Genomic DNA, 144179 nt, shown 5'->3' with positions numbered 1-144179 from the left:
TAAGCTAAATATGAATTAAGAAAAACAAACTATGTTATTCAAATGATGTTCCTCAAATTTGAAAGTCGGTGGAGATTAAGTCGTAGAAGGGTATCAAACGGAATTAAAAAATGAAGTTTATTAGGTCGTTAGTTTTCTCGTTTAAATTGTTTAGGGACCTTTTATAGCTGACAATGCGGTATGGGATTTGTTCATTGTTGAAGGCCGAACGCTGACCTGTAGTTGTTTATTTCTGGGTCATTTCGGTTTCTTGTGGAGAGATGTCTCTTGTGAAGAGCTGTCGCATTGGCAATCATACCACGTCTTCTTTCTTTATATTTATGAACTATTGCCAAATATTGATGCAAAACTAAAAGAGATAGGACGATACGAAGACTTCATTTCGGTAACGAAATTCATATTTAATGAAATATTTACTGAACATATTGCTTTTCATTCGTTAATGGATGTCGGAAGGTTTTATTCCCAGTCAATAATATACTCTACAAGATATGTTCCAGACATGCTGGCATTCTGGATTACTATTAAGAAACTTATCAAAGATAAAAGAGTTAAATTTTTAGTGGTTATAAAGCAAACTGACTGAAAACGTACCAGTCAAACCAACTGAATGCAGAATAAATTTTGCAATTCCATCGGTTTCGGTGTTGTCAAGGGAATGTTTAATTTTGTTTGGCAAATGTTAAGATTTTAATCTGCTTCCTCTGGAACCATACACATGGGCTCTATTACTGGATATTCATATGTTATTAATAACAGCTCTTCTATAAAAGCATGCATAGCAAACCATTGATTAACTTGATTGCAATGTTTGTTTGAATGTTTGTAAACAACAGGTAGGTAGTCTGTTTGATATATACTGGAATTTGATTGGGCAATAAACATTTACTTTAATCCATGTCCAAACAAATATCAGTATATATTGACATTCCGCATACCTATTGTTTGCAAACATCCAAGCGAACATAACAAACAAGCACATCAAAAGTCAAAAAATCTGAAAAGACCAGTTTTTGTCTGAATTTGCATGCTATTTTATTCACAATTGCATGAATTTTTGTTTTAGATTTATGAGTTTGACTGTCCCTTTGGTATCTTTCGTCCCTCTTTTGTAACCACTGTGTCGATGTCTCTGCTGGTGGACATTTTGTCCCCGAGGACATCATCCGCCCAGTGGCTTAACCACAATTGCATGAATTGTTGTTTTAGAATTATGAGTTTGACTGTCCCTTTGGTATCTTTCGACCCTCTTTAATAACCACTGCGTCGATGTCTCTGCTGGTGGACATTTTGTCCCCGAGGCATCATCCGCCCAGTAGCAAAACCACAATTGCATGACATTTTGTTTTATATTTATGAGTTTGACTGTCCCTTTGGTATCTTTCGTCCCTCTTTTACTCGACATTCTTAATTTGTCGGAATATTTTTTTGAAAATTCTTGACATAGTATGAATAAGGTTCTTGATATTTCTAGACAAGTGTCTTGGCAGTATTTTTTTACTGTCTTATTAATAAATTTGTCTCGATCAGTCTTGACATATTCTTGACATTCTAAATAATGTCTGAATTTGTCTTGACACATTCTTGGTGGTATTAAAGCTGTATCAATATATATCAACACATTCTTGACAGTCTTAAATATGTATTGAAAATATCTCATTAGTATAAATTTCGCCTGAAATGTGAATAGACTTATTCTGCATTGTTTATGACCTTCTATTGCTATTATATACTCCTTTTTATTATGGCTAAACTAAACTTTGAAGAATCAAGGATTAATTGTGTATAGTAAGATACCATTTGGGTCTACTAATTTGGAATACCCTGAATAATCCCCCGTGCAGTTTAATTTTGATTTATTTTTATTAAACGTTTAATTAATTGTTTTCACTTGGAATATATGTCAAAGTTACTAACAAACACCATTTAGATTTTTGCCGCTTGCAAAACTGCCAGTCAAAATTGCTTGACTAAAATAGATGTCTTGTAGGCAAATTTAAAATGTGACCATGTATCTTTTTTGGACCCCATAATTCTTCTTTTGTGTTTTTGTGCGTCCCGTATCGATGGCAATTTGTATTTGAATTATAACGTCGTTATCAATAAATATTTGATTATTTACTAGAAAAATGTAATTTACTATTATTGTCATAAACTCAAAATATGGCAAATAGTTGATTAAACATATTAATATCTGCTAACCGAGATCCTATTGAGAAAACCTCAACAAAAAAGCTATGAATGCAAATATGGATATTTCTTAGAATTGACGGTCATCCTTTAAATACTACAGTAATTCTTTACTAGTTAAGGTCATATTTTAAACAATTACGGTCACCTTGATTATCATTTACGGTCATTTTAGCGATTTTTTCGAATCCAATTTCCTGTTTCATACACATTTCTCGGTAGTAATTTGTAATTTATGTGTAAGTCTTTTATATGTTTACATCGTACCAGTGTTTTCCTTGTAAAGAATATGATATAGAAACACATAAACAGACATTACAAATACTGACCTAATTTTTCATCCGACTTCTTGGGATGACCGTGAATGCAGTTACGGTCATCAGCTTTACCTCAGTGATCATTTTTGACAAGTTTACACATGTTGTATGTTAGATCATGGAAGTAATATTGAAAGGAAAAACAACCTCGCCAGTTCAAGGTTTCATTTGCGTACCTCCTATCTTTCGATTACTAATTCAAATTCCAATTCAAATCTTTATTGTAATAAAACTACATATTTATCATTTTTATAGTTGTGACACAACATAACAAAATGAAAATAAAAAAATAACAACAAGATCATTAATATACACAATAAAAGTAAATGTTTTAAGAGTCCCCTGTCCTCAGTTCAAAAGACTGTTTTAAAAAGGATCCTTGCTTATTTACCTGAATTTGCGAAATTGGGTTGATTATATGTTTTTTTTATCTACGTCATATAAATTTATAAAATGGTTATTCTCATTTATCAAACATAAAAAAAAACTTTTCTATTATAATTATGGTTTCTATTACAACATAAAAAGAAATGCATTTCATCTTTAATTTGTTAACAGTTTTTGCATAATCTTTCTTCTCTTGGTATTTTAAGGTATCTTCCCTTTTCTATTAATAAATGATGGTCACTTAATCTAAATTTTGTTATCAGTTTTCTGTGAATTCAAGTTTTGAGCAAGTTAAATATTTTTCGTCTGTATTATTTATTTTTACATGGTTATAAATAGTGACTTTGCTGTTATCCTTTATATCTGATAGTTTATCATTTACAAGTTTTTTTATAAAAATGCTTCAATTTTAATTTTATTTGTTCTCTTATATTTTCAGTTATCTTTTGTGAGAAATATGTTTTCAAAGTGTCCAAATCCATACCAGTTTCTTTATTCGTTAATCAGTTTACGATATGGTATGTTTGTTGATTTTACGCATGCGATCAATCAAATCGCTGACACTTTTCGGCCATTTTCGTGTTCACGGAAAATTACGAACAGACAAGTTGTTGTCGTATAAATGTGCGAAGTAAAACGAATAGTGCACCCGTTACAATCCGCTGATGTACGCTGCCGAATAGAATAATTCGTTCAATGTTGATTTAAGTATAATTTCATATTTCTGTATATTTTGATCTTAATAGTTTAAGATGACAGCTAGCACATTTAAAATTGGAGAACAAAGGTTGATCGTTTTCAATTTTTAAATTAACAGACAGTTTAGATGCATTTTTTAAAAGATAAGAATATGATTGTATAAAAAATATGTTTGGAGCCCTTTTTAAACTAATTCGTATTAAATGAATTAACGGTTAGATAGATACATGTATAATATAGCGCCAAGCTCGTTTTGTCTGTTTGTTTTGTTGTTATTAATTGATACTTGTGTATTGAAACACTTCTTTAAATATATATTTACGAACTTATAATCGCAATTTTAGTTGTCCCGTTTCAATAATGTAATCAATGACATTTTTTACATGTACATAAATTCAAAATACTTGAAATTTAATATCCTTTTTTTTTATCTTGATAAACTTTGCACAATTTAACAGTAATCATATCTATGTCTAAATTAGGCTTCGTTATTTTGTTAAACATCATTTGAAACATGATCGCTTCATCGGTGTTACCTGTTTTACATGGGATCCGCTTTCAACCGGAAAGTACTTTTATATCAATTTAAAACGTACGGTAAAAAGCAAAAATATGCAGAAATAAGTATATTTTTTTATTTCTATTAGTTGTAGTTTAAACAATTCTCGTCCGTTTTCCAAGTTTTTGTTTACATCATTCGATTTCTTTTAGGGGATAGACGTTATATGTATTACAGCGTACTCGATGAAATCACGTGACTAATAAGAAATTCCAGATGCCATTTTACAATCGCGGCATCACATATACAATGTAGTAACCAAAGGGGTCTTGCCGCTGAGACTTTAATTGGATAAAATCCTATGACTTTAGTACAGAAATCTGCAGGCCATTAACATGATTATTACATGTTAATTGGGCGTTGTTATTTCTTTTGAACATTACTTCCATGGTTAAATTTACGTATTGTATATGTAGCTGCAAGGAAATTTAATGTATAAGTCTTACAAATCTGTGTGTTAATTAGTTATTGGATATAAACAAGCTGTCAGTTACTCTGAGTACTGAAAGATTTGTACTTTGTGTCTTGTATTAGTTGTTCATGTACATTTGTATCGATCTGATGAGTTAAGTCCTTTCCAATTGATTGTATATATTTTTTTCATCACAAAATCGAATGTTGTCGTCAAAAAATTTACTTTTGTGAGACAAAATTGACAATATTGAATTTTGTCTCACAAAAGTCAATTTTGTTTCACAAAAGTCATGTCTGTCTCACACAAGTCAATTGTGTCTCACACAATTGACTTTTGTGTTTTAATTTCCATATCAGGTAACAAAAGTAAATTTTGTATGCAAATAAGTTTATATTTGCATACCTTTTTGACAAAAATGAATTTTGTCATTACAAAAATGAGTTTTGTCATTACAAAAATGAATTTTGTCATTTCAAAAGTAAATTTTGTCTACAAAATGAATTTGTCATCACAAAATTGAAGTTCTCATAAAAACCAGTCTGTATCACATATTTTTGTAAGACAACAATGATTTTGTTATGACAGAATTGATTTTTGTACAAAACCACAAGAGTCCCATTCGGCGCCCCATACAATATAGGATAGTATTTTGTAACATATAGGCGATACAAAGTACATGCATATAGGTGTTAATGTCTATGTCATGTTGGTCTCTTGTGGACAGTTGTCTCATTGACCATGTACCAAATAGTTATCAAAGGTACCAGACTAAGTCTATCTCTTTACATATAATTCCTCTGTACATGTATCAATGAAAATAAAATTCTCGACTTAGAACTTTTTTTTTAATTCAGAAATCCAAAAGAAGCACATAGGCGACTGGATTAAAGACGATGAAAAGTTTATAGCGACTATCGCAACAAACAAAATAATTGAACGCCTCCAAAGAGACAGTTGCGTTCTAGTAGTTGGTCGTTCCGGTAATGGAAAATCTTCAAGTATTCGTCATATCGCGTTGAAACTGATGAGGGAAGAGGATTACGAAATCATTCCAATAGTTCCGAGTGCAGATATTTGTTTTACATCTCTGATCAGAAATCAAAAACAGATAATTGTAATAGATGATTTTTGTGGGAAGGTGATAATAGATTCCCAATCTGTCGACGAATGGTTCTGGCAAATCAATAAATTGATGAAACTGATTAATACGCCTGGTAAAAATTATAACGAAGATGTTGCTGATTTAAAATTCCTTCTTGCTACTGGGCTAGATATTTACAATGACAGAATTTTTCAAAAACTGAAATTGCTGATGAAATATGTCTGCAATATAACGGACTGGCCTTTGACAAACGACGAAAAACAAAAAATCATTAAAAAATATATTAAACCAGAAGCGGAGACAGAACTGTTGCAAACAATTAAATGTGATGAGGCATATTCCCCCCTGTTGTGTAAAATAGCTGAACGAAAAACAAATGATCAAATAATCAAGCTATTCAGCAATTTTGAAGAGTTTATCAAACAAGATTTAATATTTTTGAAAAGAAACAATTATTTTAGATTTTGCACGATTACATTATGTGCATTATTGAATAATAACTTTAAAGAAAATATACTCAACGAGGACTATGAGTCAGACTTTGAAAGACAGGCGTTTGAAAATATGTGCTTAAACTTTGATTTAAGACATAATAAAAAAGAATTTAAACACAAACTTAAAAAACAATTAAGGAACCTCGAAGAAATGTATATGACGAAAACAGAAAACCGTTATCATTTTATCCATTACAAAGTATATCTTATTGCTGTGGCAATAGGTTGTCAGACATTTCTTCCTAGTTTTATTAAATTCCTGCGCACCTCATTTATTGCTGAACGTTTTTGCTTTCAATCGACAATGACAGACAACGATAAAGACACTATAATCATCGATAGTGAAAACGCGGAAGAAAGATATTTTGACAGATTGATGTCCGATTTAGAACAAGGTGATACATATAGTACATTTCATAACAGTCAACTTCATATTAAGTCATACAGAACTAAGTTTTGTTCGTATTGTTATTCTAGAAAAGACAAACTGAGTGAACTTTTAAAACAATTCAGTAAAAAAAAGGATACGGAAAACAAGACATTTGCTGAGAGACTCTATGAAGACTACACAGAATTTACGAAACAGCACGATTTTTATTCACACAAAATGCGAAAACCACTAATTGAGACTACTTGGGAAGGATACGCTGACATTGTGCAGATGTTACTAGAGTCTAACTGCGATGTAAATGAAGCAGATGAATTAGGCAGAACAGCCTTGTTTGTTGCATGTCTTTTAGGAAAGACGGAAGTAGTTAAAGTGTTGTTGGATCATCATGCTGATCACTCGTTGTGTGATAATGATGGGCAATCACCTTTATTGGTCGCATCCAGAAAAGGATATAATGATATAGTAAATGCGCTACTGCAATCAAGTGCTAATGTTGATAAATGTGATGTGAAAGGTGATTCGCCATTATTTGTAGCTGCTTCTGAGAATCATTTGTCGACCATTAAAGCATTATCAAAACGTATTACAAATGTTCCAAAATGCAATAAGTTAGGACACTCACCGGTTTTCGTTGCCTGTATTAATGGAAGAGAAGAAGTTGTAAGACATCTCTTAACTTTTCTTAGTCAGTACATTTCCACACCTGATAATGAGGGCAGATCTCCATTGTTTATTGCATGCAGTAAGAGACATTCTGGTGTCGTTAAACTACTATTGGAGAATGGTGCTGATGTTTCGCGTTGCGACCAGAATAAACGATCATCTTTATTCATTGCGTCTTCCCAAGGATATGAAGATATTGTAAACATTTTAATACAAAACAAAGCTGAAATAAATCAGTCCGACGAAGAAGGTATGACGCCATTATTTGCTGCTTCTGAAGAAGGACGAACAGGAACTGCGAAGATTCTGGTTGACAATGGAGCGGATTTAAACAAATCAGATAATAAAAAACGTACTCCACTTTATGCAGCTTGCATGGGAGGATCTTTAGATATAGTTAAACTACTGTGTAAAAATAAAGCTAGCATAACACTATGCAATGAAGAGGGCAGTTCACCTTTGTTTGCCGCATGTATGCAAGGTCATTTCGATATCGTTGAATATTTAGTAGAAAACGGGAGCAACATTTCTGAAGGAGATATAAATGGAACCACCCCATTATTAGCAGCTATCGAAAAAGGATATACTGACATAGTAAACTTTTTAATTAACAGAGGTGCTGAAATTGATCAATGTGACAGTTTAAAAAGAACCCCGTTACATGTTTCTGTCGTTGGAGAACACGTTGATATAATTAATGTTCTTATAAATCACGGTGCTCTACAAACTTTAACTGACAACAATAATCACACGCCATTTGATTTGGCATGTAAAAACTCAGGTGATGACATTGTAAAACTTCTATGTCCCGACAAGTGAACAATGTGTTTCTCCTATCGTACATGTAACATATTTTGTAATTTTTTGTTGTTGATTAAAAGTATTTATATACATATTATTATTTCAGTGACAGTTATGCAAAACACCCTTGTCAAATACGTTATACTGATACATGCATGTTCACTTTGTTTTAAACAGGGTTTTTTGTTCAATGTTGATAATCTTGTGGACTTCATACTTTATTTATTTATTTGTAAAAGGCAGATTACATACATTAGGAAGTGTAATAAGAAGCAAGGTTATCATTATCACATGCTGCTATTAAAATGACATCCTCATGCTAAATTAATCAAAGTTTTCTGATTATATTGAACCCATATATATCCTATCGAACTTAGAATATAGAATGCAACAGATGCAGTTTATTCTGTCTCACATCTTAACATGTACTTCGATACTTGCATGAAAATACGTATTTGTTTGTGTTGTTAAAATCTGCTGATACAAAATGTTAGAAATTATCATAAATTAAGGAATGTATCTCCCTCATTCAAAGCTTTGATTCCTTTCCCGGATTTGGCTATATTTTTTGGACCTTTTGGATTATAGCTCTTTATCCTTTTTTTCAAAGTGAGAGGGTTAGCGCTATAAAACCAGGTTTAATCCACCATTTTCTACATTTGAAAACTGCTGTATTAAGTCAGAAATATGACAGTTCTTGTCCATTCGTTTTTTATGCGTTTTTTTATTTGATTTTGCCATGTGATTATGGACTTTCCGAATTGATGTTCCTCTAAGTTCAGTATTTTTGTGATCTTACTTTTTTTATATAAGCTTTGAATTTCATACATTTTTGCCACGAGCATCACTGAAAAGACATGTACTGTCGAAATGCGCATCTGGTGAAAATTGGTACCGTTAATGTTATTAACTCGCATCTAGAAATTGACAATAAGTGTCGCATGAGAACAAAGCTTTACGACAAAACAGATGAAAAGTGCTTTTTTCAATTCTATGAAGCAAAACTCCAGCAGAGACTGAATGCAGAGTATATATATCCCAGTTGATACGATATTCCAGTGCTTGCATTTCGTATCATGACATGCTTGATAGAAGATTGATACCTACCAGGAAGCCATTCAACCCATAGTTCCAAGTGCTGCAGGTCTTAATCCTTTCTGACATGTTATGGACTCCATCACGAGCTGGTTGACCGTTATGGACAATGTTTTTAACGAATGACGACGAATAAATGTATGTTCCAATTGTCGTAACCACAACCCCGTCCTCTTTTCCCCTGATGTAACCTACCGAATAGGAATCGTTCCCGTGGTGGTACTTTCATCATGGAGACCAAATTGAATGTGTTTTTTGATAGCGTTTGATTTTGTCAATGTATGGACTTCTCTTTTTTGAAATTGCCTTGAAACTCCTTTTTGTGTTTTGTATACTGTTAAACAGAAAGATGAGACTTTTTATCAATAGTCTGCATACAGATAAACACATTTAAAGATTGAATAAAACAATTATGCAGGTTAATTTTTTTATCTTACCTGTTTTCTTGTATATTTGGGTAGTTTTTTGATATTACGGTAAAGTACGTATCTGCAGCGTTTCGGTAGGTTTTTGTATGGTATATTACGCTTTATGGTACGCATGACTAGGTTTCATTACGTTTTGTTTATGCATTATTACGTGTAGATGCGTATTACTTTTTTTACGTATAATCAAACTACGTTTATCTATATTTCTCGCCAATTGTTAAAATATTTTGTGAGTCTAATAGCAAGGTGAACAGACGACATGGACGACGGATGGAATTGACAAATTATTGATATTGTTACAAATATACTTATTTAAAAAGAAATCGTTTTCAAATTACATCTTAGCACCCAAAGTGCATAGATCACAAGGTGTTTCGAATATCTAAGACTAATTATAATAAACTAATTGACCGTGGTCATGTCAAGTGCTAGGAGCCCAAGCCATAGTGACACTTATTTTTAAAGTACTGTATTTTTTTAAGTGACTCAACACCTCGACATTTGTTTGACTAATACTTTTCAATACTGTTCTTTCTGTGTTTCAAGTTTATCAATTTAACAAACACATTATATAATGTGTTTTTATAGTTTGCAATATGTTATATAATTGCTCCAAATACATGTCTTTCAAGATATTATGCCTAGAGAAAGCGAAAAGATGTTTTTTATCAAAAAAAATTATTTCTTTTTGGTCATCTTTTCTGCATTTTATGAATAAAAGACACCGTTTCATAGGTCAATGATCACATCTTAATGACACGTGATACTGCATAGAATAAACGTACAAAACCGTAGGAAAACGTGCGAAAATGTACTTTAACCGTACTGACCTCTAGAACAATACAACGCAGTTTTTACGTAATAAAACGTATTAAAACTTAGTAGAACGTATTTATAAAAAAAAACACATTCAATTTGGTCTCCATGATGAAAGTACCACCACGGGAACGATTCCTATTTTTTTTGCATTGGGAAGATCTTCTGGCTCTCTTCTACCTCTTCCCTTTAAATACGTGGTTTAGACAGCAGAGGCACAAAACAAAAATGGCGTTGTTTTGTCGAAATGACAATAATAAATAGAGAGCCTCCCCGTGCTTAAGGTTTATGCTCTTATATTATACTAGATTATGATACACTGATTTCTATTCCGCTATAAAAAGCTTCTTAACAACAGAAACAAGTAAAATTCCGTGTGTCAGTTCCGTAATCACTTAGATTAAAAAACGTAGCATTTCTAAACGTACTAAAACCGAGCTGTCGAAATGTGACAGTGTGACTCAGGCTTAAAATAGTAGCAGTCATGTTGATTTTTCTTGATGATTCCACCCGACTTTAAATAATAGTTAGTCAAGTTTGATCTTTTTTACTCCTTGTGTATAATGATACCCGTTGTCATGAGATTCTAACCCATCCTCCTCTTAGAAAACTAATCTTTTGAAAACAAGACGAAGTATCAGAGACTTTTAAATTTTGTTACGCATTTACATTATATAATTGTTTTGAAAATTACTGTTTTTAAATTATAAACTTTTCGGTATCAATTGATTCAGAACATGTACAAAATAAAGGAGGGACATTCATTAACCGTATTCGTTGAGGTGTACATTTTAAAGTTCAAATTAGGCATACAGCGATTATATGTTCTTCATAAACATTTGCTAAAGTCACTAAAATAGTAAAATACAAATTGGTTTAGTGAATGATGGATATTTTTTCCTGAATATACAGTGGTTAATATTTAGGTTGAGGATTTGTTTTATTTATTTAATAGCTATAAACTTAATAGAATTAATTAATTAATATATTGTGTTTGTTATAATACAAAAAAGGCAGGACAACGAGAAAGTATATCTTAAATATAAAGAAATGCAAATAGCATCCCTATACTCTTATTTGCTGATAAAAATGATGGTTCTTTTACATTATTGGTTAATAATACCATAATGATAATAGTCCTACACGTACATATGTATGCACAATAAATCACCTCACAATTATGTTAAATTGAAAATCAGCTTTTCAGCTATACTATAGTGTTAATAACTGGCTGTTTCTGTATTGGCACTGGTATAGATTCGAGGTTTGCTGTATTGACCTCCAGACCTGTGGGGTCGAGGATCAATATCTCCCAATTGATACGATATTCCCGTGCTTGCATTTCCTATCATGATTTTCTTGATAGAGGGTTGCTGCTCACAAGGAAGCTATTAAACCAAGAGTTCCAAATGGTGAAGTTGAAATCACCCCTTCGTAAATTTTATGGACGCCAACACGAGTTGGTTGACCGTTATGGAATAACCGTTTCACAAATGATTAATAATCTGAAAATTTGGTATAATTTATATTTTCAATATACACCTAAGAGAAGTAAGTAAACAATAAGGGCCAAAGTCTACTGACATGTATACTGTGATTAAAGTACTATATAATTACGCACTATTATTAGGATGCCCAATCAACGAATTTGAACGATTTGGGTAAACAGAATAACACACGGCTGTATTTTATATCATTAGAAAAAAGAGAACAAGCCGCATCGAAAAACCGTCGTCGTCGTTGTTTGTAGTGGTCACATTTTTTTTTTATCAGGGTCAAGGGTCCAAAATTCCAGAAAAATGCGCAGTCACATTTAGACAGCTTGTTTCTCCTGCATATATGTGTTTAGGGCAAAAAAGAAGCAAGTAATTTATAGAAAGAAAAAAATCTTCGTACAATTAGAACTTAGTTTATATTTTTACATCACCAAACATGACTTTAGATTGACATTTTTGACTTATATGATGCAATTTTGACCTAGACCTGTTTCAATTTCAAAATTTTTAATTTTTATATTCAATTCGTTACAAGTAAGATCAAAAGATGTTTTATAGATCTTAACTTATTTAATTGTAAAAAAAAATGTGTTTTTCAGGTGTTTTGATAGTAAGGTGTTCGTGAATATCCTATACAATTTATTATTGATTTGTTTCGAAATTTGTGTACAATGAACGTCGATCTTGCTTGAATATAAAAAAGCTAACTGTATAGCTTTGCTTTGCAGAAGTAAAGATTCCTGAGAACAGAGAGAAATATAGGGGTTTAGATTTATGAAAATAAAACGTCTGTTTAACTTAGAAAAAGTTTAAGCACCCCATATACAGATGACTAAATGAGCAACAATTGGCTATAATGTTTACAAGTATTCAAAAAATATAATCAGGGAGAGAGTTATTTACAGAACCGATGTATTTTACAAACAATTGCAAACAAAAAAAGCGTGAGAAAGCAAAGAGATATTAAAAACTTTTTAAAGAAAGATGACAAGCTGACAAGAGCACGGCAGAACACGAAAAATGGTGAAAGAACAAATGCAAATAGAATATTATGATCGAAGCTTATATAAGCTACTACGTTCTACGGTCTATTATTACCGACGATTTCAAAATTGAGTAGATATTTAATGTATTGTTTGGACAGTATTATGGACTGCTTAATTTTCATTCGATTGTTACCAATCACTAATAAGCTACAAACAGAAAAATGAAATCTTGTATATATGTGTTCATTTTTGTCGTCATCAATGTTTCTAACTGCAACAAGACGAGTTTTTACATTTTGAAATATGTCATTTGCCTGACATTGGCATAAATCTGTACATAGATTTTGTTCGAAGCAAATGTAACCCTTTGAACACAAACTAATCCCCTTTACAAGTGCAAATTAAAATTTGCAGTAATTCGGATGACATCTGACATTCGAAATATTTAGCAACAATATAAAAAAGACGATGTGGTACATGTAGGATTGCCCATGTGACAACTCATCACAAGATACCAAATGACACAGAAATTAACAACAATAGGTCACCGTCCATTTTTCCCCAACCAAACTGAAGAGGAGAATGTAAGGGTAGTTTTTTTCTATATTGGAATACATCAAAATATATGTCTGGAGTTTAGCTCTTTATTACAGGGTTTTAAAGGTGGATAAACCTCTCACTTCTATGACATTCTATTAAACAATTCTATTATACCGACAATAATGAGTGAACAAAAAAAGTGACATAATAGATAAAATGTCAAATTAAGGGTACAGCAGTCAACATTGTGTTATAACTTAAATCACTATAAAACAAACACTTATGACAACAAAGAAAAACAAAAGGACATGTAAACAAAGATCACATCCAAAAATTACCATAGCACAATGACACAATGACGGGATGTATAAGGACCGTGCCATGTAAAATAAATATTAGCAAGAAACACTAAACAGTAAAAATGTTAAAGCAATAATTATAAAGACAAATTAAAAAGTACTAAAACACGTATTAATTAAGATTGTAAACTACGTCAGTACCTAGAATCTATACTCCAAGACCATCATGTATTATTTGTGAACTTAATATGGAATATGTATCAACAAGGTCTGTCTATCTTCTGACAAACTTTTTTGAAAAAGGAAGAGACGTTCTTTGATATAAACCTGGTCTTTTGACTTTCTGCTTTGATTCTGGTGACGTTTGACAAAGTCTGAGTATCAGCTACATATGAGGCTGACTTCATGCAGGAACTTCTTAGGAAGAAATAAGAAGTTAGCAATATCCTTTAACTCTACTTTTCGCTGCATAGATGATGTTCTTTCACTAAATAATACAAAATTTGGTGACTATGTGGAACGCATCTATCCAATTGAGCTAGAGATAAAGGATACTACAGATACAGTTAAGTCGGCCTCATGTCTTGACTTACATCTATAAATTGACAATTAGGGTCGGTTGAAAACAAAACTTTACGACAATAGAGATGATTTCAGCTTTCCAATTGTGAACTTTCCATTTCTTAGTAGCAACATTCCCGCTGCACCTGCATACGGGGTATATATCTCCCAACTGCTTCCCGTGCTTGTATTTCCTATCATGATTTTCTTTATAGAGGGTTGCTGCTCAGAAGGAAGCTATTACACCAAGAGTTCGAAATGGTGAAGTTGAAATCACCCCTTCGTAAATTTAACGGACGCCATCACGAGTTGGTTGACCGTTATGGAATAACCGTTTCACAAATGATATCGGATATGTTCCTTACGTCGAAACTACAGTGGAGATCACTTCTAACCTCTAATTAAATCTGTCAGGAGAACTGTTCTAGAACAGTACGTAGAACTGTCAGCCTGGCACCTTTTAGTCAGTTCTAGGTTAGAACTGTTCTAGCTAGAACTGACTTGGTCAGTTCTACCTAGAACTGATTTGGACAGTTCTACCTAGAACTGATCCTGACAGTTCTATCCTAGAACTGATCCTGACAGTTCTAGCTACAACTGACCAGATATTTGGTCAGTTCTACTTCTAGAACAGTTCTACGGTTAGAATTGATTTCTAATTCTACGGCCAGAATTGATTTTTATAAATTATACGGCCAGAATTGATTTTTATAAATTATACGGCCAGAATTGATTTATAAATTCTACGGCTAAAATTGATTTATAAATTGTACGGCTAAAATTGATTTATAAATTCTACGTCTAAAATTGATTTTTATAAATTTTACGGCCAGAATTGATTTATAAATTCTACGACTAAAATTGATTTATAAAATTCTGCGGCTAAAATTGATTTAAACAAATTCTTTGCCGGTTTTATTTCAGATTTATAATCGGCAAGACTTAGGCAGCAGCCATTTGATTTTCTGGGGAAATCAGAAAATCAAATGGTTACTGCCTTAGAGAACATGTTTAACCTGTTAACCCCCCCCCCCCCCCCATATTCTGCATGTATGTGCCTGTTCCAAGTCAGGAGCATGTAATTCATGTGATTTTCTTTTGTTGATGTGTTACATAAATTTTTGTTTTTCTCTCAATTTTTTTACATAAATTAGGCCGTTAGTATTAGGGGGGGGGGCATTATTATTTGAATTGTTTTACATTTGTTATTCCGGAAGTCAGGATGGCTCATTATCACATACCAAATTTATCGGACCTCAATAACCAATATAATATCTGTTTACGGGTAGTTTTCATACCTCGGACGACCTGTTTAACAAAAATCTTTTGACCGCATCAATCTAAACTGCCTTTATTTGCTTTTTCTTTCTGCAAATCTATATAGCTGCACAGTACTTCAGTTTTAATTTGTGGTCTAGAGGGATCGTAATATACAAGTAACAGCAATTTTGGAAAACGAATGTAATTGTTCACATCAATTTATAGTGCCAGCATGCAGGGGCAGCTAGATCCAGGCTGGGGGTCGAACTATATGCTCCCATTCATATGCATTGATGTTAAAAAAACGTGGGGTTCAAACCCCTGGACCCCCTCCCCTTGATCCTCCAATGAGCATGTTCTTGTTTTATTCAAAATATTGAATCATAAACAAATATCAGTAGGTTTTATACTTCAGACTGAGTCGTGTAATAAAATCTTTTGATTGCATCAAACAAAACTTACCATATTTGCTTTTTATTATGTAAATCTATATAGCTGCACAGCAATTCAGTTATAATTTTAGTTCGAGAGAGACTGTAGTATATAAATAACTGCAATATTGGAAATCAATGACCACAAAAAAATTTTCGCATTATTTGAGGGTGCCAGCATTTCCTATTTTTATTCAAAATATTGCATCAGAAACAAATATCAGTAGTTTTCATACCTCAGACTGACTCATGTTACAAAATTATTTGTCTGTACATATGTATCAATCAAAACTGACCATTTTTGACAGCATCAACCAAAACTGACCATTTTTGACAGCATCAACCAAAACTGACCTTATTTGCTCTTTTTTTTATACACTGTTATAGTCGCATAGTAAATCTGTAATATTTTTATGTAAGGATGGAGTGTATAATCATTATAATACAAATGATCTATATTATAGGGTTATTGCATGAATATTGGGGAATATTGTTCCGAGTAGAATTTTATATTGCGCGTGCTTATATTTTTATATCAGGATGGATTGTTCAATATAAACATGATAAAGGAAAGCAACATTGGAAAACAAAATTATGCTCCCATCAGTTTAAAGTGCCAGCATGTCCTCTTTTTAAACAAAATTTTGAACCATAAACTAATTTCAGTAGTTTTGATATCTCAGACTGACTCATGGATATAACAAAATTATTTGTCCGCATCAACCAAAACCATGAAAACTGACCATATTTGACCGCATCAACCAAAATTGCCCCATATGTGACAGCATCAACCAAAACTGACCATATTTACACTTTATAATGTAAATCTTAATATATATATATATAGCCGCATAGTAAATCACTTATACATTTAGTTACATATCACGATGGATTGTATAATTCAAATGACAGCAATATTGTCACATGATTGTAACACATTGGCTAAAAAAAAATTTTCACATCAATTTAGAGTACCAGTAATTTTCTGCAAGTCGTCTTTTTATTCAAAATATTGAATTGTAAACAAATTTCAGTAGTTTCGATATACATGTATCAGACTGAGTCGTTTTAACAAAGTTATTTGACCATATCAACCAAAACTGAACTTATTTGCACTTATCATGTAAATATATATGGCCTCATTGTAAACCAATAATATTTCTATGTCAGGACGGATCGTATGATAAAAATGACACCAACTTTGGTACACAATACACCTATATTTCTAATCCTGGCTGACCCGGCCTCTTGAACTTTTGAAGCATACAACAATCACTTTTCCATTTTGGCGTCAGATATTTTGTTTTATGATGTCAAATTTTTACGGGAACCTGTGCGATATCCAGTAATGGCAGACAAATAGCGGTAAGGTGTATTTATACCATATCTAAAAATTTAGCGCACCCTTATTTTCTCTCTGTATTCATAATAATGAACCGTCACTAAAGTGACTTTTTAACATGTTTAAGTCAGTTAGTTTGTGATGTTTTTTTTTTAACAAAACTATTTTACGGCATCATCCAACACTCACATGACTGATTCATATACTTTATTTTAAAATAAAAAGTACATGTATGGGAATTTCTCTTTTTGGAATAGTGATACTGTTAATATAATTTGAAGACAAATGGAAGAAGGCAGAGAAAAATGCAAGATTTTGTTTGTAGCCGAACGTCCAGTGGCAAATGCTTCATTCATGTTCAGATGAGTATATTTTTCTGAGTTTCGGACTCCCAGATATCATTTATAATCGTTATGGATAAGTCTGGCTAAATTGACAAGATGGTGCAAATGTATATAGTTTTTTTACGTTATAATCATGATAATACAACACTTTTATCATTAATATCCCATAATTCATCCACTGTACAGTTTTCGTATGAACATTTGTCAAAACAGAATCTTAAATGAATGTAAATCCAAGGCAAACAAGGTAAATTACGATTAAAATTCCATGAATTAAATGCAGAGATATATTAATGACAATATGAAGAGACTGTTAAAAACGGGGAACGAAGAAACGTAAACAATGATGTTTCCTGTGCAATCTTATAAAAATATTTCTCCGATGAGTTGGATAACCTCCTATTCACTTCGATATTTGTACATGTAACGTATGATCAGAAAGAAATATAGAAAATCTGCTATTATATAGCAAAGTAATTGGAAGGGATTTATTTCTTCTAAATTCTAAAGTGCCCTTACTGCAGTGACGTCAGTTTAGAACTCTTCTACAGTCCTGACTGATTTAGTCAGTTCTGCTGACAGTTCTACGGTTAGAACTGATTTGGACAGTTATACCTAGAACTGATTTAGACAGTTCTACCCTAGAACTGATCCTGACAGTTCTACCTAGAACTGATTTGGTCAGTTCTACCTAGAACTGATTCTGACAGTTCTACTTAGAACAGTTCTAGGGTAAAACTGTTCTAGGTAGAACTGATCTAGGACATAGAACAGTTCTATGACAGTTCTCCTGACAGTTCTAATGAGAGGTTAGAAGTGATCTCCACTGTACAATCCCCTTCCCTTTCATGAATGATACCTACCGAATTAGATTATTTACCGGATTTGTTATCACATAAGCAACACGACGGGTGCCGCATGTGGAGCAGGATCTGCTTACCCTTCCGGAGCACCTGAGATCACCCCTAGTTTTTTAGTGGGGTTCGTGTTGTTTATTCTTTAGTTTTCTATGTTGTGTCGTGTGTGCTGTTGTTTGTTTGTCCTTTTTATTTTTAGCCATGGCGTTGTCATTTTGTTTTAGATTTATGAGTTTGACTGTCCCTTTGGTATCTTTCTTCCCTCTTCTACAAGCTCTTGGTTATCGAATTAGTTGGGTTTAATATCTAATATGCAGGTAAAGTTGGTATATTGATACTAAGGTTGGGAAAATTCATAATTTCAATATTAGAATCGTCTCGTTTGTCATAGATTCCAATCCTGAGATGACCGCTTTGCAAAATTCAATGTATAAATGTGTAAGTCTAAAAATGTGCCCGAGGAAGCCGTGTCTGTTGTTTCTTTTAATTTCTAGTTTAAGAGTATATATTAATAGAATCCAATCAGAAAAGATTATTGTTATGGAAAGATCATCGTCACTATATCTGAATGTGAAATTAAATTATTTGCCGTCTTTAATTTTTTATATGTTGTTACATGTAATGACAAAAAAAATGAATGTCAAGTTCACAATGGTTCAATAATGTCGATTTTGACTTATAAATACCGTTCAGGAGTTATGGTTATTGTGTCCGTACATTTACTCATGAACCATTCAATCAAAGTGTTTCTCATTTAAATATGGTGTTACTGATGACACAATGGAGATTATTAAGTTTAAAAATAGTGATTTTCACTTTTCCTATTCAGGAGTTATGGTTCTTGAAATATTGAAAAATGGCCTTTCCAGTCATGTCATAGCAAGTTCTTATGAACCATTTAACCAAAGCTTTTTAAATTTTAAAATGTTGTTACTGATGACAAATGGAGGTCAAATAGGATAATGACGATTTTCACTTTAACCGTTCAGGAGTTCTGGAAATATTAAAACAATGGAGTTTCCAGTCGTGTCTGTACATTTACTCATGCATCGTTCAACCAATTCTTACTAAATCTTAATATGTTGTAACTGATGGCAAAATGGAGGTCAAGTTTTATATCCACGATTTCCACTTTTACCGATCAGAAGTTACAGTTCTTGAAAGATTGATAAACCATAACTTGAAAATGTAAAATCTAAAATTTATTAAAAAAAATGAGGACAGCTCACGTCAATAGATATAAACAATTCACCAAAGTTGTATGCAAATTGGTTGAATAAAAAACAGAAGACGTGGTATGATTGACAAAAAGACAACTCTCCCCAAGAGACCACGTGACACAGAAATTAACAACTATAGGTCACCGTACAGCCTTCAACCATGAGCATACCGCATAGTCAGCATAAAAAGTGAAGCATTTTTGTGTAAATGTCCGACATGTCAAAGACGGACGAATGGATGGACGGACAGCGGTAAACCATAATACGTCCCGTAAACGAGCGTACAAAAAGTTAAAATCAAGATAAGATAAGTTGCGGATCTATATAAGAATGTTAAGCTAGGTTCACACTGCCGATCAGATCAACTCGATGATCCCGATTGGCCACAATTCCACGACCAAGCGGGAACAAATTCTTAATCGGGCCTGTTTACGACTTCTACCCGACTGCTGACCGACTGTACACGACCTTAACCCGACCATTCACGACTCAACCAAGACTCAAACCCGACCACTAATTAAATACATATTCGATAATTCCGATCAATTTTACGATCTCTACACGATCTTTACTCGACTAGCTAGACCAAATCAAATATGCTCGATCTCAGCCTGATCTCTGCAAGATCAGATCGCCTTGATCGTAACGGGGTCGTAGGGATAGTCTGGCATTGTTCGGGTATGTACAATTTCAGTATAAAAACATCTGATTTCTTTTTTATATCACCCGCTGCGACAGAGAAGGCATTAAGTGTTACCCTTGTCCGTCCGTAATTAAGTATATGTACGACCAACCAATTACTTTCCGTTCTCTTATTTTATTTTGCCTCAACCAAATGTTATGTAACGCAATACCATAAAACAAAGATTAAGTGCGAATTTAGGTGATGTCACTTTTGCCGTTGAGTAATGACTCTTTTTAACGATATATGCAAGGCTAAGCATTATTTGTGTCTAATGGACACAACACCCGTTTATCTGGCTAGATTCAGTAGTTCACAGAAGGTATGAGTAAAATTATACATTTAAAATATCTACATGAAAATAAAGCAGTTGGATTGTTTGGCAAGGTGGTTAGAGCTTAGATAGACAGGTTAAATATGCACAAATATTACCATCCCCTTTTCCCTTTCATTCTTAAAAATTAAGCCTACTGTTTGTATCATATATTTGTAAAAGAAAATTTAGAAAGGAAATGGGAAATGTGTCAAAGCGACAACAACCCGACCATAGATCAGACAACAACCAATGGATCTTCAATGTAGAGAGAAACACACGCACCCGGAGGCGTGCTTCAGCTGGCCCCTAAACAAATATGTATACTAGTTCAATGATAATGAACGTCATACTAAACTCCGAATTATACACAAGAAACTAAAATAAAAAAATATACCAAACTAACAAAGGCTCCTGACTTGGGACAGGTACGAAATTGAGGCGAGGTTAAACATGTTTTTGAGATCACAACCCTCACTTATACCTCTAGCCTATGTAGAAAAAGAACAAACGCACTAATACGCACTGTAAAACTCAGTTTAAGAGAAGTCCGAGTCCGATGTCAGAATATGAAACAAAAGAAAATAAACAAAATAACAAGTATTTTAATACATAAATAACAGCAGACTACTACCAATAACTGACATGCCAGCTCCAGACCTCGTATAGTTGTTAATTTCTGTGTCATTTGGTTTCCTGTTGAGAGTTGTATCATTGGCTATTATACCACATCTTCTTATTTTTATACTACAAACATTTCTGGACATACGGCAAATACAGACAGTCAAACAAAAAAAGCCCATTAAACAGCTAACATATAATATTGATTGTCATAAAAACTTACTTTGAAGGTTACATTAGTCATCAGCTGAATGAATTTTAACCCACAATTGCTTTCATATTTGAAAAATCCTCTGGGGCCAACATGCAGAATCTACTTCCCTTCCGAAACACCTGCGATCCTCCCAGGGTTTATTGGGTTTCGTGTTGCAAAGTTTTTATTTTATTTGTATGTTGTGTTATGTAGACTTCTGTTTGTCTTCTCGTCGGCTGTCGTTTTTCGCTATGGTTGTGTCGGTTTGACCTTTGAGTTTGATTGTTCCTTTGTTTTCTGCGTTTTACACCTCCTTGCAAAAGTACAGATGCGCACTGTACATGCAGTAGTTTGTGTACAGTTAAAAATAAATAGTGACGATATATTTTTGCAGAAGCAAAGTCATGAGAGTTAACCAGAGCTGCACACATTTTTATAGAATCGTCAAGCAGCCATGTATACTCGTGAATGGCCGAGTAGAGATCGAATGGTGGTCGAATGTGGTCGTGTAGAGATCGGGTTTTGGTCGAGGTAGTCTGAGATGAAATAAATACAGAAGTCGCAGTGATCATGAAGTGATCGGGTATTGGTCGAGTTAATCTTGACCACACATCGTACAGGTTGTCGTTGATCGTGAAATAATCGAATATTAGTCGAGCAAAGATCAAATTGATCGAGTACTGATCGGTAAACTATTTGTATTCCAACCGAAGTCGATCTCTACGCGATCCTTTCCCGATCAATTCGACCGCTACTCGACGAATTCTCGATCTCTTCTCTAGTGACAGGCTTCTCGATCCTTACTCGAATGTTTTTGACATGTCAAAAACTCTCGGGTAGAAAGTCAGATCGATGAAGACCACCCCGAACATTCTTGTCGATTGCTCTTGTCGATTGAGACAGACCTATCTCCCGATTGCTTAATTTGTCTTGATTAAGATTGATCGAGTTGGTCTGATCGACCTAGCTTCACAAATGAAAGAAAAATTGGGAACTATCAACTAATATATAAAGTTTGATTTTGATTTATACACTAAGTGATAAGATAACAGACACATCTGTAAATTGTCAATGCAATCATGCAATTATAATTTGAGTGACAGATTTATTAGAAAACTATTGACTATGTTTGATTATGATTTAAAAATAGATTAAACATCATACATGTATGTCTTTACAATGCATCTAACTTTAAAGTCTATAGTTAAATCAAATTTAATTTAAGATTTACACTATTGGTTCATTGAAATAAAGTTTAAATTATTTCAATTGAACAGAAATGGTTATCTAAGGAGTATTTCATCAAAACTTATTATTGGGGTTCTTTGATATGCTGATTACAGCTATGTACTTATATTTTGAATATTGGACCGTAATCATGGTAATAGGCAAATGTTAAAATTAAAAATTTCTATGACCACATTTATTTTGTGTCACAAACCCATGCTGTGTCAAATATTCAATCACAATTCAAATTCAAAGCTGTTTTAATCTTGATATTGTGTCTATACTTGTCCAACTGATCAGGGTTTTACCTCTGCATGAAAATACAGTTTGCTGTCTCTCTGACAGCCGCTTGTATTGTGATGTTTTGTCTGATCTTCCAAATCTTCAATATGATGATTTACAAGGATTTGAAATAAAAACTTACTAGATGTATACTCCATACCAATACCTTCATGCTTTCAAATGCCAATTGGTTTTTGCTGATTTCATTATAAACCACAACTTTTCACATTGCAAGTTTAGTTTGTCGGACAACATGTTATTATGACGGGTAAACTTGTATTGCAATTACAATGGGGAAACATTAGCCTATCGTACCGCAATAGGGACAGGTTGGCCTGATCCTAGTTTTCCCACCATTACATCACGCTGAGAGGGAAAACTGGATTATGACAATTTGTCCAGGGGGTATGTCTTTAGGGCACCTGCAATATATTGTTGTTTATGCAGATTTAAGCAGAGGTATCCAATACAAACAAGGTACAAATGTAAGTATACAATTTTCTGTTTATTTCTTTTTAAAATACAGTTACAGACCCGATACCACTTTTCCTTATGAATATTTAAATAATAGAGGCGGATCTAAATTCAAATATTCTTGACGACCGCCTCAATCTCTCCTTGTTTCAAGTGCATATACATGTAACTAAGAACGAATTAAACTTATTTATTTTACAAACACATATTTCACTTGTTATTATTTTTCGTATAAATCAATATGTTTTATGCGTATTGTTGATATTTTAGTACATAATCAAACGATTTCGTTCACGACCGATTGATTTCAACAAGGTAGTGTAAATTTCATTGTGATGTATATTTCGCCGCCAAATGTGCACGCGAGGCCTTTTGAAAGGTTTATTTTTCCCAACACTTAAATCAAATAATAAATAACAATAACACAATAAACAACAATTGAAAATGTTTTTTTTTCTAGCTTGCAGTATAAGGTCAATAAAAGTGTTCTTTGATTTTCAGATTTTATACATGGCATCTGCATACACAAGTGCAAGAATGTTCTTAATTTTATAGCTTTGATTCCTGTTAAAATTCACCAGATCCAAATGTTGGTAGAATGGTTCATAATAATCAGTAAATCATCCCTCAAAATATTTCGTCCAAATTCCCCGTACAATGTATTCATTTAAGAATTGAATGCTTCTTTTTGTAAATTTATTGGGGTGTAAAAGCGTTGACCGAAGTACATTTTGTATGAAGCGCGGAAGCTTTGCTACATTTACGTTAATCACGATATGTCAGTTACATCTAGACCGTACCAAGAATTTGAACATTTTATCTTCAACAAATAGTAACTATAATAAAACGGTTGTATAATAGAAAAACAAAGGATATGGGGTATCTATCCATGACACAAAATCAGTGCATGCGCAAAAAAACCCACACAGCAAAGGAACAGACCTGTTATTGCTGCTCTTCATTTAAAAGTCACAGTGAAGTGTTCAACACAGAGCACTGCAAGTGTAAGATGGTCCTTAGCATCAGCTTGAGCGGTACTCTTTGCAAATATAATTTGAATAGTCTTTGTAAGATGTATCACCACCTTGTCGGGACTAGTTGAAAAGGAAATTACAGAAAAGTAGTACTGTTCTAAAACAAAACAGTTCCTATCTGTATCTGTTTCTGTATAGTACTGGAAATGAACTCAAAATACTCAGTAAAACTTATCCAGAAAATGTGTGTGCGACACTGATGTCTAGTCGCGCGATATAACTGCCTTAAAACTTTTCACAGTTTTACAGTTCACGTCAGCATTTGGTAGTAAGTTCCAATCAATGATAGTTTGTGGAAAAAAAGAATGTTTATAAATGTCAGTATTTGCTGATAAAAGTTTTATTTGTTTGACGTTAGAAGTTCTGGATGGTCTAGTATTAAATTCTATGTGATGTTCAGTGGGGATGGCTACCAGGTCGTTCACTATTTTATACAGTAGTACCAGTCGTTGTTCTCGTCTTCGTTCCACAAGAGGTTTCCAACCAAGGTCTTTCATCATGGAGGTGACACTACTAGTACGTCTATAGTCTTTGAAAACAAATCTAGCTGCTCTTCTTTGTATGTTCTCTATGCGATTTATGTCTTTTTGTAGGTATGGGTCCCATACAGTGCCTGAGTAATCTAAGACTGATCGAACTAGCGAGATGTAGGCAGTTTCCTTAAAATGTTTGTTGCAGTGTTTAAGGTTCCGTCTGATGAATCCAAGTGTAGAATTGGCTTTGTTGCAGAATTTGTTTATGTGTGATGACCATTTCAAATTATCGCTAATAATTACACCTAAGTATGGATTTTCATTGACCTGCTCTAATATGTGGTTACTTAGTGTATAATTGTATGTGAGCGGGGACCTGCTACGGTGAATTGACATGACATTCCATTTACTGGCATTAAAACGCATACCCCAGTCCTTTGCCCAGTTGTCAAGTGAATCTAGATCTTTCTGTATTTGGAGTTGGTCCTGTGGTGTCTCGATGGTATTATACAGGAGGCAGTCGTCGGCAAACAGACGTACTTGTGATTTTACACATAGTGGCAAGTCATTAATATGACATAGAAAAAGAAGGGGACCGAGGACAGTTCCTTGGGGCACCCCTGAGTCGCCGGAACAAGATGAAGAAAATTCTCCTTCGACGATAACTCGCTGTTGGCGTTGCATTAGGAATGATTTAATCCATGCATTTGTATTACCATCAATTCCATAGTTCTTTAATTTGTGTAGGAGTTTTCGATGAGGCACAGTGTCAAATGCCTTACTAAAGTCCAGTATGGTTAAATCAATTTGCTTCTTGGCATCAAAGGATTTCATGATGTCATGCATAGTAATTAGAAGTTGACTTTCGCAGGAATGGCCACTACGGAAACCATGCTGAAGTGAGGTAAGTATATTGTGTGCTTCCAGGTGTTTCAGGATGTGCCTGCAAACTATGTGTTCAAGGAGTTTGCAGCAAACACAGGTAAGTGATACAGGTCGGTAATTTACCGCTGTATGTCTATCTCCTTTTTTTTAAATATTGGACTGATGTTAGCGTTTCTCCAGTCAGATGGAAGAGTACCTGAGTCTAGACTGAGCTGGAATATGTGACTCATTACTGGTGCTAATTCAATTGAGCACAGTTTTAATACTTTATTTGCGATGCCGTCTGGTCCACTAGCTTTGCTGATGTTTAAGTTTCTCAATAGTTCTTCTACTCCTTGTACTTCGATGTTGATGTTTTTCATACTTGGGTATTTTGATTCATGGGTCTGTGGTAGTTGATCTGATGCGTTTTCCTTGGTGAAGACCGACTTAAATTGGTCGTTTAGTAATTCTGCCTTGGATTTGCTGTCCTGATGTAAAATTCCATTTTTTTTAATTCCAGCTACACCTATATTGTCAGTACGTTTGGACTTTATGTATCGCCAAAAAGGTTTACTATTACCTTCCGCCAAAGCTGCATCTAGGATTGTGTTGACATACTGCCAGTGAGCTTGTCGTACAGCTTTTTGTGTAGCTCTTTTATGTTGTTTGAATTTTGCCCAGTCGTCTGGCTTTCCTGTGTGTTTAGCTTTCTGAAATAGTTTTGTGTTTTCTCCTAATTTTCTTTTTTACGCTGTTTGATAGCCAAGGTAGACTATGTCTCTTATTTGTTATTTTCCTTGGTACATTAAGGTTGAGTGTTGTTTCTATACCGTTTTTAAGGTTGGTCCACTTATCTTCAACAGAGGTGTTACTATTGATGATGTCAGCGCCAAATTTTATAATGTCAGCTTTGATCTCCTCCCATTTTGCTTTCTTATAAACATATATTTCTCTTGGTTTTGGTTTATTATACTGCGGTTTTAGGTCAGTATCAAGAACAATCATGTTGTGGTCTGATATTCCAGGTAGTGTGTTACATGACTTTACAAGACTTGGATGGTTTGTGAGAAATAGGTCAAGGATGTTGTTTTCCCGGCTTGGTTTTAGTTGTAGTTGTTCCATACCAAACTCTTCAATAAATTCAAGTAGTTCTTGGTGATGTTTTACTTGTGCTTTTCCAGTTTTGACTGTGTTGTTGTTCCAGTCAATATGCGGAAGATTAAAGTCTCCTGCAAGTATAATAGGTTTATCTTTGCTGTTTTCACTCACATTTAGTACTGATGTTTTGAGGTTATGCAGTGCGTCTATGCTTGCATTTGGTGGACGGTAGTAGGAACCAATTATGACTGATTTGGTCTTTGTTTGTATTTCTGCCCATTGTAGTTCACAATCGTTTTCACTGTTTTCAACTGCGAAAGTAGTGAATTTATCATGGACTGCAATGAATACACTTCCCCCGTTTTTATTTCTGTCCTTGCGAAAAACATTTTTGTTGTACCCATTTGGAAAGATTTCTGCAGTTCGGTGTTCGTTTGCTAACCAAGATTCGCACCCTATGATGACATCAGATTTTATGTATTCAACGCTTTCGTTTAGTTCTGACCGTTTAATTCTGATGCTTTGACAGTTTATCATAAGGATTCTGAGGTTTTGTTGTTTATGTTCTAGGCCACTGAGTGATTTTGATTTTGAGGCTCTTGATGGTGATTCTTCAGTTGTGTTACTAAGTATTCTTGGTTTTGGACTACTAAATACTGATGGACTGAATGAAGAGTCAATTGATGGTATTGTTGACATAGAGTCTGTGGACAGTAATGATGATACTGAACTGAGTATGCTAAATTGATTTGATGTTTCTAGTTCATAAGAATGGTATGTGAAGCTCCCCACATTTTGGGTACTACATTTACAGCATATCCAAGACACATTAATATTTTGTATGTTACGTAATTTAGAGGCACTAAGTTCCAGACAGTCTGAGTGATACCAAATGCTACACTCATCACAACATATTGCATGTTTGTGTTCCCAAGTAACTGGCACTTCACAATATCCACATGGATATATGGACGGGCCTGGGTTCAATTGAACATCTCCCGCAAGTAGAATACATATAAGTGTAAATTAAGTTTGTCCACGCAGAAGACGGTGATTTAGGTAACATTTCAATACCATGATTTAGATTGGAGTTTTGTTTGAGGACATAGCTGATCATAAGTGTTGAACATTGTGTTCGTAAGGAATATCTCACAAATGGATAGGAATGTTGAGAGTTCAATTCATTAATTTTGAAGACTGATAAACATATAGAGAAGATTAAGATTTTCAAGATTGCCGCCATCTTTTGTTTTGTTTACGATTACCTAGCAACCAACCCCACTGTGTTTTGACGTTTAAAAGAACATCGTTGGAATTTTCAAACGAATAAATATATATAAATTATAAATATGTAAGGTCTGATGAGTTTTGTGGTTATGTTACACTTCAAAATCTGTTTTTGATGCAATTTTTCTCGGAGCTCTTCAAGGTAGATGTTTCCTTCGCGCATGCGCACACACTCCTATGCACAGGTGTAAAGTAAACTTAATTAAATAATGCCTCCCTTGCAACAAATGTATACCTATCTAGGTAACAAAAAAAAAGCAAAATAGATATACCCGTTTTATTTTTTAAAAACATCTGTGTCTGCATTTCAAATAGTAACTTTCCAAAGTGGACATCTATACCATCAGTGCTTTGCTGTTCAGTTGGAATTTTCTTCGCCAATAAGATTCATCACCAAACTTGTTTTACCCGCCTCATATGCTCCAACGACCAAAATCCTACCGTCATAAGATGGGACCGATTCATGTGCAGAAAAATCGAGAAAATTTCGGGATTGTTCACCTACAAAGAAAAGTAAATAAATATCTATACTATTACACGAGAAGACCTCATTTTGGGTGTCGCTTCTCTCCTTTCCACAATGAATTAATCAACACGCCTCTGTGTCATATAGGTAAGAACATACATATACAAAGTGTATTTTCAGAATTCTATCTGCTATCATTTTCAAGTTTACTATCTACGGCGGTCACAGAGTTTATTAAATAGAGAGAGTCTGTATACCATATCAATGACAACCATGGATCGATTAGTAAACTTAGAATTTACTATCTACGGCGGTCACAGAGTTTATTAAATAGAGAGAGTATGTATACTCACGTGTGTACTAAATGTATGTTCATATTGAAATTGATAGAAAACCAAAAATTTGGAATTTTGGAAATAATGACCTATGACTTATCATACTTTTGCTGAAATTCTCCAGTCATTCAATATTTTACAAAATTCTTCCAACAACACTTTACATACTTTAAACTACGCTCTGTGCAATAAGGGCAGACAAAGACATTGCAGGTATTATGCTGCCCGGGGAAGAAAATGGGGAGCTAATAGAAACCAAATTGAATATGTTTGCTGATGACACGCAATTATTTAATAAAAATGAAAGTTCTGTTAGAAAATCTTTCGAAATATTAGACAAATACGAAAAGGCCTCGGGTTCAAAAATTAATTACGAAAAGACTAAGGGAATAAATATTGGCGCAAATAAACGCAAACGGCCTACTTTTAAAAAGATAAGTTGGACAACAGATAACATAAAAACACTAGGTATTCACCATGGTTATAACATTGATAATGATAAAATATGGAAATCAATATTGGAAAAAGTACAAAATTGTGTACACATCTGGAAAAGTAGAAAATTGACATACTCTGGAAAAGTCCTTATTGTTAAAAATTTAATTATTTCAGTGTGTGGTTATGAATTAGAAATAAGAGGTATACCTGAAAAACATAAAAAAGACTTAAATAAGATAATATGGGATTTTATTTGGGATGGTAAAGTGAATCAAGTAGACCGGAAGGTTTGTTGTTTAGACGGCAAAAAGGGGGGCATGGGGATGGTAAATTTGGATAGTTGGATAGAAAGTAAATATATCAAATCGATATATTCAATATTACACAAGCCATTATCAAGTTGGAATGCGATAGGTAAATTTTGGTTAAAAAAATATGATAAAAAATTTGCAGATAAACTTTTTCTGTGTAGATGTTCAGACCTTTCAGGTCTTGAGATAAAAAAACTACCATATTATTACCAAAACGCTTTACAATCGTGGTCAAAATTGACAAGGATCACACAGGGTATAATAACTAATAAAATGGAAGTAAAAAAACAGCCTTTATTTGGAAACTCAAATATTTTATTTCAAAGAAAATCTATATTTTATTCTTCTTTTTCAAAAAGTCTAATAAAAACCATTGGTGATATATGGGATGATAATACCAATGAGTTTAAATCGTGCAATGAAATATATCAACAACTTATAGATAAACGCAATTGTATTTCGGAATATTCACGAATTAAAAGTGCCGTACCGCAAACTTTTATACAGGTTTTAAGAAATAACGATGTACAACGCACTTTAAAAAACTACAAAATCAAAATTTCTGAAAACTTTGAATTTATAAATCCAGATAACAAAATCATTAAAATCAAAGATTTGACATTAAAATATCTTCAGTTAAACTTAAACATAACTGAGACCCCTAAATGTCAAACAAAATGGGAAAATTTGTATAGCGAGTACATAAATTGGGAAAAAATTTGGCTAAATCTCAGTAAACTGGATATTAATAGAAAAGTTAAAGAGTTTCAATGGAAATGTATACACAGGATTATATATACAGAAAACAGACTGCAAATAATGCGTATGTCAAATGGAAAATGTCACTTATGTGATGAAAACAATAACATTGAAACTCTTGAGCATTTATTTTACCAATGTAACAATGTTAAACCATTGATAGAAACAGTTATCAGAAATTTACAACTGTGTAACTTAATAAATAACGATGCACTCGTTGAAAAAGATATTATATTAGGAATCTGTTTAGATAATTCGAATAATATAATTGTTAACGCAATAATACTTTATTTTAAATGGGCTATTTGGAAAATACGTAATAAATGCAAATTCGAAAAAAATAAACTGAGTATGCAGTCTATACAGGCTTTGTCAAAATTGCATATGAAAAACGAATTAAAACTACTTTTACTACGGTCAGATATAAAATATATATGTAGATTAAAAATTGAACTCTTTATCGGAAATATGTAGGTTAAATATTTTTAGTTCAACTGCTCTAAACTAAAGGTGTGTTTGATTCCATATGTAATAATAATATTATATCTTAGGAAGAACGTAGGGAACACTATGTTTGTTTGGTATTGGGTTTTTTTTACAGAAAGAAAGATTTGTACTGTAATTGATATTTGAATCTATGTCTGTGCATATTAATATGTTTATTTGTAAATTACACATATCACGTTTCTTATACATCAGTACTCACCACATGTGCTTTATACTTTTATAATCCATACGTCAGTCACAGAATCATTTCAACTTTTGTTCATTCACATTAATTCAATAATTTCTAATTCTAACTATAACTATTATTATTTTTTCAATCAAATATATAGTTTTCACGTTTAAATCAACACATGTATAATGTAAGTCAGTAAACCGGATATACGTTAATTATTATGAATTACAGTGCCAGTGATGCGTAGCAGGTAAAATCAATTGTATTGGTTATTTTTAAATGTATACTTATGTAAACTATAGGAAGTTTAAACTCATTTGATATTTTCCCTGGTCAAGTGAGGCTGTTAAAAAGCAGGGGTCCCTAAGTATGCGACCTGGGCTACTTAGGTATTTATATAGCAGGAAATAATTGAATAAAAATATTTGTTATCGTTAAAAAAAAAAAAAAAAAAAAAAAAAAAAAAAAAAAAAAAAAAACTACGCTCTGAATGACCGCGATTTCGCGGGTGTGTTCTAGTATATATGAAAAATCAATCAGTGCCCTTTTAAAACAATTGAAAATGACTTTTATGAATAAGAATGTTTTTTTTTTAAATGACAACAGCTTAATCAGTATCTAACAGTCAATTTTAAATACTATATTTATTTGGTAAGTGCAGGAAATTTTTTACGTGCATACGCGAAATCGACTAGATATGCACTGCTGCTAAAAGAAATTTTGTTAGCAGGTAAAAAAACGTTTCATCGATCCACATATTAAATTTATATTGAATATTTTAGTTATTTATCAGTTAGGCCAGATTGGTTTGTCTACGGATATTCGCCATATGTCATAAAATTAATCAAACACTTCGAGATTGCTTTCTTCTTCAATAAAAATAGATTTAGACTCCGTTTACACTGGCAACGAAATTGAATCGATCTTTATTTGAATCGATCTTAAAAAGACCAGTTCGCGTTTACAGCTTTACATTGCACAATCAAGATCGATCTCGATCGATATTATTTAATCAAGTGCGTTTACACTTCAACCTAAAAAGAACCGGTCTGACCTTTATTTTCCTATCTAAATATGACAAACACCTGAAAAAAAAGATCGATCGCGATCGATCTAAGCGTTCAAGCCAAAAAAAATCGATTTTAAGTAAAGATCGATCTTTTTTGTCAGTGTAAACAGTACAGGCGATTATTTATTGTGTAATATTATTTGGATGGGTTATATTACTTAAACAAGTAAACGTGGTAAAACACTAAAAGAAAGATCGATTCAAATAATATCTGTCTTTTCAAAACCACCTATGGAGGGACCGTGTATATCTGCGTTCATTGGTTTTTCGTTTTGAAATATCAAAAACATTAAAAACAAAAAACGAAAGCGTTTTCATTTTTCGTTTTTGATTTCTTAAAAACCAAAATGAAAAACGAAAGTGTTTTCATTTTTCGTTTTTGATTTCTTAAAAACCAAAATGAAAAACAAAAGTGTTTTCGTTTTTCGTTTTTGATTTCACAAAACGAAAAACGAAAAACAAAAGTATTTTCATTTTCCATTTTTCATTTCTCTAAAACTAAAATCGAAAAATGAAAGTGTTGTCATTATTCATTTTTGATTTCACAAAAACAAAAAACGAAAAACGAGAAACGAAAGTGTGTTCAATTTATCTTTCCCACACTGTTTTTAATTGTCATTCAAAAAATGACAATGTTGTCATTTGTCATTCATTTAAAGGTGCTTCAGACAATGAAATTATAACAATGTTGTCGATTTTTGTTACATACCAAAAGGGTGAACATAAAGTTTTGTATATAATTTTAATTATTTCTCGATTTTTCTCGATGTATAATGTAAAATGTTTTCCTTTCTTGATGTACAGTCATTGATAGTAAATGTTGCTAATGCAAACACTCCACTATTCATTCAACATAATGTAGACCAAATAGACCGCATGACATCTGAATTGAACTACGGTGATAAAGTTATCAAAGACTTTCAAATTACCTTGTTTATATCTTTGATAAGAATTAATTATTATATTTAAATATAAAACGAATCACAAATTTAAATTGTACAATATAATATTATATAAAGGTGGTACAAATAAATAAATTGATGACAACATCACACTAACAAGGGAGGTAACTACTTTTAAAACTAACAAGAAAATTAGCCCGGTCGTTAAAGTATACAAGAACAGCGGTTGTCAGATCAATATTATTTTAATCGAAGAAAATGTCGACGGATGCAAAAGTCTTTATCAATCTAAACACTAAGGGTGCGTGATCTTAACTTTTAAGTTTGGAGAGGTTGATATCTATACTATCTATACTATTAAACGAGAAGACCTCATTTTGTGTGTCGCTTCTCTTCTTTCCACAATAAATAAATCAACACGCCTCTGTGTCCTATAGGTACAGTGCATAGTCGCATTTGTCATCAATTCATATGATTATTCAGATTGAGTTATTTTGGGAGAAAAACGAGAAAAAAGGCATCCGGATATTGTCCCGTCATTAGACGAAATTTTAAGTCAGATTAGACTTCCGGTTTGCGTTTTTCTGTATACTTTGAACATACATATACAAAGAATCTATACTATTAAACGAGAAGACCTCATTTTGGGTGTCGCTTCTCTTCTTTCCACAATAAATTAATCAACACGCCTCTGTGTCCTATAGGTACAGTGCATAGTCGCATTTGTCATCCATTCATATGATTATTCAGATTGAGTTATTTTGGGAGAAAAACGAGAAAAAAGGCATCCGGATATTGTCCCGTCATTAGACGAAATTTTAAGTCAGATTAGATTTCCGGTTTGCGTTTTCCTGTATACTTTGAACATACATATACAAAGAATAAAGTGTATTTTCAGAATTCTATCTGCTATCATTTTCAAGTTTACTATCTACGGCGGTCACAGAGTTTATTAAATAGAGAGAGTCTGTATACCATATCAATGACCACCATGGATCGATTAGTAAACTTAGAATTTACTATCTACGGCGGTCACATAGTTTATTAAATAGAGAGAGTCTGTATACTCACGTGTGTATACTATACCAATGACCACCATGAATCGGTTAGTAAACTTAGAATTGAAAGTAAATACACTATATTTATATAGTTACTGTAATGAATGTTCATAATATACAGATAATCGCTAAAATATTCATGTGAACTTTTGATACCTTTTCTAAAATTCTCCAGTCATTAAATCTTTTAAAATATTCATTGATTACAAAAAAAAAAGATGTGGTATGATTGTCATGTTGAGACAACTCTCCACAAAAGACCAATATGACACAGAAATTAACAACTATAGGTCACCGTACGACCTTCAACAACGAGCAAAGCCTATACCCCATACTCAGCTTTAAAAGGCCCCGAACTGACAATGTAAAACAATTCAAACCAGAAAACTAGCGGCCTTATTTATTATAGGTATATTGATCCAATATCCACCCGTTTATAGTATGGATCACATTTCCGACCTTACATTGATTACGTGCTACGTGTACAATGTTTCGAGTTCTTTCGGAATTATATTCCAGGTAACTCTCTTCAGAGGTCGTCCGTTTATGTTTTTTATTTTTTATTTTCTAAATGTTTATTAGTTTATTATTTTGTACATTTCATTTATTATTATGCCTTTTATTTATTATTGTTCGTTTTATCAACGTATGGATCACTGGTTTTGGTTATTAGATTTAGTTTAAGATACGTTTCAATATGCATTTTTCATTGTCAGCGCACCTTCCTTTGGTTTTAGTGTAACTGTCTAATTAATTTCTATTGGGAGACATTGATTTATTTCAACTGTTTCTTAACGATTTCCCCAATGTTCCTCTTTCTTTTGAATGCTATTGTAGGTTTTTTATCAAAGAGATTTTTGAACTGTGGGTTGTCTTGAATTAAATGCCAATGTTTTCTTATAATGGTTTGTAAATTTTCCGCATTAGCGTGGTATTGTGTTATGAAAGATATATTATAGTTATCTGTGGTTTTGTTTATGCTTGTTTCTCTGTTTGATAATTTGTTTAATCTTTCTGTATGGGAAATATTTCTTAATATTTTATTTACAAAAGCGATTTTGTAACCTCTTTGTATTAATTTTTCTGTAAATAAGTTTATTCTTTCATTAAAATTGTCAGGATCAGAGGTATTTCTAAGAATTCTTATTCCTTCACCTTTAATAAAGGAATTAAAACAGCTTTTAGAGTGGTTAGAATTTTGGTGTAGATATTGGAATTTTTCAGTTGGTTTTGTGAAACATTTAATATCTAAGATATTTTCTTTTTGAAATCTCTGTCCTTTATACGTTTCTAAGTCTAGAAATTTCAAACTTTGTCTGTCAATTTCATAAGTAAATTGCAGTAGGTTGTGGTTTGTGTTTGCTATATCGAAAAGAAGTTTAACTTCTTCCGTAGTACCTTGAAATAAAATATATCCATCATCTTTCATACGTTTATGAAATAATATTTTGTTTTTGTGTGGAAAGATATTTAGAATTTTATTTATATGTTGGTATATAGCTATATCTGAGATTTGAGGACTTGCTACATGTCCTTGGCTAGCTCCTATAATTTGCCTATAATATTTTTTGTTGAAGGTAAATTTATTATTAAGGAGAATTAAGTTTGTTATGTGTAGTAAATAGTCAAAACTAGGTTTTATTATGTTATATTCTAGGTGTTCATATATCCCCGTAACACTGTTTAAAGCGTCAATAATTTCGCTAAATCTTAGATTTGTGTAAAGGGATGTGATATCATAAGTCACCAGTAAAGTATCAGTTTCTATCTTTGATTTTTCGAGTAGACGTATGAAGCTACCTGTATCAGATATGTACGTAGTTTGTGTTTTAACTATTGGTAATAGGAAGAAATCCAAATACCGCCCGATTCTTTCTAAAGGACCGTTGCATTGTGAAATGATTGGCCTTGCTGGTACTTGTATTTTAATTTCAGTTTGTTGTTTATAAATATCTTTCAGTATTTCGTTATCCAGTTTATGGATTTTAGGTCAGGAAATGTGATCCATACTATAAACGGGTGGATATTGGATCAATATACCTATAATTTATAAACGGGTGGATATTGGATCAATATACCTATAATTTAGGTCGGAAATGTGATCCATACTATAAACGGGTGGTTATTGGATCAATATACCTATAATTTATTAGACAGTTACACTAAAACCAAAGGAAGGTGCGCTGAAACGTATCTTAAACTAAATCTAATAACCAAAACCAGTGATCCATACGTTGATAAAACGAACAATAATAAACTAGATTTGTAATTGCTAGCAATAACGGATGGCACCCTTCCCCCATTGCCAGGTGAGCGGCAGCCATTTTGAAAATTCCAAAGTCAAAGAGCGCATCTACAAATGTCTATTAAAATTGTTGTAAAATTTCATAAAGTTTGGAGCGATTTGAAACTTTTGAAATTTTTGCTGTTTCCATAGTAACGGTTACCATTTCCAAAATTCCAAAGACAGGTGCCACTTTGAAACATGCCATGTTACATATCCATGTAGTTTCATTGAGTTTGATCTTCCTTGTTAACGGAGTAAATGCTACTTGAAGGTTTTCCCATAGGGTTCAATGTTAAACGTATTTAGTTGTCATGGCAATGTAGTAGTTCCAAAGATTCTCAAAATCCCCTAAAACTTGAATATAGTGGACACCAACAATATATGAAAATTAGAAGATTCTATGTTCATGCATACACAAATTATTCACCAAAAACAAAATTTTATTTTTCACATTTGTTCCGTTTCCATGGTAACGGTGGCCATCTTGAAAATGCCATGCCCCGATTGCAAATCTGCACCTGCTGGTTAACATTATGGTATAGTTCCATAACATTTGGTTCATCCAATTCCAAGATATAAGCTGGACAAAAAAAGTGGAAGAAAAATAATAAGAAAAAAAGAAACGTAGAATAACAATATGTCACCCAAACTCCGTTTAGGGTGCCATAATAAAAGGCATAATAATAAATGAAATGTACAAAATAATAAACTAATAAACATTTAGAGAATAAAAAATAAAAAACATAAACGGACGACCTCTGAAGAGAGTTACCTGGAATATAATTCCGAAAGAACTCGAAACATTGTACACGTAGCACGTAATCAATGTAAGGTCGGAAATGTGATCCATACTATAAACGGTTGGATATTGGATCAATATACCTATAATTTATGCAGACAATGAAATTATAACAATGTTGTCGATTTTTGTTACATACCAAAAGGGTGAACATAAAGTTTTGTATATAATTTTAATTATTTCTCGATTTATAATGTAAAATGTTTTCCTTTCTTGATGTACACTCATTGATAGTAAATGTTGCTAATGCAAACACTCCACTATTCATTCAACATAATGTAGACCAAATAGACCGCATGACTTCTGAATTGAACTACGGTGATAAAGTAATCAAAGACTTTCAAATTACCTTGTTTATATCTTTGATAAGAATTAATTATTATATTTAAATATTAAACGAATCACAAATTTAAATTGTACAATATAATATTATATAAAGGTGGTACAAATAAATAAATTGATGACAACATCACACTAACAAGGGAGGTAACTACTTTTAAAACTAACAAGAAAATTAGCCCGGTCGTTAAAGTATACAAGAACAGCGGTTGTCAGATCAATATTATTTTAATCGAAGAAAATGTCGACGGATGCAAAAGTCTTTATCAATCTAAACACTAAGGGTGCGTGATCTTAACTTTTAAGTTTGGAGAGGTTGATATCTATACTATCTATACTATTAAACGAGAAGACCTCATTTTGGGTGTCGCTTCTCTTCTTTCCACAATAAATTAATCAACACGCCTCTGTGTCCTATAGGTACAGTGCATAGTCGCATTTGTCATCCATTCATATGATTATTCAGATTGAGTTATTTTGGGAGAAAAACGAGAAAAAAGGCATCCGGATATTGTCCCGTCATTAGACGAAATTTTAAGTCAGATTAGACTTCCGGTTTGCGTTTTTCTGTATACTTTGAACATACATATACAAAGAATAAAGTGTATTTTCAGAATTCTATCTGCTATCATTTTCAAGTTTACTATCTACGGCGGTCACAGAGTTTATTTAATAGAGATAGTCTGTATACCATATCAATGACCACCATGGATCGATTAGTAAACTTAAAATTTACTATCTACGGCGGTCACATAGTTTATTAAATAGAGAGAGTCTGTATACTCACGTGTGTATACTATACCAATGACCACCATGAATCGGTTAGTAAACTTAGAATTGAAAGTAAATACACTATATTTATATAGTTACTGTAATGAATGTTCATAATATACAGATAATCGCTAAAAATAGTCATGTGAACTTTTGATACCTTTTCTAAAATTCTCCAGTCATTAAATCTTTTACAAAATTCATTGATTACAAAAAAAAAAGAAGATGTGGTATGATTGCCATGTTGAGACAACTCTAGATAAGCGCTAAAAATATTCATGGGAACTTTTGATACCTTTTCTAAAATTCTCCAGTCATTAAATCTTTTACAAAATTCATTGATTACAAAAAAAAAAAGATGTGGTATGATTGTCATGTTGAGACAACTCTCCACAAGAGACCAATATGACACAGAAATTAACAACTATAGGTCACCGTACGACCTTCAACAACGAGCAAAGCCCATACCCCATACTCAGCTTTAAAAGGCCCCGAACTGACAATGTAAAACAATTCAAACCAGAAAACTAGCGGCCTTATTTATGCACAAAAAATGAACGAAAAACGAATATGTAACACATAAACAAACGACAACCACTGAGATTACAGGCTCCTTACTTAAATGTTCATAACATACTAAATGTATGTTCATATTGAAATTGATAGGAAACCAAAAATTGGGAATTTTGGAAATAATGACCTATGACTTATGATACTTTTGCTGAAATTCTCCAGTTATTCAATATTTTACAAAATTCTTCCAACAACACTTTACATACTTTAAACTACGCTCTGAATGACCGCGATTTCGCGGGTGTGTTCTAGTAAGATGATAATATAGAATCGTAACTAGCCTGTATTACAAATAAAGCAAACTACATTTTGGCGAGGGAAGGGCTCAAGGACCCCGGAAGAACTGGAAAAAATTTTACAAAATTTTCGGACCTTTTCTTAATCTAAAGCGCAAGTTTTGTCTTATTTATTTTAGTATGGTCTGGTTTGCGGAATAAAATATATAGATACAGTGTAAGACTTTTAGTATTTACATGTAAAAGCAATATCAAAAGACATATCTACATAGTCAAGTGTGTGGCTATTGTTAGTTTAAACATATTTATTAATAGGCAATGTACTCCCCGGAACGGGGATCGAACCAGGAACTTCTGTTTTTGTAGTCCGATGCACTAACCCGTGTTACTTTTGTATAATGAGTATCAATGATCCGGTTCCTCGTTGAAGACCCTCCCGCTACTTTCAAGATGAAGAACAGGAATAAAAGCCCTGTTCATTAATAATTTGTATTTTTTCTATATATTGTGTGCGATTTTGTCCCGTGTACATTTACTCCACATCTCTTTATTTTCTATTTAGGACCTACATGTAGATACGGCTCAATGCTAGTTTTAGCCCTCCAATGCTAAAGGCCTAGGTCATATGTTTTTTTTTAATTATTTGATGCCGTGGGATTGGGATTTTTAGCTTTAATGTAACCCTTGTCAGCTTTAACTTGTGTTTCCAGCAAAGATATCCAGTTTTGTGTTCTGTAATATACTGTGACAGTTTAATTTTCCATGTCCGGTAGCATCGTAACTTCTCAAAACATCTTCCGAGCAATATCTGTACATCTGTGCCGTGGGCATGTACAATTGCCAAACCACACATGCCCGTTCTTGAGTCTTCGTAGATCTATTCCAACTTAAGTATTATTGAGTGTACGACAAGCAGAACATGATATTTTATACCATTGAATATTGAATCCATAGTCATAAAGATCGATTACTTGATTGGTGTTCCTTTAACGTAGATGCAGAACAAAACGAGAGAGCTACTTTCGAATATTTCTACAATTTCAAGCAGTTTTCCACTCACAAAAACAATAATATTTTCAACAATTATTAAAATAATTTTTTTTTTACACTTTTTTATTTTTATGTTGTTTTAAAATATCAATTTGACTTGAATTTTGGATCCCGCTAAAATGTATGTGCCTGTCCCAAGTCAAGAGCCCGTTATTCAGTGGTTGTCGTTTGTTTATGTGTTACATTTTTGTTTTTCATTCAATTTTTGTACATAAATTAGGTCGTTAGTTTTCTTGTTTGAATTGTTTTACATTGTTATTTCGGGCCCTTTTATAGCTTACTATGTGGTATAGGCTTTGCTCATTGTTAAAGGCCGTACGGTGACTTATAGTTGTTAATTTCTGTGTTACGTAATGGGACAATGCATGACATGAAGACATCACCAAATCACCGTACATGTATGTAATACTCAAAAAGACATCCAGAGCTGACCATAGTCATCAACTACCCACCAACAGGCCGTGAGCTCTGGTTGGCTCTTAATTCAAATCGAAGAGCACAGTAAAATGTCAAAATATTCTATTCAAACTGGGTGACCTGGGAGAAAAACATTGAAACTTTCCAAAGAAATACACCACCCCCCCCCCCTCAACTTTTTAATAAGGAGATATGGTATTATTGCAAATGAGTCAACTATCCCACAAAGTTCAAATGTAGTGGATGTAAGCAGATATATACAAGCAACCATATAACCTTCAACAATGAGAAAAAAACATACGGTATTGTCTGCTACAATAGTCCATGAAAAGAAAAATATGAAACAGTTCAATTGAGAAAAATAACGGCCTATTTTAAAACAACATAAATTACGAAAAACAAATATGAAGACATCAACAAACGACAACCACTGAACTACATGCTCCTAGGTTGGAACAGGCACATGCAATATATGGCGGAGTTTAACATGTTTGTGAGCGCTCAATCCTCCCCTGAACCTGAAACAGTTTGTTACAGCACATCATAAGAACAAACTATACAAATCATCGGAAAAGGGCTTAACGCATGAGATCGATACAAAACAGACGAAAAAAAAAGCATCTAACAAAAACACATACCGAATGTGGCAGGGTATTTATACATCGTTTTCAAACAATCAAAGTACTGAAGTACTGAACATCGAATGACTGCAAGTTGTTTTGGATTGTCACAAGCACTTGTTTCAGAAAAAAATATCACATCTCTATACCTGAAAGTGAGGTTAATATACAGATAACATTTTCTTTCTGAGACAAGTTCTTGCGTGTATGGTGAATAAATGACAGGGAATCAACTTCAACGTAATATCTTGTATATGTCCTGTAGTATATTGTAGTGATACAAATCAGTACATTCTGGTTTGTTTGTATATGTTATATTAATATTTGTATATTACAGTTACTACATCTTGTATATATGATTTTCATCCATTTGTATATCATTCTATTTTACTATATTAATAATAGTACAGTGTAAGTGCATGGTGGACACTCTTCTGTAATAATTCGATTTTTCTAATAGATTGGATTTGAGTAGGTATTCATATTTCTCGCAAAACTCAGTACAGATATTCTCTATCATATGATCTTTTTAATTTTAATGCCAAATATAAAGTTCTGACCCTCAATTTCACGGTCCACTAGACATGGAAAATGATAGTGCGAGTGGGTCATTTTTGTACTATGGACATATTCTTATTCAAATTCTTTATTAAAGAAGTTAGTAAATTTGCTTCAGATAAAAATACTACATTTGTAAATTAGACGAACTAATCTAATAAAAAGGCATATCTCTGATTTCGTTATACTTATGTGTATGAGAACATTAATATAGATAATTAATTTTAATAAGATTGTTGAACGAACGCGTTCAATCTTAGGATTTAATTCTTATCAATTTGGCCGAGGCAAAAACAAATAAACGTCTTTCAAGCCAAAGTTAATATGTTTGCTATACACACACTAGTTGTTTTTTTTTTTTTATTAAACTTGGTAATCAATTATTAATCAAAAAGACAGTCATAGATAATAAAAAATCATGAAATATTTGGTCTAGTAATCAAATAATCACACACAAAAGCAGTAGTTGTCGTTTGTTGATGTGGTTCTCGCTTCTCGTTTTTATACGCCCGTCTTTTAGACGGGACGTATTATGGTATACCGTTGTCCGTCCGTCCGTCCGTCTGTCCGTCATCCACACTTCGGACAATAACTCAAAAACACTTTCACCAATTTCCATGAAACTTAAGTGAATTGTTTATATTTATTGACGTAAGCTCCCTTTCGTTTTTTTAAAATTTCAGATTTTAAGTTTTGGATTTATGGGGTTTTATTCATAAAAAAAGGGGGGATTTTCAACACTTCTGACAATAAATCAAAAAGGCTTTCATCAATGTCCATGAAACTTTGGTGAATTGTTTATATCTATTGATGTAAGCTCCCTTTCAATTTTTATAAATTTCAGATTTTAAGTTTTGGATTAATGGGGCTTTATTCATAAAAAAAAGGGGATTTTTAACACTTCGGACAATAACTCAAAAAGGCTTTCACCAATGTCCATGAAACTTTGGTGAATTGTTTATATCTGTTGATGTAAGCTCCCTTTCAATTTTTATAAATTTCAGATTTTAAGTTTTGGATTTATGGGGCTTTATTCATAAAAAGGGGGATTTTTAACACTTCGGACAATAACTCAAAAAGGCTTTCACCAATGTCCATGAAACTTTGGTGAATTGTTTATATCTATTCATGAAACAAATAATTTATACTTAATAAAATCTGATGTAAACATAAAATTTGTAAAATCTTTAGTTCAATTTAAAACATTAAATTTCTTGTAAAAAATAGGTTCCATGAATGTCATACGTTTGTACTATTATTGAATGGTTGCAAGGATGAAAGCACATTTAGCAGTCCCTGAGATACTTGTAACTGTTCCCTGAGGCATATATCATTTTATGATAACATTTTTACTATCTAAGCTATGGTTAAAAATCAAATACTGTTTTTGCATATAGGATGTTTTTCTCTTGTTAAAATTGGTTGCAATTGAAATCACAAATGATACCTTAACATTGCAGCTTTTTTATAGAGTTAGGTTTCGGTGGAAGGGTTGAGCGCAATAAAAAATGTTATAAAACATAACTAGTCTACAATAGCACTTAATAAGTGAACAAGTGACAACATGAAAATCCTAACATGTGACTAAATATTCCTTAAATGTTAAAGGGTGTCATTTTATGAAAAAAATAAGGAAATCAAGTCTCCTAAACATTTATCAATATGACCATCTTGTGAATATTCTAAACAATAAAAAGGTAATAATCATTATCCACCATATTAAGCACCATTTGAACAACTTGTGCATACATCTTTGTATAATTTAGTATGGATTCCTTACTGTGTTCAACAGAATCTAACTATGAGCAATATACCCCAAGAAAATTACCTTCCTTCAAACTACTATAAAATTTGGAAATCAGCCATAGAATTACTAAAACCCATAATCATATATCACTTTCCTTATATTGCATTGAAGACTTCTATGTTATATGCCAATGTTAATGATATTTGTTTTTTTATGCTAAATATTGAAAAGCTGAACTAGGTTTAATCATCAGTGTCTTCTTCACTGTAATCACTGTCCTCATCATCAGAAAAATCCTCATTTTCATTCTCAGAAGAGGCCTCCTCATCATCAATGAAATCTTTATCTTCATCATCAATGAAATCCTTACTTTCATCACCTACTTCCTCATTCATTTGTCATTTAGATCATAACTTTCAGTAGAGTCACTTTCACCATCTTCACTTTCCCTGTTATCTTCGTGCTGCTCCCCATTGTCATTGTAGTCATTTTTGCCATTTTTATACGCCCGTCGTCAATGAAATCCTTACTTTCATCACCTTCTTCCTCATTTAGATCATTACTTTCAGTAGAGTCACTTTCACCATCTTCACTTTCCCTGTTATCTTCTTGCTGCTCCTCATTGTCATTGTAGTCTTTTTTGCCATTTTTATACACCCGTCGTCTTTTAAACAACGGGCGTATCATGCGCTAAAGCTCAGCCCTTTATTTACATAGTTTACACCGTTGGTTTTCCCGTTTGAATGGTTTTACACTAGTCATTTTTTGGGATCTTTATAACTTGCTATTCGGTGTGAGCCAAGATTCGTGTTGAAGAGGGTACTTTGACCTATAATAGTTTACTTTTACAAACTGTGACTTGGATGGAGAGTTGTCTCATTGGCACTCATACCACATCTTCTTATATCTATATGTCATTTCGATATGTTTAATTGGGGTCTGGGGCTGGCATGTCAGTTACTGCTAGTAGTTCTTTGTCAATTTATGAATCATATTTATTTTGCGTAGTTTCTTTTGTTTACTTTTCTGACATCGGACTCGGATTTCTTTTAAACTGAGTTTTTCTGTACATCTTTGTGTGTGTTTGTTTATTTTAATTAGCTGGCTATAGTTGAATAGTTGGAGGGTTGAGATCTCACAAAGCATGTTTAACCCCGCCGCATTTTTGTGCCTGTCCCAAGTCAGGAAAATCCGGTCTTTGTTAGTTTTTTATGTGTTTTTTTTTTATCTAAGTTAAGTGTGACGTCCATTTTCACATAACTAGTAGACTATATATTTTTATTTAGAGACCAGCTGAAGCCCGCCTCTGTTTGATGGATTTTCTCGTTGTGTTGAAGACCCATTGGTGGACTTCGGCTGTGCTCTATGGTTAGGCTGTTGTCTCCTTTACACATTTTTTATTTCCATTCTCAATTTTATTGATTGATTGATTGATTGATTGATCATTTTACTTCAAGCAAAGTCATGATCATTTGAGAATCCTTTATTTGTATCGTACTGTTAATTTCACCAATGAAACTCTACACTAATTTTTGTCTTATTATATTAAATTTCTTTGTAATGACCGTCTGATTAAAATAAGACACGCAAGAATATGAAATATGAAAACTTATTTGGCCTTCAATGTCTCAACCTTTTTTAATGTGAGTAACTTCATCGTTCAGTTAGATTTCGATTTTGATATTGTTTTTGCAAGCTTCCATAATAGATTTCCTGTAATTGTTCTGCATAAAACCCTATGAGAAAGCACATTGACTACATTTTCCAAACGTTTATTTGAACCCAATAATTTGGCAAGGTGTTGCAACCTTTTATGTAAAGAAGTTACAGCCTATTGCATTGAGTGTGTATGCAAAGGTAGCATCCTTGGTTAGCTTGCTTGTATTATTAGATTAGGTAAACTACCCTCCTTTCAGAGTAGACTAGTTCGACAGATAACCAATCAATCTGTCTGTAGGACTAGGATCCTTCTACAGGAGGGTAGTATACCTTACCTGATAATGACTTCACAGTTCAGCTAACAAGCAAGCAAACAAAAGATATAACCTTTGTCTACACACTCAATGTAATCAGCTGTAATGAAAATGCGGAGTTTGTGAGACATAATTGGTAGTTTGTCTATATTCTCCACAGTCTGGATATGTGTCCTCAAGTCTGTCTACAATAACATTGTTACCAGTCTGCCTATTTCCACTAGTCCGTCTACATTTTCAACGGTCTGTTTATGTATCCATTAGTTATTCTTCATGTTCAATAGTCTGACTTCCTATTCATCAGTACGTCTTTGTGCCTACTATTCTGTGTTCATATCCACAAGTTCTCCTCCGTGTTTAATATATAGTATATCTACATATTCACCAGTTAGTGAACATTTACAACAGTCTGACAACATGTCACCCGTCTGAGTACGTGTCCATCAATCTGTCTACATGGCTTCAAAACTAAATAGTCTTATCTATCTCCTGTCGTTTTGCAACCATACTAAATAGACATATTTTCGCAGTTAATGTCAGTCTCCGTGTGCTTTTTTATATGAACTTTAATTGTCTCATACATAAAACAAATCGTTCGGAGTTATTTCTTTATTAGAGAACAACAAGTCTGACGTCGCCGACATTATAAAATTACAAGGGGAGGAATTAACTTCGCGTGCTATTAGGGGGCATCGATCTGGTTCTGGTCCCCCAATCACGCTGATGGGGAAAAGTTGGATCATGCTATATTACCCCCGGCCAGAAAAAGAACTCATGGGGAAGAATGGCTCTGCAACACCGCTACTCTTTTTTTTTTATATATGTGTGGGGTTTAATGAAAGTAAATAATTCCAACAATTGATATCTTTTAGTTTATTCACTTTTATGTATTTCATCACTACCATTTAACATGTCTTAATTCATCGTCTCTGAATGATAATCAAATTAAAATCACATTAATTTTATAGTTTTTTATGAAAAATCTGAAAATTTCCTGTTTCAGCATGATGGCGCCATCTGTCTGACCTATGTACAATTGAGATGATTGTGTTGTTTAGCTTTGAAAGGATACATATCCGCTTATTTATATTTTTTTAGTACGGAAATATAAATTGAACATTAAATAGGACTTGTTGGTTTACTTAATAATTTCATACATGATTTTATAGCATTTTTCAATAGCACATGGGTTTGTTGTAATTATATTTTGGAACATGTCTTCCTGTTTCATGTAACGATAATACTTGAAATATGTTAGCCTATCATTAAGTAACTTTAACTAGGGTGACTGAGGAATAGAAATATGGTAATCATTAGTCTTAATCACACCGGCAATTTAATTCTAGCAAGAAGTGGTGCGTCTATTTGGCTGTGCAGAATGTATCATATACGCAGCCACGTCCGGTCAGAATGGGGACGTGAAATTCTTGCTTTGTGTACAGTGCGTCACGCTCTCTGCACGTTAAGAACCCCTTAAAACTTTTTAGTTGACTGTTGCAAGGCGAAATATCTATACCTATTCATATAATACCCTCAATTCTAAGTAGCATAGACATTCTCTCGACCTGAATCCAGGCTGGCCTTTATTACACGACTTCACTACTGTATTTATTGTCATTTGTTTTCGTTCTAAAACATGCATGGTATATTTGTCATTAGAATTAGGCAACCAACACTTAATCAATAAATTTATTCAAAATCACATAAACTATGACGATAGTACTATACCAACTACTAATGAAAACAACTTTCTTTATAGAAGGCACTTACATTGAAATATAACAAGTAATGCAATCATGTTATATAAATTCATAACAATGGTATATATACTCAGCTACAGATTACTAGTATTTTAGAAGAGGTGCGAAAAATACCAGTGCCATGGCTCAGGACGAAAAAGTACACAAAGCACAACATAGACAAATAAAGACTAAGCAACACAAACCCCACCAAAATTTGGGAATGATCTCGCCCCGGATCTGGGTATAGGTGTGAAAATGGTAATAGTGAACGATATTAAACTGGAGCGATCTTCAGAGCACTAAAGTACTGTAGAAAATAACTAACTAAATTGTTATCATATGCTTTTTATATGATACATTATTTTATGACTGTGATCTTTTGTCTATTTCATGCGTGTTAAAATATTTCTCGTATAACACTCCGTGCAGTGTGATACGAGACATATCTTAACACGCATAAAATAGACAAAAGTTATACGAAAACCTGCGTTGATTCGATTGGCTTATTCACCATCATACATTAAAGACGTTAACACGCCATTTCCCTTGGCTATTTATTATTATATTATTATATGTCAATGATGTCTTTCAAGGTTAAGACGACGTACATTTCGTCCATGGCAATGGATATCTGTGATTTCTTCAATAATATACCAAACACTGACTCTTTTCACCCACAATCTTATGTTAGATCAACGATTGGTCATTTTTTTTTAATTTGACATAATGACAGTTACACATACATGTACGAGAAATAGATTTAACAACTTCTGAGAATTTGATATCGCTAGAACATGTTGAAATCCATCTCGTTATTTATGAATTTAAATTGTACTAATATGTTAAAACTAGATGATTCGAGGTCATAATCCGTATCATCCCGAGGGCCTTTAGGTCCAAGTGGTGATATTGGTCGAAGGTGATACAGCCTGAGATACATGTTTTGCCATGTTTTATACGCCTTATCATATATTTAAATAGAAAAGTCTAATATTATATGAACTGCTTTCTGATCTCTAGTGCCTGGGTTACTTTCAGACTTACTTTTGTCATGTTTTAAAAAGCGTTAAAAGAACTGCTTTGTAATTCATCCGAAGCATCTGATAATCTTATAGAATGAAATTCAAAACAGTGTGGCTGTGGCCATTGATTGACACATTAAATTCATCCATTTACTGGGACAATTTACGTGAACGTTTGTCTGTAACGACCACTGTTCACGACGTACCTACGATAGACATTTAAACTGTGGGGTTACCAAAGGTTTCTTAACGCCTTTAATTATAAAATAATTCGAAAAAATAATCAGGAATAACCTTTATGTTTTGATTTATATAATTGATATAAATCAAAACATCGGTTATTTCTGATTAATTTTTCGAATTACTTTATTAAGGTGTTGAGAACCTTTGGTGGCCCCATAGTTTAAGTGTCTTTAAAAAGTACATAGTGAGCAGTGGTTGTTACATACAAACGTTCACCTAAATTGTCCCAGTCAATGGATGAATTTAATGAGTCAATCAATGGCCACAGCCACACTGTTTTGAATTTCATTCTAGTTTGCTTCCTGTTTTTCATAGAAATATCTTATTCTATGGTATGTTTTGTTCTTAGTTTTGTAGTTCATTGAGTTCTTTTGTATAGTTGAATTGCATGTGCTAGAAAAAAAACGAAAGCTCGAAGGATGCCATTCGATAAATGACGTCATGCCCGAATGATCGTTTATTCTGGACCATTGAGATTTTTTTCTTGAGAAACTTCCATAAACTAAAACATGCACTTCATACAACTTCAGTCGGGAATGCTCTGTCATAAATGAGATATTTTAGAAAGGGTTTATATACTGGGTGCGTATAAAAGTTGAGCGATACGGATTAAACAGCAGACTATTTATCAAATATTCAAAACTACTGTATTTACTTCAAAATATATGATTAAAAACGATATCCCATTTTAACTCGTTATGAAACTAATGTTAACTGATCAATCGAAATAAACTGACAACGCCATGGCTAAAAATGACAAAGACAAACTGACAAACAACAGCACACACGACACAACCTAGAAAACTCCAAAAATAAGTAACACGAACCTAGACCAAAATCTAGGGGTGATCTCTAGTGCTCCGGAAGGGTAAGCAGATCCTGCTCCAGATCCACATGTGGCACCCGTTGTGTTGCTCATTTCATAACAAATCCGGTAAAATGCCTATTCAAGTTCACCGAAATCTGAAATTGTTACATTAATTATTAACCCGTAAATATATCTAGAAACGTTGAAAATATAGTATTCAATGAATTTGAAATGAAAAGCATTAGGAAATGACAATATGATATAAAGGGGGAAAAGGAAAAACTAACGTTGCATTCCACAGGATGAACATTAATAATTGGCTACATACAATGTATAGGAAACATTTAATGTAAAAAACTATAAAGTGGACAAGAAGCCCCTTTAGCATACAAAACGTATGCAATGTAGCGGATGTAAATCAGTATTCAGTCTGCCAAAAAATCTTCTCTTCCTGAATATCAAATGTTTGTCCTTTTAGTCAAAGCCGAGAATCATGAAAAATCATAATTTTCAGTGAGATTGTTCATCATAAATGTATTTTAAAACAATTATATATTATAAAATTGTTGTGTAAAGTTCATCTGGCAAGTCCTGCGTTTGCAGATTTGAACTGTTGTTTATATGATAGCGTGCCGTGCAATTAACTTGTTTTCCTCTTCTCTTGTGTATCATAACTATTATTGTTAGTGTTACTACGAGTGTCAATGCTCCTACACAAATTATATATATCAGTACCCCTTGAGTATGTTCTCCTGCAAAGAAATTAGCACAGATATTTGACTTAAACTAATGTCAATTATTAACAAGAGAGTAGATTGGTGCATGTACCAAATTTTTGGGCCGGAAATACGGAGGTGGAAATGAGGTGCAAAATATTATATAAACAATCTGTATATTGAGTTGACTTTAATCCTCAATTAAAAGAACTGGTCCTATTATAATAATATAATTATGGTATTAATATTAATAATATAATATCACCTAATTCTTTTTTCAAAACTTGATTTTGAAACTCGTGACTATGAAAGTTGCATCTACTGACACAATATTTGTATTCATCATAACAGATATGGATTTAAATGCAGTCTTTCACCTCATTTACTCATCAATGAATTGTATGTCAAGATTAAATATTCCTTTTTTAGGACCCTCGATTCTCACTATTACAGACGCATCTACTGACAAAATATTATTTCTCAGATATGGACTTTAACGCAAACTTTAATCAGTCACTCATATATGTGAAATTTTGGTCAATATAACCTTATTTTTTATAAGGACCCCTCGGTTATTCAAGACGCACTATGAACAAAATTTCATGATCTATAATAACTTTTACTTCCACAAATAGATGGAAAGCCGTGTTGAAGTGGTTAGTGCATCGGACTACTAACGCAAAGGTTTCTTGTTAGATCCCCGTTTTGTGGAGAACATTTCAGGGACCGAATTTTCGGCTCTCCCTTGACATCATTTCCGAGTGTGGTCTTGAGAAACGATGATATTCTGTCGGAAGGGGACGATAACAGACTTACCCTACTTAAAAAGAAAGAGCCATGTTTCTTGCATTAATAATGACACCTTGTATAATTAGAAAAAGAGAAGACTAGTTCAGCTACATATACAATAATTGTTTAGTGTCTTAAAATATCAGCTGTATGTGTACGAGACTACGAAACAGGTGTAATGCGAGCTTTATCCTGCAATTAATTCTGTATATTGTTTCTGATTTGAAAGATTCAAAAACCCACTTTTGTTGCTTTATTTTCGATTTGAAATCCCTTGAGGCCCGCGTAGTTATATTAAAATCACACGTTCATCTGAAGACGGGTTCGCCAAAAAAAAGAATCTCGAATGGTCAACAGTAATACATCGATCAAGGTGAATAATTATCTATTTTACATAACAACTAATTTCAACAGAAAAATACACAGAAAAAAATTTCTCATTTGAAACAGAAGTGTACGAGTTGTCCTACGCTTCAGACTTGACATTCACTAAACATGCATGCTGAAATTGACATAGTTGAATTTGTTACACAATCATACAAATTCAAGTTTTGAAATTGATAACTGTCATCTTAGAAAAGACTGCTGTTCGTGTGTGTATGTTATTGGAAAATTGGTGTAATTGTTTTTGCTATTAAGAAATTTTTTGAAAACAAACATAACGTACAAATGTATAAAAGTAATCGTAATTCGCATAAGGTCAAACAATATGTCATTGGAATGCGACTGCAATACACATTCCGAGGTCACGCAGGTTCATGCAATACTCAGTCCGGCATGTGGGCGGAGCTTTAAAGCGATATCTGTAGGATATACAAATACAGCATAGCGATATCTGTAGGTCTGTATCTGTATTAGGACACCCAATTGCAGGATAAAAGGCAACACTCGTACCCGCAAAATGGAAAGGGATCAATATTAGTTGCAATAACATGTTTCTCAATCCACTGAAAATAAATATGTTTAAACTAGATAAACGGACTTTCTTACATGTACTTTATGATGGACAGATGAAATACTATTTTCCTTTCCCGCCTTCGTTTGGCAAAAGATATAAAAAATCTTAAATAAAACAAATATCAAATTATTCCCCCAAGTAAAGGTTTATTAATGCTGGACATGGTGTTTTCATTTCTTTTCGCTTTTCGGTGAAATTTAAAAGTATCAAAAATATTCATAAAATTAGGAATGTAACTTTTGTATGATATTTAACGACGAATTCTGCTCAAACCAATGCGAAGAGTCAACTTGAACTAACTACCAGTTATGTGAAATATTGATCATTGTCGAATGTTCACTTCAAGATGAAGGGCAACAATAAAAAGTTCAATATTTAGGTTTTACTATGACTTGATAGTTATAGTGTCTCATGTACATTTGCTCAATATCCCCTTCATATTTACATTGGGTATACGACTGACAGAAAAACTGCTTCATACTACAACTAAAAATCAGAATTCAGAGAGTGTAACAATTTTTTTTTTTTTTGTTTTGTTGCAAAGTATTAACAAACACCAAGAGGATATCGGAGAGGTTTGAAAATCACATTCAGTTACTGAAACATGCTACCTATAAAAAATCCCGAGATCGTTTACCATGTTTACGCAAAGTAAAGATATCTTTATTATGATTATTTTTCTAAATTATGAGAACTGTATATAATAATCAAAATAGAAAATGAAATGAAAAAATAACGCAAACTATAAATCATTTCCCATGTTCCGACGAAGAGTTGTTGTAGAAACATGCATATATGGAACCTTGTTTAAATTTCTAAAAATAACCTTGTTTGAGAAATTCCCAAATTCGGGTCGTGTATTCTGTGCATAAGTTTTCCTTAATGGAATGTTAAGAAACATATGCATAATGTTATAATCATGATATGCAACATACTTAAAATTTCGTATATACAAAATCGTTTAAGGATCTAGTATACATTTATTATAGATCAGTTTTGTTGATTTCGACTTAACATCATTGCAATCAAAGGACGATAATTTGGTATTGTGTTAACGTTGTCGGGAAGGTAGAGCAAGATCATTTTGGTTTCCGAAGGAACACTCATTTTCAATTTTGTATACTTTACAGTCGTGGATAAAATCGCGTCGAATAGTCAATGTCATCCTGATTCGACCAAGTATTTTAGTTTTGACAAGATCAGCATATTCATTTCTAACTTTCTCTTCGCAAATATATGAAATTACTGTCCCCCTATTCATAATTATTAAAATTTTTTTATTAAAATTAACCAACCTACCAGTGCTTCCTTCTGTATAAGCGCTAGAGGTCTGCAACCAAATGGAACTTTCTTGAGTTGCATTTACAGAAGTGCCTGTTGTTTGTGTATAGAAATTGTAAATACATTGTTAATTTATTCCGTTCTCGTATTTATAATTGTACATCATCGTGATTTAAATACAACACATGAATTGATTGAAACAAAATCCAACCTACCAGTCTGAGATATGTAGAGCAGCATTGATATATACACATGATATGTTAACACATTAAGACATTCATGGAACCTTTGAACGGGATCATTTTCATACGTAGCATTTTTTTGTTAATCATGCAGCAATTATCAGTGTTCAATACAGTTTTTACCTTTGTTTGTTTATATCGTTTGTATAATTAAGGAAGATATGAAGAAATGATGTGATTGACGTCTACATGCAACTGATATAAATTTTCGATCACACGTTTTGTTATGTACAAACATAGCACATCTTTTTTATAGGATGAATTGATAACGAAATCGCAAAATTGTCATACGTGTGCATGTGACTGTTAAGTTTAAAATGAGATCTTACACGGTAAAAAGAGTTTCAATGACCCAAAGTAAGCGTGGAATGAATGTGCTTGGAACATTCGAACCGACTAGTCAAACTTTAAAACCAACAAACTTGTATATATATCCTAACGACTTATGGTCTTCAAAATTGAATATTAATAAATATGTATAGTATATAAACTATATTTTGGGACGTCAAGGTCACCATGCTGTATCCGCCTTCTAATTTCTCTGGAGAAGTTACCAATCTTTATAAATATATACAGAGAGTCGCCGCTTTGAACTATCTGTTGTCGCCATTGACGTCAAAGGTTTGTGCGTTAGTAAATTCAAAAGCTATGTAAACTTATAGATCTACATTCAAGAAAAAATAAACAATCTTAACTCAATTTATATTCATAGATTTATTCAAATTCGATATCTGTATAATATTAATATATTTACTTTCATTGGAGGAGAATTCGCTGATGCACCCTCTCACATGATCACATCTGCAAATAATTTTTTTAAGCTGAATATAAAGTACAAAGTGTAAATATTTCAGAAACAGTGAGATGTGACTACGGTAATTGGAATATATATGTGGTCACCTGTGATACAGATATCCTAGACCATGACGGTTATATACTTTAACGTGGCGTCCGTAAAAAAACTAAGGATGTCCGGACTTCATCTTTAGAACGTGAAAACTTTTCTTTTTTGCGGACTTAATATGAACAACTGTCTTTCATAAGAATCGATTCTCTATCACTGGAATCATGATATGAAACGCAACCCCTTGTATCATTGCAACTGAGATTATTAACACAATCCTAATCAAACTTAAGGCCTTTTTAACTTTTTTTGGATTCGAGCGTCACTGATGAGTCTTTTGTAGACGAAACGCGCGTCTGGCGTATATACTAATTTTAGTCCTGGAATCTATGATGAGTTTATTTAAAAGAAACAAGCGGCAAAAATGAAATGGAAAACACTAAATAACGAAAAATACTAGATTCCGTTTTCCACTGATACATATTTATTTAGACAGAGCATAAACAATATGCGCACTTTTATGTTGAATCTGTTTATCTGTGATTCATATGACGTGGCTGTTTGTTCTGTTCCATATCATTGTCAAAATAATGAAATTTAATGCAACTGTCAAAAAGTGAGATGTTTAGCTATCTATAAAACCAGGTTTAATCAACTTTTTTGGTTCACAATTTAGGAAAATGACAGTTATGCATTCCGTTGATGTGTTTGAGCTTTTGATTTTGCCATTTGATTAGGGACTTTTCAATTTGAATTTAAACGGGAAATTGGATATTTTTGAGAATTTTTTTTATAAAACACATTTAAAGCGAGTAAGTGTGTTTTTGTAGAGATCAATGGAAGTAGGTTTCTGTATATTAAAGACTTTGATCATTTTGATAGGCAACTAGTCTAAATTCAACATGTTAAGATAGTCGGTAAGAATTTACTGACTTAAGTACTATATACATGTACATGTATATACACAAATGTTGTGTAATAGGGCACTGTGTACTTATCATACATAAATTGTTTTAAATAAAAATAATTAACAATATACATACTGTTCTACGGTGCAATCACAACTTTCTACACATTTTGGCCCATATGCTTTATAACGACATTTCTCACACGGAAAACCCGCTTTTGAATAATAACCCACTGCACATTCTATAAAACAAATTCTTTAATTGCTGATAAAAGGACAATTTTATGGAATGTTATTTTCTCTTTACTATGCATTGTTCAGTAATACAGTTTTAAAATAACAGGCTTACAATGTATCAACAACAATTCCAGAACTCATGTTACTGAGTTCAAGTTAGAGCGGTTAGAATATTAGTTATAAATGACCTGACTTTTTTTAATAAATTAAGTAAAGTGTTAATACTAATCCAAATCCATAACAGTTTTTCTGACAGTTCAGTTCTCTCTCGATCGATACTTTAGCAACTGGACAAACCTACCATAAGAACGTTTCGTGGGATAGCATTTGTAGTTGTTGATATACAACAGACGACCAAGAGTTATGCTTTACAAATGGCACTGCAAAAACGACAGGATCAAAATCCACCCGACAAATATATACATGTATCAGACATAATTCGGAAAGCAAATTGATATATGTTATCTTCTACAATGATACAGCATCAACAGATGATTGAACATAGCTGCTCATAAAAACCTTTCGCCGAAATTTTTTTCTAAATTAAACACTTCAAAATCAAAGACTCATCAAATGACAAGACCTATCTCATTTATAAACATTATTCCAAAGATTAAGGAAAGATGCGTTTTCAAACATAATCATAACTACTTATTTATTTACTGAATTATAATACCCTAACATTACACACACAGTGTACGTCTGACATTTTTCAATTGTTGAATATTTCAAATGAGTTTAGGAAGGCATTAGAAGTCGAAAAAGATAAACTTCTTTGCTACATAAGTAATTTTTTACGGAGTTTTGCAGAAGAAATTGTTGAGAACATTGACAATTTTGGTATACACATGTAAAAGATACCATCTTTAGTGGATTAAACATATTGATGAAATGATGGTCATCTGAGTAAGGCATAGTAAACCTATAGGCTTAAATTCCCCATTGGACGATTATAGGACATCTGTTATGTTTAAAGAAATGTATATATATAGGCGAGAATTAGGTTTTTGCTGTCTATAATTGATACAAAATGAACCATGAAAACTAAAAACATCTTGAATTGTGATGTGGCCAAACGCCGTAGATGTCCTCAAATTTGCTAGTGACCTTGTGCCATCAGAATACCGACATCTTTACGTTTTCACGAAACCTTCACCAACAAGCTGAGCATCAGAGACAACGACAGTATCACTGAGAAATTACCCCTAAACTATTTGAAACCCATAATTTACATGATGGCACATACAATTTATGTTATAACCATAAAAGGGTAAAAACGACTGAATATTCTATAAAAGTTTATAAATTCGTTCTAGACAGAAGATCTCTCACGACAATATACCTAACATACATGTATATAAGACCACTTTAAATTTATAATATGCTTATTTTATCTAGATCACTAGCACATTTCTTTTTTAAATTTAACTGAAAGAAAAAAAAAACAGATACTGACAAGGTCGCAAGGGGCACAGTCTTTTAATCTATTTATTATTTACCGGTAATTGTAAGCTCGTGGGTTCTTCCCCATCAGAGTGGTAAAGCTAGTGTTTCAATGGGAGATTTTGCATGTTTAAGTGTTTAGCCTCGGGTACCGGAACCACCTTATGCATATTACATTGGTAAGCTACAGTGGAGATCACTTCTAACCTCTCATTAGAACTGTCAGAATATTCTGTCATAGAACTGTTCTAACCTGTCCTAGAACAGTTCTACCTAGAACAGTTCTACCCTAGAACTGTTCTAAGTAGAACTGTCAGAATCAGTTCTAGGTAGAACTGACTAAATCAGTTCTAGGTAGAACAGTCAGGATCAGTTCTAGGGTAGAACTGTCAGGATCAGTTCTAGGTAGAACTGTCCAAATCACTTCTAACCGTAGAACTGTCTGCAGAACTGACTTAATCAGTCAGGACTGTAGAACTGTTCTAAATGACGTCACTGCAGTAAGGGCACTTTAGAATTTAGAAGAAATAAATCACTTCCAATTACTTTGCTATATATTAAATAGCAGATTTTCTATATTTTTTACTGATCAAACGACTTTTATTACGTTACATGTACAAATATCGAAGTGAATAGAAGGTTATCCAACTCATCGGACTGAGATATTTTTATAAGATTGCATACGGAAACATCATTGTTTACGTTTCTCGCTTCGTTCCCCGTTTTTAACAGTCTCTTCCTAAATAAAACTCTACATTTAATTCATGGAATTTTAATCGTAATTTACCTTGTTTGCCTTGGATTTACATTCATTTATAATTCTGTTTTGACAAATGTTCAAACGAAAATTGTACAGTGGATGAATTATGGGATCATATTAATGAAAAAAAGTGTTGTGTAACGTAAAAAAACTATACATACATTTGCACCATCTCGTCTTAGCCAAACTTATCCATAACGATTATATAAATAAATGATATCTGGGAGTCTGGAACTCAGAAACATATACTGGATCTGAACATGAATGAAACATTTGCCCCTGGACGTTCGGCTACAAACAAAATCATGCATTTTTCTTTGCCTTCTTCAAATTATACTATTCCAAGAAGAGAACTTCCCATACATGTACTTTTTATTTTATTATTAAAATAAAGTATATGAATCAGTCATGTGAGTGTTGGATGATGCCATTAAATAGTTTTGTTTAAAATAAAACACCATCACAAACTACTGACTTAAACATGTTTAATGACGGTTCATTATTATGGATACAGAGAGGAAATAACGGCGCGCTAAATTCTTAGATATGGTATAAATACACATTGTCGCAATTTGTCTGCCATTACTGGATATCACACAGGTTCCTGTAAAATTTTGACGTCATAAAACAAAATATCTGACGCCACAATGGAAAAGTCATTGTTGTACATGTTGTATGCTTCAAATGTTCAAAAGGCCGGGTCAGCCAGGATTAGCAATAAGGTGTATTGTGTTTCAAAGTTGGTGTCATTTTTATCATACGATCCGTCCTCACATAGAAATAACATTAGTTTACCATGTTTACAATGAGGCCATATATACATGTATATTTACATGATAAAGTGTAAATAAGTTCAGTTTTGGTTGATGCGGTCAAATAATTTTGTTAAAACAACTCTCACTCAGTCTGAATTTTAATGTGCGTATTGTTATTCTTTTACTTTTCTACATTGGCTAGAGGTATAGGGGGAGGGTTGAGATCTCATAAACATGTTTAACCCCGCCGCAATTTTGCGCCTGTCCCAAGTCAGGAGCCTCTGGCCTTTGTTAGTCTTGTATGATTTTAATTTTTAGTTTCTTGTGTATAATTCGGAGTTTAGTATGACGTCCATTATCACTGTACTATTATGCATAGGGGCCAGCTGAAGGACACCTACGGGTGCGGGAATTCACGCTACATTGAAGACCCATTGGTGGCCTTCGGCTGTTGTTTGCTCTATGGTCGGGTGGTTGTCGCTTTGACATATTCACCATTTCCTTTCTCAATTTTATGATATATCGAAACCACTGAAATTTGTTTACAATTCAATATTTTGAATAAAAAGAGGACTTGCTGATATTCTAAATTGATGTGGATTTTTTTTTGTAGCCAATGTGTTCCAATATTCATTGATATTGCTGTCATTTGAATTATACAATGATCCATCATTACCGGTATATGTATTACTATAAGTGATTTAGTATGCGGCTATATATATATTAAGATTTTCATAACAAAGTGTAATTATGGTCAGTTTTGGTTGATGCTGTCACATATGGTCAGTTATGGTTGATGCTGTCAAATATGGTCAGTTTTGGTTGATGCGACAAATAATTTTGTTATATTCATGAGTCAGTCTGAGATATTAAAACTACTGAAATTAGTTTACGATTCAAAATTTTGATGAAAAAGAGGACATGCTGGCACTATAAACTGATGTGAGCATAATTTTATTTTCCAATATTGCTTTTATTTTTATTAAACAATCCATCCTGATATAAAAATATACATGATTTACTTTGCGGCTATTAAGATTCACATCATGTTCATAATTAAGTGCAAATATGGTCAGTTTTGGTTGATGGGGACAAAGTATTTTGTTATACCAGTCAGTCTGAGGTATGAAAACTACTGATATTTGTTTATGATGCAATATTTTGAATAAAAAGAGGACATGCTGGCATTCTAAATTGATGCAAATGAAATTAGGTAGCATTGTGTTCCCATATTTCTATCATTTGTATTTTCATGATTTTACAATCCATCCTTACATAAAAATATTACAGATTCTAATATGACGTGCTTCTTTCGCTTTGTAAACAACACCGTGATAAAATTCTCGATATATCTATGCTTAGCGCAGACTCCAAGATGTACACAAATGGCTGTTTAAATATGCCTCCCACGTAAATCCACATGTATCGTAACCTATGTGTAAACGGTTGTGGATTTCGCTGTGTTAACAATTACAATTGAATAAAACCCTACAGAACATTTATTCTGATTCTAATGCATAATAAAAAGAATTTACACATTAGAGAACGGAAAAATGGACAAAAACAAAACAAATTAAAATTCCGCGAAATTCCAGTAATGATTTTTGCGCATTAACGTCATTTCAAAACATGACGTCATACGAATGAAAACGTCAAAGCTGAAGGTTTTTCTATTGCGTTTACCTTCTAAACTCGGATACAATTGCATTAAAATAAAGTATTGAGGTAGGTGATGTTTGTTTTCTGTTCTATTGCAATATTCGCACATTTACTAATTTCAGCAAGTCAACATGGCGGCTCCTTGGTTACAACATGTCAACAGTGAATTTGACGGTAGCTTACGATAAAAAATGCAAATCTAAAATTGCGAATGTTGGGTTTACTGAGAAGTTTTTCTAGCGGTTAGTTAAGAAATCATTCATGCAGGTTTATTAGATTTGTTTTACATTTATCGAACAGTGGGTAAAATAGAACAGCCACACACACGGTATACCCATCATCGCTTCAGTTTTTTAATGATCGTATTTATCCTATTAGAATCGAAATAATTCATGGAAGCCATAGATTTGTTGTAAATTTACCCATGGCCTGGGCCGTGATATTCGTTAATTTTATCCCTCGCTAACGCGCAGGATAAAATTCGAATATCACGGCCCAGGCCATGTGTAAATTTCCAACAAATCTATGGCTTCCATGAATTATTTCTTAATTTACTATGCGACTATAAGAGTTACATAAAAAAAGAGCAAATATGGTCAGTTTTGGTTGATGCGGTCAAATATGGTCAGTTTTTGTTGATGCGGTCAAATATGGTCAGTTTTGGTTGATCATCAATGATGCTGTCAAATATGGTCAGTTTTGATTGATGCAGACAAATAATTTTGTTACATGATTACATGTTACTGTCAGTCTGAGGTATGAAACTACTGACATGACTGATATTTGTTTCTGATGCGATATTTTGAATAAAAGTAGGAAATGCTGGCACTCTCAATTCCAATATTGTAGTTATTTATATACTACAGTCCCTCTTGACCTAAAATTATAACTGAATTACTGTGCAGCTATTTAGATTTACATAAAAAAAAGCAAATATGGTAAGATTCGGTTGAAGCGGTCAAAAGATTTTATTATACGACTCAGTCTGATGTATGAAAACTACTGATATTTGTTTATGATTCAATACTTTGAATAAAAAGAGGACATGCTCATTGGCTGATCAAGGGGGGCGGGGGGGGGGGGGGGGGGGCGGTTCAGGAGTTGGAACCCCCTTTTTTTTTGACGATCAATGCTTTTGAATTTGAACATATAGTTGGAACCCCCCCTTTTTTAAATGGCTGGATCTGCCCCTGCATGCTGGCACTATAAATTGATGCGAACAAAATTGTTTTCCAGTATTGCTGTAACTTGTATAGTACAGTCCCTCTTGACCTAAAATTAAAACTGAAGTACTGTGCAGCTATATAGATTTGCAGAAAGACTGAAGAGCAAATAATGTCAGTTTAGATTGATGTGGTCAAAAGATTTTTGTTAAACAGGTCCGTCCGAGGTATGAAAACTACTCGTAAACAGATATTACATTTGGTTAATGAGGATAATTTTGTTATGTGATAACGAGCCATCCTGACTCCCAGAATAAAAAATGTAAAACAATTCAAATAATAACCCCCCCCCATAATACTAATTAACGGCCTAATTTATGTACAAAAAATGAAAGAAAAACAAATATTTTATACTACAAAAGAAAATCACTGAATTACGGGCTCCTGACTTGGAACAGGCACTGACATACATGCAGAATATGGCGGGGTTAAACATGTTCTCTTGCCAATTATAAATCTGAAATAAAACCGGCAAAATAGCAAAACTCTATATAATATTAATCGCTATTTTGCCGAAGCCTTTATATTAAGATAAATATTTCTTAAAACTTATAAATCAATTCTAGCCGTAGAATTTATAAATCAATTTTAGCCGTAGAATTTATAAATTAATTCTGGCTGTAGAATTTATAAATCAATTCTAGCCGTAGAATTTGAAATCAATTCTAACCGTATAACTGTTCTAGAAGTAGAACTGACCAAATATTTGGTCAGTTCTAGCTAGAACTGTCTAAAACTGTTCTAGGGTAGAACTGTCAGGATCAGTTCTAGCTAGAACTGTCCATATCAGTTCTAGGTAGAACTGACCAAATCAGTTCTAGCTAGAACAGTTCTAACCTAGAACTGACTAAAAGGTGTCAGGCTGACAGTTCTACATACTGTTCTAGAACAGTTCTCCTGACAGATTCTGACAGAATTGATGAGAGGTTAGAACTGATCTCCACTGTATGAGGTCACATTTTCACTCAAAAATTTGTATGCATTGATTCCATATCATGCGTTCACAACATTTTGATAACACCAGACACAACATTGAGAATCATTAACTTTTTTATATGGTTCACGGAACTCAGCCAACACATCAAATTGTTCTTGATAGTTATCTCATTCATATTCATGCGGATTCGTCATATGATTATACAACTTTTGCTTATAGTTCTGCGGTGCATGTTTAAAAGATTTAACATATGTATATATAATAAAAGAAGATGTGGTATGACTGTCAATGAGACAACTGTCAACAAGAGACCAAAATGACTCGTTACATTATCTTAATTGGTTGATAAGTAGATCTTTATTTGTCACCTTTTCAAATGTCGTACATTATAAATAACTTCTATCAATTTTCTAACCCTTATAAATATATGGTCGATAGTGCAAGTATTTGAGAAGGAGAGAAAAATATTACCAAAAAGGGAATTACATATTCTGAAAACCCGCCTGTTCGTAAATCAAACAACAATAAAACAATTAATATAGAAAAGAAGATGTGGTATAATTGGCAATGAGACAACTCTCCACAAGAGACCAAATGACACAGAAATTAACAACTATAGGTCACCGTACGGCCTTTAATAATGAGCAAAGCCCAGACCGCATAGTCAACTATAAAAGGCCCCGAAATGACAATGTAAAACAATTCAAACGAGAAAACTGTATGTCCGTTCAGACAAAAATGTCACTTATCAATAATTTCTGTTACATCCGATTTTTTCTAAATATTCTTATGTTCGCACTCTTATATATATTTCATATTTTTGTCTGTTTTCAATTTAGTGTAATATCATTTAATTTCAATATTATATACTTGAGTTTCATGGGGTGATGAATTATTCCCTCGATCAAAAATTGTTTATCTTCAAATATATAAAAGAAAAACAGGAGTCACCATATTAAAATAGTAGGACATTTCAAAATTACGAGATACATACTATTTTTCAAAATTCGATTTCTTCGGAATTTTTTTTAAACAACCCAAACAAACCGTAAGAAATTGGTTAAAGAAGTAGAACAATAAACAATCAGTGTTGAACATGTTGAACTATAAAAAAAAACGTAGTTCACAATTACAAAATAACAGCATGGTAAAAATGAAAAACACTAAGAAAAAAATCACAAATTGTTATAGACTTATTTGGAAAATAATTACATGTTTTGCAAATCACGTAGTTGAAAAAGAGTCAAACGCATAGATCGAAAATAAACTGACAACGCCATATGGCTAAAACTGAAAAAGACAAACAGACAAATAATTATAGTTCAAATGACACAACATAGAAAACTAAAGACGCACCACGAATCCCACCAAAAACTGGTGGGTGGTCTCAGGTGTTCCGGAAAGATAACCAGATCCTGCTCCACATTTGACAACCGTCGTGTTGCTCATGTTATTAAAAACCCGGTAAATAATCTAATTTGGTAGGTCACATTCATGAAAAGGAAAGGCGAAAGAATGGCATACATAAGTATTATATGTAAAACTCAAATAAATGGTGGGTTCTAAATCAGTGGCAGATTCCTAATCTATGGTAAATGTGATATCATGCCATCCCAAATCTATGGCATATTTTGTGATTTCCTCATCTATGGCGGATTTATGTTGTTTCCAAATGTATGGCAAGTTTACGTGAATGTAAAAGTGTGCACATTTCTCTATATAAAACTACATTTATTTAGACTCAATGTGATGGAAAAAAGAATTTTCTTAAAAAAATCCAATAATGATGAGACGTCTCGATGTGGTTAAAAAACACCTTTTATATCACTCATAGGCGGATAAACACATTATAAATTAACACAATGAGGGCTTAAAAGAGGTTATTTTAAAATAAAGTAGTGATGCATACATTTGTACGTCTATCAACTTAAAAACTTAACACAAACTTACCAGTGCATGTTCCATTTTTCTTTTCGGTATTATCACAGCAAAAAAAGTTCTTTTCTCTATGAAAGAAAACGTCATATTAATATGACTATCTAATTTTACAAAGGATAAAACATTTTCCAACTTATAAAAGGCAGGGTTAATACTTGCCACTTATTTACATGAAAATTAAACATCAAGTAAAACTCATATACAAACACACGTCTGGCGCAAATACAAAATTGAAATACTGGTATCTATAATGAGTCTATTTACAACCACTGGGTCGATGCCACTTCTGGTTAAGTTTTATTCCACGAGGATATCACCGTCTAAGCTATGTATATAGTAGTCAACACGTCATATGGTCATCATTATAAATTAATTGTTAACAAGACTTAGAACTTTTAAAGTACTAAGGATTATCTATCTCAGGAAAAGCTTACCTTAGCTATGTTTGACAAAAGACATTTTGATCCCCAATGCTCTTCAACTCCATACTTTTTTCGGCCTTTTTGACTTTGCTTGATTTGAACGTCACTGATGAGTCTTTTGTAGACATAATTTCATGTTGGATTCTAGGATGAGTTTGTAAAAACTGATACCTTATGCATACATATATTAACTGACTGAATAAATAGCCAACGATAAATTTTATGGGGCGATTGATCATATAAATATGAGACAGTATACTACACAATATATAACCAGTCTAAAAGGGTACAACATCACCAAAACAATAACAATAAAATGAACAAATGTAACTATATATATTTCGGATAACAGAATGATATCCTTCTTCAGTATGATCACAATGTAAAAATGTAAAATGAATCGTGTCAATCTAATCTAATTATAACACTTTAACAATCTTAAATTTATACAAACAAACAAAAACAAAAAACAGTTTAAGCGAACATCAGAGACGCTGGTACAATTTTAAAATTTCCAAACACGACGCAAAGACTGCACTGATACTAGTATGCAAATATAACAATAATAGTTATTTGTGATATGAACATGATGAACTCACACAACTCTAAAATTCCAAAGGTGAAGACAGTTATGATGTTACAACAACTGCGTTAAAAAAAAGTTACAATAATCAGCCCTGGACCGATCTAAGTTGGTGTAATATTTCAAACTTGACAAAGGTAGAGCAATTACAACAGAGACTGCGTATTTAAACATTCCAAATAAATAGCAGTTTGGTAATAATAAAAAAAAATGAGTGTTTTGACTAAGGTGAAATAATTGAACGTGACTGCGTACTTTTACATCCCTGCCAAACCCGTAAGTATATTTAAATCTAGTACAATTAAAACATTCCTGAAATATGTGAGAGTCCAGTACGAAAGCCGGAGTTACTGGAGACAAGTAATGGCAGGAAAGAGTGATTGCACGGAAAATGAGTGACTGGTTCTATGTTTTTTCATTGATGACCTCTGGGGAAACTTTTCTGAGCTTTCTTATTGAAAATCTTTCCCGAGCAATTCTCTAGGCCCTTGACCGACCCTCGTTGTGATCGAGGATGATGATCGTAAGGTTTTCGAGATCAGCTTGGGTGTGCCCTGGTGATCTCAAATGAGTTCAGGCTTGAAGGTATAGTTACTACGATGACCATTACTGCGTTTGTTGAATGGCTGTTCTGTCTCGCCAACATACTGCATGCCACATCGACGCTGAAGAAGGTATACAACATTCTGGGTTTTGCTCTTAACATTACAAAATATTGTATATACAGACCATTTGAAGTATTCAGTATTGTTGGCAAGTCAGACATCTTATGTTACCACACGACTTGCACCATCCTGAATTTGAACAGCTTGTATTAGAGTAGACGTGAGCTTTCACAAATCAGTCGTTTGAACTTGCTGTTTTTCGAAAAGCTAAGACATGAGGATTGGGAAAGAATTTTGATAATTTTGGGTGACCAGAAATGATTTGCCAATTGGCACGGATCAAACGTGAAAGGTTAGTAAAGGCGGGTATTGCCGCGCCTTTTCTTTTTGTACTGAAACAGGTTATCGCGGTTGTTATTGTTACCACGTGCAAACCTTTTATCTATATCCCATTTCTTATAACCTCGTTTGGTCAAAAATCCGCAAATTTTTGTAACCGTTTAGTGACATTCTCCTCAGAGGAGCAAAACCGTTTAACTCTGAGAGCTTGACTGTAAGGGATACTTTTTGTACAGTGTTTGGGGTGTCAGCTTTGGGAAGAAAGGTACTGATGTTTATCTGTAGGTTTACAGTAGAGGTCAGTTAATATGACACCTTCCTTTAGAGATGTGATTGTGAAAGAAAGAAATATATTTTAGCATCAGAAATTTGATATGTAAATTTAATTGGCTGGTAAGCGTTGTTTGCATGTATGATAAAAATCCTCTAATTTTTGTTGATATTCAATCCATTTCATGACAACATCATCAATGAAACGGAACCAAGACAGAGGTTTGGATAAAGATGTTGAAATAATTTGTTTTTCTAATTTGCCCTTGAAAATATTGGCGTAAGACGGTGCCATTTTTGTCCCGACCGCTGTCCCGTTTATCTGGAGGTAATGTTTACCATTAAAGGTGAAATTGTATCATTTCAGGACCAGAGTAAGCAGTTGGACTTAACATTTGGTAGGTGGTTCTAAAGTGTTGCGAGAGTTCAATATGTCCCTACACGATAGTATTCCATCATCATTAGGTATGTTGGAAAACAATATAGGTTTCTAAATTTGAAATGTGATGTTCTGTTTTGATAATTTTGATTATAAAATATCTTAATTTCTTAAAATAAAATTGCAAATGCAAGATGGAATATGCAGTTATAATATCGGATCGAGTGAACACACTCGATGCAGACTACAAAAAAGTATTTCCTTTACGCATTTAGCTTTACTTTGAATGTTTTAACATTTGCTTGATATACAGTGCATTTCTGATAACATCAAATTGAGATAAGGTACATTTGATTGGCTGTTTGGGAGACTTTAAGGGTGGTTGGTGGTCAAAAGTGTCAAGCCTCGCTTTTATCGAAGTATTCCTAGTAACGGACGGATCAGCATTTATACACGGAGATTTTGAAGTAACTGGAGAAGCTTGTAATGACATGATTTTCTCTTTACGATTTTTGTTCTGGTGATGACGTCTTGCTATCTCTGTACAGCTACAATGTGTTTATTAGAATTATCTTAGCTGTATTTGGCAAAACTGTTAGGAATTTTGGTTCTCAATGCTCTTCAACTTCGTACTTTATTTGGCCTTTTAAACTTTTTTGGATTCGAGCGTCACTGATGATTCTTTTGTAGACGAAACGCGCGTCTGGCGTATATACTAAATTTAGTCCTGGTATATATGAGGAGTTTATTTATATCAGGTAAAACGATCCACGTTACATAACAGTTCGATATCACCCAGCCTCTAGAAAACTGTTTATATGACCATAGTTTTAAAATGTAAGCGAACTGAAAATGAAATGTCCTGTACTTTACAGAGTATGCGCACGTTGTGTTGTTCAAATTTATTCACTAAAGTCAACCCTTATCTAATACAACTGCATTCTCCTACGTTCGTTTTATTTTTAATACATTGCATTAAGTGATTATCTAATAATATTACACGTAATGTCAAATGTAAAAAGAATATAAGCAAGTGATTTTTTTGATAATAAGTTTGCTATTAAACTTTAACACAATTAACAGAATCAGACTATTATAAGCTACAGTCGTTTGATAATATCAGATTATTACATGGCATTTTTCATATCGCATGTATTATCAGCCCTAGGTTCAATATCAGCCCAGGAGCCACATAGCTCGAGGGCACATAGTGACCGAGGGCTGATAATACATGCGATAGGAAAAATGAAATGTTATGATCTTTTTATCATATGCTTCAACAATGGAGAAAAATAACAGATTCATATATTGATCCTTTTACCTGGTTCTCAACTGGAAGTTCACAAATAGAAAAGTGCACGGACGTCGGACCCCAAATTTAGTACATTCGATATGTACATGTAATCTTTCTACCATATGCCTCAATAGAGAAGAAAAACATTATAATATGGACGAATCGACAATTTTTTTTAACAATATACATAATGAACACTGTTTGGAAAAGTCAACTTTTTCAAAGTAACTTTCTAAATAATGTTTGAAACTTTAAAAAAATGTATTTATTTAATAATTTGTTTGTTGTTTATTTTTTAAAGATTATTTTACACAATATACTTTTCAGTATCCAAATATGTTTTGTACACTACTTTGTAATGTTTTTCATTGAAAACGTAGCATTGAGGTGTATTTTCCGGAATATGACGCGTATCACCGGAATGCCATGCGATAATGTTACGGAAAGGCATGTGAAAACAATCGAAGCATGTGAAAAACTTTTTATATCAGCCCTCTAAGCACCAATTCGAAAAATATGGAATTTACGTTAATTAAATGCTGTTATCATACAATAAAAACCATTTGTTATTTAGTCTAAGTATATAATAACTTCGTTAATCATATACTTCGACTAAATAACATATGAATTTTACCGTATGATAATAACAATAAATTTACATATTTTACGAATTGGTGCATAGCGGGCTGATATGAAAAGTTTATCAAATGCTTCGACTTTTTATCACATGCCTTTCCGTAACGTTATCGAAAATGCACCTCACTGAAAATCATTAGAGAGTAGGGTACAAAACAATTATTTGGATACTGGAAAGTATATTGTGAAAAATGGAGAGAAAAAAACCCAACAATATACATATGATAAAATAAATGCATTTTTAAACATAATTTATACTGATTCTTTAAAAATTACTTTTCCAAACAGTGTGCATTATGTAAATTGTTGAATTATTCTTTTATTGTCCATATCAAAATATATCATACTGCCTTTTTTGTTCATTGTTGAGTCAGATGATAGAAAGATTTCATATCGAATGTACTACATTTGGGGTCTGACATCCGTGAACTTTTCACTCTTTGAACTTCTATTTGACAACCATGTAAAAGGATCAATATATTAATCTGTTATTTTTTTCCATTGTTGAAGTATAAGATAAAGATATCATAACATCTCATTTTTCATATTGCATGTATTATCAGCCCTCGGTCAATATCAGCCCTTGAGCCATGCGACTCTCGGGTTGATATTGAACCTAGAGTTGTTAATGCATGCGATATGAAAAATGTCATGCTATAATCTGATATTATAGCAATCGTTCAATTGTAAAGGTTTTGGGAAAGCATAATGTGGAAAACAAAAGTATACATGCAGACGAAAAAATGTAACATTTAAGCAATAACAGCAATGAAAAAATGATATACTAACCCATGTGTATCTGTTTTATAACAGTCTCCTGTGATATTGCTGCAATATGTTTTTCTGATAATGATAAAAACAAAAACTGTTGTGATATGAAACATATTTCTGACATAGTTTCAACAAGGAAAACAATCACATTATTTCACTAATTCAAACTTATAAGCACTTGACAAACAGGAAAGATATATTTACACACAGGTTAAAAAATCATGGTAACTGCTGTGAATATAAGGGCTTATTTAATAAACGTGTATTCTTCAAATGTTTGTCTTTTAAACTGTTATGTTTGAATAAATAAGTAGTAAAGAAACGACCATTGTAATTAAAACATTTGTGGATAAGTCATACTTGATTCGCATTGATAACTCGAGAAAAATGAATATGAGTTTGTTTTACTAGTTACAATGTCTTTTATTTATGGCATCTATCAACAAAAACCTATATTTATTTCAAAAGCAAGATATTTCGTAACGTCAACATAAGAATCATAACAATCAATTCATAAGTTGTGTATAATGGTTCTTTCAAATATCTTGACTGCGAAAAATACGAGTATTCAGTCACCGATTATTTTGCTTTTAGACAATGTTCAACTTGTCAATGATATGATTTCCAATATTAACATAGTAAAATTAATCAACAAGCATCCACAACATTTTAACGAGTCAGTGTTTTACATATTTTATGTGAACGTATAATCGATCTATGCTATCATTGTTCTGTTATGAAGGTTTTTGCATTTCTGTTCAAAATTGGATTGCAGTTTTCCTGTTTCAAACTGACATATCAATTGTTTAGTAAGTGCATTCTCTACTCTTTATAAACTTCATCAACACGAGACAGTGCAATCCTTCAAGAAAAATGTTCAACGTGAGTTATCAGGAAGAACGATTCCCTGAAATCTACTATAGAAAAGTACATGTATATGATCACCATAATATTTTTTGTTCATCTTTAGTCAAAATAACGGTTTGCCTACCCGACCTGACCCGATCTTAACTCGCAAGCGACATGTTTTCCTAGTCTTAGATCGTTAGATCACATAATAATTTGTTATCAGTATTTGTATCAATTTCGTCCATTTCCTGGATTTTAATATTTTTAACATGCCTTAATTGGTACACCTCGAGATGCGTTCATACATGTATCAGCTAATGTTCACACCTTCATTGAACCAGCTCCAACGGCTTTTTAGAGCTGTTGGAATTCCCTCATTTGTGTTCACTTCACAGCCCTGTATTCTAAAAATAAAATTGGGACATATGTGTGAGGACAACAGTTCTGACATAGTCTATTTTACTTCTGTTTATAAATGAGATTAGTTCCCTTCCAACTCATCCGGCTTTGTCTAAAAAAGCAAGTGATTCTTTCAATTTTATGCTTGATTCTGGTTTTTTTAATTACATCTGAATATCAGTTAACTGTATTCTGGTGTTGCCCTCATTTACCCAATAATATGTGTTGCGTCGGTTATCCGATAAAGATAAAATAACTATAAGTATTTTCTAATTGTACTCTTCTTTTGCTTGTTAGCATTATATTAGATTAGATTATAAAGATATCAATGAAACAAGATACACATTTTCTTATTGACAAAACCCAGTAAAAGACTTATCTTTTCTACTCCAGGTAATCACTTTGTGGCTCGCCCATTGTTGTCAATATAACATGTATAATGAAAGTCTATGCTCCTACTGTCAGACAAGTGAATGGTTAAGCTAGCCATAAAACAAGGTTAAACCCGCCATTTTCTACATGAAAATTCCCTTGAGATCTATATTTAAACTGTTACTTATTAATTTAAACTTTAAAACAAAATCTGATACATGGTGTTGAGATTACTTAATTGGTAGTATTTCAAGTTTCCATTTTGTTTTTAAAAACTTGTCATGCGCAGAATTAGTATGTTATTATATGTAAAAATATCCTTTTTTACCATTTACTTGGTTTCATAAGAAATCTGAAAATATGAAATCTACATGTAAACTTTTATGTTTCCAGTGTGCTAATGTTAAGAACTCTATTGATCTACAATGAACTTTGACCTTGCTATACACCCATTAAAGTAATTGACAAACCACTGATTATAGCATTTTTATACTAGAAGTCGGAGTCATATATAAATTTATTGTTTAATTATATTAGGGAAATATTTATAGTTGACTATGTCATGTTATTTTTAGCTAATCATTTCCTTAATTGTATACCAATAATATTAAAATCAATGTTAAAGTATACATATTGTTAAGTGGCAATCCATGATTTATACAAGCGTAATATTTAAATGAAAGTTTATTAGTACGTGAGTCTTTTTTACGTGGAAGAGTTGTAGTTTTCTGGCATTGAATGATCTTGTACTGTTAAAGTGTATTTGATGAGTTATATATTTTAATCACACTTGAAAATACTAGAAACACATATTATTCCATTGGATTAACACATGTATCTATATATAATTGTATTTATATACGTTTCCACTTCCGCATCCTAAATCACAATATGTTTATAATTATTATATTTGGTTTCCTTTATCCTTTAACATGTTTAATTAAAGCATAATTAATGATACATACATTTATCCAAAATTTGATATGAAAACGTTAGGTTTCGCATATATTGTGCCTCGATTAAATGACAGGGACGTCTTTGGGTTCTTAACGACAATGGCGTACAATGACGGTGTTTGTATTAACAACTATGATAATTCTGTGTTAATGGCCGCTAGTGACAATGGCAAACCAACTATTATTAAGCCCCAGTTATGCCGAGTTCTAGCTTCTTTGTATAACCATAATCAAAAACAAGGGGAATGTTACAATAAAAGCGTATGCAGTAAATGATAAAAATCAATAGGAAATGTGATAAATCTTTTTTTTTTCACTTTTCTGCAGAACTTGAATATGTGATGCAGAGATTACAACCTATCATTTTTTATATCGGCCCTGATATCACCCCTAAACCTATATCAACCCTCGGGCTGATATTGAAGTCTCGAGACGACACTAGGTCAAAAATGGAAAAGGGCATGTTGTAATCTATAAATATACCAAAAAAATGTTGACATATACTACAGTTTTCATTTAAACCGTTTGAATAAAGTTACAACACGATTTATTTATTAATTTTGTTCATTTGTAAATATATTTTATATATGTGTATATTTTTCAATTGTAATGGAATATTCAAGAACTATAATTTTGAAAAAAGCATAAGTGCTCATTGATGCTATGTTTATCTATGAATAATTGTATTTTTGATGTAAAAATACATGTAATACATCCTCTTAATGCCTGGTTATGTTTGTCTCTTATCTTATAGACATAATTTCGTCTTTGTACCGTGACTTCATTCACAAATGGTTTTCATTTTTAAACTCTAAAAAAAATGGATTTTTAAATTTATTTGTAAAAGATGACTGTTATATCATTTCTGTTTATTCAAAACAGCCTACAATGGTGATACACACTTAAACAAATCATGCTCCAGAGAATAGTCGTTACTATTTTACTTCTTTATCTGTATTTCAATAAGACATTACTGTAAACTGCACCGTACGGTGGCCTTCAATTGTTTACCGCTTCAAAATATTCTGTTGAATAGTTTGGCAATTATACTACACTAATATTAAACAGTAAACGTGTGTATTATCTGTCTGTTTGAATGGTGTTAGCCGGTTTCTTTTGAATAAGGAAGCCCTAATTCCTTGAGAGAATTTATGCCAAGCAACCGTCAATCTTTTTGACATGTGTGAAAATCTAATTCAATAGACATCGTAACAAGCACCAAGTCATAGTGTATCATTTGCAATAAAACATTTCGTTTTGATTCAAATTTACAGATATAGATAAAACACTTTTTTTATTAATAATTTATAGATTAACAAAAAATACAAAAAGCAATCAGTCAAATTTATTCATATTCTAGCGAAATAGTTATCAAAGGTACCAGAATTACAATGCAGTACACCAGATGCGAGTTTCGTCTTCATAAGACTCATCAGTTGCGCTCATATCAAAATATTTAAAAAGCCAAACAAGTACCAAGTTGAAGAGCATTGAATATTAAACATTATGAACAATTTCAACGTATTCTGTTTTCTCTTCCAAACATGGATTTGTTGTAGCTTGATTTGAGACTATTTCAGTGTTACATATATCTAATGTATTAAATTCAACTTCAGAATAATTTAGAGGATATGATTGCACGTTTGCGAAATCTTTGTGTCCTTCTTGTGTATCCAATTCCTTTTCATATTTCTCTTGTGTTACACTTTCCGTTTTGTAAAAACAAATTCCTTTTTCTCTTTCACTTCGTTCTATGACACTGTATGGACGATATTCGCTACTCTGGACGATAATTTGATATGGGTTTAGATATTGTTCTTCGGTAGTTGATATGCTGCTCTTATCAGAGCTAGATGAAAAAATAGAAGATAGTTCCTCATTAATATTACTAATGTTTGGATGTTGAGCAGGCTCTTGAAGTGCAATGTCATCAATTTCCTCGTAGACGCTTTCCATACTGTTTTCTGTCGGACTTTGAATTGCTTCAGAATGGTCATGCGTACTAATAATATGTGTTGTTCTACACTTCCGCCATTTGCAGACAAATATTCCAGTTATGACCAAGCCGAAAATGCAAGCACAACCAATACACACGGTATATATTGCATGCCTTATAAAAACCTCTGAAAATATAATTAACCAACTTAGTTGTAACATATAGGATGTTCAATTATATATCAAAATCCATTTTCATCCTTAGTACATACACAATGAATACTTCCATTTTCTTGTCATGACAATTAGGTTCACATACATAATTTCTCCATTTTTGTTCTAAGTTATAGCTTGCTTGATAGTTATTATTTGCATTATCTCCATTATTATGCCCCACTTCTTGGTCTTTTTTTTTTCGAAATGTCCGTTCGTTTGTCCGTCTGTCGGCCTGTCCCGCTTCCTGTTACAGTTTTTGGTCAAGATAGTTTTCAATGATCCTATCAACTTGAAACTTAGTACACATGTTTTCTATGATATGATCGTTCAAATTTTAATTCCAAATTCAAAACATAAAACATAATAAAGTGAGTGGGGTATTAGTGAACTTGTTTATTCGATCATTTTTGTGATTAGTGTGTACTAATTTTTTTAATCAGAGCTTTGTATTGCATCTTTCTTGTTTCATACCTACATGCATATCGAATGGACGTAGTTACTGAATATCGTTTTCTCATTTGGCTGCTGGTCTATTTGTAATGGTGCTTTTAAAAAATTCAAATACATGAAAGATTCTGTTTTATTATGTGTTTTAATGTATCATCGGTTTAACGAAGGGGTGGTTAGGGAGAATTAGCACATGCCAAAAAAGAGGAATTGAAATGGTATGGGAACAGTCTGCACTCGATACATGAAAATCTTTGATACAGTTAGCACTCGTTCACGACTGTTTATATGATTGTACGTGTCTGGTAGTTTTAAACAGACATCGTTTGCACTTTTAGAGTACACCTATACGGTTTACGTTTAGAATAAGTTAACTAAATCATGGATAGTTCTCCCGATGCGCTTTAATGACACAGATTGAAGCATGCAAAAAAAAATTCAAACCCTTTACTATGTAAACGTACGTTAACAAAATACAATTCAAATGCCTGGAATTTGTTGAAAGGGATTATATAAATAAAAAAAAATACTCATAACATTTGAAAGTGTTTAAAACTACCAGACTGACTAAACATTTTTGATAAAAGCTCATCAAACAATGGTTATCTTTTTTAAATTATGGTTGACAATAAATCATGTGAATGTTATTGTTGCTGTTTGCTTAATTGGAATCTAATGTGATATGAGATACGTTAAATTTGCCTATGACCATGAAAAAACATTTGTTATTAGACTTTATCATTCTACATGACAAAAACATACAATATTACCAAACACATCTAGGGAAAAATGTTTACCATATCTGTCGACAACAGTGGCAGTGCGTGTGTCTAATAGCTCCATTACTGTGGTAACATTGTATTCTAAACGAAAGAAATACGATATTGTGAAATGGAAACGTCTAGGTTGTTCTAAGAGGAACTCATAAACCAGTTGACCTTTTTAATTATAAGAAATTGACTGTCTCAGTCTTTTAATTAGAAACACATGGAACTGAGACTACTTAACGGAACAAGTATATGTATCTAGATTTTAAAGATTTAAGATTTAAAACGTTATACCAAGATTATCACATAACTATTATTCTATAATTAAATGACATACCTTTTATCTTCAAATTCAGAAATGTGTTCTACTGATTTTTGTGAAGCATCGTTTCTTTTTGTTTTTAAAAGAAGTTAAGGCAGCTTGCTTTAAGTTTTGCATTTTGCATACATAGAATGTTGTTTTACCTTCTCTATAATGCTATTTTTCGTTTTGTATTGTTCATTGAAGGTCTTTCAACGTCCAACGTTTTAAACCCTATGTAATATTATTGTGTTATGTTTTCGAGGTTACTTATACGTTTCCTTTTTAATAAACACAACGTCAATCTTGAATGCTACGATTACATGTAGTTTCCCCAACGTTCTGTTGGTTAGCCGATTATGTCCCGTATTTCAAATTATATATGTACAGATATACTCAAGGACATGCGAATACTATCGAAACTGAAGGTAGAAATATTCAAAATGGTGACTTTCATAACTTAAGAAAAAGACAAATACCTAAATCTGACAATTGTGTACTAGCCTTCGTTGTTACATTGGTACATCCATTTATATGATCACACCTGTAAGAAAATACATCCCTGAATTACTGTTAGTTTTAGTGAGTGTGCATCTAATTTAGTATGCCAACACATTGAGTTCCATCTTTAAGATAGCTTTATTGTCATGATTGTTTTGAGTGGCGATAAACGACAGTGGTACCATTAAGCATGTAACACTTCTTTACTATATATTACTGATAATTTGCTCCAAGGTTCGCTTTACTCTAATTAAGATTTATAAGTTTTAGCTTATGAAATTAAACATAGATTAAATGAAGTTTTGTTGATGCTCATATATCTGAATACTGTTACCATACCTTTGATACGCCGCACAGAAATGGCACGTATCAGCGCACCGATATCCATATTTTTTTCCAGAGCATGGCATACATGGCTCACCTTTTGTTGACGTGTAACCCTTATCACATTCTAAAATATATCAAGAAGTAATTTTTTATTAATATAATTATGATCAATGATTAATAAAGTGTGAAGGAATTTTTTGACATATATTTTATATCACTTTCATGTGATTCTGTATTATTTCCGGCATCATGTCCTTTGATGACAGGAAATAAAATAGACTTTTTTGTCAATTAATAGAACTGTTCTTTGTATACTTGGCGTACTTTTCACTGAAAAGAGGTTTTCAAACCTATTTAAACAAAGAATATCACTCGTGTGGTCATTCCTATAACATAACAGCTGCTTGTTATTAAAAATGATTAGAAAGAAAAACAGTTTATATATCCTTAAACCGAAATATCCTCGCCAGATTGGTAACACCTTTTGGATTCATATTTTTATCTCATTTGTTAATTTAGCGCACGTGGTATCAAGTTAAAAGCCATATATCGTGTATTCATTCATTAAACTGATACAACTGATTGATATTTTACTGTTGATGCAAGTCTTCGCTAACTTCAACGAATTGCACATGCATAGTATTGTAAATAACATGTCTTATCTGTTTACAACATAGTATGATCATCTGGAAACCCTAAACATTACTAAATACATTTCAATACCTTTGAATAAAAACCATAACAAAAACAAATCATTTATTTAAGAAGATTGGTTATCCACACTTACATATGAGTTAATAATTGGATAAAAATCTAGATTGCACAAGTGTTTAAGTCAACGAAAAGAATAGGTATTTAAGAGTTATCAAATACAATAACTTACCAACACATGACGTGCCATTCTGTTCAAAGTGATCACAACAGAAATACTGTTTATCATAGACCGAACCGTCTTTCAAACTATAAATGATAACAGATATGAGATTGCATTAGTCATGTTAGTAATGTTCATGTTCACACGTTTTACTTAGTCAAACGAGAGGGACTATATGTTTTTTTTAAATTTTTTTTAACATTTTATCTCTACCATATCTACATTATCATGATGGGTAATAGCAGATTTTGATACAGACGATTCTAGATATTTTTATTAGGGAAAACATTTTAAAAAAAGAATCTTTTAAGCTGTTCTATAAAACCTATAAATTGAGCAATGCGAACACATAAATTATGAATATTCGTGTAATATACAATCCTTACCTTTGATCAACACCATGAAAGCATATGTTTGCATCGCAGAAAAGAAACATAGTAAACACAAACGCAAAAGTTGCAACTGCCATTAGCATTCTTTACATGTAGTCTTGTATAATTACACACAATAAACACAGATCATAATCGAGTTGTAAAACATTAGTACTTTTTTGTTTCCTGTTTTAATGTTTAATGTCCTTTAACTATTTGATGATATACTTAAAGTTAAACATGATATATAATTGGTTATGAAAAATGTGTTGACACAACATACACAATTTAGGATTCTTACTCTCCGATTTATATGGCTCGATTTCCTTTTGATGAAATTATCCCAAGTTCCTTATAACTTATAAATGTATCGAATGTACCAAAGAATGGTATAATATGTATCACTTATTCTATAGGAGATTTTACGTTTGACAGAAGGAATGAGGAACACCTGTTAATAAAAAACAATAAACGAAGATAGACAACTCAGAACATTGTATTTTAAAGAGAAGGAATGTAAAGTAGAAGTTAAGTTGTCCTCCTTCATGTTCTTGTGCCCTTTTTTTGACTGTCTCAGATTGCGCATAGTCATTGATGCTGTATGATTTCTACAAAACATGCAACAGACAACTCTTATCCATAAAAATTGCTGAAGGTATAGATCTGATATCGGAAGCCTGATAATGCACAAACAGCGCAATATGCCTAGGTGTCAATGCACTATACTTACATTGTAAAAATGTAATGTTAAGATATCATAAGTGTAAAATTCAATAGTATCCTAAAAAATCTGTTATAATTTAAGTAAATAAATCTTTCACCGTCTCCTTAAAATGCTGTGTTTATCTCATTTCATTATTTTTTATTATTATTATATTCTTTTTCTCCATTTTTTCCCACTACAGACAGGAGTGTATGTGATAATAAATAATCTGTATAAATGAAGGCAACATTGGTATACTTGTGTTCAAAGGTCGATTGAGATGAACCAAATTGGACCATGAAATTATAACATCAATTGTGTTGCTTCATCAAACGTTAGGTTTTTGTATCTGTATGCTAGATCGGTGTTTTTCCTTTTTCTTCAAAACTTCTGGCTTAGTTTTGCTGTTGATTATAGTTACAATATGTTAACCGATTCGATTTCAACAATTCAGTAACACTGATTAAGTTCATTTGAGTGGTTTTGCATAATTTAACGTAACAGCGCATTATAGATAACTACCAATATTGAGATCTTTTGTAATTGAACTGTGTAATTATGTACTTGACAAACATGTACCTTTTTTTTTTTCTCATTGGCATTTCACAAACTGGCCTTTTTTCATTCGAAATCACTTAGTATTCATATTTTCCGTTATATTTATGTTTTTAACGTGCATCTTCAAATGTCCCTTCTCTTTACTCTTCATCAATATATAAACAATTTCAAAAGTTATATATAACAGGCAATTATTAATTTGATATACTAACACGCTTTATAAATCACTAACAATTTGCAGGCAATTATTTTCTATATATTCTTTTTAATCGTATTGTGCACCATACTTTTCAGTTCGAAATACAAATGAAGGAAAGTCCAAATCGCTCTAAACATTATGTAAATGTGATGACCATTAACCTCTAGAGTTGACAATTGGCTCATTCGTTTTCTACATTATCTATAATCATCATATAGCTTATCAAGACTTGAAGTATTTATATTTTAGGCTGTCAAGTTTAAAGGTTGGCGAGTTTATGATGACCCTATATGTAATTCAAAATTAGCACTTCGGTTGCACCAGTTTTTGTTTGCAAGATTTTTTGTAAAAGGTGGACATTTAGGACGAATATTGATGTTGATCATAAAATACCCGCAGTTGATAAGAACATCGAAACAAGTGACAACTGTACGACAAATTGATCCATTTGGATCACCAGTGAAGACATGACACGGCTGAAAACACTATTTTTTTGTTATATTCATCATTTCCCTTAATACCAACATGTCAAATCTGCAAATTTGCAAGAGCGAATTTCTGTTCCTTCCTAGCCGGTATGCGTACTCTACTATAAAAATATCGAAACAACGCCGCCTATGTTTTCAGTCATGTAAAACCTGCACTTGTAATCCAACGATTGGATACGTCGTAAGGTTGTCATTTTTTAAGACTCTCAAATAATAATAAGTATTTGGGTGAAATTATCTAATAGATCATAAGATAAACTGTTGGTAAAAATCAAATTAAACGTACGAATTCAAAAGTGTAGATCAAATATACATTCAAATTGAATATGGTTTATATTTAGAATACCTGTTTATTTGTTCAAAGTATTATATAGACTTGAATCAGTAGACTGTATAGTTTAATCAAATAGAAAATAAAAGTATATATTTCATATACTTTTATTTCAACGATCGATTTATTTAAAGTTTAAATTAACGGGATATCAAATTTCATTTGAGAAATGTTTATGAAAAATGTTGGGCGTTTGTAGCAGGTAAGTCTTGATATAACATTATAATCAATATATTGTATTTCAAATGGAATGCATTCACATGCATATCTTTAAGATCTTTTCACAATAAACATAATAATTCAAATAGTACGTACGTCTTGTAAACGTAAACATTCATATCTTTTATTGAGTTACGTATACCGAGGTTGTTACGCCCTCCACAAATTCTGACGTTTGACAGTTCCAACTGTTCAATGCCCATAAGTTGTCAACGAGTGATAGTGTGAAATGCAAATGGTTTCAAATATTTAGATATTATAAGGTGTAAAAATTATAATAAAACATGTATACATATATGTCCAATACAATAATAAAACTGTTATCATAAGTTTACCGTGATATATTCAAATTGAGTTGATTTTTTTTATCTTCTCTGAAAGTGTAGAGTTCTCCTCGGTTTTTTTTTATTTATTTTTTGTCAGGGCTTCATATTGCTCATGTTGTTTGTTTTAAATGATTTATCAAATTGTCATGATTGTGATGATAGAGTTGTATTAAATGACGGCTTAAAAAATCTAAGGTATATTCCTAAATATTTAAACAAAGGAAAATGGTGCAATTTGTCACCTTGCAGAATGTTTGGTAGAACCAAATTCTGACATATTGTTAAGGATTTTGAATAACCATAAACGTTATTACTCTTTATCTCTTGTTCATGTATTCTTTATTTTGTGCATATTGTTAAGGATTTTGAATAACCATAAACGTTATTACTCTTTATCTCTTGTTCATGTATTCTTTATTTTGTGCATGTATTTTATTTTCAACTCAAAATAGTAATTGTACAAAAATACAGTGTTGTGTGTCAAAATGTTTTAACGCAAATCATGTTTTGGCTTAAATTGTCGAAATAAGAAGATGTCTTACAAAAATGTACAATGTACATGTGATATGAACGCATCCTATTTTCGGCACGTAAGAGTAACATTTTAATATTATCAGTTAAATTTACACATACAATTTAAAAGGAAAACGTTAAGAATAGGTTTAAATATGGAGACATCATAATAACATCACGTATGATTGAGTATTTCAATATTGTCAGGTAATGTAAACATCAGTTAAATATATTTTAGAGGGGAAACTTTAAAAAGTCGAGGATTCATAAATAAACAAGTACCGACCTGTGAATATGTAAAACGAAAGTACCTTTGATTTATAATTTTAAGAACAAGCCATATGTACATCATCTTCGCTAGCCAAGGATAACGATCCACTTCCCTCCGCTCCACCCTTGGCAGATTAAGCCAGCATTCGGTAGATTAAAGTCACACACATTCCGAATACATTATTCTTGACCAGTAGTAGCACTCAAACTCTTCAATTTGGAGGTAAAAAGCGTCTAGATTCTACACACTTCACAAATCAGGAATCGAAAAAATACGTTGCCATTCATGCATTTGTGCAAGAAACATACACAGGAACTTTTATTAGTTGATTAAAAACATTAAAATTGTCACTTAATATACATGTAGTCGTATTTTTAGGAGTGTTAAGACTTGTTGTACAATAAGCATGTGGCAATTGTTTTCATACACGTTCTTCATTTACACATGCTCATGTTTTGTGCTCTTTTTGGTTGGATGCAGCAAATTCAACTGCAACCAATGAAAATCATTACTTTGCATCTCCTAAATTTTATCTTTATCCGCCAAGGGTTGAGAAGAGGGAACAATGGGGAAGTGGATCGTAACCCTTGGCTAGCGAAGATGTAACTATGAAGTTAATTTACTGTCACAAAAGAGCACTATATCAAATAAAGTAATGAAAAGACTTTAAAATTTAAGAAAAGTTAAATAAGAACATAGTTTACATTTTGTGTTTGCAATTTTACTTAATGTAACAGTTTCAAACACTAGAGATACAGAGATACTGAGTTAGATTAGATTTAAACAAATCATTCATATCCAACAAGTAATTATGATGTTTTTGTTATATTTTTTTTCAACAGCAAATCATTGACAATAAAATCAAAAGGTTCGAAAAAATTACATGAATATCTTCCTTCGTTTAAAGTTTCTGTGTTTGTTCTTCCCTGCCCGACTTGTATTATTAATTATGCAATAAGACTTTGTTGGCAAAAGACATTTAAATTGAGTCGTCGCGAGTAACAAAATATACATAAAAAAGCTTCTAGGATTTTGATTAACCGATTGTTATTCATAATGGTTTCATCTATAGTTCTTCTGTGATATTTTGTATCCAAATCTTACAGGTTGTTAATGTTTTAAGAAGAGTTAGAATGACAAAATCCTTTCCACTATCAGTTTTGGTAAGTCTATAGGAATACTTTGATTTTAACAATGTGTAAAGTGAGTTTCTGTCAGTATATATTAGACGAGAAGTTTGTATTATATGTAATGCATCAATCGAATTTTATTTATTCAAAACTAATTAGTTAATTGGAAAATTATTTAACCTACACACATCATGCACATTTACATATGATATAGTTCCTATTTGTCAATCAATACAAGATACCATGTTATTTATTTCTGTCACACAGAGTACACTGATACTCTTTTAATTAAACAAATGACTTAACACATGATGAACAATGTAGTATCAAAATGTATAACTGCCACGTGTACTCTTGCCACATTACCTTGAACTATTTAAGAAACTATATGATAAAGAAAAACAGTATAATAACATTGCTAGTACACAAATTGTACATGGACTTCACCACCAACACGAAGTGTGATGTGGTTATGCAGCTTTTTATCTTGGTGTTAACATGTTTTTTTTTTACTTTACGGAACTATTGTTTGCTTCATATCAACGCATGGTAAATGGTTAGAAAGAAAAAATGTATTTGGTTTGGACATCACATTATGATAACTTTATAGGTTGCGTTTCTGTAAATATAGACAGTGCTATAATAATAAGTCCTTATACGGCTAAAAGTGTACTCCTTTCTCCTCTTTCCAAAAAATTATCCCCTAGAATGAAAAGCTCATATACACTTCTATTTTTTCAAAAGTCAAAATATACGGCTGTGCGACATATTTTCAACAAGTATACGCCACGAACTTCTACGAGTTTATACTCATTATTTAATACTGTATTATCCCTACCTTCACGTTGTGTCGCCCATAGAATTCAAAGCTGTCGCCATATTCCTTTCTTTATACTGGTATCATTCCCAAGTTGTATCTATGCGATGAAACATGGAGATTATATCTGGTCACCTTTACGTAAACAAATTAAACAACTATGAATATGATCCCTGACAAAGGCTTGGTATGTTAACAGCTGTATTTATAAAGTGTAACCTTTCTACTCAATGTATATATATATGTTCTTTATACAATGAACTTCCCTAAAAAATCATAAACATGTCTTTCATGGCCGATCAAAAGTATGCTTGTTTCAGAGCCACTACTAAAATAGTGCTTACAATTATAAAGCAATAGCAACATGGTTTTATAACCTCTAACACATAACCAAACCAACATTTTAGTGTAAATCATTTACGAGAAAAATTAGAAAAGGAAAAACAACATTCACAGTTCCCATAATTTAAGCATTGTATAGTGAACAAACAATCAAATTGCAATGGGACTCGGTGGCTAAGTAATCTAAGTATTATGTATCACAATCAATTCGATATTGAAAAATCCCGCACGAGGCAGTTGCACTCTACTCCAATATCAATTGACTAAGATTGTCAGTTTTCCTACAAAAAGTCGTTTATCATTCCCGGGCACTCGAGCTTTCCACACCATTAAAACTTACTGCCGCAAAAAAAGTACAAGAGGGTTGAAAGTGGCATTAAACATCAATCTTTCAACCATTCAAAATGCATCTTTTTTAATTTGTTTTATATATAAGAGTTGATCACTCTCAAAGGGTGAAAACAATAAAAAAAAAATATTGCTCTATACAATACCTCTTTATTCCATAATGGATAAATATTGATGGATAAATTGTAAACAAATCGTTATAATAATTCAAAGCCAGGATGGTAATTGAACTATCAAATTCAACCAATTTTCATATCTATACTGGATATTATAGCAATTGCAATGGTACAGATCCATTTGAGTATTTATATACATAGTTGAATAGGCTTAATGAGATAAAAGAAGATGCAGTGTGAGTGCCAATGAGACAACTCTCCATCCAATTTATAAAAGTAAACCATTATAGGTCAATGTACGGCCTTCAACACGGAGCCTTTGCTCACACTGCACAATAAGCTATAAAGGGCCCCAAAATTACTAGTGAAAAACCATTCAAACGGGAAACGTATCAATTACATTAACAAACGACAACTACTGTACTTCAGATTCCTGACTTAGGAAACATTTGCAGCAGGATTAAACGTTTTAATGGTACCAAACCTTAACTTCATTTTAGATACTACAACTGTTAGTGACCATACACATTACTAGTGAGCTGCAGTGTCCAGTTCCGTCGCAATGGCAATTCATGGCCAGAGGAAGATGCAATGCAATAGAACCGTGGTATTATTGTTTATTTAATGAAAATTCTTTAAAATATACTGATTTCTGCAGAAACAAACAAGACTTCCACCAGCCAGGTATTTATCCTCGTAATACTGTTATCTAGTAATGAAAATAAAACTCGCTTTAAGTATGGTATTGTAAAGGTATTTTGATAAAAACTTTGAATAACTTATTGTATAATGTCGAAACTACAAGATCCGTCGGCTAAAATTTGTATTGATACATTTTCCACCCTTTCCTAGACGATTCAACATATGTTACTTACCGTTTGGTGTTTCACCTAACGGGTTTCATTCAAACCATAGAATGGCATATTAAATTCTTTAATTTTTAATAAGGCAACAATAAAAATAAACTATTAAGAAAAGCGGCAGGGAATTCTTTATAACAGCGGGTAGTAAATTGTGCATACTTATATTCTAATTCGCCAGCTCAAAAGAATATGAATTATTAAATAAATAAAACAACACATACATGTACATAGGATAAGTATGTCTACAGCTGTAGCAGTCTTTAATATTATTGTTACATTGAATAAGATTCTCAATCTAAAGTCCTTCACTATAAATTCAGGTACAGTACCAATCCAATCATACAATAGCACACTAATATACAGTAACTCAATCAAAAACTATCTACAAAAGAGGAAACATATATGCATATACTCCCATTAACGTTAACCATCTCATAAAAAGATGGGTGGGTGGGTAAACATAATAACGATACTGCTACGTTGAACTATAGGCAAACTTCGAATAACTTGATTTTCTCAAACTAACCCCTTAAGTATTACTTAATCATGCTTTTCACGAAAATCATGAGGGCATATACCCGTAAAACCGGCATATGCCATCCAATCAAATTGAACATTAACACACCATGTGCTAGATGTAAACAAACGCACGTGTGTATAGTAAACAATAACTTGATCGTTACAACGTCATGTAACCAATACCTTTAATAAATATGTAAATAACATTCCAACCATATTTGTCTAAAAACCACATATATTGGCACATTGGTCATATTTCAAACATCATGTGTAACGAAATTATCCACATACGATGATATAACATAATGAAACGGGTTATATAAAAAAGAAGATGTGGTATAATTGCCAATTGAGACAACTATCCACAAAAGACCAAAATGACACTGACATTAACAACTATAGGTCACCGTAAGGCCTTTAACAATGAGCAAAGTCCATACCGCATAGTCAGCTATAAAAGGCCCCGATAAGACAATGTAAAACAATTCAAACGAGAAAACTAACGGCCTTATTTATGTAAAAAAAAATGAACGAAAAACAGTTATGTAACACATAAACAAACGACAATCACTGAATTACAGGCTCCTGACTTGGGACAGGCACATACATAAATAATGTGGCGGGGTTAAACATGTAAGCGGGATCACAACCCTCTCCCTAACCTGGGACAGTGGTATAACAGTACAACATAAAAACGAACTATAAAAATCAGTTGAAAAAGGCTTACCTCAACAGATAGACAAAAATGCAAGTGGACGTGGCCGGGTACTCTTATACATCCCGACACAAAAAGACACAATGAACAGATCTGAGAGTACTCCCAGTTATCTGACAGCTAGTTCAAAGCCACTAACAACTAATAAAAAATCATGCATCTAAGACTAAACTATCAATCCGTACACATTCAATATCCAATGGATTTAGTGTAAAGACGGCATAAACAGCCAGAGAAAAACATAACCTTGTGCAATACCAAGTTACAGGTATCGACACATTGTAGATCCATGAATATGTATATGTATATAACATACTAGTAATATTTAGTTAGCTTTTAATTTACTGATAACAAAATCAATATTTATACCAATAAAAAACAATATTCAATGATCTTATTACAGTGTTGAATAGGTAACCTTTAAGAATAAGTTTATTTAAAGGAGCGACAAGTTTACATGGATTATTTCTAAATTTCCGGGCACGGTTAACAACATTTCCGTAAAAATGAGGATGTGCTATCCCGTTTGAAATAAGTTTTCTACAGGTACAACCAAATGTCAATACCAAATCTTTATGGAAAAATGTAGTAAAGGTTTTAAGTAATTTATGGTAACGATATCCCTGGTTTCATAATTTACCAGTAACACACAGGTTGCGTTCGTTTAAATCAAAAACGTCACATCAGACACGGGCATAGCGAACAAGTTGTGAAATATCACCATCTAAAAAAGGAAAATTAACAATAGGGAACGAAAAATCGTCTCTTTTGTCGTAAATTTCAGTGTGGAGTTTCCCGTTTAAAACCGAAATATTTAAATATTTAAATCTAAATCTAGGAAAGGACAGTTATATGTTTATAACTTTATAACTTAAAAAATAACAGATCTTGTGAACGACTGTGGTTACAATTTGCAATAACATTTCCCGTAGTAACCCCAACAGGTAAAAGGTTCACAACGATTTCCAAATGTATATATGAAAGACAAAAAAAACAACAACAGTCGTGTTGTTTATGTAAGTACAAATCCTGTGATAAGTCTAATTCGGTAGGCCATATTCGGAGAAAAGATGACAGGATAAGGAGCCTTATATGGTATTTTCTTATCCAATATATATACAGTCACATCTGAGTAAACTGGACCCTGAACAAACCAGATTCCTGTCCATTCATGCCAAAAATTAAATTTAAGTCTCAATATTTTCCCTTCAAATTCTTTGTCAAAATACCCTTTGTAAACCGGACCCTGTGTATTCCGAATTTCGGTCTAATAATGCGGTCCCAATACTCTTAATTACACGAATAATAATCTGTCAAAACCGGTTTGTCTATTAATCGATTTCAAATAAAAACGGCATTGATCGATATGTAATCAAAACATATTTGTTTATACAAGATGGCTTGTCAGGATAATCAATTTGCCAGGTGTTAACCCTCAACTTAAACATGGTACTTAAGTGAATTTTTCTCATGAAACACTACAGAAGAGTCAATTGAATTTAAAGACACAACGAACATATCTCGGATATAATTTACGTTTTAACTAGGATACATTTCTTTCGAATCGCAGAGTAAGAAATTTTCAGCATGTTTTTCGAACTCCTGGTTCCCTGTTGTGAACACCTCAATCAATGACCTAGCCCCAATGACCTTGATAAAGAAGAACACTCGGGTGACTACAATCCATGAGCATCGTAGATTGTATGATTTTGATTCGATGGTATTGAAATTTCGTTTGATAGTTTTTGGTTTTTCAATCAGCTATACCAACGTCAGATATGAACGTTTGAGGTAAAACGAAACTCTCGTGTCACAATTCAAATAACGCGAGGATTCTGATGCAGATTAATACAATGAACACAAAATGAAACTGCAATGAAACTACCAGAGACTGGAATTGATACTACCGAGGTCAATTTGTCATTTGAGAGATATGTAAACAAAGGTCTTTTTTTCTTTTTTTTAATTCGAGGAACAACTTGGTTTTTTATATTTCTATAGCCAATAAATAATAAGATTCAAAACAACGATCGTTCGAAGTTATTACTTTATTACGTTTTGTTTTTATCAGTTTACTATTTACGATCATACAGAACGTGTACATGCAATATATCGGACGTCACAAGTCATTAACTGTCGGTGAAAAACGGAAACCTGAATAAACCGGCTCCCTGTCCAAACCGGTCCTTTTTCATAGTACCATAGCCGGCCGGTTTATACAGGTTTTAATCTATTGCATTGGTTAACTAGTACACCAACTCCACGAAAACGGCAATGCAAGTACGATAGCGATCAAAATGAATTAACGTTTCCATTGTTCAAGTAAGCACGAGCAACACAAAATCTCCTCAGTAGACCTATTATTCAGGAAATGCCATCCAACGGCCAATGGGTTTTGTAAACGGGGTCTGACTATATATGCAATTCCATTGCCACAATTAATTATCATTGCTATCATACACTAGCAACATTAGTACATTTAGTATATACCTGCTTATAATCATTTCTATAGATTAACACAATTGCAAATACAATTTGTTGTGATTAATATGTGTGAATGTGTATTTGTGTAAATCAGATATTAAACGGTGTATTCATATTTCAGGTTACAAGTATGTTGTCAGTGGTAACATCAACGGAAAACCGTGTGATTTAGAGAGGTTTCAGCCTTTGAAATTCAAAACAGATGGGAACAGTAGATGTGTTTTCGAAAAATCAGTTTGTAATGAAGAGGGTCAAGTTACTTTGAAGAACGGCAACACTATATCAGACAGAACTTGTCGTTGTGATTATACTGCCGGGTATGCTTTTGTCACAAAACCAGCCAATAGTTGCTTTTGTGTCCCGTCGCAAGAGGACTGTTCCTGCTTCAAAAAGCATTGTACGGAGAAAGAAATTCTAACACCTGGTATGTAGTGTTACGAATATGCAGGTTTGTACTGTATCAATAGTGCTATATTTTTCTTCCTTAGGATTTTAATTCCGTAGTTAATTTTCCAAATCATATGGCAAATGAAGGCATTTAATGTATAACATTGACAGACTGAACGAACAGTCTATGGATTTTGTTAACGGATAAAATATAAATGGATAAAAAGACAACTGTCTGAATTCGAGGACAAAATATACCAATGTGGACTCAGAGAGACAATCGAGTCGTCGCAAGACGGTTTATTATTCATACTTACTATCCAAAAAAGAAATTATTAAAAAGAAAAAGGTTATCATGCTGTCTTTATCAAATATAAAAGACAAACGTTTAGATTATTCGTTCCGTGCGAATATAATATTGACCTCATATGCTTCTCATTTTTGGGTTGAAGTAGTATTTCTACATGTATCTGTAAATGTACGTACACGTCAAATAAAAAGTTACAAACATTATGTTATACAGATTATGAGTGTTTAGAAACAGATTATTTAATTGGTGGTTTCAACTGTCCTTTGATTTGGAAAAAGAGGTAAATTAACTATTAAATAGCTTCCGCATGTTTAATTAAAACAAAAATAATACTACATGAATTTAGCATTGCAACTTTTATTAAAAAAGTAATACATATTGAACATATCAGCGGACGCCCATTCCTCTTCATAAATCAGAAAGTGGTAAAATATAGTAACTAAAGAACAAATTTTAAAACAGTGAACGAAATTAAACGCAGAAAAATGACTAACCATCAATGACAAGCTTTTGATACATTTATAAATGTGCTAGTGAAGTTAACACAAAACATAATACTAGTAACAGACTATTCAAATGAACTAAAAATATGTTTAATTCAGCAGATTGGTAAAACTCTACAAAAAAAATAACAAAACACAAAATGTAAATTTGAATGCACTGGGAGTTTTGGTTACTAGTATATGTTCTTCATATTTGAAAAAAACGTTCGGTACTTTTCTTGCCTATTATGCACATAATGACTTTGCCTTCATCAGTAATGCGGGAATTTAGTATCGAAAGATAATGGTGCATAAGAACCAAAAACATTGAAAAGCTATACAAAAAGTGTCAAATTCATCCAGGGTCAACATTTCCTGAGGAAAATGAAACCTTAGTTTCTTTATAAAGTAAAACAAAATGTATAATTACGATAGATTTGTACCTAGCAAATATGTTTCAATCTATCCATGTTTGCATCATATCTACAATCTATTTGTCAATATATTAACCATCAGAGATATGAGACAATACAATCATAGTTCACTTAAATTGTACATGATATTGTACATTTAATCAGACTAACATAATATTGTAAATATATGAAACATATTTTATTCCGTTGTTGGAATGACCTTTCATAGGTTCTTACTGTGGTTTATCAAAAAGACTAAAGGTGAATATATACGTACAGTTTACATTTTGTATCCTCGTATATGTTAATGTATCATGTAGAAGTAGACCTTGAATACTCTACCATTTTGTTGATTAATAGACTACCAGACAATTCCCCAAAGATTGATCATCCAAATCATAAAAGTTCAGTTTTAGGTAAGTCACAAATTCAAAGTGTATGTCGAAACTATACTTACTATATATACAGGAGTATTCTTCTTACTCACAAACTACCCAAAAATACTTCTGAGAAGAAAAGATGAAAAACGACATTCCGTTATTGTATGAATACCATCATGAATCGGGGATGTATGCAATGTGTCCGTGTCTAAACTAACTATCGTTGATTTTACCACTTATTAGATTGAGGTTTACCATATACGTCGTCTGGTCTGCTAAGTACTTAACGTGTACTATTCCCGAATATGACTTTTTTTGTCTATGGTAAACTCGCATTAAAACACGACTTGTCTAGAAATTTAAACCAAAAAATACTACACGACAACCAAAAGTTTCCAAAATACACAAAAAATTTAAACACTATGAAACACGAAACAATTTACTTCCAGTAAGGATCGTATAACCAAAAGGTTTCAAATATACACAGAAAATTTATAAATTATGTAACAAGAAACCATTTTTTACTAGGGAGGATTGCATATACGAAAAAGTGTATAGATCATGATAATATTGGGCGACGGTCGTGGTATAAGTGAAATGCCACACAAGGGAAATCGACCCATTGGTAACAACATTTTAAAGTTATAAATAATTGGTCAATGATTAGTTGTTTTGGGGTAGAAATATACTTGAAATGACTACAATGGTATAGACAACATCAAAGACAACCCGTGTTTTAAACCTTGCACAGACAACTTGAAAGACTGAGCAACACCAAGCTAAAATAATGATGCTATTAAATGATCTGGAAGGATAAATAGATACCTATATATTTCTTACTTTCGAATTTTCTTGTACATTTTGTACATATTGTAAGCGCCATCACTTGATTAAGGAAATCGGGATTGATAATTCAAGTTCTAGTATATCGTCTCAACTATGATATATGTAGGCGCTGCTTAAATATTGCTACATAGAAATGGACCATTCACTATCTGCATGAATCTGACAGCTGTAATCATCTGTTGTATCGTAAAGTTATATTTTCAACCGACTGTTATTGTCAATTGTCATATGTACGATATAAGCCGGATTGAGCTTTACATGATACATCCTTTATTCTAAATTCAATGGGATAGATTTGTTGAAACCCGTCAATTTTTTGTAGTTACTAATCGACATTCCAACTCACGAGACTATGATTATGTTAACGTTGTATGTCGAAAATAAAAAACATAACTATTTATTTTTTATTTAAGATACTTGGCCTAAGATGGAAAGGGATAATACAGTTTTATGTATAGGAATACTGTGTACGTACAAAAACTATCATTATAATTATTATATATTTGCAACTATTTTCGTTGTTATTTTAATCTCGTTTGCAGACATCATCAGACGCATTATTTTTAAACCACCATTGTCTGGACCTATGCTAGACGTTTGATATATAATTGTCTCGGTGTTCTTCTGGTAGCATTTTCTCCGTGTTGGTGACATGTCTTTTTCTGTGGACTTTTACCTTTTATTAGTAAACTATATCAGTAAAACATGTGTCAGTCTAATACAAAGCTTAGTGAATTTTAGTATATTATTAACATATTTTTATCCTTAATATACATTTGATTCTCCACTAGAGTAAGTAAGTAATCCAACATGATCATTGGTGTTTGACATGTTTTGTAATATTTCAAAACTAGAACGACCGGTCGAGATGTCTTTCAATTATACTCTAAGTTCGGTATTTTTGCCATATTATTTTTTCTGGTTGCAATTTTTAATCTCATTTTTGACTGTCTGCTTTATAAAATCATTTGATTTAGCTTTCATAATACATTTGAAGAAATTGGAAGATTCAATGTGGATTTAGTTGGTTTTTTTTTAAATTTCAAACCAGTAGTGTTGCATTAGCGCCTAACATATAATTCATTTACAAGTGTTCTCAAACGCTTGAAAACTTTCTTCAGTTACACTTCTAAATCACAAATACAAATAGCTTTGCAGACAACAGTAAAAATAAAAATTGTTTGAAATAAAGTCCTTTACCATTCTATTGTTAATAGTTCAAACTTTCCATTTGTTAGTATGCTTTAAAAAATATATACATACCTTGACTCTATTCCTTCTTTAATTAAATAAACGGTACATTTATCTTCATCAAATGCGTATTTCAACAATTGAATTTTCTCCAAGGGAAGAAAAACATTAAACTGACATTGAGGGGCTGTTTAAACTAGGAATAACTTACAATACATATTCGGCTGGATAAGCAATCAGTGCTTTGCAGGATAGTAAACAATTTTTTTAATTAAGATAAATATTGATTTTTCATATCAAGCGTTACAGACTCCAAAGTAGCATTACAGATGTTACAAAATTACAATTAATAGATGCTCATTGTAAACCTGATATATACGTGTATCAAGATTATGCAATTACAAACACAAATTCAAAGTAAAAATATTGAACAGTCTACATGTACCTGTAACAGAAGTGGTTCTATCACTACTTACAAAAAGCTTAATCTCAATATTGTTCAATTTTGAGGTAAATTCGTTACAAGTACAAGATTGTATATTTCAGTGACAATTTTTTTGGCGATTATCATTGTATGGTGGTCTAAAGTTGCTGAACATTGTAGTAAGTTTACAATTGAAGTCAAACTATTTTCTAAATTTGATCTTTTTTATGTTTAAAAAATAATCATGCCTATTTATAAGGACATGTATACAAATAAAGGCAACAGTAGTATACCACTGTCCGAAAGTAATAAATCGTTTGACAAAAAAGTAATCCGGGTAACAAACTTAAACTGAGGGAAACATATCAACTATAAGAGGAAACAACGAAAAATAGACACACCTGAGTGCAACAAAAAAACAAACGACAATGTAACACACACAGAAATGAACTATAAGATAACAACTGTCATATTCCTGACTTGGTACAGGACATTGTAAGAAGAAAATGGTGGGTTGAACCTGATTTAGTGTCTAGCCAAACCCCGAACTTTGTATAAATGTGTTAGATATAACGCTAAAATATATAAAATAAATACAACATTACATGACAGAACTACAGTACAAATAAATGCAAGCAATCAGAACAGAGACATACAAAAATAAATCATACAATGGTACATTTCGACACACTGATAGTTATTAAACGTGCTAGGTTTATAGTCTTACACGCCATACGCGCGCTTCGTCTACATAAGAACAATCAATGACGCTCAGATCTGAACAAGTAGAAAACAAAACAGGTACACAGTTGAAGAACATTGACGACCCAAATTCAAAAGTTTCTTAGTATGTTATTTATTCTCTACTTTGGGAAAAACAGTATTTAAGCTCTTAAGAATGTTTAGTGCGACAATAGTTACTACTGAGCTTATGATACCTCGTAGTACCCACTAAGCATTAGCCAATTGATAGTAACACTTAGTGCGTATAATCGTTATGAGCTATATAAATGAAAAGGATCAAGAACAGTAGCGATATGCTTAAGGGATTAATGTTGCTCGATGGAGCTGGTACCGAAGTTTTTAAATTAATTCTCAACTACGCAACGGATTATTAAATAAAATAACATTACGCAAATATAAATGGGGTTATTATGTAGCATTTGGTAAAATACTTTTGTTTTTCAATTCTCTTTTTCGTTTTTGAAAGAATGATGTTAGTTTGTCTACTTAAATTTTTAAACCTCCGGTTTGTGTAAAGTTATTTGTTAAAATTTCTAATCTAAGGATTTAAATAAATTAAAAAAAGTATGACCAACCTGACCATAGGCATCCTAAATGATATTCTGATTCATAATTGATATTATAGCAGTATACTTTGTGTATGTATATATTGAATAAGTGTGTGTTTACCTATGTATTTAAAAATGCCATGCAAAGATAACGTTAACTTCACTTTTGATAACTCTCGTTGGTATAAATATTATTTTTAATCAATTTTAGGAAGATTCATCAATATGAATCAAATAATAGAGAATAAAGTCGAGCTAGGAATTGAGAAATATAAAAACGGTATGTGGGTAAATATATGACTACTTATACTTAGTTAATATTTTTTTCTCTTTTGATTAAAATATTGTTTTTATCGTTGTTGCTGTTTTTGGCATAATTTGAGTTCCTGTTATTTGAATGTGGGATAACTGATACATTTTAAATCATATACATGTAGTATCGTTATGATACTGTAGTTATTTAGAGATAATTTGATTGAAACATAATAACTATACTACAGACACCTACCAACAAGTGATTGATTTTAAAAATACTGCTAGCATCTCATTCAAAGTTTCTTATATTTGAACTGTATATTACTCTAAAATGAACATTGTTTTTCTGAATACTCAAACAAAAAATTGCCTGAAATGAATATTTTTCACCGGTGTTTTGTTTTACTAAATACTGGCTTATATGTGTTTTATCAAATGGTGAAATGTCTTGTTAATGTTAAACATAACTAAAATGCCTGGTACACTTATGGTTCACTGTGAATACTGAATATATTACAAGGACATTAAAACGAATTGTATACAAGAATTAAAGTTATTTTTTTTTAAGTGAAAGTAAATAGAGTTTAATCACAGATAAACAATGTAAAACAAATCTAGTGTTTTCATTATTTTGTGAACAGATCAAAGAGAAGACAATGAAGAACATATTCCGTCGAAATTAAAAGGTATATTTTTATTTTATAAAATTTCCTTTACCAAATGTTGAAGATTGTTGTCAAATAGCATAATTTGTATGTTTATTATATATTCAGATCTAAATGCGAAACTTTTTGCCTGAATAAAATGCATCTCGAATCACCAGCTAGGAATCGTCAACATTTGTTCTCATACATAATATAATGTTGGTTTTTTTTTTATTCTGAGAACGGAGTTAGAATACTATTAATAATAATAGATAATTGTGAGAAAAACAATTTACCAAAAACTTACACGACTTTATGATACTGCTCTTACTTTTTTTGTCTCAGAGATTCATAATCAACACATTGAAGACTGGAGAAAAGATGACGAAAAGTTCATTGTAACCGAAGCTACCAGACAGGTTGAAAAACAACTCAGAGAAAATAACTGCGTGCTTGTTGTAGGTCGATCGGGTAATGGTAAATCTTCAATTCTTCGTCATCTTACCCTCAGGTTTGAAACTGAAACAAAATATCAAATTATTCCAATAGTGACAAATCCGTCCAATATACTTGATTTGTATAACAAGAAAAGAAAGCAATTATTCGTGGTTGATGATTTGTGGGGAAAAGAAAGAATAAACGCTCAGTCTGTGGATGATTGGTCGACCCACATAAGTGAAATTTTAAGTTTATTGAAACCTGAGCATGTCATCAAAGAGGACTATGAACCTGCTGGCAATGTAAAACTAATGTTTGCCACTGGTGATGATATTTATAACGATAGTGTTTTCAGTCGTCTTGCTTTACTCAGAAATTATGTTTGCGACATTTCAAATTGGCCTTTAAATGACCAGGAAAAGCTTGCAATGATAAGAAACTATATTCCTCCTGAATCAGAATCAAAACTGGCAAAAAAACTAGAATCGGATGAGGCATATTTCCCGTTGTTATGTAAAATAGCAGAAGGAAAAACATGTGAGCAAATTACTATGTTATTCAGCAATCTAAATGAATTTATTAGGACAGACATTTCCGCATTAAAGGATACAAATAATTTAAAATTCTGTATTATAACACTGTGCGCTTTATTAGAAAATAACTTTAAGGGAGAAATACTTAATGGCGTGTACCGTTCTAGCATTGAAAGAGAAGCTTTCGAAAATGTATGTATGGAATTCAATTTAGGACCTCAACGAGAATCAGCTAAGAGTAAAATAAAAGACCAGTTAGAGAACCTTGAGGGCACGTACGTGACTCAATCGGAGGCTTATTTTCATTTCATTCATACCAAAGTGTATCATATTGCAGTTTTAGTATGTGGTCAGACACATCTTCACAGTTTTATTGATTTCGTTCACAATTCATTTATTGCTGAACGATTTTGTTTTGAGTCGGATATGACAGATACAAACGCCGATTGTATTATTATTTATGACGACAAGAGCGAAAATAAATATTTTGACAGGTTAATGATAGACTTAGAACAAGGAATTACATACAGTACATTTCATAATAGTCAACTACAGTACAAGTCATACAGAGAGAAGTTTATTTCATTCTTTAGTTTGAGGAAACAGAAAGCAAGCGCTCTTTTAAAGAATTTCGAAAGTGATACGCACACTAATACGCTTGATAACATCGAGTATGAAGACTATATAGATTTCAAGAAACAGCATCATTTTTGTTCACATAATATGCGAAAGCCAATAATAGATGCTGCTTGGGAAGGGTATGCCGATATTGTTCAAATGTTATTGGAATTTAATTGTAATGTCAATGAAGTTGATAAATATGGTAGAACAGCCTTGTTTGTTGCATGTCTCTTAGGAAAGATGGAAGTGGTAAACGTTTTGCTGGATCACAATGCTGATCATTCATTGTGTGATGAGAACGAAAAGTCTCCATTACTGGTAGCATCAAGAGAAGGATATGATGAAATAGTAAATGCGCTTGTACACAAAAATGCTAGTGTAAACCAATGTGATGCGAAAGGAAATTCGCCATTAATAGTAGCTTCATCCGAAGGACATTTCTGGGTTGTTCAAATATTATCAGCCAAAAAACCGAAATTTTCAACGTGCAATAGTCTAGGCCAATCACCAGTGTTTGTTGCTTCTAAGAACGGACATACAGACGTTTTAAAACATTTATTGAAAAACTTTAATGAATCTATAAACGCAATTGATAATGAAGGCAGAACACCTTTGTTTATTGCATGCAAACATGGACATAATGCTGTTGTTCAAATCCTTCTGGATAATCATGCTGATATTTCACAATGCAACTGGAAAAAACAATCCCCGATATTTATTGCCTCTGCCGAAGGACACGCCGAAATAGTAAAAACTCTAATCCAAAAAAATGCTGATATGAATCAGTGTGATGAGGAAGGTATGACGCCATTGTTTATTGCTTCCGAAAAAGGTCGCACAAAAATTATTAAGATTCTTGTAAACCGTCTTACCGTAGCTGACTTAAATATAACAGATCTTAAAAAACGAACTCCACTGTATGCAGCTTGCAGACTGGGATTTACAAATATAGTTAAACTCTTACATAAGCATAATGCTAGCATTAAGATATGTAATAAATGGGGAGGTTCGCCTTTGTTTGCCGCATGTAGAGAAGGTCGTTTTGAAATTGTTAAATATTTGGTAGAAAACAGAGCTGAAGTTTCTGGTAAGGATTTAAATGGAACCACTCCTTTATTAGTTGCTATCGAAAACGGATATACTGAAATAGCAAAGTTTCTAATACACAAGGGTGCTGACATTAACCAATGTGACAATTATAAAAAGACTCCGTTACACCGTGCAGTCGCTGGAGGACTTTTCGATTTAGCAAAAGTTCTAGTTAATAAAGGGGCTCTACTAAATCTAACCGACAACGAAAATCAAACACCATATGATTTGGCGTGTAAAAAATCCTATGCTGACATTGTAAGACTACTGCGTCCCCAGGAGTGAACAGTTTATTTATCAGATTGTTCTATATATTCAAACAATTTTGCGTTTAGGTAAAAGGTATTGCAATATATAGTTTTGTTTGACAGTAATGCAGTATACACTTTTAATAAAATATTTAAATAAAAATTCCTCTAACAAATATGTATTTTCACGGACCATTTTCAGCTTGTATATAACAGGGTATCTTGTCGAATGTTTATATAGTTACACAAAGATGGCTATTCAAAGTTTACTTCTTTGTTCGCACTTGCAAATTAGACACTAATAGTACGTTGCATACTTCTTAAATATAATTAGGACTTCACATTCAAAATAAAAGCCGAACAGTCAGATAATGCGTATACGATAATAGTACATACCATGTATATAATCAGGTTTAGTACGAATATGTTCGTTTAATCCAATGTCTCCATGTAGAGAAAGCGCTACGCTCTCTGTATGTTAACAACAATTTCTTGCATGTCTTGTCGGTGGAATTTTTATCATGTCTCTATCCAATTCACCACAATTGTAATGACAGTTCAGATTGTACGTCATCATTCCTTGTCGACAGTTATTACAGGACCAATATATTGTGTTGACTAAATCTCGTCTTGAACATGTATGGAATAGTTGCCACTGTAAGTAGCGCAAACACAAATCAACCAAACAACATTGAATACTAAATACAGGTTCCTGGAAGACATTACTTTTGCTTATTAAAGAAATTAAGTAGTCATATTGAGAAAATTTCGGGTTATTACTGTTTTTATATGTTTTTTACATATCTCCCTATCATCTTTGAAAGGTAAATCCTTCCTATCATCAGTATGACAATTGAAACATGTATTTCCCTATTTGTCATGTCATTACTGTTTAAAATAATTAACATCTAGTTCGTTTGCGTACTTTTTACGATTGATGAAAACGTTCTGCTATCGATCTTCACTTCAGAGATGTGGTAAAGGTGACCTGACATGTACATTTTGTACTTTGGCTATTATTATTGTCCTGTTTGGTTAGATGTCCTTTGCATATTTCGGTTCCTTATCATCATTAGCCTTTAAATATTTGGTTTGAGCGTTCCCGATAAAAGTCAATCCCGAAAACCTTTTCAGAAGGCAAACAATTCAAAATGTGTTATTTTTGTTGTTGTTATGATTCCCAATCGAAATGAAAAAGAAAACTCTCGAACTAAGACAAAACCAATGGAGCATGTAAAACTTTAACAATTAGCAAAACCCATACGAAAGAGCAAGTATATATAAAAGGCTCTGGAATGACAAATGTAAAATGAGAGAAAAACACTAACGGCCTGATTTATGTACAAAATAGTCGGCCAAAACTAATATGATATACAGCAACAAACGGCAACCAATGAACGATCTTGATTAAGAGGTTCTGACTTGAGTCACGCAAGTTATTATATATGCTTAATGTCTATGTATTTCCCATTTACAAGTTTGATGAAATATCTACGCAACGCATTCCATGCATTTAAAGTCAAATGCGTACGTATATATCTACAACACAGCTTAATTTATAATTGTAATTGGAAGCAAAAAAAAATTACGCGATTTTTATGTACATGTACCTTATTTGCATCTAATTAGACTGACATATACATATGTTTATCATAGACTACAAATGTATGCATTGCAAGAAAAAAAATATATTCATCACTCGTTTGTATCTAACCATTTAAAGATTAAAGAATTTGTGAGGTACATACATGTACATGTATGTAGGATTTTGTAACAGACTCTGTGCTTGTTTCAAATTATAAAAGTTCTGAAGCCAGATAAAAGACTTTCGTTCCGTGAAATTAAATTGCATGTGGATGAAAATTGAAATGTTTTTGCTGAAACTTGTATTTATCCCTCGCTAACGAACTTCTTCTGATTATGTCCATTTCATGTTTGGTGCATGTCTAAACCTTACACATGTCGTCGAAGATGCTAAAATATTGCGTAAAGTTATATTAGTTGCAAATACACTCTCATTCGATTGGGCATATTTAATCAGCTTAACGTACAGTGGCACAGAATTCCCACATGTTCAGAACGATAAGCTACTGTAAAATATTGGTCATTTATAGCTCAAAATGTACTACAAATGTATGAGCTAGCTTTCACTAAAAATTATACTCTTCCGTCAGCCCTTTATGTATGTTTTCTTTGTTTTTGAACTATATGGTATGTGCTTTGCTCATTGTTGAAGCTCGTACGGTGACCCATAATAGTTGTTAATTTCTGTGTCATTTTGGTCTCTTGTGGAGAGTTGTCTCATTGGCAATCGTACTACATCTTTATATATATATATGTTCTTAGTAACTATTTCATAATTGAAATTTGGCACTTTTCAACATAAATGTATGTTTATGGTTTAGTCTTATATTGTTTTGTTTCACCACTGTCCAAGATTAAGGGAAGGATTGAAGGATACATGATTAAACGATCACATTCTTTAATAGTTTGATGTTAGTTGCTATCTGCCATCAAGTCCTTCTTTGTTGTTGAAGCATCATTTTGGCAGTTGGCTAATATAAAAAAAGAAGATGTGGTATGATTGCGAAAGAGACAACTGTCCACAAGAGACCAAAATGACACAGACATTAACAATTATAGGTCACCGTACGGCCTTCAACAATGAGCAAACCCATACCGCATAGTCAGCTATACAAGGCCCCGATATGACAATGTAAAACAATTCAAACGAGAAAACAAACGGCCTTGTTTAAATAAACAAATGAATAACCCAACTGATTGAATCCCCATGTTCTTCTTTAGTTAACTATACTGTATTTGATTTTACTAAATCTTGAAGATCGTACATGTACAGCGACTTGGATCGGTGATAAAATTGAGAATGGAATTGAGATGTATATATGTGTCAAGCATATCGTGTTTTTGATGAACTTTGTCTTGGTCAAGTCTCGTATCAAATATGTCGTCGGTCGTTGTTGTTCAAAATATATATATTTGTTTATGTGTTAGGTATATCTGTCAATAAATTCAATGCCTACATGCGAAGCAAAAAGGTTGACAAATATACGAATCAGATGACGAGAAGCCTTAGGACTTTCATTGTGATTATTATCATCATCATCTTCGTTATCATTATCATTATCATTGTAATTGGAATAATCATTATCATCTCATCATTATCATTAGCATCATCATCATTACCAGTATTATCATTATTTTAATCATTATCGTTATCATAATCATTATTACTGCTATGTCTTATCATAGCAGAATACTTATTACACTGCAACCAAATATCGGATTATTCTACTTTAATTCACTTTTCGACATAATTGTATATAAAAAGGGAAAATAGTAATATGTTTACATAATCGATGAAATACAAATTAACTCAATAGATAGTATTCCTTGACATAAATTTGTGATAAAAGATGTACAAATAGTCTATCTTGTCTCACGTGTCATTTTGGATGAATGCAGACACAACAAATTCATGTATGAAATGAAGCAGTATAATGAAAAGAATATACTACAAAACAGCTGTTACATGTAGTTTCTTAAATAGACAATATAATTGGTTATCTAAAATATCATCATCGACATAGTATTGTAGCATTGATCAGGTAAGAAGATGTGTAGTTGATATATGATAATTGTTTGTTTATTATTTACTTTATTAATTTATATTCATTATATATGGAATGTATAGTTCTGTAGGGAGACAATACACTAAAGGATGATTTTGGTTTATAAATTGTTAAGAAAAATTAATAACATAACTGTTCAGATCTTGCATCACAATTCATAACGAAAAGAAGAATACTCTTGTTTGGTTTCTAAAGTTCTGAATGTTAAAATTCGGAAAATTTATACATTTTTTGTACCAGCTATTAAAATGTATATATGTACTAAAGACATTCAAAGAGTTGACAAAAGTGACCAAAACGGTTTACAAAATACATTTTGTAAGCTTTGTTAAGTTATACTAACAAATGCAATCTCCGAGATAACTACGATATATGATTTAATTGCTGTAGTCCTGACTAGTTTATAAAATGTCAGGGTTTTTGTAATTAATTTGCATTTGAACTGAGGATACCATCTGTCAACCAACATGACCAACATTGCTTAGAATAGAACACACAGCTAAGATGATAGTTTGTCTATTATCTTGAATACCACTAAAAACAGTATAAAATAGGACATACATGTAGAAAGAACAAAAATTAAGAATGTGGAGATCTATGTAAATGCATTTACACCAAAACTGTGAAACGGCTTCTAATTAGAGTTTTTGCACTTAAATTGTGATTTTACTGATACGTTTGTCTATTGTCTGGATAGTAATACATTAATAGAGTGATAAAAGGTTTAGAAAGCAAAAAAAGGCCATAAACACAAGATCTACAAAATGTTGAACATAGAAGAAATGTCTGTCAACTACTCATATGAGGTTTAATATTGCCCTTATATATGACAATGATTATATTTGTGCATGTTAGAAGCAAAAACTGTAAAAGAGAAAAATTGTAAACATAATGAACGACTAACGAGATACGATCAACAAATTGGTCAAAATAATCAGTTACATTTTAACTTCGTACTGCCCTTGAATGCACGTTAAAATGAAGACTTGGTTTCAAAGATTGGCTAGCATATGAATATGAACAATTGACATAAAGCACTATATATATTAATCTTGAAATAATTTTTAAAATTAAGGAGAGTAGGATGCCTTGTTATTATTTCTTTAATATAAATTGTAAATAACGCTGATATTTGTTATTAATAACAACAAAAAAATGATTTTATTTTAAATTTTTAACAAGTATGGATCATTGAAAGCTCAGTACACGTGTACAAAGTCATGTAACATCAATTAATTATAACAACCAATCGCAAATTTTAACTTACATTGACCACATTTACATGTAGTGCAATGTAAAGACAAATGAAATTAAAACTCATTCGCTCAAATACTAAATTCATTTAGCAAGGGAAAACATTTTTAAACAACCGATGCTAGTATGAACAATTTACCCTGACAATGCTTATAGATTCGGATGTGTTTAAGGATGTTCACTAGTCATGTTTTTGATTTTTATTGGGTCAGATTTACGGAGTCCTCTAGTTTTATCTATTTGAAAGCCATGCCATAATTTCCCCGCTACACTCATATCATTTTCCTTTTCATAAATCTTTTACAAGCAAGTTGATAAGAGGCAACTTCATATAATCCTTGTTATTTTGTAGATAAGACTAGTATATTTTAAGGGATAAATCAAGATTGAATATTTTTCCCGCCATATTTTCAATAGCTTATATCTCAAAAACAAGCACAATTTGTTATCGTTTTTTTGTTCCTTTATTAATTCACTTAGTATCAAAAATTACCAGTGTTACAACGTCCATGTGTATGAAACGCTTGTTGTTTTGAAACTGAGAAGCGAACTTCCTTTACGTTACATATTATGTACATGTAGGACTACACGAAAGAATTCAGATGTCATTTAGAACTCAGGAAAAAAGATAAATAAAAACAACATAGTACACTTCTTATAACTTGAGGATATATTGATCGACAAATGCACCATAAAAGATTTATTTCAATCAAATATACAAAATGTAGATATTGTTTGTGTAAGACGTATCTATTATATCAGACACTCACAAAATGACGACAGCTTGTTCGTAAATTGATACGTTATGTTTTGCCATAGAATACATGCATATTCACGACAGGTAAATAGCCACCATCCATGATAATGTGTTTATCTTACAAGGTCTATCCAAATCATTTGTTGCAAAGCATTCCAGTGAAAACGGTGCTAGGGGTCGTCTTACACCTTCAAAATCAAGAAAGTTGGAGTTATTTTGCTCCGTGGACTTGTTTGCTTAAATTTGTTGTGCATGTAACGATTGTGTGTCATGAATGGAAATCCAATTTCCTTAGGTTTTTTCAATTAATTATATTTGTATGCACCTTACTTTGTGCTGAAGCAAAAGGCTGTATTGGGTTGCATTTGACAAACTAGAGGCTCTAAACAGCCTGTGTCGCTCACCTTGGTCTATGTGAATATGAAATGAAGCAGATGGATTCATGACAAAATTGTGTTTTGGTGATGGTGATGTGTTTGTACATCTTACTTTACTGAACATTCTTGCTGCTTAAAATAATCTCTATCTATAATGAACTTGGCCCAGTAGTTACAGTGGAAAATATTAGTAAAAATTTACAAATTTTATGAAAATTGTTAAAAATTGACTATAAAGAACAATAACTCCTAAAGGGGTCAATTGACCATTTCGGTCATGTTGACTTATTTGTAAATCTTACTTTGCTGAACATTATTGTTGTTTACAGTTTATCTCTATCAATAATAATATTCAAGATAATGACCAAAAACAGCAAAATTTCCTTAAAACTAAAAATTCAGGGTCAGCAACCCAACAACGGTTTGTCAGATTCATCTACAAATTTTAGAGCAGATAAATGTTGACCTGATAAACAATTTTACCCCCTGTCAGATTTGCTCTAAATGCTTTGGGTTTTGAGTTATAAGCCCAAAACTGCATTTTACCCCATGTTCTATTTATAGCCATGGTGGCCACCTTGGTTTGATGGCCGGGTCACCGGACACATTTTTCAAACTACTAACCCAAAAGATGATTGTGGCCAAGTTTGGATTAATCTGGCCAAGTAGTTTCAGAAGAGAAGATTTTTGTAAAAGATTACTAAAATTTACGAAAAATGGTTAAAAATTGACTATAAAGTGCAATAACTCCTAAAGGTGTCAACTGACCATTTCAGTCACGTTGACTTATTTGTAAATCTTACTTTGCTGAACATTATTGCTCATTACTGATTATCTCTATCTATAATAATATTCAAGATAATAACAAAAAAACAGCAAAATTTCCTTAAAATTACTAATTCAGGGCAAGCAACCCATCAACGGGTTATCCGATTCATCTGAAAATTTCAGGGCAGATAGATCTTCACCTGTTTAACAATTCTACCCCATGTCAGATTTGCTCTAAATGCTTTGGTTTTTGAGTTATAACTAAGCCAAAAACTGCATTTTATCCCTTTTAGGCCAGGTGAGCTAAAAAGGTTAGTCCACATCATTCGAATCAAGAAAACGATTTATCACTAACCCGACATTCAATTCTGAATAATACCTGCGGTATTCACTTTTGTCCTGTATTGTTTGTCCTGGGTTTTTTTTTTTTAGACTTAAAGCATTTAGAATTAATTGCATAACAGTGTGGTCGACAGTAAAACGTTTGTAGGTTGAAACTTGTTTGTCAACGGCTATGATTTTATGCTCACCCAGTCTGTCAGAGGCCTTCCAGTGGGGATTGAAATATTCACTTGTTACACATTCCGATACATAAAATGAAACTTTCTTTTTACAAAGATTGAAAGGAATTTGTTTTAAATATTTATTATAATCATCACATACAACCGTGTCATTTATAAGAATAATAATGTTCAGAGATGATATTATTTAATAATAATAAAAAAAAATAGGTTTACCCATTGTAAATAAAACTATTAAGTTGATGGGGTTAATTCACAAAATATCTCATTGATTAAGAGCACAACTACTTCTACGGTGTGATCATTTAAGAATGGCCTACTATTTATTCAATGCGTATACATGTGGGTTTTGTTTGTGAAGAGTTCTAGATAATTAAAAAATCATTTGATTTCTTTGTTTAATACCATAAAATGATTCATTCTTTCAGATATTTGTCACTTTGCCTTATCTTCAAGTCAAACACATTTTCTCACGTTTCTTACAAAACTTATATTCTTGTGATGTATTCTTTTGTTGAAAAAAAAATGTATAGATATAGATAGATATAGGAAGATGTGGTATGAGTGCCAATGAGACAACTCCCCTCCCAAGTAATAATTCATAAAAGTAAACCATTATAGGTCAAGGTACGACCTGCAACACGGAGCCTTGGCTCACACCGAACAGCAAGTTATAGAGGGCCCCAAAACTACTAGTGTAAAACCATTCAAACGGGAAAACCAACTAGAAACGAAAAACACATATGAACTACATAAACAGACGACATCATTCATTGGAACTTTTAAAGCCAATTAAGTAAAAACAATAATCTGAAAGAACGTGCGATATCATATTAGGAAAATTGATGGTCAAACCATAACAAAAAATCAAGTAAAGAATTTTAAGTATTCAACCTTTATAGCTTGCTGTTCGGTGTGAGCCAAGACTCCGTGTTGAAGGCCATTTTTATTTATTTTCAAATTACATAGGTTATTCCTGATTAGTATTTTTAATTATTTTATTTAGGCGTTTAGAACCTTTGGTGACCTCACAGTTTAAATTTCTATGATAAGTAAGACTGTTCTATTGTTTTTGAGATTTTCCCTTTGGACAATCACCGAGCTGATGAGAGTTAGTTTCTGTAACTAAATTTTTAAGAACGGCAACTAAATATCTGAAAAGAATATGCCTACTTGGTAATAATTCAAAATTGCTACTGCCGATCAAAGTTTTAACTTATTTTTGTAAATGTATTTTCAGGTCCCGAAGAATGAATGTTATGCGACTGCTCCGACGCAAATTATCGATTCCAATACTCTTGTTATTTCTAGTCGCAGTTCTGTGGTATTCTATTCTCCTGTTTGAAGATATGATAAGACCTGAAAACACTGACACCGAGAATATGAATCTATATGACGTAAAGTTAAGGAAAGCTATTGCAAATATAGACAGACCGACACGTGAACATATAAAACCTTTACAACCACCAAACGACCATGATACAAACTCAGGCTCTTTTTATTTTATAAATTCCGAATTAGAAAAATCAACAGAAAATATAAATAAATATAGCGTTACCTTAGCTGGTAGCAACGAAGAAAGAAATAAAAAAGACGAGGAAATGCAAATTAAACCACCGTTAAGAGAGTTTCCAAATGTTGGCGTTCTTGTCAAAGAAGGATTAGGTAATGTTTTAATCTGTTTTAATCTAGTAAGTTTAAAACGTCGAAAACTACTAATTTGAAACACTATGAAAACTCTACACGTGAGTTGTTGTTTATCATTATTGTAGCGTTGTCGTTTTTGTATGGATTCGTGTTTGTCGATGTGTTATTTTGGTAGAGTAAATTACGTAAAATCCATATTCAAATGGCACAAAGAAAACAAACCACAACACAAAGTTTCAAATCAAATCACTATGTAATCTGTTAAATGTATATCAGTTTGACATACAAATGTAATAAAACAGTTGAACAATAATCCTAATTCACTAAAACAATATTAATCTCAACTTCTAACTAGCAATCTCAATTCTATCTCTTACTCTTTCTATCCCAATCTGATCTCTCTCGCATCCCCTTATATACATATTTACAGGCGGTATCTCAACGGTTCTAAAGATTGGCTACCGGGTGGTACCCTGACAGTTTCAAAGATGGGGTTACCGGACGGTACCCCGACGGTTCCAAAGTTGGGGTACCGGGCGGTGAATTTAAATAAGATAGAAACAGTTCAAATAAATAAAAATACCGGACCGTGCCCTGTATAAATGTAATTTACCCCAAATGTATTTAAAAGAAAGACAACTTACATAATAATAATTTATACAGTCAAACTAAAATCGCTACATTATCATATACAAATAAAAAGATATGGTATGATTGGAAGTTATATACAGAGACCAAATGACAAATAAGTTAACAACTATTATAGGTCACCGTACGGCCCTCAACAATGAGCAAGACCTATTACGCATATCATATATATATATATATATATATATATATATATAAGTACGTCTGAGTCAGTGACAACCCTACAACAGATGTATCCATCGGATCGCCATCAATGATGGTGATACATGGCTGTGTACATAATGTATATACAACTCGTCTAAACATCAACCCAACAATGTTAGATCTGTAAATTTGCTTTCGCAAATTTTTGGTTCTTCCCTCGCCGGGATTCGAACCCATGCTACTGTGATATCGTGACACCAAATCGCCTGCACTGCAGCCGTCCCGCTAGACCACACGACCACCTGGGCTCTCAAAAAAAGAGCTTTCGGTGGGCATGTGTTACCTTTCCACGTCAGTTTTAATCTAGCGGCGTACTACAGTACATGATATATAAGGCATGAAGATGTTATTGTTACAGATCAGCTAAATTATCTATAGTAAAGGATCCTACAAATTAATGTAAGATACTCATTATAGGGCAACAATCAGTGAATGCAGCTTGTTAATTCCAAGATTGTATTCATTTTGATTCAAATTTAAAATAAATGGATACGTGGTATGTACGTTCGTGGAATGCCGTTTCAGCAAACCCAGCACTATGAAACAAAAACAAGAAATAACCAATGTATTGCACGATGACTGTTTAACATCCAACGGAAATATAAACTGGCTATTCATAAAGATAATATTTTGATGTAAAATAAAGATACACTGATTTACACTAGACATGCTATAATTGAACTGTTAGCTAGATCACAGAGAATAAAATTAAAGACATAAACATTGAAAACGGACATGCAACGTGCCAAAGAGACAACAACCCGACCAAACAACAGAAATCAGCCCAATGCCGCAAAATGGGTCTTCAACAAAACGAAAAATTCCCGCTCCCGGAGGCGGTCGTTAGATGGCCCTTTCAAAAATCTGTACTAGTTTATTTAATTTATAGTAAAAGTGGACGTCACACAAAACTTTGTAACACACAAATGAACTTATGTTAAAAAACATACAGGACTAGCAAAGGCCACAGTCTCCTGACTTGGGACAGGCGTAAAAATGCGGCGGTTTAAACATTTTTTGTAAGACATGTACAATGTATATACATTTTAAAATTAAGATGATGTGGTATGATAACATATCACCAGAGACCAAATGATAAAGAGGTATACGTGTTCTCTTTTTCTATGCAAATGTACTTTTATGAGAAAGAAACTTATTCGGTAAGTCATGATTTCACTAAGGTTAACATTCTAAGTTACACATGTCGCCCTACTTGGATTCATTGTATTTACAGTTGTATTTCTACGTGGAGCAATTAAGGTTATACTCTTTCTAAATTATCCAGCAGAGAGTTTATCTTATCCGTCAGAACATCATTTAAATACTAGCATAAAAAGAAGTTGTTGTATATAAACTGGTCTAAGAGCTCAACTACCGGTCTTCAACCAAGTAAAAGAGCTACAAAATCACGCAAGAACATTCTGGTATAAATAAAAAAAAAAAAAGTACTAAATAGTATTTATCTTTCGATCTGGACGGTATAAATGCTAAAGATGAAATTACCTTACAAAAACAGTCCAGAAACAGTACTTTAGTTTACAATTTACCTCCAATATAAACACCAAATAGGTATAAGTAAAAGATGTGAGACGAACAAAATCTGTAGTCCCGAAGAGATTCGGTTTAAACGGGTTTCACTATATACAAATGTACTTAAAAATATAACGTAATGATACGATGTGTTTCTCATACTGTAGGAGAAGATGGAGAACCAGTCAACATTAGTAAACGTTTATTAAATGAAAAAGAAAAGGAGGAATATAAAAATGGATGGAAGAATAATGCATTCAATGAATATCTCAGCAACCGCATTTCATTGGATAGAACTCTGAAAGATCAAAGAATTGAAAAGTATTTAGGAACTAAATTAAGGAAAATTTAAAGTAAATGGCAACAAAACTGCACACCAGTAAACTTAACAGCACATATAAGACCAACTTTTGAATTTAAACAGAAAGGGTCCTTCAATATGCCAAGTTTAAAACCCCCAATCACTAGAAAAGCTATATATTAAAAATACTTTTAGAAAGTTAAGGTGAATAATGATGAAATTGTTCATTTTCGCCATATCATATTATATTAGAATGCATTTTTTTTCTGATATTTTAAAACAATTAAAATATATTATCTAGATGAAAAGTAGTCGTTATGAGCTATTAAAAAGAGTTATCTTATTTCTTTGAAAAATATTACAACTTAATTGAATTTTGCGTCGAAATTTGCTTTTTTGTTAAAAAATCTTAGCGGACTGACCAATTTCTGCTAGTTTACGATGTATGAAGACAAACTATCCCCATGTTCCGTAAGACCCTTTCCGACGTCAGTGCCATATACACATCATATTTAAAACATATCTTTATTTCCAGGTGCAAACTTATCAAATATCCTGAAAATCTACCCGACGTCAGTGTCATCGTTACATTCCATAATGAGGCTTGGTCTGTGCTGCTACGATCCGTACACAGTATTATCAACAGAACACCAAAGCATCTTCTTAGAGAAGTGATATTAGCAGACGACTGGTCTGACATGCGTAAGTCATTGTTACTACTGTTTGAATTCTTTAAATCACAATTGAATTAAAATATAATAAAAGAACAGAGTTCCAATGTGCCCAGCGTTGTACATCTTTTATCTGTGCATTCATTGTCAAGAAATACAAACTTCTTTTATAAATATCTCAGCGCAATAAATATCTGGCAAGAATTGTACACATGACAGCGCTAACAACCCCTATTTGTTTTTATATAATCAATATTTCCCAGGGACATAACTATTTTAATAATTATTGATCGGCACTGATTTTTTTTAACCTAACGGACACACGCACGGACGAACAGACAGATGAAATGACGGACAAACAGAAAACCTAAAACTAACCATGATTTTTATAACCTTATACGCATTTTAATCAGTAAAACATCCCACTTAGATGACAGATATCAGCTTACCGGAACAAAGAGCAAATAATGATAGGCGACACGTGACATTGATACAAAAAAATTCAGGTGTACGTGCTCTTCCTTTAACACAATTGATAGGTAAATGTCTCATATATAGATCCATACACGCAATTGTATGCAAAAAAAAAACCCCAAAAAACGGCAAAAAGTTTCAATATAAAAAAGAAGATGTGGTATGATTGCCAATGAAACAACTGTCCACAAGGGACCACAATGACACAGACATTAACAATTAACTATACATGTAAGTCACCGTACGGCTTCAACAATGAGCAAAGCCAATACCGCATAGTCAGCTATAAAAGGCCCGATATGACTATGTAAAACAAGAAAACAAGAAAACTAACGGCCTTGTTTATATAAAAAATGGACGAAAACAAATATGTAAAGCATAAACAAACGACAACCACTGAATTACAGGCTCCTGAATTGGGACATTATCAAGTACATGTATATATGAGTGTATATATACAGTACATAATCAGGGTCGACCTTCTTAAATCTTTTAAATGTGGGTTACTTTTCAGCGCACTTAGGAGAGCCGTTAGAAAAGTACCTAGAGGATTATCCGAAAGTAAAAATCGTAAGAGCTACAAGTAGAGAAGGTCTTGTTAGAGCCCGACTAAGGGGATACAAAGTTGCAACAGGGACTGTGCTGGTGTTTTTGGATTCACATATCGAATGCGCTGAAGGTATGGAATGTCTAACATATACAATGTATTTGAAAAAATACGAAAGTGTTGTGTGATTGCCTAAGAGACATCAACCCGACTCAAGATTAGAAAACAACAGAATATTTCACTGTTGTTTTTGTTATCAACATTTTCTTGGGACCACAACTTCCATGATTGCGTATTTGATGTATTTTTTATTGCGCTTATGATTCTATCCTGTGTTTTTTTTTTTTGGGTGAGCAAAAGGGGGGGGGGGGGGCTCTGTCATTGTTTTCAATTATTTTTTCCTGAACACATACAATTTAAACACGATTTATAGATGGTACCCTTTTTGATATCTTCGAAATCAGCAAATGTTCATACATACATGTATATACATATGATTTAATAACTTATCAGCCTTTTATTACATCAAGTTTCAATTAATCTTACTACATTTAGGACGGTAATCGATTAAAAAATGAAAACAACACTTTATGAATTTAATTATAAAAAGAAGATGATCTGTCATTGCATTGTATTAAAAGAACGTACGGTTTGTTAACAAAATATATCATCGAAAAAAAGGCCATCTACGAATCCGTCGTATAGCTAGTGCAATAAATAATAATAAAAATATTAAAATTGTTTTAACTCTCTGACGATCATATAAAGTCATAATCGGTGGAGGGGGGAATGCATTCGCATAAGTTGAAAATTAAATTATTCAGATAAAGAAGGTTTTTTATATGTTAGGGAATTTTTGTATTTTGCATTATCGAAAAGTTTTTAAACGATATATCGTCCAATTAATGTTACAGTCAAAATATTTTTAGGCTGGATCGAACCCATGTTGGATAGGATAAAAAGAAACTGGACGACTGTAGTTACTCCGTGTATAGATATTATTGATGATGACACATTTGGCTTCCGATTCCAAGGTCCTAATGACATGTTTGCCGGGGGATTTGATTGGAAAATGGTTTTTAATTGGCATTCTGTACCGGAAAAGGAACAGAAAAGAAGAAATTACGAAGCTTATTTGCCGTACAAGTAAATGTTCATCAGTTATAATAAAATGTTTGGTTTACTCATCTTTATGTTTTTAAAACGCATTTTAAAACTCGACTTTCTGTGAGAAAAATACACAAATAGATTCTTAAAAACATTCCAAAATACTACGGTCTTCTTAAGGGGTATGCACAAAGGCCCCATCAGAACTTGGACGTAACATCCAATACATTGCGAAGAGAGAGTATGATGCTCTCTATACTTTAAGCACCATAACAACAATTCTTTGAGGGGTACATATGTGGTCGTTTACAACGCTAAATGTATGTCCCCATCCAATGTACCCTAGATTTGCAGTTGCAGTCTAAATATTCCATGTCCATCCCGGTTCGTCCTTGTTACATACCTCACCAAGTGTATTCATTTTTAACTTCGATACTCTTTCGTCATGAATATCCAGGCCAGAAATATTTGCCACTGGGAGTTTATCAATGTAGTGAGTATTGTAGCTTTAAACAAAAGAAACGTATGCTTACTTTATAGGTCTCTGTTAACATACAATGTATGTTTGTAGGTCACCGACAATGGCTGGTGGATTATTTGCGATCAGTCGTGCATACTTTACTTACATTGGAACATATGATGACGGAATGGATATATGGGGAGGTGAAAATCTAGAAATATCATTTAGGGTTTGTTATGTATTAGATGTTGACTATTTACACTTGCATCATATAAGGGAAGCCATTTGAGTTTTTGGATTATAGTACAACAGACAAACAAAGGATATGGGATATCCATCCAGGACATAAAATTCGTACATGGACAACAACAAAACAACACACAAAATGCAAATGAACAGCGCTTTTTATTGCTGTTCTTCATCTCAAAGTCACAAGGGATGCCTTCGACACAGCGCAAAAAAAAAAAACTCTCTCATCTCCCTGCAAGATTAAGACGGCCACTGTATGTATAAACAATCCAAACTGTGCAACCTCATTTGGTCAATTATTCTAAATCTAATATATATAATTTGGTAAAACTTTTAGGATCTTTGGTTCGCAATGCTCTTCAACTTCGTACTTTATTTGGCCTTTTTGACTTTTTTGGATTCGAGCGTCACTGATGAGTCTTTTGTAGACGAAACTGGCGTACATGTATATACTAAATTTATTCCTGGTATCTATGATGAGTTTATTTATTATGAATGTGAGATTTCTCCACCCATAGCAATTCAAAACAGTTTAAATGTTAAAATTTGTAGATATATTACACAGAAATGTGATCACATAACACTGTGCGGGACAAATTTGCCATTCCGGTATCGGCAAATCTGACTTTGTCGGTTTACAAGATATCAAAAAAAAAATTTGCCCAGTGATAGATTATTGAAAAATTAAAAAAATGCCATATGTCCCAACTTGTCACTGTTGTCACTCTTGTCACTGCAGCTGATTAAAAGTACATTTCCCATGGGAAATTTGATAATTCCCATGGGAATATTAGAATTTCCCATGGGAACATTGAAAGTTCCCATGGGAAAAATTACTTTTCCCATGGGAAGTTTAGAGTTCCCATAGGAACTTTAAAGTTCCCATGGGAACATAAGTAAATTGTTTGTTCCCATGGGAAGTTCTAAATTTCCCAAGGGAATTTTTCTTCCCAAGGGAACTCCTTTTCTTCCCATGGGAAAATACTTTTCCCATGGGAACAATATTTTTTCCCATGGGAACAATAATTTTTCCCATGGGAACAATAATTTTTCCCATGGGAACAATAATTTTTCCCTTGGGAACAATAATTTTTCCCTTGGGAACAATATGTTTTCCCATGGGAACAATAATTGTTCACATGGGAAGTGATATAACTAAAAAGAAAACATAAAAAAATCCTCTAATTGCATGAGTGAAGCAATTTCACAAAACGGACTAAGTTATTATGGGTACAAGTATTTCTTTGAATCTTAATTGTAGAAATATATAATTGTGTGTTCTACGATTTTTGTCTAGGCATGCTTAATTGAAAGTAAATCACTATGTGTCAAAAATTTAACTACTATAAATTCAGAAATTATTGCTTTTTTTATTATTGTGAAAATAGTGACAGGGTTATAATCACAATAATATACACTTGCATATTGAAATTTTTTATGAACTAAACAGGATTATTTTAAATTTTGCACACAAAAAAAATGATGAAATTGAGAAAAATCGCACTAACAATTGCTAGCAATAATTTCTGAATTTTCAGTATATAGTTTTGCATATATAGCTTTCACACCATTGCACACAGTGTCTTATGTTTATCCATTTGAATGTTTTTGTGTTTTTTTCATGCAGACATTTAAATGTTGATAGGTCTTGCTCATTGTTGACGGCTGTTCAGTCACTGGCTGAAAATACCTTTATCTCTGGTTTTTAGTTGTCTCATTGGCAATCACATACCATATCCTTACTTAATTTCAACACTTCTTAATTTAAGTTATGTACATTTGAGAATATCATTTTCAAAAAGACAAAACATTACAATTGGTATAACAAATAAAGCACTTGTGTTTTAATATTTCATCTTTCACTGAGATAACACCATCAAGTAAAATGTGTGAAACAAAAACAGAAAATTAAACAAACAGCAATAAAATAACTTAAGCAAGTGTCAATAAACCTGCACAAATAACATGAATAATATATCTAAGGTCATAAGCAAGTGACAATAAACATACAGCAATAATATATCTAAGGTCATAAGCATAAACATGCAGCAATATTATACATTGTATATCTAAGGGACGACATCAAAAGTTCAATGAAGGATAAAAAACTTAATTCACATAGTTTTTTCACTGACCCCCACACCCCCTCTCTTAACTTAATTTGGGAAAAATTGATTGACCAATAGGGATATATGTAAAATCGATTTTAGATTAACAAAACTTGCAGCAATGTTGACCCCCCACCCCCAAACTATTTGATTTAAGTTTCTTATCCTACATCGATCTTTTGATGTTGTCCCTAAGGTCATAAGCAAAAGACAACATACAGCAATAGTATATCTAACATGTCTAACATTTTGTCTAAGGTCATAAGCAAAAGACAATCAACATACAGCAATAGTATATCTAAGGTCATAAGCATAAACATGCAGCAATAATATATCTAAGGTCATAAGCAAGTGACAATCAACATACAGCAATAATGTATCTAAGGTCATAAGCATTTAAAAACAAACATGCAGCAATAATCTAAGGTCATAAGCAAGTGACAATCAACATACAGCAATAATGTATCTAAGGTCAAAAGTATAAACATGCAGCAATAATATATCTAATTTCATAAGCATTAACATACAGCAATAATATATCTAAGGTCATAAGCAAGAGAAAATAAACAGGTCTTGTATAAGAATATTAACAGTATCCGGGACAAGTTTGCAATTCCGCTGAGTGAAAAAGTTTTCACCTTAATTTTTGGAGTTAAGTCAAAATGAAGTTGATAACTTGATTGGTATTGGTTCTCTGATCATGCTGATATTTGTCCTAAATATGTTTGGCTCTAGCACCACTGTTGAAAAAGTAATGCCCCTTTTTTCAACAATTTCCTCAGAGGAAAAAGAGTTTTCCTCAAGGGAAAAAGATTTCCCTTAGGGAATTTGCTGCATAATTATTTCCTTTGAGGAAATTCTTTTTCTTTTGAGGAAATTTGCCGCTTCAAATTTTCTTTTGAGGAAATTTCCTCTAAGGAAATCATTGTTCTTCAAATTTCCTCTAAGGAATTTCTGAACATCAAATTTCCCTTAAGGAAATGTTTTTCCTCTATAAAAATTTCATAACAGTACAAACATTGACAAACAGTATAAATATATTTTCTCCTAGACTGAATTATTGATCATGTTGATACAAAAGATTATATAAAATAAACACTTTTCATGTCAAATTAACTTGTCTTCTGTTTCAGCTGCTGTGTATAATTATTCTACCCCCTACATAACAGTTCAGTGCATAAATAATTCCATTCACAAGACATCTTCCTTCAATTGGTTGAATAAATTTTGGCAACTTGTTCTTCAAACATCTTCTCTGTATATTTGATATGATGGAGAGCCATGTACATAATATTATGTACATGAATGGATAACGCATGTGTTTATTTCGACAACAAATATGACAAAGATACTATTTTTTTCTTAATTTCTCCATAATCCATCAGTGAATATGTAGGTTGTTACATTTTACACCACTGTGTCCTTGTGCATCTTTGATAGTACTCCATTTTGTTTATAGCAATTTTGTAGAATTTTTTCTATTTCTTTTTCCAGAAAAACACACAATTGAGTTCATTTCACATTAATTAATCCAATTAGCACATTATGTAGAAAAGTATTAACAAATAAGTTTCCTCTTCAGTATAGACTTGCAGGACCTGACGATGATCATAAAAACCAAGATATCTGACCTATAAATACACAAAATAAAAAAAAGAAGTTATAAACATGATAAATGGAGAAAAAAACAGCAATATAAATAGGCTTATTTTATCATGTTTTAATTAAAGTCATAAGAAACCTCAAATTAAAAAAAAATATGTATAATAATTATGTTTTTTATAACTAAATGGATAGTTTTCATTATGCAACTTAAGTACATATACTTTTTTCTGAGGAAAATTCTTTAATTTGTCCACATTTAGAAGAAGTTTACTTATTTTTAATTGCTTGCTTCCAGGAAGCAATTCGCCGATACATATTTTCCATATATATACATAGTGACCCGAGCGTAACCCTCCTCGTAAAAATCCGGTGACCACAATATGCAAGGATCTGTCATTGAAATAAACAAATAGCTGATTATACATGTTAAACACGTGCTCAATACCCATGCTTTTTGTTATTTGTTTACTATAAGGTGGCAATCGGTAAAACTCAGCTTCAAAACACGGCATTTAATGAGCAGCATTATTTGTTAAATCATAACAAACAGAGAGAAAAAAAAATTGACGATTTATATGATATACTTGTGAAAATAATGATAAAATCGTGCACAGAGGACTAAGTTTATGATGTATACATGCATTGGTTCAAAAGTTGGACAAACTTTATTTTTCATCACTCACTCGTTTCATATGACTTTAACATTTGAGAAACTTTCATTTGATATTCTTACTTGTCATGCTTTATATGAGTTTTCTTATTTCAGTGCTTTGTGTCCAAGATTAAATATTCGTTGTTTAGTGCCTTGCAGTGATATTTAAAGTTTAGCCACTTGCAAAAGTTGTTATAGAATGTTCATATGCTGTGTTATTTGAACCACTGTCTTATATTATGGTCAGGTAAGAGGTTGAGTGCTCACAGACATGATATTTTTTTATTAATTGTTATTGTTTTTGAACATGTTGAACTAAATTGGATTGTTTAAATCTTTTCATGTTGGGATCTTTATTGGCTGACCTATAAAGGAAGTGTTGTCTCATTATTGAAGGCCAGCCCATCATTGGCCTTTAATTTCTTGCATCCACTTCTTTGAACTCTGGTGGATAAGTCACTCATTTACCATACCACATCTTCTTATTTTTATAAGAGTCATCATTCAAAGGCAATTACTTTTATCATGTTTATTACTGTAATTCAGAAATTATCCAGAGGTTTTTAGTAATGCGATTAATGTGACTGGGTGAGTATCGCAAAAATAAGAAATCATATTTTGATAACAGAAACATATATATATATCATGTATATATAATTGATGCAGATTTTTTTTGTAATCACAATAAGTTGTCCATTCCCTGAAAAATAATAAATGCAAGCAATAATTTCTGAATTTACAGTATATAGAAGTGGTCTTACCATTTAGGCCTTGTTGTATTCTGTTTATCTTGTTTTGTCGCTCATTTCTATTGAAACTGTTTATATTTTTCATTATTTTTCTATATTTCTTGTCCTATAAAACATAAAAAGGGTAAAAACTATTATTAAACATCAGTATTTTCTTTATATACAATAATATTTAATAAGAATGAAATATTTGTGCTATTTCATTTCACAAACTTTTGGTCTGTCATGACTTTCAAAGACTTTCACCCGGGTCAATAGTTTAAAAAACAAACATTCCCATACTTTTTCTTGGTGTTCGTTCTAATTTTTCATTGGACAACAAAAACATGATTCAACTATTCTTCTATGATTTGTTTTGCTTGACTACGTTAAACTCTGAAATATTGTTTACAGTATAATCTGTATGTGTCTAACTCATAAAAATTTCAAATTAATATATAAATAACCAATAAGAATGCTATGCATGGCTCAGCTTGATACAAACGTACACTTTAAACCCTGAACAGTTGGAGCAAGTATGGACACAACATTCAATTCAAACTTTTCTACATTGGTTAGAGGTATAGGGGGAGGTTGAGATCTCACAAACATGTTTAACCCCGCCGCATTTTGCGCCTGTCCCAAGTCAGGAGCCTCTGGCCTTTGTAAGTCTTGTTTTATTTTAATTTTAGTTTCTTGTGTACACTTTGGAAATTAGTATGGCGTTCATTATCACTGAACTAGTATATATTTGTTTAGGGGCCAGCTGAAGGACGCTTCCGGGTGCAGGAATTTCTCGCTACATTGAAGACCTGTTGGTGACCTTCTGCTGTTGTTTTTTTATTTGGTCGGGTTGTTGTCTCTTTGACAAATTCTCCATTTCCATTCTCAATTTTATGGATACAACTCTGAATTGTAAATTTGGATTGTGATTCAATAGTTGATGCAGCATAGGTTTCTGACATTGAATGAATGTGGTCCAAGTACTTAAAAATTTTAAATTGACAATTAACCTCTAAAATGGTCCAATATTCAAAATCTTAATACATGGTTAGATGCAGCATATCAACATGATCAAAGAACCCAAATAATTCATTATTTGATGAAATCAAATAAAGTTCAATTTTGGACCCTTTAGATCTCAATGTGGACCAATTTGTTAACGGGCCAAAATATCAAAAATCTAAATGAATGGTTAGATTCAGCATATCAAAGAACCCCATATATATATATTCAATTTTTTTGAAATCAAACAAAGTAAAATATTGGACCCCAATTTGGACCAACTTGAAATTTGGGCCCATACTAAAAATCTAATAAGTTTAATTTTGGACCCTTTGAACCTTAAGATAGACCAATTTAAACAGGACCAAAAAACTAGGAATCTTAATACACAGTTAGATTTGGAATATATATATATCAAAGAACCCCAATAATTCAATTTTCTATAAAATCAAACAAAGTTTAATATTGGCCCCTTTTGGCCCCTAATTCATGTAATTTCTAAACTCTGGACAAAAACTCTGGTCACAAACCCTGTGTTTGAGTTTCATAGATTTCTGTTAACTTATACTAAAAGTAATTATGCGAAAACTAACTACGACAACTACATGATAAAATTGAGAATGGGAATGGGGAATGTGTCAAAGACCCCCCTTTTTTGGAATATCAATGCATTTGAATGGGGACATGTAATTACCCCCCCCCCCTTTTTGTCCTGGGTTAGGAAACCCCTTTTTAAAATGACTGGATCCGCCCCTGAAGGGTCTATCATTAAGTTTGACAACTTCAGACATACTACTTTACCAAAAAAATTGACACATTTCATCCAATTTAATTTCATTCTTTACTTGCTATTTCATCCATAATATTTTAAAGAAAGAAATTTGGAAGGAGTATGATTTTAATTTGCAAGTTATACACTATCCAAACTAGAGACCTAATAGAGTAGATATATACTTGACTAAGGGAGCTACCATTTGATTTTTATGGGGGGGGGGGGGGGGGGGGGGGGGGGGGCTAGGATGAAAAATTTTATCCTGCATTTTTTTTTTAGCTGTAATCTCTGTCCTGCCTTTTTATTTTTCACTCTGTTCGTTCCTGCCTTTCTTTTTTTAGTTTATCCTGACTTTTTTTACCAAAATTGTCGTCCTGACTTTTTTTTTTGCTAGTGTCTCATCCTGCCTTTTTTTTCTTCTCAAAACTCCTGTTCTGCCTATTTTTTTCAAATTTCATCCTAGCCCCCCCATAAAAATCAAATGGAAGCTCCCTAATTTAAATCAAACTTGGGGTGACTGGGGACAAAGATTTAAGGGAATAGATGACAGTTTACCTACAATGATCTAGCTTCATGGCAATGGCATACATTACAGACTACATGTACATCATGTACATGGTCATTCTTAATTGTGTTTAAACTTTGGGAGTTCATTTTTTTAATGTTTAAAGCTAACAATTTCAATTACATACATTTATCAAGATTTGATTCTACATTTATATATAATTGTGTATGTCACATGTATGTACATGATGTATTTTAATGTAAAGCATCTGAAAACTCATTAGCCGTTTCATATTTATTTCAGTTCTTCAAAAGGCAAATTTATATGAGCCTATGCCTGAAAACAGAGATTTCTTTTAAGGAGAAAGCCCCGCCCCCCCTTTTTGGTGTGAAATATTTTGTTGATTATATAGGGAATCACTGAAGCATGACTGGAGCAAGCATCCCTCTCTGCCCCCCCCCCCCCCAAAAAAAAAAAAAAATAAAAAAAATGGAAATTTCTGGATCTGCCCATGTCAACCTTTCACTCAGGTCATTGGTGAAGAGTTGTCACACAAAATAAATGATATCAAATGTTCATATGTATATGTTTTAGCTCGTGTAGGTGTAAGGAGGCAACCATTTGATTTGTAGGGCGAACAGGGTGAATAATCTTGCCTTGTAAAACTTGTGCTATAAATAAAAATTAGCTATAAATAAAAATTAATACATTTCCATTTAAAAATCCGTCAGCCCAATCTCATCCAGTGAAATAGATTATTATCTGTTTTCGAAATTATATGGAAGTACTTAGTAGTTCAGACGCAAGGCATTTTTTCTAAGGAGACGTGTAGACTCATTTAATTGGGGAATGGAACCAATAAATTGATAGGATCCGATATGATCTTCCAGTACGGAGCACCTATTTTTTTAGGTAATTATTATTAGTGTCGGTGATCTCACAAGTAAATCAGAGAAAATATTGCATGCAAATTAATGAGCAGAGAAGAGACAATTATCAACTTGTGTATTATTCATTTTCTCGCAGTTATTTACGGTAAATTAACTTATGTATATATATATCCCAAACAGGTGCTCGACGGTTCTAGTACGTACTATACAATTTAGTAAACTGCTATATTTTGGGGCCGAAAAGGGTCTTACTGAACCTACTCCTTTATAAATCTTAAGTAGGAATGCGTGCATGGTTCCATTTCATGAGACCTACACGGATTTTTTATAAAATAAATTTAAAAATTATAAATACAGTTTTCAATTCTTTCCAGGCATAGATAAAAAAAATATGAAAATAAATAATCTTTTGAAAATAATACGATATGGTTTAATTATTTCACTTCATTAAAATGATAAATCCTTTAGATCTGAAATGTTTAATTAAAACGAATTTATCATTTTGATCTACCGATAAACTTTAAATTGAAGTGACATGGTCAGTTAAGTAACCTGATTAGTTGCATGGCTGATTACCATCTTACAGGTGACCCAGTAATTTTCCATATGACACTATAGCGTGTACCCTAGGGGTGTGTATAACTTATTTTTTGGGGAACATCCTGTCCACGTGTAATACTAGCATATATTGCAACATTTGACATTAAACAAATTTTCTTTGTAGCATCGGAGGCAATTTCATGTTCAACCACACAGAAAATTTCACAAAAAAAATATGATAAAATCATAAGAAAAAGAATAAGAAATACTAACAAATAAATTTGGCATTAATAAAGAGGCTTGTATAGGGTATATTGGGATACGGGATATTTGCCATTTTAATTTTAGGGATATGGGATATTTGTCCTAAAAGTAAATGGGATATGGGATATTGATGCATTTATAAGGATATTGAACTTTTAACATGAAAAAAAAATATGTGGAATTTGAAAGTCAAGTACAGAAATATTTACATCTCACTTGATAGTCCTTGATAACATTGCCCAAAAAAGTTTAATATTAAAGGTCATTTTAGTGCTTTGTTGATTTTAATTGAGTTTATGGTCGTTTTATTTAAAAGTCATCCAAACCCAAGCGAAAAGTATTGATCTATTTTCGATATTTATATGCTCATGTGTACTGATAATTTTAAAAGTATTTGTTTTGCTTTCCATACCTCGTTCCTTATTGTTAATTTTCCTTTTTTAGATGGTGATGTTCCTTTTGCATTATCTTACGGTGTTTGTAAATCACAACTTCTCCGCTTTTCCCGTGTCTGTTGTAACGTTTTGGATTTTAATGAACGAAATATATGTAATACTGGTAAATTATTAAGTCAGGGATTTCGTTACCACAAATCACTTAAAATCTTTTCTAAATTCTAGATTTGGTTTTGAAGTTTGGTTCTACCTGTAGAAAACTTATTTCCAACGGGATAGCACATCCTCATGTTTACGGAGATGGTGTTTACCGTGCAATTGGATGCTGGATGTGTAATGATTGATAATTTAGTCTCAGATGCATTACTTTTTATTAGTTGTAATTGGCTTTGAACTAGCTGTCAGTAACTGCGAGTACTCTCAGATCTGTACTGAGTGTCTTTTTTTTATGGGATGTTCAAGTACTCGGTCACGTCCACTCTCTGTTTTTGTTAGATGTATTTCTATTTGTATCCATCTGATGAGTTAAGCCTTTTTCAACTGATTTGTATAGTTCGTTCTTATGTTGTACTGTTACACCACTGTCCCAGGTTAAGGGGAGGGTTGGGATTCCGCTAACATGTTTAACCTCGCCACATTCTGTATGTATGTACCTGTCCAAAGTCAGGAGTCTTTAATTCAGTGGTTGTCGTTTGTTGCTGCGTTACATATTTGTTTTTTGTTCATTTTTTTATACATAAATTAGGCCGTTAGTTTTCTCGTTTGAATTGTTAGAACTACATTTGTCATTTCAGGACCTTTTATAGCTAACTATGCGGTATGAGCTTTGTTCATTGTTGAAGGTCGTACGGTGACCTATAGTTGTTAATTTCTGTGTCACATGGTCTCTTGGCAATTGGCAATCATACCACATCTTTTTTTATATATTATATGCTCATATTTCTTGAAATAATCATAGATTTTTGTTAGATGTATCCATCTTCAATGAGTTAAGCCTTATTGCTAGTGTTGTCAATGTTTTTATTTGTTTTGATGCTTTATATGATTACAGGATATTTTCTAGTGTTTTACCTCTTGTTTTTTATGTGGCGAGGATCTTCAGAGGTCTCCACGTTTCACAGATTGCTCTGTTTTGCCAGACAAGCTGGGACCGAGGGACGTCAGAGCACGTCCCATATCAAAAAGTAGATATTTCGCCGTATAAACTATGTTAATAACGAATAATTACTAAATAATCAATGTAAATTAATATATTTTCTTTCTATTACTGGTGTTGTGAGGAAGGAAATTAAAAAAAAGTAACAAAAATATTGGGATCTATGTAATTCATAAATTTCAAGATCATGTTGTGTTGTTTTTTTTTTTGCAAAGCAAGGGCTGTGCAAATTTTGCCTGCTGTAAAAATATTGCAACAGTTAAAGTGTAATGTAGGTACATTAGCAGAAAACTTTCCTGTGTTAAATTTTGAGTTATTGAACTTGCATGCTAAATATCCACTTTTTGTTTGATATGGACGTGCTCTGACGTCCCACAGTCTCAGCTTGTCTGGCAAAACAAGCGTTGGATGTCAGAGCAATCTCGGACAAGAGACAGGATTGAGTCCTTCTGTTCTTTCCAACATAGGTTAACGTGTAGGATGAAGTTTCTTATCAATGAAAAAATAATGCTATCAAAATGAAATTTTACAGTCATATGCATCACGGTCTGAAATTAGACCCCTTACACTAAATTTATCGTTTAAGATCACATAAAAAGAGATTGTTATACAAGGCTCTACGATGGAAAACTTCATCTTTTGGACATATATATTCTTATTTAACACTGGATGTATGCACTGTAAATTTCCTTTAACACAGTTTGTTTTCCCAGTCAAAATTGTTGACGTTGTGATGATGAGGAAAAAATGGGCTTGGGAATGAATTTATAATGATTTTTTGGGATATTTCAAAATAGTTTTAGGGATATGGGATATTTGTAAAAAATATTTATTGGGATATGAGGGGTAAACATTATAGGGATACGGGATATTGGGATAAAAACTTAATGGGATATGGGATATTGATACCCCCCTAAACAAGCCTCAATAAAACGGGGATTCGTGCATTCAAGAGCTTGTTTTCAGTGGACAACAACAAATGGAAGTTTTTAACGACCTTGACTGGCTATAATATATATATAGCACTTATCTTGCACGGTCGTTCCAGTGGACATATTTCATACCAGATTACCTATTCTTTTTATATATATGACAATTATTGTTCAATCTGATACACGTACCTATAATGTATAGTATTTTGAACAGCTTCAAATATATGGGGTCCGTAGTAATACCGCAATAGATCTCCTTAGTGCACTAAGAACAAAAATGTGCACTAAGGACCTGATGGAATGATACAACTGTTACAAAGGACATGGCATATAAAATAGACTTTTTAAAAATTCATAATTTTAAATTTTACAATTATACCTTTTTTTAATTAGAAAGTTATCGAATGTGTATTCGACACGTGCCTAAAAAAATTGATTGTCACCTTTTTAGTGTAATAGGTAGAAATTCACGTTCGCTCAACCTTGACCCGTTCATAATCTGCTAGTATACTGTTTAAACATGTATATATGGTATTTTAAATTGTTCTCTATTTTTTTCCCATTTGTTTGTTTCTGCCGTATTTATTCTGTCTGTTATAATTTTTACTTCTAAAGTAATAAAGTATTTTCAACTCTTTTCAGTTTGGGAATTTTTAATCCTTTTAATTTTAAAAAGACAAATAATAGTGAACACTTCACGGAAAAGTGAGGATTTATATTTGGTTGCTTAACGTCCAGTTGCCAATACTTCATTCATTTTTCTGATGTCAGGGACCATGCCTCACAGCAAGGTTTTATAAGGATAGAACATAGGCAAATGCAAATAGATTCTATTGACTATATCTTTGCTGCTTTGGTCTCTGCATGTATACATAATGGGATACTTAACTTCTGTTCTACAAATTTTATATTAAAATATATTCTGATTTTTCATTTTTAATGAGATTTTAGTTTCTGTTGATTAGAGGCAGTACAAAAAACATGTTTTAATCATAATTAAGGTGAACCCAGCCCCCCCCCCCCCCCCCGTCAACGTGACACCCAACCACACCGCTTGAAAATCTTAAAATATTTTTTAATGTTATCTTTACTATATATTGAATAGGGTGACACGTTGTCGCTACATGATAACCAGATAAAATGGATCTTGTTTATACAAAAAATATTTCAAGATTGTGGTTTCTCAAACATATGGGAGTCACAAAATTTTGTTAATAAAGAATGGTTATAAACTGTCATAAAGCAGAGATTGCTAGATCAATATATTCAGAACTGGAATTCCCTCATTCAAAATTCGTCAAAAGGTATAAACTACAAAAATGTTAAGAAAAACTTGAATTTGCAGAATATTTTAATATTTTGGACTTCAAAGACGCTATTGTTTTTTGTCGGTTTCAAACGACTAATACTAAGTTGCCGATTGAAACAGGAAGATGGCAAAACGTAATCAGAGAAAACCGCTTTTGCAGTCTATGTAACAATCGACAAATAGGTGACGAATATCATTTTATATTTGAATGCAAATTTTTCAATCAAAAACGAAAAGAGTTTTTAACTGCATATTTTACAAAACGGCAAAATACAGTTAAATTCTCTGAAGTTATGTCAAGTACAAGAAAACCAGTTCTGAAGAAGCTTTGGTTTTTTTTTTATAGAAAATATAAATACTTGTGTTTGTCGGCCCGTGCTTGTACTCCTGGCTTGTAACTTTTGTAACATCTCTCGCTTGTTTTGTTCATATTGTAAATATTTATTGTTGTATTTGTTATCTCTGTACCGATGTAATGCATTTGCTTTATGAGAATAAAGATATATATAGTAACTTCTTTAAATATACACAAGTCATAATTACATTGGCCAGAGGGTAACTTGATAATTAGAGGATCAAAGGATTTAATTAAGACAATCCAAGACTGCTACCTCTATATTTTATTATACATATCTTTATTAGCCTCATTTAGGGTGATACAGCAATTGCAAAACGGGTAGATACCATCTGTAATCAAATAATTAAACTAATCAAAAGTTTATTTAGAGTAACCATATGCCGGATGAACAAAAAGTTTGCCATTTATTGAAAAACATATGGTTTTATATAACAAGAAAACTTCTCTAGTATTTTAAACATTTATCACGTACCCCCTCCCCCAAACCTCCGCTTTAAGCTCTAGATTCGCGCCTACACATTGTGAATTATATTTCTTACATCACGATGCTTATTACATTATAAAATAAAATGGTATTCATCTTCAATTGTTGAAATAAAGATGAATTGTTAAAAAAAAAAGCATTGACATCAGTTTTAAAGTTATTGTTCATAGGAGACAGTTATGATTTATAGTCTCTTTTTAAAACGTAATATAATTTTACCTCTTGGAGTTTTCTATATTACTTCTGTAATCGGATTTTGAAGAACCCCACGGACACCACATACTCTCATGCATATGTCACTCATTCAAGGTATAATGATAATATACAGGGGCGTAGCTGCCGTTAGGCACTTTAGGCACGTGCCTACACATAATTTTTTCACAAATATTTTTTTTTATTAAAAAAAATAAGAAACAACGTTAAATGTAGATGAAAGCCGGTGAAGTTGTCAAAACTCTTTAATTATCGAATGTCGTGTGTATGCTAGTCTCTCGTTCTTAGTGAATGGAATATTGGATAGAATTGAATGTTATTACGATTTTACCTTATATAGAAACTATAAACTAGAACTTTGGTTCAGATCATTTCACTTCTATCAAGAAAAACTTGAATGAACCTCAACTTAGACACATGAGTTTTTTTAATTAGTTGTTGTTAGTTTTCAACCATCTTTCCACTTTGTCTTCACCCGACTTGCCAATGTTGGTCGTCCGTTTGGCTGTGCAGGATGTATAAATACGCAGTCACGTCTGGTCAGAATGGGGACTAAATCCGAATCTTAGAGTTGTAGAGAGAATGCAACTCTTTGAGGAGTTCGTAGTTGGTCTACTGAAAGGTAAAATTTCTGCTCCTATCCAATAATTCCTCATTTCCCAATACATGGCATTTTTAAATTTCCAGACCTTCGTCCTGGACGACACCTATTACAGGACCTAGCTCCAAGTTGTATTTATTGTAAAAATAAATTCAACGGTCCTGAACTTGCATAAATATTTGACTCTGGTTGTAAAAAAATAAATCAATCAACTGGCTTCCAGTAATTTTGAGTACTCTCAAATCTGCGTGTAATGGCCACAATTATTCAAAATTCCTAAGCAGGTAGGGATTTTACAGTAGAGGATATAAAGAAATATGAATTTCTTGAATTTTTTAGGCATCGACTATGGCTGTACAAATGTATGTGTTTGTGTGGTTAGGGTGAAGGTTTAAGATTCAAATGATTGATGGTTGATGTCTAGCCAAAAGGATAGTTCTATTATATAGTAGTATCATTGTTTACGTGCCTATTTTTTTTTAATGAAGGATCGTCAATATGTACTACTAGTATTAAATAAGTTAAACGTATATATAAATCAGAACGGAATAGATATGATAATACCAAACAGGGTGTACTGCTTAGTTGAAGGGATACGATGATCTACGCTGGGCAATGCATATTGTATTTTTTTTTTTATAGTACGGATTTGTCTGCGTTATTCAATTCACCAGTCAGATGTTATAGTACATTATTCATAATTCTTCGAGCTTTTCATCATGTATATTATAATTATTATGATTAAATAACCAGTAAATTTAATATTTTTGTAAATAAAATTTTGCAGCTAAAACGCTGTAAACCGTTTTCCGTGGGGGTGGGCTGAACCCCCTACCAGGGCGCTGCCCTGGACCTGATGGGGTCCTTAAGCGGCCCCCAGACCCCCTGCTGATTGGTGCCTACAGTTGAATGAATACCTAGCTACGCCCCTGATATATGTAAACTCTTGTGTTGTTAACAAGGAAACGAAATCTCAAAAGCATTTTTGTCTCAACTTGTATCTCAAAATAGGGTTCTTTAATTTAAATTAAAGCTTGCATAGCAATTTCCTTAAAAACAAAATATAACAAAGGCAAAGTTTTAAAACACAAAATTCATTTATTTTTTTATTTTTCTTTCATAAACTTGAAATTTTACCACGCTAAACCGTTAGGTTTATTCAACAACAACCATTAATTAATCAATAAGTAACGATAAAAAGACAATTGTGTATTGGATTAGGTTGATTGAACATGATGATTAGTGAATTTGCAATAAGCCGTTGGTCACGTGCCGAGTGGCACGCGTTGATTAAAAAGTCATTTAACTTCAAAATTACAATATCTATTGATACCTAACTTTACAGATATGAGGTATTTAATCATATCCTCCTATATATCCATATTCTCTGTGATCTTAAAACATCGTTTTAGTGTCCTCAGAGACATATATACACACGTGTATATATGTCTCTGGTGTCCTTAATGCAAAAACTTTCTTCTTAGTCAGCGCCATTAAGAATTCCTTTGCGGTATTTCTACACACCGAAATATATGGCCTTATTGGTAAAATACCCACTGAAAATACCACAGTACTTAGTGTCACTAATAGTCAAATTATTGTGCCGTGAAAACTGGAAATGAAGTTTAGCGGGACATAGGAAATTACAAAAATATTAGAATTGTTTACTTACATAGTGTAAGCGGGATGCGGGAATCTAAAAAAAATAAATAGTAACTATAAAGCGAGATCCGTGAACAGAACCCCCAATGAGACCCCATTAGTTGTGGCTTATTTTTGGTCTTTTTAGCTAGTTTCCTTCCCCTACATTACTTGTAAGTTGATCGTTTTTGTAAAGCAGCACTCGAGGTCTGACAGTATATTACCAAGAAATGCACAAAATATTGAAAAAGAAGGTTTAGACAAAAATTTAAATAATGGTATGCACACACACTCCCCTGTCAGCACAGATAATTATATTTTTGTAAACGCGCCAAACTCATTTCTTCCACAGTGAGACAAGCTTTACAATGTTGATGGTGGTGAAAATCTAGTCCAAATAATTATGACGTCTTGCAAGGCTATTTTATTTCTGGAACGCTTTCCTCTGACGAAGCCGAAATGTGAAACCAAATCAACAAGAAGTCTAACATTTATAATAGAACTGAATATAAAATCGAAATGTAAATGGGGAATGTATCAAAAGACCAAAGAGCAGATAGCAGCCAAAGGGCACCAATGGGTCTTCAATGCAACGAGAAAATCCCACAACCCGAGGAGGGGTTCCTAACCAAAGACAAATGGGGGGGGGGGGGGGGGGGTCCAACTACATGTCCCCATTCAATACAATACAATACAATACAATATGCTTTATTTGAAAAACACTCCGTCACATTGACATGTGAAACAAGAGGTAAATTACAAAATACAATCACATACAATTAAAAAAATAAATAAAACAACTTAGAAATAAAATATATGGAAAATTACTTTATATTATAATATTTTAACATTATAATATTTTAGTTAACTTTGAAATGAATATAAACACATTTTTAAATAATAAGTTAATATTTGTCAATGACAGTTAGTCCTTTCATTTTTGCTTAATTCTGATATTTCACATAGTACTCTGGAATATGCTGATTTCTGATATTTTTTAACTAATAAAGAATTGCATTCAAATAAATAATGGAATTCATTGCCAATTGCAGTTAAACACAGATTGCATGCATGTCCTTTCTTCTTTTGGAATGACTTATACCATCTTCCCAGCTCTACTGGGATTGTACATTGCAGCATCTTAATTTTGAAATATATTTACGTTCGAATGGTGTTAATTTTAAAATTCAAATGCATTGATCGTCCAATAAAGAACAATGTAGAAAGGGGGGTTCCAACATGTCCAACCCTCAAACCCTCCTGGATCCCTGCCTGTGAGGCATGCTTTAGCTTGCCATTAAACAAAAATGTATACTAGTTGAGTGATAATGGACGTCATATTAAACTCTTGATATTAAAAAAGAAACTAAAATAAAAATCATACAAAGGTCACAAAGGCCATAACTTCTGGCTCCTGACGTGGGAAAAGTGCAAAATGCAGTGGGGATGAAAGCCTTTACTGTAAATTCCTGAAATTACAATTATATAAATCATCTCACATCTTTGCGCATTTCTTGAAATTGGTCATATTAATAAATGCATGCAATATTTTCAGAAAATTTCAATATATAGGCTTTTTAAAAAAAGTCAATCTTGTGCATGATTTATCAATGATTATACTTGCACAATTAACGCATGTTGTTCTCAAAACTAAGAGGTGTCTATGCTATTTATGACAATTTTCATGGTTCAGTGGTTATAGTTAAGTTTTTGTGTTTTGGTCTGTTTTTCTCATACTTTATGCAATAGGTCTACTATATTTGTTGTATGAAATGATTGTAAGGTGTACATGTCTAGTGGGATGATGTCATCTGACCTTGACCTCATTTTCATGGTTCAGTGGTCAAAATTAAGTTTTTGAGTTTTGGTCTTTATCTATTAAATACTATAAGCCATAGGTCAACTGTATTTGGTGTATAGAAATATTTTTTGATCTATATGTCAGTGGCACAGGTTTTATTTGACCTTGATCTCATTTTCACGGTTCATTGATCAGTGTTTTTGTGATTTGGTCTATTTTTCTTAAACTATAAGTAATAGGTCAACTATAGTTGTTGCATTGAAGCCTTGTTAGCTGTATATGTCTGCCTGGCATGGTTCATCTGACATTGACCTCATTCTCATGGTTCATTAGTCTTTATTTATTTATCTTGGTTAATATTAAGTTTATGTGACAGTTGTGATAAAGCTTTATACTTAGGACTATCAACATATTATCAATGATTAGTAAAAGAAGGCGAGACATTTCAGTGTGTGCACTCTTCTTATTAAACACACATTAATATACATCATGTACATTAAACAGCAAAAAAAAATATTGATGCAAGATGCTATTCAATAATAACTTTTACTCTTTTATGTATAGGACAAGAACTATAGAAGATACAGAGAAATTATAAACAGCAGAAATGATAGGCAATTTAAAATTTGCAGAAGCAAACTAAACCTAAATGGTAAGGCCACTTTTATTTATTTTTTAAAGTTGTTGAACTTGAAAGATGATAATCATGATTACTATAAAAATTAAAAGATGTGGTATATTAAATATGAAAACTATCATGGCTTTAAGAAAGCAATTGTAGGCCTGTGACGACCTTCAATAATGAGAAAATCCATACCCTATAGTCAAAGAAGGCAGCTATAAAAGACCCAAAGATGAAAAATTGAAACAATCCAACATGTCCAAACTGTAAAACTAATTGCCTAGTTTATTACAAAATAAATTACAAAAAATAAATATAACCGGTATGAAATAACAACAACAACAACCACTAAATTTTAGTGTCAGACTAAACTTACAAAAACTACAGGCTCTGAACTTTGGACCGGCACAATAGGAATATGGCAACCTATGATGTAAATTTTCTGCAAACACAGACTGGACTAATGTAAATCAACTAATTTTTCGCGACTACTTTATTTTGCGTTTTATACTTTCTAGTCTTACATCACAGCTAATTATTTTTCGCAAGGTTCAAGTTTACTTAATGAATTTTAATAAAGAAAGATACATATGAAAAACATTTATTGCTGTTTCTCTCTCCATTTATAACATTTTATTTGTTTATTTTGTGTATTTATAGGTGATCAGACATCTTGGTTTTCATGATCAATAGGTCATTACTGAAGAGGAAACTTAAAGTTGAAATTTATTTACAAAGTGCATAATTGGATTAATTTGAACTGGAATGTGTGCTTTCCTGCAAAAAAGAAACAGGAAATTTCATCATTATCACATGATAATGCCAATAAACAAAATGGAGTTCTATCATAGATACACAAAAACACTATTGCATAAAAGCTACAACATATTATATATATTATTCGAAAGAAAGGAGAATGCAGAACAAAGGAACACCAGTTTTATTCACTCATTTATATCGCTTCCTCATATCAAATATACGGAAGAAGATCATTGAAGAACAATTTGCAAAAATGTTTTCTCTTAGAATTGAAGGAACATGTTATAAAGTGAATGGAATAATGTATTCACTGAATTCTTACGTAGTGGATTGAAAACTGTACACAAGCTGAAACAGAAGAAAATTTTAATTTAAAATAACACGAAAAGTGTATATTTTATTATTTAATCTGCAAATATATAAACAAATTCTTTAGAACACCACAAATGGTATGACATTCAAATTGGTTGCTTATTAATGTATTGCATTGAAACAATTACAAAGAAAACAGAATCATTTGCTACAAATTTTTTTTATAAATCATAGTTAAATTTTATAAAAAGTATGAACAATACCTAGATCTAAACAGTCAGACTTTATCAATTTTCAATGTCATTAAAATGTTGAGTCAAACATTTATGAAAGTTTTGAATATCATTTGCATCAACTATACAGTCTTGTAATAATTATATTCATACTGTTTGTATACATGGTATAGCGAAGAAATGTTTAACAAGAACAAATAAGGGAAATTTGATGTTCAGAAATTTCTTTGGAGGAAATTTGAAAAACAATGATTTCATTAGAGGAAATTTGTTGTCTTGAAGGAAATCTTTTTCCCTTGAAAAAACAATTTCCCTTGAGGAAAAAACAATTTCCCTATGAGGAAAAATCTTTTTCCTTTAGGGAAATTTGATTTCCCTTGAGGAAAACAACTATTCCTCTAAGGAAATTGTTGAAAAAAGGGCATAACTTTTTTAACAGTGGTGCTAGAGCCAAACAATTTTAGGACAAATATCAGGGAACCAATACCAACCAAGTTATCAACTTCATTTTGACTTAACTCCAAAAATTAAGGTGAACAACTTTTGCACTCAGCATAATTGCAAACTTGTCCCAGAGACAAATCTGCTTTTCTGAGATGTTTTACAAGGTTCCAAAAATGTGTTATGCCCTACAGCTTTCCATCCAGCTAAGGCAGAAGTATATTCTCTTTTATTCTCATATATCCAGTATTTGCAACAAATTGTAATTTTTCTGAAGAAAAAAATTCAAATGGAAAATAATGTTTGTATTGTAATACATTTTAATATAGTATGTTCCCATGGGAAGAAAAATTGTTCCTATGTGAAAAAAAATTGTTCCCATGGGAAGAAAAATTGTTCCCATGGGAAGAAGATTTGTTCCCATGGGAAGAAATATTGTTCCCATGGGAAGAAAAATTGTTCCCATGGGAAGAAAAATTGTTCCCATGGGAAGAAAATTTGTTCCCATGGGAAGAATTAATTCCCATGGGACATTTTTGTATTCATCTTTTCCCATGGGAACTTTAAAGTTCCTATGGGAACTCTAAACTTCCCATGGGAAAAGTAATTTTTCCCATGGGAACTTTCAATGTTCCCATGGGAGATTCTAATATTCCCATGGGAATTATCAAATTTCCCATGGGAAATGTACTTTTAATCAGCTGCAGTGACAAGAGTGACAACAGTGACAAGTTGGGACATATGGCATTTTTTAAATTTTTCAATAATCTATCACTGGGCAAATTTTTTTTTTGATATCTTGTAAACCGACAAAGTCAGATTTGCCGATACCGGAATGGCAAATTTGTCCCGCACAGTGTTACATGTTCATCCTAAACTGCAAAGTCTGATAACGGGTTTTTGTGAAATATAGTCATTATTTATACCCGCATCATTCATTATATACAGTGGAGATCACTTCTAACCTCTCATTAGAACTGTCAGAATATTCTGTCATAGAACTGTTCTAACCTGTCCTAGAACAGTTCTAGCTAGAACAGTTCTACCCTAGAACTGTTCTAGGTAGAACTGTCAGGATCAGTTCTAGGTAGAACTGACTAAATCAGTTCTAGGTAGAACTGACTAAATCAGTTCTAGGTAGAACTGTCAGGATCAGTTCTAGGGTAGAACTGTCTAAAACTGTTCTAGGTAGAACTGACCAAATCAGTTCTTACCGTAGAACTGTCAGCAGAACTGACTAAATCAGTCAGAACTGTAGAACAGTTCTAAATGACGTCACTGCAGAAAAGGCAATTTAGAATTTAGAAGAAAAAATCAGTTCCAATTACTTTACTATATATAATAGCAGATGTTTCTATATTTTTTACTGATCAAAAGTTACATGTACAAATATCGAAGTGGATAGGAGGTTATCCAACTCATCGGAGAAATATTTTTATGAGATTGCAAATGAAACATCATTGTTTACGTTTCTTCGTTCCCCGTTATTAACAGTCTCTTCGTAAATATAACTCTGCATTTAATATTCAAGTAAATTTAATCTGAATTTACCTTGTTTGCCTTGGATTTACATTCATGATTTAAGATTCTGTTTTGACAAATGTTCAAACGAAAATTGTACAGTGGATGAATTATGGAATATCATAGTAATGAACACAGTGTTGTTAAACGCAAGAAAACTATGTACATTTGCACTGAGGTCTCAGATTTGCATTGTCTCGTTGCCAAACTTATCCATAACGATAATGAATAATATCTGGGAGTCTGGAACGTCAGAAAAATATACTCGATCTGAACATGAATGAAATATTTGCCACTGGACGTAAGGCTACAAAAAGAACCAATCATTTTCCTTCTTCAAATTATTTTAACAGTAAAGTCAGTATACCTTTCCAAGAAGAGAACTTCTCATACATGTACTTTTCATTTTAAAATAAAGTATATGAATCAGTGATGTGAGTGTTGGATGATGCCGTTAAATAGTTTTGTTTAAAAAAAACCATCATGAACTACTGACTTAAAAAGTCACTTTTTGTGACGGATCATTATTTAATAATTTAAGTTTGGATGTAACGGGTCTTCTGTCGTTATTGTGTTATCAGCGCCCATAGACATAAGTTAGTCATGTGACCGTTATGTCATCAACGTTTTTTCATGGTTTGGCAAGGTTTAAAATGGAATTTAGAATTAAATTATAAGAAATGACTTATCATTTTTTTCTGTCTATTCGAAATAACGTAAAAAATGTGGTGCACACTATTAAAAAACCCGCTTCGCACATTTTTACATTAAAAAAAGCAAAATGATCAGTTTTGGCTGATACAGTCATCATATATGGTCAGATTTGGTTGATGCTGTCAAATATGGTCAGTTTTGATTGATGCAGACACATATTTTTGTTACATGAGTCAGTCTGAGGTATGAAAACTTCTGAAGTTTGTTCAATTTCCAATATTTCAGTTATTTATATATACTTCAGTAAAAACAAACATAACTGTACTGTGCAACTATATAGACTCACATAAAAAAAAGCAAATATGGTCAGTTTTGGTTGATGCGGTCAAAAGATTTTATTATACAACTCAGTCTGATGCAGACACATATTTTTGTTACATGAGTCAGTCTGAGGTATGAAAACTTCTGAAGTTTGTTCAATTTCCAATATTTCAGTTATTTATATATACTACAGTTAACTGTACTGTGCAACTATATAGACTCACATAAAAAAATTGGTCAGTTTTGGTTGATAGGGTCAAAAGATTTTATTATACAACTCAGTCTGAAGTATGCAAACTACTGATATTTGTTTACGATTCAATACTTTGAATAAAAAGAGGACATGCTGGCACTATAAATTCATGCGAACAAAATTTTTAGGTCATTGCTTTCCAATGTTGCTGTAACTTGTATATTACAGTCCCTCTTGACCTAAAATTATAACTGAATTACTGTACAGCTATATAGATTTGCAGAAAGAAAGAGCAAATAAGATCAGTTTAGATTGATGCGGTCAAAAGATTTTATTACACGACTCAGTCTGAAGTACGAAAACTAATGATATTTGTTTAGGATTCAATACTTTGAATAAAAAGAGGACATGCTGGCACTATAAATTCATGCGAACAAAATTTTTAGGTCATTGTTTACCAATATTGCTGTAACTTGTATATTACAGTCCCTCTTGACCTAAAATTATAACTAAATTGCTGTACAGCTATATAGATTTGCAGAAAGAAAGAGCAAATACGGTCAGTTAAGATTGATGCGGTCAAAAGATTTTATTACACAAATCAGTCTGAAGTACGAAAACTACTGATATTTGTTTACGATTCAATACTTTGAATAAAAGAGGATATGCTGGCACTATAAATTCCTGCAAACAAAATTTTGAGGTCATTGTTTTCCAATATTGCTATAACTTGTATATATTACAGTCCCTCTTGACCTAAAATTATAACTGAATTACTGTACAGCTATATAGATTTGCAGAAAGAAAGAGCAAATACGGTCAGTTAAGATTGATGCGGTCGATAGATTTTATTACACGACTGAGTCTGAAGTACGAAAACTACTGATATTTGTTTACGATTCAATACTTTGAATAAAAAGAGGATATGCTGGCACTATAAATTCCTGCAAACAAAATTTTGAGGTCATTGTTTTCCAATATTGCTATAACTTGTATATATTACAGTCCCTCTTGACCTAAAATTATAACTGAATTTCTGTACAGCTATATAGATTTGCAGAACGAAAGAGCAAATAAGGTCAGTTTTGATTGATGCGGTCAAAAGATTTTATTACACGACTCACTCTGAAGTATGAAAACTAATGATATTTGTTTACGATTCAATACTTTGAATAAAAAGAGGACATGCTGGCACTATAAATTCATGCGTACAAAATTTTGAGGTCATTGTTTTCCAATATTGCTATAACTTGTATATATTACAGTCCCTCTTGACCTAAAATTATAACTGAATTACTGTACAGCACCCTTTTTATTGACGATCAATGCATTTGAATGAGGACAATAAATTTTAGTTGGAACCCCCCCCCCCCCCTTTTTTTTTAAACTGCTGGACCCGTCCCTGGTGGTTTGGGCCGGAATAACGTATTACATTAAGGTCAGATTATTTTGTTATGTAAAACGAGTCATCCTGACTCCCCGAATGACAAATGTAAAATAAATGAAATAATGATGCCCCCCCCCCCCCCCCCCCCCCCCCCCCAATATTAACGGCTTAATTTATGTTCAAAAATGAAAGAAAAACAAATAATTTATGAAACACATCAACAAAAGAAAATCACTGAATAACAGGCTCCTGATTTGGAACAGTCAGTCACATACATGCAGAATATGGCGGGGTTAAAACCGGCAAAATAGCAAAACTCTTTATAATATTAATCGCTATTTTGCCGAAGCCTTTATATTTAGACAAAGAGTTCTTTAATTTAAACCAAATCAATTATAGCCGTAGAATTTATAAATCAATTTTAGCTGTAGGATTTATAAATCAATTCTAGCCGTAGAATTTATAAATCAATTTTAGCTGTAGGATTTATAAATCAATTTTAGCCGTAGAATTTATAATTTAATTCTGGCCGTAGAATTTATAAATCAATTCTAGCCGTAGAATTTGAAATCAATTCTAACCGTAGAACTGTTCTAGAAGTAGAACTGACCAAAGATTTGGTCAGTTCTAGCTAGAACTGTCTAAAACTGTTCTAGGGTAGAACTGTCAGGATCAGTTCTAGTTAGAACTGTCCAAATCAGTTCTAGGTAGAACTGACCAAATCAGTTCTAGCTAGAACAGTTCTAACCTAGAACTGACTAAAAGGTGTCAGGCTGACAGTTCTACATACTGTTCTAGAACAGTTCTCCTGACAGATTCTGACAGAATTTATGAGAGGTTAGAACTGATCTCCACTGTATAGTTAGGTTCCCTCAATTATTATGTTTCAATTGTAGATTTGGATGTGTGGAGGTACTTTAGAAACAACACCATGTTCTCATGTTGGACATATATTCAGGAAACGATCTCCATACAAATGGAGAAAAGATGTTGACGTACTACGGAAAAATAATATCCGTTTATGTGAAGTGTGGCTTGATGAGTATAAGCAATACTATTATGACAAGATAGGCATACATTCGGTAAGATAAATACATGTTTTGTAAGACATTGGTTAAGGGGGGAGCAACCCTTAAATATCGTTGATTCATTTGTGTCAGTCATGATACATGTTTTGTTTGACATTGATTAAGGGAAAGAATATCTTAGCTACTAGTATATAGCATATACCAACAAGTTTCCCAAAATATATATTTCAAGCTTCTTAGAAACACATATTTTTTTTTACATGTATTATGATAATTTTCATCTCATAAATGTTTTAAAAAACTAAAAAAAAAAACTCACATATTTGTTTTGTTCTCATCACTGTCACTGTTTTGTTTCCATTGTTTTTCGGTCGCCGAGCACATTTGAAAAAAATGTATTTTCAGTTCTTTTTAGACTTTTGTTTGTCAATCTTTATTATGTATGTAGCAAATATGGTGCTGTGAAAACATGTATGCATCGAAGTAATACGCGTATGTTTACTGATTTACATACAGTTTGACTTCAGTACTTGTCATCTGAAACTTGATTCCGGTGCGGGATTGTCTCTCTGTGGCCTTGGACTGTTCTTTGATCGGGTTGTTGTCTCGTTGTTCTTACATGTATCTATTCTATTGAAAAAACATGTACATATGAGTACTGGTATACCTTGAAGTTCATACATGTACATGTATATAATGTACTAGTATTTCTCATTATTTTACATAATTTTGATTTCGTGTGTACAAAAACGTTACGGTTGTGTGCGCTTTCAAGGAATAACGTGTGGATTGAATCAATGTCCATGTTATTTCTATCCATGCATTAAAAAACAAAGATATAGTATGGTTTCCAATGATACAACTAACCAACAGAGAGAGTCTATATATATATATATGCGATGAATGTGAGCAACTATCAATCATCGTAAGTTGTTCACGGATAAAAAAAACAGTACACATGTGTATGAGCATTCGGCATCCTTTTACCTTAGATGTTAGAGTATATAGAAGCGTCTATATGAACATTACAATGTATACTTACAGCCATCAGATTATGGTAACATTACCTCAAGAATTGAAATACGAAAGAAATTGAAATGCAAGAGTTTTGAATGGTTCCTGAAAAACATTTATCCTGAAATGTGGGTGCCAGGTGAATCATTGGCTTATGGACAGGTAAAGTATATGTGCACTTTTCTATACATGTAAATAACTGCGATGAAAATCAACTACACGACATATTAAATTTATGTTAAAATTCAGTGTTTTTAATTATTTAAATGTTATTTCAATATAAATCAGTGATTGTATACTGCTTTGAGGCGATGTTTTTACCACATTTCGATGTCTAATTTTAAATTTACACATACAGCCCTCTTTTGCATATTCTTTTTTTCTATTTGTTTGTTGGTCCATATTGACACAATGGATTCCTATTCCATTATGGAAGGCACATTTTATTTTTTATTTTCAATGATCATCAACAAGATGGGCGTCATAGATATAGGAAGGTGTGGTATGAGTGTCAATGAGACAACTCTCTATCCAACTAACAATGTATTACAGTAAACCATTATTTATAGGTTAAGATACGGACTTCAACACGGAGTTTTGACTCACACCGAACAGCAAGCATTAAAGGGTCCATAAATTTACTAGTGTAAAACTATTCAAACGGGAAAACCAACGGTCAAATCATGTACATGTATGTATATTTTTTAATATAAAAGCAAAAAGAGGAACAAACAAATATTGTTATACATGTAATTAGAATTGACTACATGACGAACTGACCGAAAGTAGTTGGTCTGGCAGACTTTAAAAACATATCCCTATCTCGAAGACAAAAATATAATAAATTCTAATTTGGTACTTATATCATGTATATTATTTATAGATATTGTTTCTTGTATACATAGATATCAGCAAAAACCCAACCATACTGCCTTAAGGGTGACTGTGAATACGGACAAACAGGGAAGCCCATCTCACTGGTCAATTGTTCATCGGCACATAATGTAAGATATAAAGTCACATGTCCTTTTTACCATAAAATACTTAATAAAAAAGTCTATATTTCGGTTTTTGTTTTCATTTCTTTGATGTTTTTTTGTGTTGTGCAGTATTTTATACTTCTTTATACTGTTTTGATTGGAGTGCAACTTATTAGTGGTACATGTACGTATACGAAATGCGCGTCTTGCACACGAAACTAAAAACCTGGTTAAGTGGCAGCAAATTTTTGATTGATTTTTTTTCGATCCTCAAAATTTTGTAAAACTCTCCTTATTTAGCGTATTCTTTTTTACCTATTTCTTTCTGTTTGTCGGTTCGTCGTCGACGCATGGTTTTAAATTCTCTTATTGAAATATGTCTATGGTCTATTGTTTTCCATTCATCTTTGTAAAAGTAATAAGCAATGAGAAAATTCTGAACCAAAAAACAAACGTAATTCTTAAATTATTATAGATTGATATATAATACTTTCACTGAATTGTAAAACGGACTTAAGAAATCAAATGAACACATTAATAGACATTTATCTATTTATAAATAATATATTTTTCCAATAAAGAAAGTAATGTATTTGACTACGACAAAAGAAATAAGACGAGACAATGGATGTGTCGATTATAGCGGGAAACCTGGTATACAGATGGAATCATGTCACCAGATGAGAGGAAACCAGGAATGGGAATATCGAGAGGTATCAGTCTTATATAAAAATACGAACATACGGTTGATTTGCAATGATACGAATCAATGACAGAGACCTATAAATTCCTGTACGACCTAAAACAATGACCAAAACCCATTTCGCAGAGCAAGCTATAAGAGGCCCGAAATGGACAGGCACATAAAAGTTTCTTTATATAGAACATTGTTGTTATATTAACACTACACAAGATCACATTATAACAATTAACTGAATGGGCTCAGCTCATATTAGATCGATAAAAACCACAAAAACAACCAAAAAACCTACAAAAGACACAAAGTATAATTCTGATACAAATGTAGACTTAGTTTTCGTAGTGACTAAAAGCTACATGTAGGTCAAGGCCAATAACATCTAACAAAAAATGACGTACGTAAGACATAAGTATGAACAGTAAACGTCATTAAAATTGAGACCAAGGTTTGTAGTAAAACTCTCATTTTTCAATTACGATTTTCGAAATTAATGTTTCAATTTGGAAACAAATGTATTGCGTTGCCGTATACAACATTTTTATGATTTATTTTATTTGTAATTTTAGGATAACACGCTGTACCATGTATTTTCACAGAAGTGTCTTGAAATATCACAAGATGGACAAACTTTATTTATGAACACTTGTTTAGGCACTGACCATCAAATCTGGCTTTGGAACAGAGGTGGACCACAAGGGCCAACCAGAAATTGGAATTCATTAGATTAAAAGTCTTTTATAACATCTTCAATATTTAATTACCATGTTCTCAATACTTTGGTGGTTATCAAGACTTAAAAGTTAATTCTATATTTTAAAATCAAGTTGATCCAACATTTCTTCTATTTCGATATCAGTATGCGAAAGTACCTCTTAATTTTTTTTTTGAATAATTCAGTCTTGCATGTACGTGTCATTTAAGACGATTGTTCCTTAAAACGCGTGTTCTTTAGAAAAAGAGGCGACAGATACAATTGAGACATTCAAAGCACATAAGTTGAAATAACCGACAACGCCAAGGCAACAAAACGATAACAACCAATCGACGACCACTATATTGAACAACCCGATCACTACCAAAAAAAAAGGGTGAACACTGGTGTAAACAGTTAGAGAAAGATAAGCATTTTTTTTTCTGGTGGGTAGGGGTATAGTCTCACGTTAACTTGTAATGAAATCATACAATTCATATTATCTTATATCAAACGAAACTTGCATTTTAACTCGATTTTGTTCACACCTGTATCTGTGTTGTACGACACAATAAAATCGTTAAAGATATCAGGATTAAAAAGAGTTCGCCAGACGCGCGTTGAACCCCATTCTGACATCCGATTCGTTTAAATAAAACACAGATCTAGACGTCAAAATACGTTTTTAAAAAATACATGAAAAGCATAATACATTATCTTGTTTTGGTAACAAAAATGAGGCGAAACTGTGGTGATATTCAAGCCGTATTACCCCACGTGCAATCAACTGTACGTTATTAAGACGAAATTCAGAAGTCGGTGTCAGTACTAAGTAGATACGTCAAACAATAAACATTACCCCACGTGCAATCAACTGTTCGTCATTAAGACGAAATTCAGAAGTCGGTGTCAGTACTAGATACGTCATACAATAAACATTACCCCACGTGCAATCATTTGTTCGTCATTAAGACGAAATTCAGAAGTCGGTGTCAGTTCTAAGTAGATACGTCATACAATAAACATTACCCCACGTGCAATCATTTGTTCGTCATTAAGACGAAGTTCAGAAGTCGGTGTCAGTACTAAGTAGATACGTCATACAATAAACATTACCCCACGTGCAATCATTTGTTCGTCATTAAGACGAAATTCAGAAGTCGGTGTCAGTACTAAGTAGATACGTCATACAATAAACATAAAACTTTAATTATTCTTCCAAATTATAGGATAAGATTTCATTTTTTGTATTTCCATTTTGTTCTGTACTAAATGTCAATTTTATTTTTAGTTAAGTACTATTAAGAGATTGTGTTACATTTAGAGCTTGCTACAAGTACACGAACAAAACAATTATACTCTTTGTTGGTTGGGTGGGCAGAGCTATATGCTGTTTATATGTTACTTTTACATAATTCAATTGGAAACGCATACCGGAATTGGATGACGTACTCGACCACAACCAACATCGGTACCATTCTTATTGATTGATGTCCAGTGACAAATATTTAAATCATGCCCAAGACAATAATTAGTATCTGAGTATCTGTATATGAACTGTTCATTATATTGTAACCTAATATCAATATAAAGTTGTACATACATCTACAGGGAGATAACTGATATATTTTTCGAAAATTGAATGAGCAAATTTAACTTGAGTCAAAGATTTTGGTTCCACCATAATAAAATGTCGAACGTTCATTGGTGTGGTAGATCTAGTAACTATTATAAATCAATACGTGAAGACAATCAATTACAAATAAATCAATAAATCAATAACAGAAAGAAAAAAAATCCGTTGACAAAGACATTGCGCACGATGTTGGCACTACTTAACAAACCTTTGAAAAATGTTTGAACGAAATGGTAATTAAACAATGTGACATTAGTTCCTCCCAACTATAAGCAAATATCTAAACAGACCATATAAAACTGACAGATTTTTTGTAATA

General features: G+C 32.5%; 3 protein-coding genes and 4 long non-coding RNA genes across 7 annotated transcripts; 5 read left to right on the top strand and 2 right to left on the bottom strand.

Moving 5' to 3' along the window:
- Nucleotides 1-6467: 6467 nt before the first annotated feature.
- On the top strand, nucleotides 6468-8036 carry LOC139484218 (ankyrin repeat domain-containing protein 50-like). The gene has a single exon (XM_071267952.1). It carries the CDS (start codon nucleotides 6468-6470, stop codon nucleotides 8034-8036), a length of 1569 nt encoding a protein of 522 aa, XP_071124053.1.
- Nucleotides 8037-73741: 65705 nt separating this feature from the next.
- LOC139487057 (uncharacterized) lies at nucleotides 73742-75476 on the bottom strand. Its single transcript, XR_011655729.1, has 2 exons — nucleotides 75406-75476; nucleotides 73742-74133 (listed from the first exon to the last, which is right to left on the bottom strand). It is a non-coding gene; the product is annotated as an uncharacterized lncRNA (long non-coding RNA).
- Nucleotides 75477-82460: 6984 nt separating this feature from the next.
- LOC139487056 (uncharacterized) lies at nucleotides 82461-89115 on the top strand. Its single transcript, XR_011655728.1, has 3 exons — nucleotides 82461-82520; nucleotides 84611-84794; nucleotides 88813-89115. It is a non-coding gene; the product is annotated as an uncharacterized lncRNA (long non-coding RNA).
- Nucleotides 89116-94641: 5526 nt separating this feature from the next.
- On the top strand, nucleotides 94642-98371 carry LOC139484217 (uncharacterized). The gene is made up of 2 exons (XM_071267951.1): nucleotides 94642-94696; nucleotides 95661-98371. Exons 1-2 carry the CDS (start codon nucleotides 94642-94644, stop codon nucleotides 98279-98281), a joined length of 2676 nt encoding a protein of 891 aa, XP_071124052.1. The 3' UTR covers nucleotides 98282-98371.
- An 8442-nt stretch (nucleotides 98372-106813) lies between these two features.
- LOC139485953 (polypeptide N-acetylgalactosaminyltransferase 5-like) lies at nucleotides 106814-142278 on the top strand. The gene is made up of 11 exons (XM_071270633.1): nucleotides 106814-107236; nucleotides 109768-109921; nucleotides 110437-110603; nucleotides 111561-111725; nucleotides 112523-112739; nucleotides 113272-113389; nucleotides 138708-138893; nucleotides 139884-140015; nucleotides 140759-140857; nucleotides 141415-141546; nucleotides 142100-142278. The coding sequence occupies exons 1-11, from the start codon at nucleotides 106822-106824 to the stop codon at nucleotides 142259-142261; spliced, it is 1947 nt and encodes a 648-aa protein (XP_071126734.1). The 5' UTR covers nucleotides 106814-106821; the 3' UTR covers nucleotides 142262-142278.
- On the bottom strand, nucleotides 116537-121599 carry LOC139485955 (uncharacterized). Its single transcript, XR_011655434.1, has 3 exons — nucleotides 121493-121599; nucleotides 118536-118629; nucleotides 116537-117148 (listed from the first exon to the last, which is right to left on the bottom strand). It is a non-coding gene; the product is annotated as an uncharacterized lncRNA (long non-coding RNA).
- LOC139485954 (uncharacterized) lies at nucleotides 129372-132763 on the top strand. Its single transcript, XR_011655433.1, has 3 exons — nucleotides 129372-129821; nucleotides 131933-132020; nucleotides 132651-132763. It is a non-coding gene; the product is annotated as an uncharacterized lncRNA (long non-coding RNA).
- Nucleotides 142279-144179: the final 1901 nt, after the last annotated feature.

Source organism: Mytilus edulis, chromosome 8, assembly GCF_963676685.1.
Source record: "Mytilus edulis chromosome 8, xbMytEdul2.2, whole genome shotgun sequence".
NCBI classification, from domain to species: domain Eukaryota; kingdom Metazoa; phylum Mollusca; class Bivalvia; order Mytilida; family Mytilidae; genus Mytilus; species Mytilus edulis.
This window is presented reverse-complemented; position numbering and strand designations above follow the sequence as displayed.

Coding starts and splice junctions, on each gene's coding strand:
- LOC139484218 (XM_071267952.1), top strand. CDS start 6,468: ATGACAGACAACGATAAAGACACTATAATCATCGATAGTGAAAACGCG.
- LOC139484217 (XM_071267951.1), top strand. CDS start 94,642: ATGAATCAAATAATAGAGAATAAAGTCGAGCTAGGAATTGAGAAATAT. Junction 94,697..95,660: donor AATTGAGAAATATAAAAACG/GTATGTGGGTAA, acceptor TTTTTGTCTCAG/AGATTCATAATCAACACATT.
- LOC139485953 (XM_071270633.1), top strand. CDS start 106,822: ATGAATGTTATGCGACTGCTCCGACGCAAATTATCGATTCCAATACTC. Junction 109,922..110,436: donor AAAGATCAAAGAATTGAAAA/GTATTTAGGAAC, acceptor CTTTATTTCCAG/GTGCAAACTTATCAAATATC. Junction 112,740..113,271: donor GAAGCTTATTTGCCGTACAA/GTAAATGTTCAT, acceptor GTATGTTTGTAG/GTCACCGACAATGGCTGGTG.